The sequence below is a fragment of the Pogona vitticeps genome, chromosome 8 (assembly GCF_051106095.1).
Source record: "Pogona vitticeps strain Pit_001003342236 chromosome 8, PviZW2.1, whole genome shotgun sequence".
Taxonomy (NCBI): domain Eukaryota; kingdom Metazoa; phylum Chordata; class Lepidosauria; order Squamata; family Agamidae; genus Pogona; species Pogona vitticeps.
Window position 1 is genome coordinate 17,646,255 of NC_135790.1, and position 128,651 is coordinate 17,774,905.

Sequence of the window (128,651 nt, forward strand, 5' to 3'; positions counted from 1 at the left end):
GTGATAATAAGCATGGTTGATTGTTTTTCTTTTTTTTCCCTTCAGTTTTTGTATTATATACAAACCACAACAGCACAATGGCTGAAAACCTGTTTGTGGAACTCTGTCACATGAGGTTGATAATCTCCTCAACCACAGCAGTTTTTCAGAAATAACATACTTCGGATGCCTTGCTGCCACGTCCTAAGGCCCCCATGGGGTCTGTTCTGCTGAATGCTACAGGTCAGGGGTGGAGATAAGCCTTCAATTTCCAAACAATTATGTACTGAAGGAACTGCATGGCTAGAGGGGGAAATTACACATTAGAGAAAACATGTATTAGAGAAATACATGTTTTATCTAATGTGTAATTTGACCCTCTGTCTACCTCCCAATGGGCAATAATGGTCAGAGAGCCCAATGTGCTTCTCCCATTTACAACACCCAGTGTCTGTCCTGCCCTGTATAATAACTAGAAAGCAAAAATGACTCTGTCCAAATTGACAGCCATGGGTGTTGCAGATACTTCTGTGGCTGTGGCATCTGCCAAGGTAAAACCCTCTCCTTTCAGACATTAGGTGCTATCAGCTTCCCTTGGGAAGGTAGACTTACTTGTCACCAGACGATCTCTTAGATGTATCTTCTCTGTCATTTGCCCTCATGTATCTCCAGAGTGAGCAAAACTTGCACAGAATTTCTTCATCAAACATCTGGACTAAAGATTAAAATTAATCAAATATTGTCTTTTAATGATGTATATTTTCTTTTAATTCCAAGCCAACTTGGGCCCTCTTTGAGGAGAAAGGCAGGGTAAAAACACTGTGAATGGATGGATGGATGGATGGATGAATTTCACAGGCAATAGAATGTTAAAGGTATTTGCTAATCATCTCCCACTAGTTGGTAGCAGCCAGTGTTCATTAAATCCAAGTTAAGGTGCTATATGCGCTTGGGGGGGAACAATGTGCTAGTCATGTTCTACAACAATGTGTCCTTGTGGGCTCGCAGAGAAAAGGTCACTGTGTGGGCTAACAAAGCAAGAATTCCTGGAGCACACTGTAATGAAGAAAAAGTGACTATTAACTCATTCAAGATCACTGTTGAATGTTACTATGGGCCTATTTTAATGTTTGTACATCAAGTGATAATTACACACAACAGACAAACATGTTGAGAAAGCCTACATCTCAGGGGTAAACTATGCATTAAAGACAACAGATGCTATTAACTGCTGAAAACATTTGATTCTCATAATGGAATTTTTTAGCACAGCCCCAGGTTTGCAAATTAGCATGCTTTGTTTTGAGGTGGACCCTCGAGAGAGAACCAGTCTGCGCTGGCAAGGATGATTTCCCAGTGACAAATAATTTGCTGGAATCTCTGAAATATTAAAATTGAATATTTCAGAGATTCAAGGAGATTTGTTGTTGTTGTTTAGTTGTTAAATTGTGTCTGACTCTTCGTGACCCCATGGACCAGAGCATGCCAGGCCCTCCTGTCTTCCGGTGCCTCCTGGAGTTGGGGTCAAATCCATGTTGGTCGCTTCAATGTCACTGTCCAGCCATCTCGTCCTCTTTCATCCCCTTCTCCTCTTGCCTTCACACTTTCCCAACATCAGGGGCTTTTCCAGAGAGCCTTCTCTTCCCGTCAGATGGTCAAGCAGATTATTAACACTTAATGATGGGTTGTCTGTAACAGAAAGACTGCTCTAAGGGTTCAAATGTGTTTTTCTCCAATAATACTAGAGGTGTAGGTTTTAGAGCTCTAGTGCCTCAGAGCAGTCCCGTCCTTTTATGGACCTCCAGGCGAGGAGACCAATTTCAGCGTGGAAGACATAGGAGGAAAAGGAAGTTGACTTTTATGTGTACATTGTGTAGTTTTAAAACTAGGGTGCCCATTGTCACTCTTGCCCGGATTGCATCTGAAAGTGTTGGCTTGATGTTAAGAAGTGGGGTGGGGGTGATACCCAGATGGCACAGGAGCCCCCAGTGCATGACCTTACTTGCTCTTAATCCAGCCCCCTCCTCTCCAGGCTTATTGGCATGCTGCCATTGGGTTTATTGTGCCCTTTGGAGCAAGCCAGGGAGTCAGACACCCACTTCATGACACACAAGCCATCTTCGGTGTGCAAGCCTTGACAACAGTGACACAAAGCCGAAGACAAAACAACTCCTCCTCCCTCCTCAACCCTTACTTGCCTTTTCTCTGTGGTAACCCAAGTCTCTTGTCCTTTGTGTTAGGTTTTGGCCCTGAAATCTCATGGAATGAGATGCGGCCGGGTGGTCAATGTCATGGCAAACATGAGGCAGGAACAAAAAACGGAAAACATTCGTCTTGCGAAGCACGGCCATAGGAACATTCGTCTTGTGAGTCATCAACCCCATCGCCAAAACCATTTGTCTTGTGACTTTTTCGTCTTGTGAGGCACCACTGTACGGTCATGTCATCTTCTTTTGGTTGCTGCACAGTGGTGGAGGTCAGGGTTTTGTTTAACTGGGGCTTAATTTTCAGGTAGGGCTTATATTACGAGCATCCTAAATAATCCGTAATAACTTTCCCAAAGCACTCAGCTTTATCCAACTCCCCCTTGATTAAAGTGGGGTTATCATCTTTCTTTTTCATATATAAAACGCATCTCATGTGTCAGACATGAACAGGCATGCAGGACAAGAACTGCTATGTCCCACTGCGTCTTCGGAGGTGCACCAAGGATAAATCCAGAGTGAAATGAAACTCCCAGAAAACTTATTCGGCACTTGAAAGTATGTGAGGGTGCCATCAGAGGGTGCTTTATCCCACCACCGTTCGGCTGGCTTTGGGTTCCAGGCAGAGGCTGCTGGTTTTTCTGTGTGGGTCGGATTGCTCCGTTTTTGTTCAGTTTTGGCACTGGTATTGAACCAAAGTGGATCACTGACTTCACATAAGCCGATGCAGGATCAAATCACATGGTAATAAACTGAAAACATCTTTCTGCTCTTCCCCTCTACTATCACAGAGGAGGAGACAGAAGAGGACGTGGAGATTCAGGGTGTGGGGTTTGGTTTTATAAAAATCCTTATAGTCCAGCACTGAATTGGTTGATTAGTACGTCAATTCAGTACTTTGCTAGTTACAGACCATTTTTATTTAAGTTGCCACTTTCCTCCACTCATCCGTAGAGGGGAAGAAATAAGGGGACATGGTGGTGGAATCTTTCTTTTTCTTTCTTTCTTTCTTTCTTTCTTTCTTTCTTTCTTTCTTTCTTTCTTTCTTTCTTTCTTTCTTTCTTTCTTTCTTTCTTTCTTTCTTTCTTTCTTTCTTTCTTTCTTTCTTTCTTTCTTTTTCTTCCTTCCTTCCTCCCTCCCTCCCTTCCTTTTCTCTCTCTCTCTTTAAAGGGTGGAAGGGCTAAATAGGGTTTCTTGAAGTGTGACATGCTTTCCTACTCACAAAAGATATACAGTGGTACCTCAGTTTACGACCGCCTCAGTTAACATAATTTTCGGTTTACGAAGCAAAATCCATTGAAAATAATGGCTCAGTTTACTTTTTTTCCCCAGGTTTTTTTTCCCGAAGTACGAAGAATGTTTCCCGAGGATGCATTGTGCCTGGAGGTTTGTAGCACCTCCTCCGTTCCTATGGCAATCCGCGTTTTGGTTTATGAATTTTCCGCATTACATAATGTCCCATAGAATGCATTAAATTCATAAACCAAGATACACCTGTACTGCACCTCAAACCAACTCTATTTAGACTGATCCAACCTGATCTTGCCAGGGGCAACCTGGCCGTCTAGTTACACCCTGAGTTGTGCATTTTCTTGAGGCCAGCCCAAAGCATTTTGCTGCCTGAGCACACTAGGTAATTATACCTCTCACTCGAACACCCAAGTTATGTTGCGCTGAACCCAAACCAAGTTTGTCTAACACAAGATGGACAGGTTTCTCTCAAAGACCTATAATACCTAAAATGCAATAAATAATAAATTCAATAACTAACAAATATTTACTGCTGTCTCTCTCTCAGTATCCCCCATACACACACACACACACACACACAAACATGCACACAGAGAGAGAACGAGAACACGTATTTAAAGGGATGATGATGATGACAGTAAACATAATAATGTTGTGATGTCTGTGATTTTCCAAACCTTGGGGTTTCTCTGAGTTGAGACTGCTTTATTGATAGTACCACCCCCTCGTTTCGTAACAATGTCATCTTATACTTGTACCCTCATCTATATGCAGAAGTACGTCCCAGGAGGTGCACCAGTAATTTGGAAGGAGCAGCCGTAGCCCCGTTGGCTCATTTTATGAACTGGAATCACCTGCTTGCTTATGAAGAAGAAATTAGCCTCGCCTCCATCCCTTGCTGAGTTGATTAGGGGATCTGTGATGTGTCCGAAGAGGAGAATGGTCCTGCTCATGTGAAGGGTCTACCTGTGAGCAAGAACCCAGATTGTCCAGGATTCTCGCTCATGTAGACCCTAGATGCAAGTAGACCTTTCTCTTTTCTTGTTCAGACCTTTTCAGTGCAAACACGAGCAACTCAAGGAGGGGAGTACAGTGGTGCCTCGCTAGACAGTTACCCCGCATGACAGTTTTTTCGCTAGACATTGACTTTTTGCGATTGCTATAGCGATTTGCAAAACAGTGATTCCTATGGGGGAATTTTGCTAGACAATGTTTGGTCCCTGCTTCGCAAACCAATTTTCACTAGACGACGATTTTGACAGCTCCCTCCGCACTCGCAAAACGGGTGTTTTCGGGACCTACGCTTCGCAAGACAGCGATTTAAACAGCTGATCGGCGGTTCACAAAGCGGCTTTCCTATAGCCGCTCTTCGCTAGACAATGACGATTCTTTCCCATTGGAACGCATTAAACAGGTTTAAATGCATTCCAATGGGGAAATGCTTTTTGCTAGACGATGATTTCGCTAAACAGCAATTTCAGTGGAATGGATTATCATCGTCTAGCAAGGCACCACTGTACTGTTAGCTTATCCTCTGTGACCCATTAGATGACTCTGGTTTACCACACAACTGTACAGCTGCTCCTCCTAATTTACTATCTTGGATCTAAATAAGATATGCTTGAGCTACATTAAAAATCAATGTGCCTTAATTGTTGATTAACTTTTCGCATTGATTTCTTTATGACCAAAGTGTTGCTTATCCTGTTTTCATTCAGCACATTTTCTTTATTACTTAATTACATCCAGCTAGGTCTGGAATTTAATTTTAAAAAAAAAGAAAAAGAAAAAAGATTAGAAGCTATGAAAGCTTTTCCTGCCACCATCCAAAGGCCTGTTGTGTGATTCTTACAACTGTATAAAGCCTTGCATGATTCAAACTCTTTATTTTTCCAGACGGTTGTAGGCATGAAAGGGCTACGCCAAATCCAAGAGGCATTCATAACAGCGTTTCCCAGGACCAAGCATTATAGGTGTTACAATAATCACGCTCACAGCACCAATTATGTTCTAAGCTGCTCTTCACCACATGTATGAAGTTCCTGCATACATTTGTGCAGCCTCTGGTTACCCTAATAGTCCTTCCCCCTGTATATGGAAAGAAAGAAAGAGAAAGAGATGTTATTATGAATGGCATGAGTGGGAAAATTCTGAGGGTCAAATGATTCATCTGTCGCTAGAAGAGGTGTACGCTGTATGCTAAGTGCTTCTTGTGTTATAGCAGTTTTTCTAATCCCTCTGTAAATTGCAAAAATCAGCTTGCTTCATTTTGTGATTGGTTGTTGGGCCATACCTCATTCCCCCTTTGTAGGCATGATTTCTCATATGTGAAAGACTGCCTCAGTCACATCTCTGAAATACTACATTACTTCAGCTCTAATGGCAGTTTATTTGTAACTTAGGGTCTGTTCCCCGAATGAACCGGGAATATACATAAACTATCAAGGTTCCCTTTGACATTTAGTCCAGTCCTGTCCAACTCTAGGGGGCGGTGCTCACCCCCGTTTCCAAGCCATAGAGCCAGCGTTTTGTCCGAAGACAGTTTCCGTGGTCACATGGCCAGCGCAACTAGACACGGAACGCTATTACCATACCCTATCTCAAAGAATAAATGTGTGCAATAAATATATAACCATCCCCACACTGAATGAACAATTTGTGCAATGTCTTCCTCCTCAAATCACCTACGGAAAATCTTCCGACATAGCAGTATCCATTGGTTTCACAGGCACTTTGTAATGTTGTACAGCGGCTGTCTCTTGCAACATGAGGGCATAAGTGGCAAGCGAGTTTTCCATCTGGGTGAGATGAACAGAAAGGAAGTTTATAAGATCTCAGAAATAAAACCCCAGCCTGGTCATTTATTCACTTCTTAGTTTAATATTATTTCTGTGCCATGTTTCCATTTTATAGATCTTAGAAAGGAGACCAAATCAGTAGCTTACCCAGCAAAAAAGAGGAAACAATAAAAATAAGAAGATGGATTAGAATAATTCATTTAAAAACTATAGCTTATCTTTAAAAGCCAAGTAAAAACATGGATGTTTATTCAGGCCCTCCCTCCAGTCAATACTTGATTCTCTCTTCTCATTTCTCTTTAATTTATTTTTACTCTATTTTCTTGGTTTCCACATTTTCATTTGTAGATTTATGTAACTATGTGTTTTTATTAATTGTTTGTATTATATTGGAAGCCGCTCAGAGTGTCATAGACCAGATGGGCAGGATACAAATCAAATCAAATCAAATCAAATCAATCAATCAATCAATCAATCAATCAATCAATCAATCAATCAATCAATCAATCAATCAATAGTTATTGATAATGATAACAATGAAGGCAAATAATCAGAAAAATGCCTGGGGTAAACCAATAGATCTTCAATTAACAACAGAAATATTCAGTGCTAGGAACATGACTAATCTCACAAATCTTAATTCCTCTTGGAAACCATAGCAGTGAAGCATAAGAACACATAACAATGCTATGCAGGCTGATTGCTAAATTCCATCCTTTGAAATTTAGTGTGATCCAACTGGTGCCTAAAAGGTCCTTATATTTAGTGTGATCTATTTTATCTCTTGGTACCGTCCTTGAAGTCAGAACAAAGAGCTATTTTGCATCTCAATGATTTGCCCCCAAAAGATTGCATGCCCTAGCCCTGTGCCAGAAGGATACGGGGCAGCTCTTAAAGGGGAAGGATGTAGAAATACAAGTGGAAGGTGTCTTGTTTTTTGTGCCAATCAATGTTACCAGGGAACCATAACCACTCGCATGCCAGTGTTTTAGAAGTCTCCCACACTGGAAAACAGCAGGCAGGAATGATTTTGGGATCTTTGCACAGAGTGTTCTAGGAAGATATTCAGAGAATTGTTCATCAGAGATTTATAGAAAACGCGTCTGTCCACAGCTACTAGACACGGTAACCAAGAGTAGGGAAGAGTGAGAAATTTGAACTCTCGTGTTCATTTTTTTAAAAGTCACATTCCATAAAACCACAACAAGCAAATAAATAAAATTCCCAGGTTCCTTCATAATTAGAAATATTATCAAATGAAGAGAGGCTGAATATGTGAGAAAGCAAAACAGATTTGTTCATCCACGCAGAGGGGTTGTACGTGTTCAGCTCTTGAAAATCTGCCTTTGAAACTCTGTGTATTTAAACAAATGTCTGTGTGTTAAGTGGCGATTTAGGATTGCCTTTTTTCCCCATCATAAGTTCCTCATCTTCAAAAGTTGCATGGCAAGTCAATACAACATAGTCTTATTGTTTCTGCGAATAACCATAACTGCAGAAGATGGCTGGAGCAGATGGTTGAGAATTTTCATTTGGCTTATTCTATTTTTTCTTAACAATTTCTTAAATTTCCCAACGTTCTTCATGAATGGTGAAGGAAGAACTGAATGTGGGAGAAAGTGGAACTGATGCATTTTCTAGCTCTAGTCAACACCATAAACAGCGAGCATACAGTGGCCAATGTGTCTGGCTTCTGCACAACTTGGATGCTTCCATCCGATTCCTCCTGGATTAAACAAACCATTGGTTCAATTTAACCAGGCATGTACATTCTTTGCTGGGATACAAGCAAGGGCAACACTATTTGCAAATCTCAATGGCATTCAATATTGTCAATATTTGACATGCATCCTTTCCACTGCTTGCAGGCTAGTAAGCATAATTTTGCCTAAAAGGCTGCAGAAAGTTTTTAATACAAGTGGTAAAACCCACAAGGGATAGTTTCAGACTGAGATAAAGCTTGTCCCAAGCACAGCCAACCTGTTAGATCAGTTTCACTGGACTGATTTTGGTTGGGACTAGCAATCAGATTTAGCCCATAATCTTTAGATTAAGTTGTCATTAAACCATCCATTTTTCCACTCGGTGACAATGTAAATATAATTTCCAGAACTTTGACAAGTTGTTCTTTTATATTGCACCTAGAGATATAAAGTTTCTGAAAATTTCCACTTTTTCCAGGAAAAAAACCCACACATTTTTCCAGAAAAAAAATGGAAATTTTCAGAAATTTTACATCTCTAATCAGTAATAGTGCAACTAACATACTAAAAACAGGGAAAAAAAACAGGAAAATGGAAATTTTTGGAAATTTTACATCTCAGTACATCTTTCGCACCTGCCAAAATTCCCCAAGCAACACTGGCCATGACAGCCAAAGCATTCTAGGGACTGCAGGAAAGTGTCCTTCCTAAACTGTCTAAGCCCTCATTCAAGCTCCATGCTTATAACCTGCCCCTCATTCTAAATCAGCACCCACCTAGCCTTTGAGGTTCATACAGACTCCCTTCCAGTTCGCTGTGGTACAATGATGCCTGGTCTTCTCACCAGAGTTCGACACTCACCTGTCGGGAAAGAGAGCATCAGGAACAAGATGCCAAGCGCCGGAATCTTGTTCAAGGGAGTCCTCATTCTAAAGCCTCAGTCACTGAAAGAGAAGGAACGTCTTGGTGTCGGTTCTGAAGAGTGAGGGGGAGATATTCCAAGCCTCCACTGTTTGATGGCCGTGGTTGGTGGTGGCGTCGAGGACTGGTGGGTTCATAAAATCTGTGCTAGGGATTTAGCTAGGGTGGGACCTCTGGAGCTTTGCTTCAGGGCCCTAAAATTTAGAGAGGACCAAAAGGAAGAAGTGAATTATTAGGAAAATAAATAGCAGCGCCTCCCCCAGCCCTGTTCAATCTCCCTTTTTTTTAAAAAAAAAGAGAAACTGTCTTTCTTTGGGGTTGGAGGAATCACATCCCACTCCTTTTCTCTGGGTCAGACAAGTGGGACACGGCGCCCTTTTCTCTCTGGGTGCCAAAATATTTAGGTAAAGCAGTTTGATGTCATCCACTTTGAAATTGTCAACAGAAAGGGTAGAACAGCCAGTTACTCTCCTTCTTTAAGAACAACTTGTCGTGTACTTCAGATGAAAACTAGCACATTAAAAAATGTGAAAGAGTTTGAGGTCTTCACCATCTGATCCTGACTTACTTCCTCCTTACGGGACAAAAAATTCTTCTCAAGGCAACATGATTTTTACTGTCAGTCTCATGAGAGATTTTGCACCGTTTGGAAAATGGTCTTTGCACATTTCTGAAATATGTGTGGCATCACAAGTTTGGACCTACAAAGAATTCTGGGACAGAGTGCAGTATTACATGGCAGTAGCTTGACCCAGTCATGGCTGACTACTAACTTGACAGAAACGCCAGTTGGACCAGTGGTTTGCAATCTTAGGTCCCCAGATGTTCTTGGACTGCAACTCCTGGAAATCTGGGTCAGCACAGGGAGCGGTGAAAGCTTCTGGGACCTTTAGTCCAAGAACATCTGGGAGCCCAAGGTTGGGAACCACTGATTTAGAGAAGGATGGGAAATGTGCATCCTTCCAGATGTTGCTAGACTGCAACTTTTACGATCCCTCACCCTTGCCTAGATTTCTTCACCCAGACCACTGAGCAGAAAGAAGATTGAGATGGAGTGGGTGGGGGAAAGGAGAGAAAATCTTGGAGGAAACATGAAAAGCATGGCCCACATTCCCCTCACTAGTGGTCTTAATTGTGCATGGAGTCCTTGACAAAATAAAAAAGTGTCCACCCTCCTACCATCCAGTGTTTTGCAGTAGATGTCTATACTAGGAATTTTCTCAATGTTTGTAGTATATACAAATCATACTTGGGGGGGGGAGAACTGTCACATTCAATAGAAATGGATTGATTTTGCCTTAGAAGCAGCAGTTGTTCCTTAATTATTTGGGTCATATCAAAGCTTCTTCTTTAGCTAAGGCAACTCTCTCCCTCATTTATATTTTTCCCTTGTTTATACAAGTGGTGCCTCGCTTGACGACATTAATCCGTTCCAGCGAAATCGCTGTAGAGTGAAATCCTCGTCAAGCGAAAATAAAAAGTCCCCTAAGAATACATTAGAAACCGGTTAATGCGTTCTAATGGGCGAAATACCTCATTGTAAAGCGAATATCCTCCATAGGGGCGGCCATTTTCTGCTCCCTGTAGAGCAAAGAATCCATCCCTAACACAGTGGGGAGCCATTTTGCACAGTGGGCGGCCATTTTGGAAACCCAACAACCAGCTGTTTTGATTGTCGTTAAGCAAAAAATCAGTTCCCAAAGGAGGGAACTGATCATTGTAAAGTGGATTTTCCCCATAGACACGTCATTTTGTGATCACAATAGCGATCGCAAAAACCTCATTGTACAGTGGATTTGATGTACAACAAGGTAATCGTCAAGCGGGGCACCACTGTATCTGGGTAACTGCACAAGAATTCCTTAGTTAGGACTTAATACGAAGGACCAGCCAGGTAGACGTTAAGCGTCGCTTGCTGGTAAGCAATAAGCAAAACAATTCACACTACTAGCGGGATTAAAACAAGCAATATTGCTTCCTTTGTTAAATGTGGAAACTTGGGTACTGTTCCACAATGAACGGAGATCTGATCCTTCATCGGAGCTGTACCCGACAGGGAAAGATTGCTATGTGAGTGATCACGGCAGACAGAATTCCCATGGAACTGTGGAGCGCACTGCCGAAAAAAAAGGACATTAACCAAACTGAATGAAGGGCAACTGGGACTGATCATCCCATCCAAAGTCCCTACGTGGTCAAGACATTTATTAGGAGCAAACACCATTTCAAACTGGAATACAAACTTTCAAGTTCTTCAAAGCTCTTGAAAACACAAGTGGAGCACAAAATTTCAAAAACCAGGTTAGACCTTTTAGCCATGAGGTCCATGATTAAACTAAGCCCACAGAGGGAGAAAGGTGGATTGATGAGTCACTGGGAGATGTGCAGGGATACACCTCAGCCACAGCTGGTGCAAGAAACATTTCACCCCCTAGCAAGCTGGGTCCTCAGATCTCGGAAGGCTGAGTCAACCTTGAAGAATGTGACAGAAGTGTATTCGTTCCTTCTTCTGGAGGTGCTGTGGGATGATGCAGTTTGCCCAAGGCCACACAGGCTGGCTCTTATTCCCAGAGACACAGTGGGAAATTGAACTCCTGTCCAAGTACCCCAACTGACCGAGCTATCCATCCATGGGAGGTGAGACAAGCTCGCTATTGATCATCTAGGTCACTGGTTCTTAACCTTTGTTACTCAGATGCTTTTGAACTGCAACTCCCAGAAACCCCAGTCAGGACAGCTGGTGGTGAAGGCTTCTGGGAGTTGCAGTCTAAAACTCCTGAGTAACCCAAGGTTAAGAACCAGTGATCTAGATCGGTCCCTTTGCCACCTACAGCCTGGAGAGATCATAGCTGTATTCCTTTTGATGTTTCACAAAGCAACGTGTGGGTCTAGTTGCTCTGATGTATCCAGCATCATACAGATCAAAGGTTTGATTAAAGCTGTTTCTCACTCAGAAAAGGTCATGGGTGTCAGCAAGCCAAGAGCAGGTGGATTTTGTTAAGTGGCAAGTCTTTTGAAATAGCAGTAAAGATTTTAATCAGGTTTTAATCAGGAGCCTACACACTAGAAAAATCTTTTTGAAATAATTAGTAATGGTTTGGATTAATTATCCCATCAGAATCAGTGAGGTGTCCTTAAAACAAGAGTGCATGAAGTAGAGAGTGTTGGACTGCAACTCCTGGGAGTCTTCCTCATTAGCTAACTAGCTAGAACTTATGGGACAACTGCTGGCTGGCTACTTTCCCAGGTCAAAATCATTAATAATAATACAGTAATTGATTGCTGTGAAGTCAATTTTGACTTATGACAACCCTTCCCAGTGTTTTCTAGGTAAATAATACATGGAAATGGTTTATCCTTCCCTTCTTCTGGGGGTACCCTGGGACTGTGCAGCTTGCCCAAGGCCACATAGACTGGCTCTGCTCTGCCTCCTCCAGCAGCCACCCACTCAACAGCAGTGCTGTGGGCTTCTCTGTCGCACCACATCAGAAAGGACGGCTGCTGGAGGAGGCAGAGGAAGGAAGTGCACATTGCAATTGGTGAGTGAGTAATTGCACTGAGGTTGGGGAGAGAAGCACTCTGCCCAGGGAATAGGCAAGTGCACAGAGAAAATGGGAGAGGAGTGTGTTGCACCCATGGAACATGTATGCAGGTGCGCTGCCAAACTGCAATTAGTGCCCTTCTCTACTTAGGGATGAATGCAGGTGAAACTGACAAAGACTGGATCCATTTCAATAAGAAACACAAACAAAACAAAAGCAAAAAAAGAGACATTGTGATACCTAAAAGACTAACTGCTACATTTTAATCTAAGTTGTTGTGAAACATATCCATTTGGCAGACAAATAAGACAATAAAGAGACTGCAGGGTAAAATATTCATGCAAGGCTCAGCAGCATTCAATCACATTTCACACCTAGTAATGATTTAAGACCCCTGATTTGTATTCAGTTCTTTCAAAGCCAGGTTCGCTTATTTTGGCCTACACTACACAGCATGGACAATAATGCAAGAATATGGTAAGTTACGGGCAGTGAATCCAAGCAGCTTTTGGGGACCCAAAATAGATAGGGATGGAAAAAGAACTAGATTCAGATCAAATATTAGTGTGCTTAAGAGTGCAAGCAAATACAACACCAAAAGGCTTTTTAAATAAAATTTATATTTTGCTTTCCCCCCCAAAGAACGAGGTGGCACCAATGGACCTCTTCCTCCCTAGGCAGGCCACCCTTTGTTTTACGTGGCTCAATGGTCAGATTTAGGTCCAGCGTATCAACCGTTCTTTGATTCTTACCACTCATGCCAAGTCCAATGGGCAAAACCAACTGACAGTCACCATAATCTTGGCAGGACATCCATTTCAATCTTGTACTAGCTCTTAACTTGGACCTAAAGAGCATCATTACCAAAGACTTTTGTGAATTATATTTTATTACTGTCTAAACTAGTCCTGAGCTCTGTCTGGCCTTTGATAGTAAAGCTTTGAAGCATCCTTATTACATAATGGCTTTTAACTATATTCAAACAACATAGGTTTTTTTTTTAATGAGGCAAATTCTCTCACATTGATCATACCCTTTTAAAATACACACTAGCCAAGATATGCTTGCCATCTAGTGGCCTCTTAGAATAATTTCAACTCTTTTATATTTTATTATTTATTTACAAGATATTTTTTTAGCCGCGCCATTACCAATGGTCTCTGAGTGGCATACAATAATATTAAACCTTTAAAAACATTAAAACCATTAAAATAGGCAATATTATAATAATAGGTAAAGTTTCCCCTTGACAATTTGTCCAGTGGTGTCCGACTCTAGGGCACGGTGCTCATCCCTGTTTCCAAGCCATAGAGCCAGCGTTTTGTCCGTAGATATTTTCCATGGTCAAGTGGCCAGCGTGACTTAGGCACAGAATGCTGTTACCTTCCCACCGTGGTGGTACCTATTTGTCTACTCGCATTTCAAAGTGCTAGAAAATTTGGAGGGAAAGATGGAACCACTCATCCTGAAAAAATATTAAGCTGAGAATGTTTGCCTTTCAAGGACAACCCACAATCAGCTTAATTTTCCTTGATGTCCTCCAGAGTATTTGGTGAACCCCTGCTGCGCTCTGCCTTTAAAATGGTCTGTCCATAAGGCCATGACTTAATTAGTCAAGGTTATTTTTTAATTCATGGGTTCTCAACTGGGGCCTTCGTCTTGTAGGGCTTTAGAGGTCATATAACCAACTATTTGAATTCTGTCAGGCAACAGAATAGTAGCTAATGAAGCCGTTGGAAGAAGGGTGTTCCCTCTGACTGGTCCCAGTCTGCAATCCGGCGGCAGTGTTTTGGACCAGCTGAAGTTTCCAAACACAGAGAGCACTGCACCAATCCGGGCAGGGTGTGGCTGAGGCAGCTGTCACTCACGTCTGTCAAGCCACCTCCAGGAAGAGGCACAACGGCTGCAGCAGCGTGGCCGGTGGAAATGCACTCCTCACCAGCGGCCAAGCCCTGGCCTTCCTTATCCGATGGTCATTGTGAGAAAGGGATGGCCAGGTTGGAGGAGAGTCCCTTGACATTTAGTCCAATCGTGTCTGACTCTAGGGCGTGCTGCTCATCCCCCTTTCCAAGCCATAGAGCCAATGTTTGTCTGAAGACAGTTTCCGTGGTCACGTGGTCAGCGTGACTAGACACGGAATGTCATGACCTTCCCACCATGGTGATACATAATTATCTACTCGCATTTGCATGCTTTCAAACCACTAGGTTGGCGGGAGCTGGGACAAGCGACGGGAGCTCACTATGTCGCGTGGATTCAATCTTATGACAGCTGGTCTTCTGACCCTGCAACACAGAGGCTTCTGCATTTTAACCTGCAGCGCCACCATGAATATCATAATAATACCCTGTATTAAAAACAGTCATTAAAACATTAATATTAGTATTGTTTTTAGACCTATTTTTCTTCTTTCATAAGGAGAGACTTCAACTGAGATTTCCCACACTGTGAGACAAATGCAGTGGTCAGTAGACTAGAATGGATTTTCAGTAATATACGCCTTATTGAGAATGTAAGCCTTATTAAAGCTTAATCCCAAGTAGCTTGAAATTGCTGGCGCACCATACGTCAGGTTTTGAACACCCACAAGCACTGACATTGGGCGGAGTGAGATCTGATTCGTCTAAAATCATTCATCTGGTTGGCCCAAGGCCTGGAAAACACTGGCCACAATCCTATTTTGAAATTCTCTTTACACAGGGTTAAACTGTGCAAATGACTTTTTACAATTTTTTTGGCTGTTCCTTGCCCAGGCCTGCAACTCTATCTGAGCATGTCACAGCTGCTAGAACCGCCGTGCACACCAGTGGCCTCTTTTTTGGGGTCAATGGTGTGCAAACCCAACGGGATTCTGATGACTTCATTGGACACAGCTCAGAAAGACCTATGAAGGCCTCTTAGAGAAATGTGACCACTAGCCTGGCCACAGAGAGTCTTATACAATAAACATAACAAAAGTATTTTATTGATCACCCATCTCTCTATACGTTGCTGGGGGAAAATCATACGGAAGTGTTGAGCACACAGCCAAAAGTTGCAGACTTGAGACTATGCAACAAATCCAGGAGATATTTAGTGATGGCCCCGCCAAGCATCATACATGTTGCAGTAGTCCTTCCTGCAGCACCAGGTACGCTGTGTAAAGCCTTTATGAAACTTGATGAAGTGCTTGCAGTCCCAGGTGCAGCCTCGCTTGATCTTCCTAATTAGACTCCCTAGAAATGGGAAAGAAAAAGGAGAAGGAGCAGTATGGAGGGGGGAATCCCTGCAGGGCTGGCATCTACTAAAGTGTCACATTTCCATTTGGTGTCTATACCAAATCCTTTCTGGCTGAGAAGCCAAAGGTGGGCAGTTTGATTCCCCACTGTGTCTCCTGGAAGGCAAGCCAGCCTGTGTGGCCTTGGGCAAGCTGCGCAGTCCCAGGTGCCCCAGAAAAAGGGAAGACTAAACCACATCTGAGTACTCTCTACGCAGAAAATCCTGGAAAGGGTTGCCGGGCAGAACCTGTGCATGCAAACTTCAGTTAGCTCTTTCCATTGATTCAAACCAGTACTGCCTCTAGAGGACCCTCTTTGAAAACCAGCGACATTTTGTTCAGCATCCACTTGTCCACTTTCATTTCAACCAATTAAATCTTGGCATAAAATTGATGCCAGAACTTAGCTTTGGTAACCCCTTGGCTGTCCCTCCAATCTGCTTTGTCCAGACATAGAAGTGTAACACTTTGGTTCTTAATACGGCATTCGGTTGGCAGTCCCAGCCAAAGTAGACCTGATCAATCAAGAGCTTCATTAGTAAGTTGCAACTAGAGTAGCCTCATTGAATCAGCAGGTATTTGGTGAGTCAACAGCTCTGTAAGTTCAGTTGATTCAATGGGTCTGCTCAAATTGCAACTTACTACTCGGTTTCAGCCAACAGGATTTACTCTTCATTCAGCAACTGATTCAAATAGGGCTACTCCAATTAGGACTACCATTGGATTTTTACGACTTAGTCTCTAAATTTGGGACAAGTTTTAAAACATACAGCTTGTCTTCTTTTAAGTTAGGCTCTTGATGATGGCTGTTGTTATACATCAAGTTGCCTGCAACTTACAAAGACACTAATATGGTTTTTGAAGTACATGAGAGGAGTAAGGATGCTTAACCACTGCTATCCCCCCAGTGAGTTTCCATGGATGGGCAGAGATTCGAACCCCAGTCTCCTAGGTCCTATTCCACCACACCATGCTTGTGATCACCTTTGGAATAGCTTCTTGTGTAACAGAATCCACTTGTTCGGCAGTAATGCTGGCCTTGGAAACAGGTATTATCTTTTTTAACTAATGGACACTCATAGCATCTGGGTGGTTTCACTGCAAAAGACAAACAAAATTGAAGAATATGAGCTCTACCCTGCCTTTCCCCAGAAGAGGCATGGCAAGAAAAAGGCATCTAGCAAGAAATACTGCCACAAACACCTATCAAGAAATGCCCCAAATAAATAAATCTACACCTAATGACATTAGAATTAAGTGCCAGCATTAAGGGAAGCATGTGGAGTACCTCTCTTCTACTATCATTACAGTGGTGCCCCACATGACAACGATAATCCATTCCGTTAAAATCGCTGTAAAGTGAAAACGGCATCATGTGCAAGTAAAAAACCCATTGGAATGCACTGAAAACCAGTTAATGCATTCCAATGGGGGAAATACCTGCTTGTTTTGCGAAGATCACCCATAGAGAACCGCCGATCAGCTGTTCTAATTCACTGTAATGTGAAGCTTCCGTCCAGAAAACACCCATTTTGTAAAGGGAAGGCGTCCATTTTGTGAAGAGAAGCCATTTTACAAAGCGAAAAAATGGCTCCCGTAGCAGGGACCGAATCGACGTAAAGCGAAAAAACCCCATAGAAACACTTTTTTTGCGATCACTATAGTGATGACTATAGCGGTCGCAAAAAAGTCATCATACAGCGATTTTTTCATCTAGTGGGGTCATCGTCAAGCGGAGCACCACTGTAGTTCCCAAATTTGATATTTACAAGATTCAAAGCCAAAGAATCTTATGAACAATCACAATGAGGAACAGTATGTTCAGTCTCAACTGTAGTGTGTGCTTCTGTCCATTATTTTTATGTGTTGTTGCTCTTTTTGTTATGTACTGTCAAGTCACTTCCAGCTTGTGGAGATGCTAGCAGAGTTTAGAGGTATTTGAGATGTTCAAGGAATGAACAACACACAAATAGAGTATGGCTCTCTCTCACACACACACACACACAGAGTGTGTTCCAATGAGCAAATTGAAATTTGAATCCAGATCTCTTGGGTTCCAGTCTGATATTCTGCCTCCTTCCATTTTCTCCACTGTCCATAATCATTTCTTGCCAAGTGTCATGGATTTTGATCATGCAGTTTCCCGGTTTCAGCAGATCCTTTTCAATATATTTCTTTGATTTATCATAATTGTCTCAATAAAGCATAATAGTAGTAAAACAGATACCCCAAAATCGAGCCACTCGTTTCTTAGAGAAAGTATCTGACTCCTTTTCTAGATATTTTTCCTCATCTGGAAGACAAAGAAGAAGTTCTGTTTCAGATTTATTGATCACATAACCTGCTACTCTATTAACACACTGTACAACTTACGCTACAATCCGACACCCCCTTTACCCGATAACCTGCCCTGTGCAACTTCCAACTAGACAGACATGAGATTTTTTTTAATTAACATCTGCATGTTGGGTAAGTGGCAATAAAAGCTCAGAATTCCACTAATTTCTAATTCATAGTCTGTTCAAACAACTCCTTAACGATGGTAATACTGCAATAGTGTCCCTTCCTCCTTTTAAGAACCTACCTATTGCTAAGGTTAGCATCAAGGCGCAGCCAATAGTCAGAAATATGGATGGGAAACAAAGAGTCAGTGTGTTCATTCTCAATCTGAAAATATTAAAAGAAAAAAATTAAAAGAACCACTATTCACTTCAAATGTACACAGACGGCAAGGAATCAAAAGCCTTCTCCACCAGATTACAAAGAAAGGCAACCCAACGAAGCGTTTGATTTTTAGACAGGTTACTGTGGTGAACATACAGGCAGAAGAATAGCCAGCGAACCCCATGGCACAGCAGTTAAACTGCTCTCCTGCAATCACGTCTCTGCTCATGACCCATGTTCAGTCCCGATGGGTTCACGTAGCCTGCTCAAGGTTGACTCAGCCTTCCAGCCTTCCAAGACTGATAAATGAGTACCCAGCTTGCTTGGGGGCAAAGTGTTCCTTTAACAATGATGTTGTAAACTACCCAGAGCTACTGGGTAGCTCAGTGGTTTAAGTAGAGGTTGGGAGTTCAGTTCCCCACTGTGCCTCCTTGACAGAGGCCGGATTTGATAATCCATAGGGTCCCTTCCAGTTCTGCAGTTCTAAGATGGTGGTGGTGGTGGTGATGATGATAAAACAACAACCATTGAGTCTTAACACTCCAGGTGAGTGTGTGCTATATATTTCAAAAGGGAAACTGGCACATCTAAAAGCAAAAATTCCTAGATTTGATCAGCACCCAACAGAACGCCCAGGAAAGCTATCATTGATGGCCAGAGCTTTTTATAGTCATTACGTTTATATTCATGTGTATCCAAATGAACGCAAGATGGCCATCTTCCTCTCTATGAAGCAAGAAAAAGAGTTACTGAAGAAGAGTTACTGAGGTAGAGTGACTTCTTCCAGTTACCTCGTGAGTTTTGTGGCTCCGTGAGGACTTCAACCTGGGTATCCCAAGTTTCGGTCCACACAGATGGCTACACCAGGCAAGTTCTCCTGTTTCACATAAAAGGTGTCATGGAACAGTTGAAAGTACATGGACCTATAGATACTGGGAGCCCCAACCAAATGATGTGGGTCCATGTAGACAAATGTCCTTCACCCATTCAAAATCAGAGAGCAGCACTTTTGATTGTACTGGGGACTAGGATTATTCAGCAATTTATCCATTATCAGGAATAACAGACCAAAGTCTTCAAAAGGAAGCTTGTCCACCCCTACCTATCTCATCTCCCAATGCAGTCAGCACCCAGAAGAATCTGCAGCAAGTTTTGTCATCCCCACAAGACAGCAGAGAAACCCAGGAAGTCCAACTAACAACCTTCCTAAACAAAGCATGCTCCTGAGAATGCACAATTGTTTCTCGAGCAACATCTAAGGTTCCAAGGCAGACCATTTGATCCAAGTATCATTGCTGTTTCTTAAACTCATTCTTTGGATCTCTCTCCTGTTCCCTCTCTTTAGCTCTGTAGCATCTTTGTCACATGCCACAGGCACACGGATACAAACACATATGCAAACACTCACATGCACATATTCAGTTAAAATTCAAATTGCCTTTATAGTATACCATGGAAACATACACCGTTCAATATTTCAATTATCAACTCAAGCCATGACCTCTGCAAGTCTTCTTTGGCCAAAAGGATTCCCTGGCACTTTTGCGTCTTTGCAAAAATAATCAGACAAGGTACCTTCAGTCAACAGAATTCAAAGAGCGAGATGGAAAGGAATCAACCGACAGTCACTGCTGACAGCATAGTAAGCCTTTTTCCTCAGCACTTCCCACCACTACCAGGATTGTAGCTGGCAGTGGTTCACAAGTTTCACAAAGTGGAAACACATTGTGTTCTGTTCTTCCAAACAAAATGCATCTCATAGCTGTTCATGTTCCCTAAGAAACCAAGATATAGTTACTGAGCAAGTTAAACATTATTCTACAAAAAAAGAGGGTGGGGGAAGAACCTGAGCAAAACCTTTTAAAAGATCCATGGATCATTACCAATAACCAGACTGAACATAGCACCACTAATACTCATCTGTATTGTACCCATGTGTGGGTTCAGCCACTTATTCCACAGCTAATAACAGGAAATAATGTATTTAGAATTTTAGATTAGGCATCCTTCAGTCTCGAGAGACTATGGTAACATGCTCTGTATGGAGGACTTGGAATAGCGTCTAGTGTGGCTGAAAAAAGTGACAATCCCTTCCACACTGAAGACAAATACAATCTGTCCCCCTGTCCAGATCCCTGATTTTGCTGGTTTTGGGACTGCCTCTTTGCCTCGGCCTGCAGGACAAGGGTCTCTTCAAATTGGGAGAGGCCATGATGCACCACCTGCCTCCAGGCTGAATGCTCAGAGGTCAAGGTTTCCCATCTGTTGAGGTCCATTCCCAAGGCCTTCAGATCCCGCTCGCAGATCTCCTTGTATCACAGCTGGGGTCTCCCTCTGGGGCGATTTCCCTGCACTACATCTCAATACAGGAGATCTTTTGGAATCCAACCATCAGGCATTCTCACGACATGCCCAAACCAACGTAGACATTGCTGTTTCAGTAATGTATACATGCTAAAAATTCCAGCTCATTCCAGGACTACTCTATTTGGAACTTTGCCCTGCCAGGTGATACCAAAAATGCGTCGGAGACAATGCATATGGAACATGTTCAACTTCCTCTCCTGGCATTCACAAAGGGTCCAGGACCCATTGCAGTACAGGAGTGTGCTCAGGACACAGGCTCTCTAGACCTGGATCTTGGTATGTGCCGCCAGCTTCTTATTAAGCAAGACTCCCCTTGTGAGTCTAGAGAACATGGCAGCTCATAGCTGATTTTGCCAATGCATTTGTCCAGCTCGACATCTAGGGAGAGAGCGTCAGACATCATTGAGCCAAGATACACAAGGTATATTTAGAATAGCCATAAGCCATATGGAGTGGTCCAGTATATGAAAAGATCACTTGTCAATGTGCCCTTGCACCCCTCACTAACGACTCAGTCTTAACCCAGTCAGTGTATCTTCACTGTAAAATGCAAATACTCACAATATTTTTTCCAGGACCCAAAATGTCATTAACAGCATTAAACATCTTAAAAACCATAATTAAAATTATGTTTTTAAAACCGTAGATAACTGAAGTTTAGCTCCACTGTTTCTCTGCCCCTTTTTGTGGATTAAAAAAATTATGGTTTTCGATCTCAGTACCCACTCGTTCTTTCATTTCATTTACATGTATTTCCAGCTGAAAAGTATGTAAATATATTGCATTGCACAAGCAAACATCCCAAAGTATATAAAATCCAACATATCAATATTGATAAACATCAACAGCTCTTTTTAGCCTCTTACCTTTTACTTCTGCATGCCAACACTTTGTATAATCAAGACAAAAAAAGGATACAGTACTGTACAAGGCAAAACCATCTTCCTTATACTGTATTTCAATCCAGGAAAATATAGAGAGGAAGGTAGCTAAACAAGTTTAATGGGGGAGCAAATATCCATTGCACCACACTGGGAATCAACAAAAAAATTAGTGTTCCATTACTCGTAAGTGGGCAATTTTTTAAAAAAATGCCATAGCACATATTTAAAAAAAAACTTTAATTCCGCTCATCTAAAAAGGAGCTTCTTTACAATACCACAGCCACAAAACTGGCATACAGATTTTGCTTAAGGCATGAGAAATTCTTAAGTTCATGTATCTAAGAAGCCTTAGTCAAGAAAGACTATAGCAGCTGGTGCTTTTCCTTTCTTCCAGCAGTGAAACAAATTTAAGGCTGACACTCTTCTCACACTGTCTGATGTGGACACCATCTGTAAACCACAACCCTAATGGAAGCTACCGTGTTTCCCTGAAAATAAGGCAGGGTCTTCTACTAATTTTTGCTCCAAAAATGCATTGGGGCTTATTTTCAGGGGATGTTTTATTTTATTTACATGTACAACAATCTGCGTTTATTCAAATACAGTCATGTCATCTTCTTCTGGTTGCTGCACAAGGGTGGAGGGCGGGGTTTCACTTAACTGGGGCTTATTTTGGGGGTAGGGCTTATATGACGAGCATCCTGAAAAATCCTACTAGGGCTTATTTCCAGGTTAAGTCTTATTTTCAGGGAAACAGGGTAGTCTCATCATTTCAAGCCCTCTGTTCCCCTCCTGCAACAGAAAAAGCATAATGTGAACAATGTTTCTTGCCTAGTGTGCCAATATTTTAATTTCCAGTTCTTCTGATGTGGAGATTGCCATGTTTCTGTGTGCGTCTTACAGCCGAACAGGAACGGTATGCTTCAACACCAGGCAACAGACAATGTACTATGTACTGTATAGACATGGGGGAGGAATCCAGTCTACATTGCCTGACGGAAAACCTAATTCCATAAACTGCTTTTACAAGTTTTCATGCTCTATTCTGGAACATTATTTTAACACTTTAACTCAAATCCTGAAGATGCCACTTTTGAGTCTGGATAATATTTGGATGTATCTGTCCTTCTCCCTGCTCCTGCACATTCTGCATTGCCCAGCCTGATTCAAAAGCTCACCTGATTTTGTTATTTTAGCGGCCCAATAACAGTATCACATACTCTTCTTTCGAGTGAAGTAGAATACACTCTTCTACAATAGACTCAAGACATCAGCTGCTTTTCTTAAGTTTTAGAAGATACTTTATTTTGTGCATTATTTTATTTTCTTACAGACACTTTTAAAATTCACATTCTTGTACAGTATGACTAGGATTGTGTCCTGTGTCCTTACACTTCACTTTGCCTATAATGGTCCACTTAAGTATAATCACAATCTGACACATGGTTGTTGTTTCTTCAAGAAAGGACTAAGGCACCTTTAACACGGACTAAAATGTTTGACGTCTACAAGAGGAACTCCATCTCACATCTTGCTGTTCACACCTTCTATTTCAGAGCCTTAACAAATGTAAGGAAATGTCTGGCAGAGTGAGAAAGGAGCTAAACCTTGAAAACAGCTAATATTTAAAACAAGAATAAACAGTGTTAATATCTTATAGTGTCCTGTTTCTTTTTTTTTAAAGAACAGAACAAGTAAAAAAAAATACCAGCCTAAACTACAGAATTGCACAGCTTCATTCAACAATCCTGGACAGGAAACTAATTATAAATTAAACCAACTGTTCTGCTCTGAGTTTCACTCTGGATCCTCAGCACTTCTCAAGCCTTAATCACATCTATATAAAATAAACTGGAGTGGGGTGGACAGAAATGTTGGTTTAAGCAGACAGGGGATGATTTTTCTCACCCTTTAAAAAGAAACAGTTCACAGATACACTCAGTGTGTATTATTTTGCAACTGTGGAACTTTGAAAAAAGGAGAAAACATATGCATTTGGATCAAGATGTCTAACAAAAAGTTTTGAATGACTTACAAAATGAAACTTCAACAAAGACACTCTCATGATCACAGTGACATGAGAGATATATCCTAGCAAATCTTTGCAAATGTGCATCTTCACAGTAGTCATTACCCATCATCTTATGCAGATTGCTTGTACACCTGTCACCTGAAAACTAAAATGAATGTCCACTGTGCCTCTGAAGAACAGCACAGGAAAGGAAGAGTCATCCCATGGCAGAATCGAAGATGGACCTGCTCTCAATCACAATGTGATCATGTGACTGGAAGCCATAACTTCTGTGCACTGACAACGTCGCTCAGTTTCCCCTTGATCTTCAGGAAGTGTCTCTTGAACTCGAGACCGTCACCCTGCATAGAAAAAAGACACAAAAAATAAAATAAAATACCAAAATAAATGCAGAGGTGGATGGAAGACTATGTATTAGCTGTGGCATCTACAGTTCAGAAAGGGAAAAATGTTACAAGATGAATATTTGGCAAGGCAGAAATGTTAATTTATATTGTTGATCTACACAGACCATATAACCGTTTCCATAGCATAAAGAGGAGGAATGGATAGATTCAAATGAAAACTGAACAAATTTGCATTCAAAATTAAACAAAGAGTTATTTTTAACACAGATAAATCAATGGTAGTGCTTTTGTAAGAGTCTGGCTGAATAGCTCAGCGGTTTAGGTAGCTGGCTGCAGAGCCGAAGGTCGGGAGTTTGGTTCCTCGCTGTGCCTCCAGGGAGAAAAGCCACCCTGTGTGACCTTGAATGCCCTCGGAAGAAGGAAATGGTAAATCGCTTCTGAACCTTCTCTACCTAGAAAACCCTGGAAAGGGTCCCCATAAGTCAGATCATCACCATCACTGTAACATGGTCCCAATGGATACAAACTTGAGATGCTTTTAGTGCATCTAGGCTGGAATCCAGTTGATTCGCCTACCTTAGACAGACGGAAATCCACAAGAATTTTGTCATCCATCTCTACCAGGTTTGCCTTGAAAATCAGTTTGTTATTTCTCCTGTCTGTTGTTGATATGGTGACCTTACAAGGGGAAAAAAACTTTTATCAGAAATAAAGGTTTAGAATGCAATCTAATCATTTACAAAAAATCAGTTCTGAAAATGTTCAATACAGCTTTCTCCCTAGTAAGAGGGCAGCAACCTTAAAAGCCACTGTTCTCTCAAGAATAGTAGCAATCAAATTGGGCACATATCTGGCCAAAGGACTTTCCAATAAATCTTACATTCAATGAAGTGAATTTTACTCAATTCTACTCGGCTCAATATCTGTAGATATTGAGTTTTACTCAAACTCAATATCTATAGGATATTCTGTGCCTACTTCCCAAAACTGAAAATCAGAAAACATAAAAATTGTTATCAATACCCTCACCACTCTTATACCTGGTTTGCGCAACCTTTTTTCCAGATGTATCCCATTTTTTCACAAACGTCCTTCAGGATCTGGTAAGACTGATTAGCATCTAACTTCAAAAAGAACCGGGTCATTCTCTTCACCAAGCGCTGCCACGGGTTCTAAAAAAAAGGAAAAACAATGCTCTAAATCACCTGGAAACAGAGCAATCGATACTTTTCAAAACAGCGTGCGTCTAAACTGAAAGCTAAACTGTGGGCTAGGACAGAGGTTGGTTTAAAAAAAAACTTTTAAAATTCAGAACCCAAATGGATACCCGGCATAATAGCAACCACCATGTGGAATATCCTTCTCCCCGATAATTTAAGATTCCCAGATTTTTATTTTTTGCAAGCCCTACCAGTGAATCTCAGCTTAGCCTATAGTTTGTGGATAACGCAGATACTGTCTATTTTTATATATTTTACAGCATATGCTTTATTAATATTGCACACCCCTTTGAAATCTTCAGGGGTAAGTTGTTTATAAATAACATGGTCTGCAGTGAGACAAAATAAACAATATGGGGGGGTGGGGGTGGAATGAAATGGAAAGAAAAAAGTGCTACAAGAAATAATGCAAAAGCAGCAGAACCAGCTGCAATACCACAACAGATTATTGATCCAAATCATACCACTATTAACTGCCACGTAGCAGAGATACCTGTGAGGAACTGGGTGTGCCCAATAACTGGCTGTTGAGCAGCATGTGTTCAGGGCAGGCTGGCTGAGAGAAGCTGATGCCTTGCACAAGTTTATCGATACTAGTTGGGTTGTTGTCCCAGAAGGAGAGCCCCGTGCCCGGTTCTGGCTGGGAATTGGAACAAATCCTTTTCTCTTCACTACAATAAAAAAAAACACAATTGCATCATTAGAGGACACCACCATCTCCAATCCTGTTTATTCCAAATGCTTAACTTCCACCTCTGCTGACCCACATGGTGTGATACGGTAATGGCACTAAAATGGCACTTCCCATGCCAACCAGAAATACTTATTTATTTCTACAACATATACAAGGCACTGGGTTTTTCTTTCCCCCACCCCCTTCGGTTTCCATTTCATATTTATATTCTGCTCTAAGTCAACCAGAAGAGTGGCTCCCCACTAGATGGGGTGGGACAGGAAAAAAATGATTTAGCAAATAAATATACTGTGTATTTCCATCCACACATTTCTACCTGTGCATGATGGAATGTCTTGTGTATCCACAAAATAAAAGCAAATATATTGCAATCATTAATAAAAATTATAATCACAAACAGAAATAGCATACAAGGAAACAACTATTTCCAGAACACTTTTATTTATTTATTTATTTATTTATTTATTTATTTATTTATTTATTTGATTGATTGATTGATTGACTGATTAATTGATTGATTGATATACCACCCATCTAGAGCGTGTCTACTCTGGGCAGTTATTGGTTTTGTTTTGTTGCAATAAAAACAACAAAGCAGGGCTCTTATGCTTATCTACGTAAGAGCTAAAACTCCCTGGTGTTCAATACGCCTTTGGCTCAGGTACATAAGCACAGGCTCACCACTCTTCTAGAGGTTCTTGCTTAACATTTAATTTTTCAAAAGAAAAATTAAAAAGACAAAAACGTTGCAGCTCCCTAAAAAGCACCAAGCTGCTCTCCTCTAAGTATATACACATTTTGTAATTCAGAAAATGTATGTGCTACATGCTCAGAGATTTGGAAGGATGGATAGAAGAGAAAGGATCTCTACAAACTCAAAACAATGAGTCACCACATATGCCTGCTCATATATGGCACAAACCAATTAAAAACTACTTTGATTTTTTAAAAAATATTTCATTGTATTCTACATTGGTCAAAATCCTAATACGTACTTATGACTGCAGGACACAAATTGTGTAACTTGCAGTAGCTTCTAGCTGCTAATAAACTAATCCGTACTTGAATTTTCAGGTGTACATCAGTCTGGAACGTTGGCACATGTCCAAAAACAGACTCACTAATTTCCAGGGAGAAGCCACTGCAAGCTACCTTATTCTGTATGCGCAACTATGCAATAGGATTCTGGCCACTGGATGTTCGTGGCAACACAAAAGATATATAAGCTATGACTGTAGCCCTTTCACGTAGCTTAAACAGAGACTGATATTTCTTTAAGCAAAATTCTCATGAGTGGCCCAAGCCTGGTATTTGCACAGAACAAACTGAAAGATATACTTATTGATACAGAACAGATGGATTTCTGGGCCCTTAAGGTCCTTTTCGACAAGCGTAACCCAAATCCAAAATAGGAGTGCCAGTGCACAGTTTATTCACTTACACATAACAAAATCATATGAATACACAGAAAGTTCTATCTGTATACCACAATCTAGGGTAAGGACTGACATCAGATGCTGCCATGATAAAACTACACGCCCACATCCATCTTCACCTGTGTGCACTTTTCACTGGGGAGAAGTCCATATCCGATCGAATGTGCTTGGAAAAACCTCCTGGGGATTCAGAAACTCCCCCTGAGGACATCCGAGACCGCTTTATACCTAAAGAAGAGAACATGCTTTAACCATTGCTTTGGAAAAGAGTGTTGAATCCTCTACTGTTGAGGACTGAAGATTTCTGAAGTCAATTGCTATTTTTTTTAATGCCAGACTGAAAATGCTATGTTCACAAATAGAAATTATTTGCTAACTTGACTCTTCTCAAGTTAAATATATATATATGCCCTCTTCATATGGGTGGAACACATACACTGGATAAAACAGCAGTACTTGAGAAATGAAACCACTCCAAAATGGCATTTTTAAAGGAAAAAATGGAAGGGTGCGATTGTAGAACACGTGGTTCCCCCCCCCCCATGCTTTGTGGCTTGTGACTCCAATCATCCCTCTCCATCAGGCATGATGATTAAGGATGAAAGAGGTTGCTGCTGAACATCTGGAGGACCACATCTTCCCTTACCCTTGTTTTAAATCCCTGTACTATCTTTCAAATAAAATAGATTGGGCCCCCAACAAACAAATGAGAACTTTAAAAATGTAAAGTAGTCCTGTTATTTCATCTATTGAACTATGCCGTCAAACCATTAGCAGAGGTGGTGAAACCAGCCAAAGACCCAGCTGAACATGCTAAAAAGCCACTTACCTTTCTTTAAAGGTTTTGTGTACCATCTGTCGTTTTTTATGTCTGCTATAGTAAGTCTTGATGTGGGATTCTCAGTTAATATTTTGAGGAGTAAAGCTGGTGGGGAGGGAATAAGAATATGGTTATAACAAGGTCAATGACTTTAGAAGCTTTACTCGCTAACAATGCTTTTAATTAAATGGAGAGTCCTTAAAATGTGCTTTGAGAGAATATTTCTATTTTATCAAAACTCAGGGGGGGGAAACCCTAAATCCCCCCAACAATTGCAAGGATCATTCTCTTTGAAAGTTACATTTTCTCTGACAGATATAACCTGTGCTCATGTCCTTAACAAATCCACTATGCCGTGCCCATAAAGCAGAAAATAAGACCAGACAGTCGAATGAAATACCTAGTGGCAATGAATCGATCTTCTTCCACGGCGAAATATATGTTTTCTGTTCTTTCCAGTCAACATACTCTTGACAAGAGTCAACAGGCTGGTCCCACGGTAATTCTCCAAGGAAAAAACAGAAAGCACATTATTAGATTAAAACGGCTTGTATCTGGGAGATGAGGAAGGGAACCCAAGGCATTTGAGACACTGGACTGCAGCCCAATGGATGTGAACATTTCAAGACCGGCAGACATATAGTTTGGAAAAGGGTCATTAACACCTTTAAAATGCTGTGACTGTTTTCTTAGATTAGCAAAGCAGCATCCAGTAAAGAAATTAGCCTCAGAAACTTCTTTTCCCATTCATGTTTTCCTAAAAACGCCTTCAAATAATGGTGTGACTATGTAACAGCTGTACAGTGGGGTCTTGACTTGAGAACTTAATCCGTATTGGAAGGCGGTTTTCAAGTCAAAAAGTCTGTAGGTCAAGTCTCCATTGACCTACAGTGCATTGAAAACCGATTAATCCCGTAACAAGCCATTTTTGTTCCATTTTGGTTTTTTTCTGGTCTGTAAGTCAATTCTCAGGCTGCAAGTCAAACCTAAATTTTGCGGCCAGAGAAGTCTGTAACTCAAAAAGTCTGTAAGTCAAGCCGTCTGTAAGTCAAGGGTCCACTGTATGCGTGTCATCTTTGTGATGGAACAAGGGTCGAGAATACAAATCCCTTCAAACATCGTTAGACTGCAAGCCCCATCAGCACTAACCAGCCTAGCCAATGCTGACAAAACAATCGGAACTGAAATCAACACATGGAAGTCCACATTTGCCCCATCTCTGTAGGAGAGCAAAAGGAAATAAAACAGTGTTCTCACTACAAATGGTCATAGATTCACTTCTGTAAAAATGACTATGAACCACTGATCTTCTGTATGGATAATTAAAAGAACTTTTTTATATAAATGTGTATTGTGTGCCAGGTACATCCTAGATGTGAATAATTGGAGGACATTAACTGGATTTCACTCCATGACTACATAAGCTATCAGTATCTTTACAGGGCTACTGTATCTCAGCCAGAAAAAAAGGTTAGAGATGTATTGCTACTATATTTGTTGTTGATTCTGAGGGTGTTCTTTCTTTGTTTAATTTAGATTATTTTATAATCATTTTTTAAAAAATACATTAAAAGAAGACAAAGAAGAGAAGAATGGTAGTGCCTACTGCACTTATGGGGATAAATAAAAGATACAAGGGAGTTTCCGTTAAGTTATTTGCAAGAATATTCTAAACAACTCTTCCACAGAACGTCTTTAGGTGCAAAGCAATGCCATGATCTGCCTCAGTGCTTCAGAGCACGGTTAGAGTTCTAAATAAAAATCCTGAATTACAAACAGGTGAAGTATCAGGTCCACTGCCAGTCTGTGCTATTGTTGCCTAAACATCATTAGGAGCTTTAAAAAAAATATCTGTGATAAACCTAAGTCAACAAAATAAACTAAAATTTGGGTAGCTCTTACCTCCGGCCAACATAGCTGTGAGTACTATGCCACACGACCAAACGTCAACTGGTTCAGCGTGAAACTCTTTTCTTTTAAGCACCTCTGGGGCAACATATGGGAGCGTGCCACATATTTTATTCAACAGTCGTTCGCGGCCATTGTATTTAAACACCGTTGCTAGCCCAAAGTCAGAAATTTTGAGGTTATCTAAGGAAACGCAAACCAAAAAGGGTTACAACATTTGTCATTCTACGTCATCATTTCCAATTAAAATAAAATGAATCTAAGCACATGAACTCTCAGAAACAGTCTAAAAGAATGAGCAAGGCAGAGCTATCACTTGGATAAATAATAATTTTAGTTCTCACAGGTATGAATATGCAGAAATATCCTTTGATTCTAATGCTCAGGTCCTGTTGGTGAAACCAGTTAAGACAGGTAAGCAGAAAATATGGTCTTAAGGAGGTTCCCACTGTTGTCAAATTGCCCTTCTGCTCCTTCCTTTCTGGCATTCTCAAAAGGCGCCTTAAAAAATCTTTTACCCCTACATTTCTTTAAGTATATTGCACAAACTACAGTGGTGCCTCACTAGACAATTGCCTCACGAGATGAAAAACCCGCAAAACGATTGGGTTTTGTGATCACTATGCTGCCTCCCAAGACATTTTTTCTATGACCGTGCTTCACAAGACTTTTTTTTTGACCGATGTTTTGCAAGACATTCTTTTTTAGACTTGATGCTTCGCAAGACTTTTTTTTTAAAGACCGATGCATAGGGAACCTCGCAAGACGATTTTTTCACAAGACGATGATTTTCGCTGAATGAATTAAAATCATCTTGCGAGGCACCACTGTAACATAATTTCACATGCATTTGTTTAACGTTTTGCTGTGTTCGTTTTATGCCAACATGCACTAACATGTATTTGTTTTCATGTTGTCTTTGGTTTTCTCTTACTGCATATTGTTTTTTTTTGGACTGACCAATAAATACTTTGAACAAATAAAATATTGCAGTATTTTGTACTCTCTCATTTTGTGGCTTCAAATGAATAACAAGCAAAGGCAAGGACAAACAGATTGTCCCGAAGCCAGTGGCAGAATACTGCTGGGTGCTAATGGCCAAAAAACAGTGTGGACTTGCTGCTTTCACGTCTTCCTTACATTACTTCTAAAAGACATTTGGTGTGCCACCAAGGCAACACAATTTTTCTCTCACCTCTTTCATCTAACAACAGATTCTCAGGCTTAATGTCACGATGTGTTACTCCTATACTGTGTAGATAGACCTTCAAAGAAAGAAAAGAAAGAAAGAAAGCTCAGCCATTTTCTGAATTCAAATGAAATAGAATTTGGGCTTAAACTAGAAGCATAAAAAAACTTACTACACCAGCGATAAGCTGATGAAAAAATTTCTGTGCATCTGCTTCAGGCATCCCTACGTCAGGCTCTGTGGGAAGAGAACATACCATCATGTGGAAGCTAACAGAACATACATTGATCCAAAGTCAATTTGATTTAAACCAAACTGATTTAAATTATGATTTACATTTTTTAAAAAATTGGACTTTCTGATGATTTAAATCCAAAGACTGATTGCTCTTATTTACATCATGAATTAATTCATGATTTAAATCCATTTCTTTTTTTTTTAAAAACCTTTGATTTTTATCCACTTTGTGGATATGCCTTTGAGACATAGACAGATACACTAGGAAAACAGCCCGGGGAACAGAATGATCAAAACCTCAAGAAAACCTCCAAAATTAGAACACAGTTTAATTCACTTTAAATCTTACTCCATTCTTAAAGGCTGGGCAAAACTGAAAAGACAACAAAACTCCCAGGCCCAAACTAAGCAACAGAATGATCCTGGAAAAAACAACAACGGTCTGCCATGCAAATTATGTCTGCAAGTACAGGGCAGCAACTGAGAAAATGCCTCTGCAATAAGGCCCATACATATGGAATTTCAAAAAGCAGTGCAGTTTCAGGATACTGTGTCTTAGTATTTGTTTACATTTTCTAGCCACTCTGGGCTGAATCCAAGCAGCGTCTACATAAATCTAAAGCTAAGCAGATCTCAGCGGATCCCTTAGATGTGTCAAGGAACTCAATGTAAGTGTCTACATTACTAAAGCAACTTAACCGTCTCACTCTTCAGCTGGCTCACCCTACCTCGGATCAGCTTCCTATCCCAACAAAATCCCCTTGTACCTATTCGGTCAAAGAGCTCTCCACCACTGCAATATTCTAGGAAGAGATACTGGATAGTTCCTTCTCGCCGATGCCCATAGAACTTGACAATGTTCTCATGATTTAACATTTTGTTGATGCAGATCTCTTTCTTAATCTGGTCTGGACATTCTAAAGCCCGTTTCATGTCCACGATTTTTACTGCCACCGCTTCCTCAGTGCGTCTATTCACGGCCAGCTGAACTCTAGAGAGAGAGAGGGAAAAAGGGTTTTAGAGATTTTTACACTACGTATCATTAGCTGACATTAGGAATTAGTTTACACTTTGTCCACCATTTAGAGTATGCTTCCCCTCTCTAGAAACTTTTTAGAATGGCCCAGTAGAATCATAGAATTGAGTTGGAAGGGGCTTAGAAGGCCATTGAGTCAAGCCCCCTCCCTGCTCAAAGGAGAAATCCAAATCCAAGCAGGTCTGACAGAGGGTGGTCCCATTTTCTCTTGAATGCCTCCACTTTTGGAGCGCTCACCACGTCCTGAAGTCATTGGTTTCGTTGTCATGCTGCTCTAACCATTATATTATTCCTGATATTTAGCCTAAATCTGGCTTCCTGTAACTTGAGCCCAGGATTACCTGTCACTCTGTGGTGACTGAGAACGGATCCTGTCGCTCCTCTGCATGACCACCATTCAAGTATTTGAGCCAAGGAACATTGTAATAGTCACTTATATTGGTCCCACTGTTTTGACACTTTAAAAGATTTTTTCGTCCTGCAATTTGGTATCTTTATTATTTATCCTCTACAAATTGTGTGCTCCACATACTCACTCTCCATAAGCGCCTTCTCCAAGAGTCTGCACTAAATCCCAGTCCTCCACAAAAGGCACTGCCATCGTGACCAACAGCACACACCCTACAAAAATTACGAAGAAAAAAAAAAGAATCAGGTCAAGTCAAGAATCACAAAGATAGGCTTGTGAAGGTATATTTCAGCAGCCATTTCGTAAGGAGGATCAAAGAATGCAGTGTGGCTCCAAGACCAAACCAAAGAAGATAGGGTTCTATACACACTTTCTGGGTAACTGTATTTAACAGTAGGGTGCAAACTTGCACAGAAAGGGCAATAAACATCTGCTTTCACATACCTGCCAAAGGCAACCATCAAAAAGACAATAACGTCCCACAAATGTTATACCCTGCAATGTTTTTATGCAATCGACTGTGGCCCTGATGGAGGACAAAGAGCTCCATCCTGCCTTATTATAAAAATACAGTGGTGCCTCGCTTAGCGATATTAATTTGTTCCGAAAAAATCACTGCTAAGCGATTTCATCGCTAAGCGAAATGCGGTTTTCCATTGAAATGCATTGAAAACTGGATAATCCATTCCAATAGGAACGAATTGCCGTCCTTAAGCGAAAATCACCATAGGAAACATCGCTAAGCGAAACGCGGTTCCCCAATTGAAATGCATTGAAACCTATTCAATGCATCTCAATGGGGGAAAAATACAACAACAAATTAAAAAAGAGTCAGAACAAAGTCAAATTTGGTTAACAAAGGTTTTATTAAGTGCACTTTATGATTTCAAACATTTCAAACAGTAAACTTTAACTTTATAAATAACAGAAAAACATTTAAAAAACAGCAAACATGAGACTGTTTAAACCATCGCTAAGCGAAACAGGAGACCCAAAATTTAATCGCTATGCGAAGCATGGTCCCAACCATCGCTAAGCGAAAATCGCCCATAGGGACCATCGCTAAACGAAGCACAAAAACGCTACGAAAAAGTTGTCGCTAAGTGATTTCGTCGCTAAATGGAGCACCTGTTAAGCAAGGCACCACTGTAAATGTTTCTTTGTTCCCAAAGGAAATGAAAATCAGAAATGTTTACTTCCAGACTTTGAAACGGTCCATGATATCACTGTTGTCCCTCTGAGGCCCAGGTCCTTGAACTCGACATGAACCACTACCAGCAGCAGCCCCACAACACCCCCACTGAAGCCCAGGAAGGAGCAGCTGAGCCAGCCAGAAGACATGGGAATGGAAGGCTCCCTCGAGCCCCAAGAAGGTAGCCAAGTGGCCCTAGAACAGAAGATGAAGAACCCCCCACCAGGGTTGCAGGAGCCCCAGCACCGATTAAGATGCATCAACCCTCTTCAAGGTAGGTACTGGGCAACAGTGGTACCTGTAAGTTACACTGGTGGAGAAGGCCAACCATGGTAATACTCTAGCTAACTTTTGTTAGTACTGTGCAGAAGGTGGCAATAGTAAACCCCTGCTGAACTTTCTTATCATGAAAACCCTATGACAACACACTCCAAAAAGAAACTAAAGACAGTGGTAGAAGATGAGACTCCCAGATCAGAAGCACTCAATCAGCTATCAGAGAAGCGCAACGGATAAGTATGAACAGCTCTAGACTGAAACAGAAAGGTTATCTAGTGGTTGATATGCACAGAGGTGAAAGGAAAGTCCAATGCTGTACCAGCATGTAAAAGTGGAACATGAAACGTGAGAAGTACGAATCAAGCAAAACTGAAAACTGTAAAGCAAGAAATGGAACACATACACTGTGCAATGTTTGGTGTCAGTGAACTAAAATGAAGTGGAACAGGATATATTTTCAGTTAGGCAATTACAAAAGTGTCAGAAACGACAAACACAGGAGAAATGGAGTGGCTCTAATATTGAGGCAAGATGTAGCACAGGCAGTGAAGGGGATATAATGCAAAGTCTAACAATACTTGCCAACAATCTGTTTATTGAACATACATGCTTCAGACAACAAAACAAACATCTATACATGTGAACATCATCAAACAATCAATATAAAAATCAAATTGACTGTGGCTTTCCACATGACTGTGGCTTTCCAGCATGAGATGGAGAAGCTGTATTGTCTCTGGCAAATCAAGACCTACATGGAATCAATCCTGTGAACTTGCTTCTATACACTTTAATCAAAATCTGTGATCATAAACATAAGGTCAGACCTTAAAAAAACGCACATTAGCTTGATATGAGATGCAGCCCAAATAGACCATATTCACAGGCTTCCATTTCCCCAGGTATTTTGAGCTTAAATTCCCAGTTGCCCTAGCCACAATGGCCAATGGTAAGGGAATGTGGCTACTATAATCCAGAATATTAGGACGGTCAATGGTTCACTAGATCCAGCCCAGTGCCTCCCTGCCACAACTCAAATCAAGCTTTTTTCAAAGAATGCAGCCAGCTAACATAAAAAGAAACTAGATTTCAAACCAGGCCAATAGAGTCCCACAGAACCAGAAATATAAACCAAACAATGTTAGTTTTTGCAGAAACCATGAAGGTAATAACATTTCAGACAAGCTTTCAGGTTACATGGAGGTCTTCCTTTCTGTCTTAAGAAATGCACTTCCACAAATCTTGCATTTAAGCCGTGAAGCCTTTTTCTCTCTCTTTCAAACAGGTAAGTGACTCTGCCTCTCACAAAAGATGAGAAGCACTATCTGCCAGTGACTTGTTTGAGTAGCAGCATCTGTTACGGCTTCTCATAAATTTCCTTTTAAGTAGCTTAACAAGAGGATGTTCAAAAGGTGTAGCGTTTTGTGGGCTTGCAAATCCAAAACTGTTCTACAAGAAGGTGGGAGGGATATTGGAAACTTCAATTCTGTTAGTTTATTATTATTATTTTTTTAAAAAAGCAATAGTAATTCTTATCAATTTTATACACCAGGATCTGGGGAACATTTTACTCCTGACTCTCCAGACCCAGTTGGACTGCATCTAACCAGCCTAGCTAATGGTGGGGGATGATGGGAGTTGCAGTCCAACACCAGCTGTAGCATCTCACATTCCTCATGTTTACAACACACAAACAGCAATTCCCCCCCCCCCCCACAAATTCTCACCCTAATGCCACTTTCCACAAAAAACACGAAATATCCAGAGATTTAGGATAATACCCAGGTATGCAAAAAGATAAGGAAAGCATGAGGGGGAGAACCTCTGAAACAGCCCTACTGAGGAGCCCCCCCCCCCGAGCAAAGGATGATGAAAACAACCCAGGGGCGCCTAAAAGTGAGCAAACGTAGGGAGACACGAGTTTTTGCACGGGCACGTGTGTGCAAAACAAACAAACAAACAAACAAAAAACCAAGCAGGACGGTGGGGAGCAGCTTAGCCAAAAGGTCTGGGTCAGGACACCCCCCCAAAAAAAAACCCCACATTTTGTTGCCGGTCCTCAAACCCAGTCGGGGGGGGGGTCGGTTTCGGACGACGCCTCCCCAAATCCTAAGCTGACCAAGGGTTTTTTTTGGGGGGGGCGCAGGGGTTCCAAAAGATCTATTCTGCCCCCCAGAAAAGGAACGCCTCCAAACGGGTGTCCCACTTTATAGACCCTAGGCTATGAAATAAAGTCATTCCTTTTTTATACAATACTCACACTCCCCAACCCACCCCTTTCTGCTTAAGGAAGTTTTGGGGGGAGGGCGCCGCGTAAGGGAGACCCCCCCAAGGGGAGACCCCCCCAAGGGGGGCCCCCCCGCCTACCCACCTCCTTCTCCCCTCCCCTCCCCACGCGCCCCTTCTTCTTCCTCCTCCTCACCTGGGCGGCCAGGTCCCCGCCGGCCTTTCCGCCAGAGCCGCTTCCCGCCCGAAAGCGACGGAAGGCAGAGCCGGGCCCCGAATGGACGAGGCGGGGAAGGAGGAGCCGAAAGAGGCGGCGGGAGGCCGGCCCCGACTCCGCCCCTCGGGTAGAAGGCTGGGGCGGTGGGAGAGCCGGGCCCCGGCGTGGGGAAAGGAAGGCGGCGCCCCGGGCCTCGTGGCCCTCCCCGGCCGAAGGGGACGCTTCCTTCGCCCATGAGGTGCAGCGCGTGTCTTGGTTTCCTCGCGCGGAGGCAGAGGAGGAGCAGGGGAATGAAAAAGAAAAGTCACGCCAGGAACAGGAAGGCTCCCGCTCTCGAGGGGAAGTCGTTTCTTCCCCACGAGGTGCACCAAGCTCTTTTTTTTTTTGGGGGGGGGGTCGTTCAGAAAATCACAAAGTTTAATGATTAAAGTTCCTAAGCTTCGGGGCCGGAGGCCGGCTTGTGGAGGGATTTGGGGGGTGGGGTCCCTTCCTAGTGCTTTCGCTTGAGGGGCTGCTGGTGTTGGGGGGGGGGTTCCTCTGTTCAGGGCCACCCAGCCCACTTCCGATTCATGGCGACCACAGAAGAGAGAACCCTGTCGCATACACAGCCCTGCTCGGGGCCTGCAAGAAAGCCAGGCTTCCTTTTTCTGGAGTCAATCCTTTGCTCTTGGTAGCCTGGGGTCACAGTGAAAGGTCGGTGGTCCCACCCTTGACCCTTCAGCAGTCCCTGGGACTTAACCCTCAGGGAAATGGGTCGAGTATTGAGCCCAGAGATCCTGAAGCTGAGGCTCCCCATACTTTGGCCATCTCATGAGAAGAGAAGACTCCCTGGAAAAGACCCTGATGTTGGGAAAGTGTGAAGGCAAGAGGAGAAGGGGATGACAGAGGACGAGATGGATGGACAGTGTCACCGAAGCTGCCAACATGAATTTGACACCAAACGCCGGGAGGCATTGGAAGACAGGAGGGCCTGGCGTGCTCTGGTCCATGGGGTCACAAAGAGTCAGACATGACTTAAAGACAAATTGCTCCGTGAGGATGCCATGCTAAACAGGCCAGAGAACTGAAGGCGCTTCCAGTACAATCTTGATTTCCCTGTAAAACTAGTGGCAAAGTTCTGGTCCACAAATCATTATGCTATTGTAAAACTCATCCAATACAAATTGATGCAGAAATAAAACTCTTTTGCCTTCAGTGAGGTCGGCTCCAAAGCAGAGTGTTTTCAATCTTACCAGCCTCTTCTGGTGGAACACAATTATTTTCTTTTGTTTGCCACGGTGGAGTGGCCCTATTGAGTGCATCGGACCCTAAAAATGACAATCCAGACATCTGGTAACGTCTTTTACAGGTTTGCAAATGGTATAAGCTTTTGTAGAAGCGCGAGTGGCTCAACAAAGATGTTTTTTTGGAGTAATGTTTACGTTTTTGTACCTGAATACATCTGCTCTGTAACACCAGAGTTCTCATTTCTATCTATGGAGAATGTGTAGTCATCATTTCTATTCACAAATAAGTCCTTAACTCCTTGGTAAGCAGTTGCAGCCTATACATCTTATTTCTCACCTTATCCCAAACAGGGATAATAAAGTGAAATTTTCAGTAAAATTTTTAACCAAAAAAACCCTTCCAATAACAGGTAAATAGAATTGGCTACACAAGGTGTGTTGAATAGCATTGATGTTTTCAAAGATTAAATAAATGAAGGAAAAGAGATCTGTTAATGGCCGGTATATATTAAATATAATGGTTTAATCATGCTTTTGCACAGGACAAAAGCGTTAAACCATATTTAATATATACTGGCCATTTTTAGGACTGATGGGCTGAAGTCAGTGATTTATTTAAAAATAAATTAACTGTACCTTAGATTCCTAACACTGGAATTAAGAGTCTGATTCCAATGTCAGGAATCCTTATGAAAATCTTAACCTACACCTTACAGACCCATATTACCTATAGAGGGGGTCAAAGGTGTGTGTGCATGTTTCAGTTCACTTTCTGTTCCCTAAGGCTGCAACTGTACACCCACTTAGTTGAGTATACACTGCACTACATTCAAGCAGACTTACTTCAAAGACAATGTATTGTGCTGCACGCATGCCAAATTACATTTCCTATTCCCACAAACTCCCAGCAAAGACAATTTTTAAGTTTGGGCACACTTGTGAATTAGCTGTTAAGACAATTCCCAATCTATGCTCAACATTATGAACCACAGGTTTGCTTGGTGCTCTGTCTCTGTCTCTGTCTCTCTCTCTTTTGGTCTTATTTCTTTATCTATTTGTGACTAAAATGGGCTGGAGAACAGAATGATGCATTATAGTCAGTTTTCAGAGTATGAGCAGACAGTCCATTTATTTTAATGAGCAGGGAATGCTAATCTCAATGCAAACAACCCAGCACAGTTAGCTTGTGGAACTCCTTGCCACAGGATGTGGTGATGGCTTCTGGCCTAGAGGCCTTTAAAAAATTGGATAGATTTCTGGAGGAAAAGTCCATCACAGGTTACAAGCCATGATGGGGATGTATAATCTCCAGGCTTAAAAGGAAGGTACTTCAAAATGCCAGATGCAGTGGAGGGGGATCAGGAGACAGGTATCTAGTTGCCTGTATCTAGAGCCCTCGGCCTGATCCAGCAGGGCTCTTCTTAGGTTCTTATGTTCAAACAGCAGATGCTTTATCATACGAGCATGTATTTAAGAGCTTCAGGGTTATTTATGCTACATAATAGGAATATTTTCCTTCTTCCATTAACAGATACTCAGCATGTGTAGGCACATACACACTCTTCATTTATGACCCCACCACCAACACAATTAAATAGTAGTGGAAAAGTAGACCAATTATCATTTGTTCATGTCCGAAACAAAAAGGCTGGCTGTAAATTCAAGCAGAGTATCCATGGCTTCTTCCTGCTATCCTGGCCTCTTCTCAGTCTAAGCAAGATTTATGTTTCTAGCAGTAACCAGGAAGATTATTCTATGATCAAGCTTTGAAGTGTATGTTCTGAATATTCAGGACAAGAGGTAGACTTATAATGTACATGAAAAGAACAGATATTTATGCATTAGGTCGAGATTCCCTCAGTAGTGATGATGGCTAGAGGGAATCTGCATCTCATTGTGGTGCTTCCTCTAATATAAATGCTAAAAAAAGGTGGAAAAAGTAGAAGAGTAGCTGGGACCTGACAGGTTGGCAAGAGAAGCAATTAAACTGCTGACATATACCATGAACCGCTGGATGCTCAGTGGTTTAAAAGATGCTGGGAGTTCAATTCCCCACTATGCCTCCTGGACTGGAGCCAGACTTTATGACACAAAGGGTTCCTTCTGGCTTTGCTGTTCTATTATTGTTGCTATACTTATTTGATACAATGCCTGATCATTTATGCCTGGTATGGTGAACCATCAAATGAAGGGGCAGAGAGAAATGAAAAACTATGCACACTTTTTTTCATCCCCTTTTTAATTATCCCATCATGAAGCTACTGTTTTGTATTTGGTAGCTGGTTCGTATTTATAAAAATCATTCCCTCTAAGAGATAACTGCATGAGGACGGGATTTCCTGGACAATCAAATCCCTATTCCTGACTGACAAACGGTATAAAAAAATCATCTGCTTCACAGGCAAAGGCTTGATCAGTGCTTATTATGGTACACCTGAAGGCAAATTACGTTCTTGACAATCCACGATTATCCAAATCCTTTACCTGTTAAGAGAAAATAAGTGTTTTACATTTTCTGCTTGTCAATGTAACTAGAGAAATTATTCCCTAACCAATAAGAAACAGTAGGATGGATAAAAACTGTAGTAACAGTAATTAATAAGATGTGCTTATATGTGTAACAGAGAGAGAAAGAAATCCTCTCTTCCTTTTCTGTGCAAGTGTTCATAATCCTGTTTCCATAGGATACTCTCTCTTCCATGTAATCTTGATACAGTATAACCTTTTGTATAGTGATGTAGCAGCACATGTCCCTGATCAGACTCTCGCAGCAAGACAAACTTGTCCTATGAAGACCATTACATACAAGAACACCAAACAAGGAGCAAAATGGGAGCCTTGCAACATTTCTCCCTTTCCTTTTGCATATAACCCCCCACATGGCATGAAGACAAATAGAAATGACAAGCAGCACAGCAAACACAAACCTAAAAATATTTTAATCATTTTTGTATTCACGAAGGCTTTCACGACTGGGATCTAATGGTTGTTGTGGGTTTTTCGAGTTCTTTGGCTGTGTTCTGAAGGTTATTCTTCCTAACGTTTCGCCAGTCTCTGTGGCCGGCATCTTCAGAGGACTGGAGTAGAGACTGGCGAAACGTTAGGAAGAACAACCTTCAGAACACGGCCAAAGAACCCGAAAAACCCACAACAACCATTAATCATTTTTGTTATTCCATGTTTTCATGCAAATTTTCACACCTTCTATAATCTGTATCTTCTGTTTTCTGTTCTTTGATTATCCTTCTTGCTTCCCTAACTTTTATGTAGAACCAGACTGACATCTAAAGGTCAGAGGCATCAAAGTGCAGCAATTTCAGTGGGTCAGAGGCACTTAATGCTACCTTCATCATATGCAGGTGTTAGGAAGGAGGCTTTACTCCAAAACTTGGCTTCAGATTGCCATTCAGCCAAGGGATTCACTTATTTCAGAGATAACACTATATAATCAAACATATTTTCTGTTCCCACCATAACCTGGTGTCTAAAGCAGTAATTCCCAACCTTGGGTCCCCAGGTGTTCTTGGACTACAGCTCTCAGAAACGTTGGCCATCACAGCTCACGGTGAAGGCTTCTGAGAGTTTTAGTCCAAAGACAGCTGGAGGGACCCAAGATTGTGAACTACTGGGGGGGGGACTACATGGGTCTGTAATTTCCAGCTTACTACAAAGCCCAGGACTTTATACACTCCTCTTCCATCCAAACAGTTTACACTCCAACCCTGTGCTAAAAGGTATGGCCAGAGCTATTTGCGCAGATCAATGCTCATGACCAAGTTTCGGCCTCCCCGTTACATTTAGACCTTGTTTTTCTTACTTTGTATATTCGGACTAGCCAGTGTTCTGTGGTGTATGCTTCTTCCAGTACATCCAGCTCAAAGTCTTTGTTGCCAATCTCAGCATTTCTCACTCTATCATAACCTGGAGGACGCTCTAGAAATAAAAGGGGCACAGAAATGGTCATAAGAAAATTCTGCTCCTTTAACTTTCAATCCCCTTCAATCTAGTTATTTTGTCTTATTATTTATTTATTTATTTATTTATTTATTTATTGGACTTATATACCGCCCCATAGTGCTACAAGTACTTATACTGTTTTTCCAGCCCAGTAGTTCTCAAATTTTGATCCTGAAGATGTTTTTAGACTTTAATCCCAGAATCATAAGACCCCAGAGCTAATATTCAAGAATTCTGGGAGATAACTCCAACACATAAGGTGTGTCAAAGGTTCAGAATAGAGATGGGGGTATTTGTATTTGTATACCGCACAGGTGGACGTAACGAGGGTCCAGCCCCCTGGGGCCAGACCGTCCACTCACTTTCTGCTGTTGCTGCGAGTTCCATGCTCCTTTCCTATTGCTCTGGAGCCCGCAGTCTGCAAGCCACTCCTGGCAGCAGGCAGGAGGACAAGCCTCACTGCAAGGTCGAAGAGTGGCTCGCACACCACGAGCATTGGAGTGATAGGAAAGGATTGCATATTTTGTGGCAACAATAGGTGGTGAGTGGACGGTCCGGCCCCACGGGGCTGAACCCTTGTTATGTCCACCTGTGCAAGGCTATTCGTATTCATATATGAATACCCCCATCTTTAGTTCAGAACCATTGTTCTAGACCACCTTTGATCTATGAAAATGAAACTTTATTCACAAGGCTCAAGAGTAAAATTAAACATGGTGTAGTTCTATGTCACACACAAGACCAGCTACTGAAAGATCCAAGGATTATCCAAAAACCTAATATCTAAGTAACATTTTATTTTCAGTTCTACAACATGTAGATGAAAAGTGTCTCACTGGCTTCTGTGTAGACCTGTCCGAAGCGGTAGTAGCACATCTTGTACATAAGGCAGTTAAGCAGCACGGGGGAACCCTCTCTGTCAACGCGGAACTCTCCTGTCGGTGTGTAGTAATCGTGCTCCTTTATGTGCTTCCCAGTATCTGTGCTTCCTCCAATTCGTACCATCCACAAAAATTTGTTGATATCTAAGAAACAGAAAGCAATGTGATGGAACAACCTACCTCCACAATCACTGATCTACTGTATAAGAGAAGAACAAAGTGAAGACATTTGCTACATTTCTCAGAAGTCCTGAGGATCGGCAGCCAGTTGTCAATTTAACCCACAAGTGGAGAAAAACACACTCCTCACTCCTGATCAACAGGAATCATCTGGGCTACCAGTGGGCATTATGTGCTACAGCACACATAATTCCTTTTTCTGTATGCAACAAATCTACAGAAAAGGTTAGTATAACCTTGCAATACAGAGATAACACTGAACTACAATGTTCAGTTTATTTTATGGAAAATATAATAGCACAAGAGAAATACAAGATTACCATCTGAGGAATATCCAGTGAGGCCTCCAAATATTACCAGCACATAACTGACATCCAGCTCCCTCATAATCTCATAAGCTCGCTCTTCTGTGGATGCCATGGCCTAAAAATTAAAGAAAAACAGTGTATGAATTCCCTGTATGTCAGTTACCATCCCTTCTGGGAACCAGGAATAAATAATGAAGGATCTCTTCAATGTTATTATCCAAAACTACTAGAAAGCATCAAGGTTAACTCTCCAAGAACGTATGACATGGGCTCATAGTTTGCTAGGAATATTTTGAGGGAAACTGGACTTCACTGACCTGACCAACTCGGGAAATGTGGGTGTTATTCCAAGTGTTGTTATCCACAAGAATTGTTCGGTTCGCCATAGCAGTTATCTGATACCCATAATCCCACCAGGACATAACCTTCGCATCCTAATTGCAAACAGACAGACAGACAAATAAACTTTCTACAAACTAACAAGAATAGAAAGCACCACATCCATTAGAGCAATAGTTCCCCACCTTGGGTCCCCAGGTATTCTTAGGTTAAGACTCCCAAAAGCCTTCACTGCTAGTTGTGTTGGCCAGGATTTCTGGAAGTTGTAGACCAAGAACACCTGTGGACTGAAGGTTGGGAACCAGTGCACTAGAGCTATTTTTGTAATGGTATGAAAAAAAACTGAAAGTCACAGAACTGCTTTATTCTATTTTCTGGATAAGTATCCTAACCTTGCTGCATGATGCAAACATTCCAAGAATTTTGTCTATGTTTAACAAGTTGAACACACATGGTCACAAATTATTTATAACTACAAGAAGTAATAATTGTGCTTGGGATAAAAGGCTTTGCATGTGTTATTTTATATGACCTGTATTAATTTTCTAAGTGGCATATCTTTTTGGTAGTGCCACAACACTTCTTCAAACACTTAATGAATACTTACAAGATTTCACAAGCTCACCAGGTACAAAGCTTGTTTGCTCTGGTTCCATCATCAGCCAGGAGAGCCAGGACCCCAAAGGAAAAGAATTTCCTGCCTCCCAGGAAGAACACTTTGGCAAGGGGAAGACTAGCTTGATCTCCTCCAGAGGACAGAGAAGGAATTCACTGCAGAGACCTGGTTTCCTTCTTCCCCTTATGACAAAAATCACTCTGTTTCAATTCTGAACTTGCTTACTTTTTTTCTTTGCTGCACACGGTCTTTTGTTTTGTACCCTATCCATTATACTGTGTGCAGGCAGGCAGGAGGAAACTACTTTACCTTTCCGTATTTTATTGATTGTAAGTTGTTGGGAGAGAGCTAGTTCAATCTTACTCTATAGCATTTGTATAATTCCTCCCCCCCACACACACACACCTACTATTTTTAATTAGAAAAATATTCCAAGTGCCAACTACAAACATTTTCAACCTTGTAGTTCATCTAAGACTATGACAGCATATACTCAGAAAGCTGGCAGAGCGAAGAACATGGGCCAGTATTCTGGAAAGAACAATGCACCCTTCACATATAGTCTTTGGTACATAAGGATCCAGCAATCACTAAACATTCACACAGGGTACTAAATCTTAGGGGAAATCTGAAAAATATTATAAGTAGATCCCTCAGTGCAAAATCTCAGTGAACCATCTACTCCTGTGTGATCTTTAAAGATCTCCTTTGGAGGATATGCTCTGCAAATAATACTGGTGACAATAAGAGACAGAGCCTTTCTGGTAGTGCCACAAACCCTATCGGCCAGATTCCTTCCTTGACTTTTCAACTGATGGGAAAGGTTGCTGCTTGTTCTCAATCTGTTGGCCAGATTAACTATTTAAATGCTGCTCCTTCTTACACAGATTACATTTTATTTTTATATTGCGAGCTGCCTCAGACATCCTGGCAACTGAGGAGGAAAAATAAAAAATTATTCTAAGTATTAGCAGACACCTAAGCTTTGGACTCAGCATTGGCTATTACAAAGATAAAAAGCATGTGCGTTCTTTGAGGATTGTGAGGACCTCCAACCTTTCCTTGCAACTAAAAGTAATATAGAGTGTCTCTTAAAGAGATAACCCATTTAGAGAATTTACCTCTGGCGTATTGTGACGAAGCCAGTAATAAGCCTCCCTGAAATCATCAAAGATGATTCTGCTGCCATCACCGCCACGAGCGGACAGGACTATGGAGGGGGAAGAGTAGGCTTCACTGGTTACCCAAGTTGAATGGAAAGTGTAGGTGATCAAGAAGAAAGCCATGACTAGGATCATCCCACTAGCAACCTAGGAACACAACAGCGAGAGTCAAAGCATGCAAGACACAGAAGGTAATACTCTAATTAAAATCCCCCTCTTGTTGGGATTTGACACTCAGATTGTTACAATACATATCCTCCAGAAGAAAACTGTTCTCCACAGGGTATTTATGAGAGAGTCTACAGTTTGTAGGCCACCTGGGGATGTTGAGTGTCCCAGAATCCTAAGTACTGTTGTTGACATCCAACAATTTTGGGAGACCTGAAGTGAGGAATTAGTAGTCAATAGACTATCCCAGTGTGTTATTCTAAGTTTTAGAGGTATAATCTACATTCTCATTTTAGTTTGCATCCTATCTATTTGAAAAATATTATTAAAAAAGAACAAAATGCTCTGATACAAATACTCACTTCATTTTTGATGGGGTATGTGGAATCTTGTTGCTTTTTGGACTTCTTATCTGGTCGGCTGATATCTAAATTTTTCATATAAGTTGATAATACTTGAGACACTCCAATGCCAGACAGAATACACATAACTGGGGCCAATACCAGCATGAGACGAACCTGGTAAGATAGCAGCACACTCAAAATCTGGCTATTATGCAGGTGAAAAGACTTGTGAAGATACAAAGTATTCCATGAAAACAAACAAACATTGACAGTTACATGTGAGCTATTAGTAAATCTCTCTTTCTTTCTCTGTCTGTCTGATCCACAGGGATATGAAAATGAAAAACTAGTCAGATATGGTGCTGACAGAGTCTAGTCACCTTAAGAAAACAGTATGCACCCTGAACTGCTGGATAGCTCAGTAATTTAAGTATCTGGCTGCCGAGCCAGAGGTTGGGTGTTTGATTCTCTGTGCCTCTTTGACAGGAACTGGAATTGATCCATAGGGTCCCTCCCAGTTTTGCAATTCTAAGATTAAAATTAAGATTCCTGTTTCATACCACTTGGAGTAAAATGGGAACATTTCTGCATTTCATCACAGCTAGCCAGTCTACTACGCCTGTATTTACTACTCACCATCACAGCAGAGAAGTACATGCTGGTCACCCCATACATTATGATAAAAATGCGAGCATCTGACAGGTTGCTGAAACAGTAATACAGACCAACTGTAAGAGAGGGGAAAGAAAGGTCAGCTACTATAGAAGTATACTGAAAGAATAAGAACCTTTATGTTAAATAATACATACATAGAGCAACAGAATCAAACATTCAAGATACCAAATCCCAAGCCCTTAAGAAGCAATGGCACCTTCTAGCCATTTCTTGAGTCTTCCTCAATATATGTTTAAGGTTTCCATAGCAAGATCCTTAACTATCTTTTGAGTCTTCCTCAATATATGTTTAGGTTTTCCATAGCAAGATCCTTAACTATCTTCAACAGGTAATTTTCTTCTTGCCTGGTTCAAAATAAAATTCTTTAAGAGGAAGCTGATTCTTTAACTGAAGATTTCTCAGTAAAGACTCACTATGAAAATGTTTAATAAACAGCTTTGCTGCACAAACCTGGAAACATGAAAACAAGAAGTTGCAGATCAAAATAATATGATGACCATGTGGTAGGCTGGTGCTCAGAGACAGAAGCAATGATGGGAATATTGTTCTTTGCATAGGAAGGGTCAAGTAGCGAGTAGAAGCGCCCAGTCCAGGGGGAGATTTTTCCTGTTGAGGAGATGAAAGAAGTCCTAACTCATGTACATGTATTACAGGCAAAATCACAATATATGGCAGTCAGTATCTCAACAGATCTTCACAATATACAATATGCACATTCTATAACTGAAAATGCTAAAATTTAAAAAGACCAGTCCGTCTAATAATTTTAAAAAAGTCTGAAAGAGCATTAGCAACATTTATTTTCCTATTGATGTGTGCTAAGTAAAATTTACCAGAACTAATTTTTCCATTTCCTCAAACAAATCCATCACACAAGGCAATCAATCTGCTTATTTTAGATAATTCCTGTTACCAGTGTTTTCCTACTTACCCAGAGCACTGTACAATCTCTGCCTTCTGATCAATTAAGTCCACACCCAAGTACAGTATAAAATTTCACCAAGCAGCCTGAATTTTTCAAACTTCTTTTCTACTAGAACAAATTTCCCTTTAAAAGGGGAAAAAATCCTAGAATACTGAAGTATGTGCCTGGACAGTATAGTAATAAGTATAAATAATTGCATATGAACAGTCAAATCAAATTCCTTTTGGACAATAATTTAACATAAGGACATTCTAAACAAAAGCTGGGGAGCTGCTCAAACAAGAGAAGTTTGTTCCTACTCTATCCAATTAAAATTCTTTAAAAAGAGGATAAAATATGCTACCATACATCTTAGTAGCTTCAGCAGCACACTACCTGTGAGCATCAGAACAGCTCCTATTGACAAAAGGACAAACCCAACCAGGGAGATCACACTCCTGAAGAGAATTTCAAATTGCTGAGGGTTTAATTTGCTGCGTAGATAATCCACAAAGGCATGAATCTGACAAAGGCCAAATACACCTAAGGCAGCCATGTGTTCAGATGAGAGGACAGGCTACAAAAAAAGAACAAATAGATATTATTGAGTTGCATTCCACATCAACTAAAGTCTGCCTCTGGACAAGGTTCTAATGAAGTCACTACTTTGTTACAAAACACTATCCTATAAGCTTGACTTAGTGTATACAGATAATAAGTTTGATACTTATCAAAGTTCACCTGCTAGCATTTCTTCCCTATGGTACTGACCAGAATCCTGCTCATGTTCACTTAAACTTTGTGTAACCTACCACACCTAGCTATGGTTAATACACAAGGTATTGGGGTGCTTAATTGTTCCATCAAGCACATGTTCAGGCATGCAACTGAGAAACACCCCAGCACCTTGTCAATTAGCCAAAAGTTACATAAATATTACAGAAACACCAACAGGATTCTGAACACTATATGCAACAGAGTTGACTATTTTCTTTATCCCACAATTTCCTATTCACTGAATTTCCTATTCACTCAGGCTTGATCACATACAACGATAACCAAATTGTGGCCTCATGGATGTGGTTAGACAGCTGTTGCTAGTGTTCCTCAGCACTGACCAAGAGTCCTGCAATTTCTGGAGGGCCAATCCTGTGCCCAATCCTGAACGAACCTGTGATTTACTGCTAAATGCAAGAGCTGCGACAAACCCATAGGAAGCCCTGGGCCCATGTGTTCATTCTTCCTTCCCTGCTAAGCAGTTAATGTCTTGGTTTAGAATCCCACTTTAGTGTTACATAACCATGTAATCCTAGCTTTGTACTACATGCAGACCAAATACTGTGGTTTTAAGCAAATTGTGGCAAATTAACCAAGCTTCACATTATATGCAGCAAACACAGAAATGTTTAGTAATACATTAATTCTAACAAATTGTAACCACACTATTCAGTGGCTACCATAACAAAGAATTTAATAAATATTTTTTTATAAAATAAAGAATTTTAAATAATATAAATTATTTTAAATAATGTTATAAGAAAGCTTTAAATAATCCATAAGAAGGCTAAAATACAGTAACTTTCTTCTGTTAAATGAGAAATTGTATTTGCAGTCTAAACCTAGATTCACTCAACTTTTTCCTGACACAAAAGAGATTTTTCCTCCTAACAAAGTGATTTGTACTAAAACCCTTCCTATAACCAAAGCAGTGAAATCAACAATAAAGTAAGGCTAAGACCATTCCCTCCCCAAATCTCAAGATTTCTCACCTGGAAGCCAACAAAAGAAATCTGCATTGACAAGATGGTTCCTAAGCAGTACACAGTGCAATAAGCCACATATATGCGATGAGAGAATCGTCCAGTCAGCATCAGTACCAGAACATGAAGGGGAATGAGGTTAATCAAAAATACATAACCACCCCATGATGAAACCTGAGAGAAGGTAAAATCATATAACAATTATGTTGCCAATTGACACAAATACCAAAGTCTCATGCAAGTGGCAATGGATTCAAAGCATTTTCTTACCTCATAAAGCAAATTATTTCTAACTTCTGAGAAATCAGAAGTAAAAAAAAGCTTTTTCACAATATCTAGTTCAAAATCAAGATTATTCTGGCATTGCACTTTTAAATTATTTGTTCTATTCAGTAGTCCATTTGGGAATATTAGGGGTAGGTAGTTAATATAAGATAATCACAAGAGCATACACAAATATACAAGACAACCGAGCCAGCCAGCTACCTCAACAGATCTGTTGAGGCAGCAACTTTTATCAAAGATTTTGGCATTTTTCTCATGGTGCCTCAGAGCCCAAGAGTATATAAAAGGAATAAAATATATATTAAATTTCTGAGAAATCAGAAGTATAATATATATTTTATTCCTTTTATATAAGATAGGTACAATCTTATATAATATTGCTAAAAGAACAGATCAGTCAGGACCTTGTTGACATAGTAGCGAAAAGAGATTGGCTTGTGCCTGGTATCTAAGATTGGGGGCTAAGGTTAAGACACACTTGCCTGAGACCCCATTATTTTTGTAACTGACAAGTTACAAAACTTATTGTTACTAATTAGTTCCATCACAACTAGAGAGGGGGGTATCTGTATTTGTTCACGTGCAGATAATGAGGGTCCAACCATTTGGGGCCAGATCGACCACTCACGATTCCGCGACTGGCGCAAACTCTGCGGTGCCTTCCTATCACTCCGTTGCTTGCGATAATTACCAAGTCCTGGCAGAAAGCAGGAGGACGAGCCTCTCTGCCAGGTCGCAGAGTGGTTAATCCATCGCGAGCAACAGAGAGATAGGAAGGCACCACAGAGCTCATGGCAGTGGCGGAATTGTGTGTGGTCGGTCTGGCCCCAGGAGGCCGGACCATTGTTATCTGCACCTGTAGGGGGGGGATATTCATATTCGTATATGAATACCCCCATCTCTAATCACAACAGTTCTGTAAGAAAACAGCCAAGTTACAGCGTGAAATACATAACCAAATATATGGTTGCTGCTTAAATTTTTGAACTGGAATCAAACTGCTCCTAATGATGGCAAAACAGATACTGTAGTTGCTCAATTCAGATGATAAACAGTTCAAGGAAGTCTTAAGCGTTACTGAAAGCGATCACTTACCATGTAGAAATAGGCAAGTGCACACATGGCTGCCCAGTAAATGGAACCTGTCTTCACTGCTTTGATCCACATGTAGTAAGTCAGAAGCATACAGAATATAGCAATACCTGGGAACAGACAAGGAGTTTGTTCAATGAGTCAACCGCAGAGAATTTCAAACCACACAATGTATTTCTGACAGATTAATCTTATACTAGGCATTAATGTACTGCACAAACTAACAAGAACCAGCAAGAAGGTTAGTGACTCTTGCATTCGTAAAAAAATGATACCAAGCTCCAGGAAGCTATATTTCCCAATCAATGGTCGAAGTGTGTGTTATTTTTGTGAAGGCCTTAAGATTTATTTTCATCTAAGTAAAAAAAAAAAAAAAGCTTTTTCACAGTATCTAGTTCAAAATCAAGATTATTCTGGCATTGCACTTTTAAATTATTTGTTCCATTCAGTAGTCCATGTGGGAATATTAGGGGTAAATAGTTAATATAACCCAGATGCTTTCAGTCTTTGAAGATAATCACAAGAGCATGCACAAATATATCAGACAACTAAGCTAGCCAGCTACCTCAACAGATCTGTTGAGGCAGCAACTTTTATCACAGATTTTGGCATTTTTCTCATGGTGCCTCAGAGCCCAAGAGTGCAGTATTAAAAGACTCTGTCTATATGCTGCTTACATAGGCATCAGGTATTTTGTATTATACAAAGAAAACAATGCAAAAGCTTGTCTATACTTGTGTATTTATGAGGGAATTCTACAATTCCTAGCTGGCAACATGCACAGCATTTTAAGCAATGAGCTCACCTTCATTGTCATAGGATCCTGCAACAGAACGAGAGATGTAACCAGGCACCACAGCAATCATTGCAGCTGCCAAGAGACCAGCCCCTGCATCCTAACCAGAAAAAGACACACATTGACACTTGTTATCAATGTCCATAGTCTCGCCTCCTAGACATAAACAAAAAGAATTTAGCAAGTATGCTCCACGATCATTTACCTTGAGTTCTTTTGTGAGGTGATATGTTACGATGGTAGTAAAAGAGGAAAAAAGGGGAGCAAGGAAAACACAAACATTTCGGATATCAATAGTAATGTGGAAGAAGTGGAGAACATGGTAGATTGCTGCAGATGTGATCATTAAACCTGTGACAAAAAGAAACAGACATTATCGACGAGTCACTGATTTTCTAGAAGCAAACGAGCAGAACTATGCACATTTGGAAGACCTGAACCAAATCTGTAATCAACTATAGGCTCTAAGATATTGTAAAATTTTTATGTAAATTAATTTAATGGAACTCTGCAACTATTCTAACTGGCTGCAGCAACATATGCAAGAAGCATGACAGTACTTCTCAGCATCCTGTAACCTTTATCAATAAAACTGGTCATCCATTGTGTGGTGAACTCTTTGGCACTCTCGATGCTTTGACAACATCTTCCGTGCTTTTTCATTAGCAATACAGGCTGGGGATTCTGAGAGTTGTAGTCCAAAACATCTGGAGTGCCAAAGGTTCATTACCCCAGTGCTATAACATTCTGCTCCCTCACATTCAGCAAATATAATTACTTTACCTGGATAAATAGTTCCACCTATGATCCTCCCTAGGGGATACCATGCTCTGTCGTCAAACCAGTTGTGAAATTTGTAGAAACCCTCTTCTGCCAGGAAGCGAGTTGTGCGGTAGTTAAAATACCTGTGACAGCAACATAAATCAAATTTCTTTTCTAACTGGACATTGCTTAGATTTTCATACTACAGTTTCAGACTTCAGGTAACACACTTATGTAGAACAAGTGCTAAATAAATATACAAATCAGTGCAAACTTGATCTCTGAGTAATATCAATGAGGAAACAAATTCCTTTCTGGATCAATGTTACAAACTTTCCACCACCACCACCCCCAAAAAAACCAGTTGTCTAAAGATTCCATTTTCTTTGCAAGCAGACAGAAGTACCAAGCCTTGGTTTCCATTTCCAGTGGATTTTTATGCATCATTTAGCATGGCGCAATACATACTGCACTGCCTTACAAAGTCTTTAAATCCTACTGGATATCTGCAGCTAAAGCAGCTCACATCTCCCTCAAAGATCTGCCTGCAGTCAACAGATTTTGAAGGAGGGAATTTCAGTTGGCTTCACAGCTTTAGGAATTCCTTTAGAAACTGTCTGAACCCAATTTAAATTACATTCAGATAGTTTGGAAAAGCAGTAACTCTGGATCTTGTGCACAACTATTAAAATTTATTTCAGAAAACCATCAATAAGTTTTCAAATATTATTGCAGTATAATTGAAGAGAAAATTCTGCTGCATTATCTCTAAGTCTAATACGATGTATGCAGCAACATAACCTGGGACTGAGCACAACTAGACAAACTATCTCTTAAGGACAAGAGAGATACTTACGGATCAAATTCATGAATGACACTCTCAAATCTTAGCACAGAGAAAAGTCTTGTAGAGAACGCTGCAACACAAAGAATATTTATGCATTTATAACATTTGAATTTAAACAAAGCGATAAGAAACTTGAAAACCAAGTACCAAATTCCAAGTTGCAAGGGAAGCCAGATATGTCATGTTTCCAACTAGGGGTTTAAACTTACAAAGCACAGCTGCCATTGATAGAATGAGGAGCTTGAGAAGAGTGTCCTGTTTTTCATAGGACAAGCGGAGGAAGCCTAACTTGGTCATTTTGGTAAAAGCAACAACGTGCAGTCTATAAACACCTGGACAAAAAACAGAGAGATAAGCAAAAATCAGTACCAGTGTAAACAATGCTTCAGAATGTCTAAATTGTAATGTTATAAACAAAATGGATGATTTCCTAGATCACAAAGCTCTGACGCAATATAAATTGATTGCTTCAGCTAACAATTCACATATTTTGTTTTCAGAGCAACTGACCCCAGAACACCATCCATTCATATAAATATCTGCAATCCTATACACATTTATCGGAAAGTAAATTACACAAACTTGCTTTTAACTAAATACGCACGGGGTGTGTGCATTGTGTTGTCAAGTCGGAACCAATGTATAGCAACACTAATAGAACTTTCAAGATAAGTGAGATATTTAAGGAGTGTTTTTATCAGTCCCACTCTCCCAGTGAGGATCCATGGCCAAGTGGAGTTTTGAACCCTGTTCTATAGAGTCCTAGTCCATTATTCCACCTATTACACCACATTGGGAATCCATAGGCTTCCAATATTTTTTAAAAATCCCATGTCCATCAATCACTGCAAACCCTTTGCCTTCTTTTTATCATACATCATCAGCACCATTGATTTGCATACAAAAAACCAAGCACACATTCTTAAAATCCACAAAGGCAGCCTGAATATAGTTTTTTTTCAGGATCATATATATTTTAAATATATCAAAATACATTTATAATAGCATCAAAATGGGTTTCACAAACTTATCAATGGAACTTGATTATTTTTAAAGCACAGGAAGTAATACATTATACTACAAATTGCCCTCCCCCCCCACACACACACTTCTACATAACTCAAGACTTATTTTCCTACTGAAATCTTATTGTGCAGTTGTGCATACATAATAGAGATAGCAACAGCAAATCACCATTGATTAAAGACTTCCTTTGGGGATTTCAAAGTACACATTACTTAACTGCATTTTCTGCCCCAGAGTACACCCCAAAGTTGCATTTAATCAGCAGTTTTTTCCACAGCGATATCACCTATTTCCTGCAAAATGAGCTGCACAATAGGATTTCCACCACTATCTTACAAAAGAAACCCAATTATCATAAAAACTGACTTCTGAATGTGACTTCTCCAGCAGAAATTGAGGCCTAGACAAATTTGAAAACTGTATTATAACAACATAAATAGAAATAATTTTATCTATTCCAATAAAATGTTGGCACTATATAAGTATAAGCACTTAATTGCCAATTAGAGAATTTACAGAAATGTTATGAAATTTAAATCAAAGAGGAATGCATTTTCCTAAAAAGAGACAATCTATTTTGCCAATTCCTTTTTTTTATATTAATATAAACCACAACAATGTTATTCCAGTATTTTGTCATCTGAAATGCAATCATAGCAAATTTCCTCCTAAACCTGTATTAAAATAAGTGAGAATAATCAGCATTTAAAATCTACCATTCAATGGTCTGCTTACTAAGGAATAAGCTCAGAAGCCATGGCATAGTAAAAGAAGTGCTACAAAGTACCACTAACATGTAAAAGAAGACTACTTCTCTGCCAGAACATTATAGTGCTTTAGAGCTTAGACTAGGCCTGCCTGCCATACAGGATACAGTACAAATGACTATCATTCTCTCACAACTGTGGAATGAACTGGCATATTGTTAATTGCAAGACTCTGGTTTCTAGCCCACCCTAGAAAGGGGTGGTATCAAAAGACACATTCCAAAATGCCTTCTTAGGCTTATATTAAGCCTACTTTCCACAGCAGCAGAATAAAACAAACAAAACCCATTATGCTACATGTCATACTATGCGAGATGTTAAGCTATGGGGAAATCATTGAGGGCATGCTGACATGAGGCAAAGTACACAGCAACACATGGATGGATTGAGAGTTTCGCCACCCAATTCTGAATGGCACTAAGGGAAACTCCACTCAACCAAGTTGTACCTTAAAAGTTACTTACTTTATGAGCTTATTGTCAGAACCACCACAGTTCTTTTTATCAGTTTAAATATATTTGTCACAGCCATGTCAATACCGCCCAGTCAAAGCTGTTGTTAGATGTGGTGCAGATTATATTTTGCTATAGTTATCAATGCAATTTTGCAGATGCTGGAATGTGATTTGTGCTGTTAAAGTTTTTCCACAGGAAGCTCTAAAGGTGCTGCACAAAGCAAAGGCCAGAATGCTATACGCTGCAGCTTTCCAAACATATACAGTACAAAAACTGCATAGAAAGCTATATGCATTATTAACGTATGTGCTGATCCACACACAGGCATAATCAATGTGTTTCTGGGCTGAAAAACCTCTGATGTGTGAAAGGAGTTTAGCTTCATGAATATCTGCCATGAAGAACTGCTCTATAACATAGTGAAAGGTGCTTCTCTGCTGAAGCAGGAAAACTAGGTTGTATACATTGAAGCTGCTTCAGACTAAATAAGAGCACAGATTAGTCTTCTAAGCTCTGTGGGTGTGGATAGTTGCCAGGCCCATTATCCAAAAGCCTTTTAACTGGACATCCTGGAAAATGTACCCAGGGCCTTCTGTGTATATATATTTAAAAAAAACGCTTCTGATGAAAGTTGCAATAATTGCATCTGGAAGGTACCAAGCTGAAAGAAGTCTCATCTATCACGATGCCTGTGAGGAAGCAGTTGCCCTGGAAGGAAGGGATTTCTCAGACCTTTTCTCCAGGGATGAAAGACGTGAGGAGGCGGCGCACAATCTTCTAGGGAAAAAAGGATGAGGAGGAAATCCGTTCTCTCAATGAAGGAGAATGGGGTGACAGCTTCGAGGGCACCATTTTCCATTTCACTTTATACTGCTTTTCCATTCCAAAGTAGAAGCACGAAGCTGTGATTTTCCAGCTGCTGTGGGACTGAACTCCTACCAACCCTACCCAGTATTGCCAATGGTGAGGAATGATGGGAAGGCACCCAAACCTCTGGAGAGCCACCGTTATCCAGCGCTTTAAAAAAAAAAAGCAATCTCCAGAGATACAGAAAACAACAGTTAATAAGGAGACGGCTACGTGGGCCAACCTTCCTCCCTGCTATAGCTTTTGTGCGTGTGCGTGTGCTTGTGCTTGTGCTTTGCAGGAAGACTCCGCTCGCCTAAGGGTACACACTCCTCCCAATTCTAGTCCTCCCTCCAGCTCCCTGCAAGCAGAAAGCTAGCACACCAGGGACAAAGGCCGGCAGGCGGATTTTCTCCCTGGCGCGCTGGTTTCCTTCCTGCCTGCAAAAAGTCTCGCGCATTTTATGAGGGGGCGAGCTCCGAAGCCGCACCAGCCTGCCGCCTCAGGGGATTAGCCGGCCCGTTTTGTGTTTGGCGGGCCAGCCTCGGGGCACCAGTAGGTGCAAGCCCCTTCCCTCCCCACTCGGTCTTCCCCCATCCTCTGCCTTTCCCTGGAGCTCTAGCCAGGCCTCCGTCCCCCCCTCAGGTCACGGCCCTCGCCTGTGAAATGGCCGCCGCCACCGCCCACACCCTTCTCACGGCGGACGATGCCGTTACCTCACCTGGGATCCGGGAGTCGCTCTCCGCTGGGCTCCCTCAGCCATCCGCTCCACGCGCACCCACCCCTGGCAGCGAGTGAGCCCGCCTCCCCAACCCTCACTGCGCGGGCAACGATTGGCAGAGAGGAGTGTCCCTCGCTTTCAAGAGGCCGCCTCCTCGGACAGGCGATTGGACCAGAGCCGCATTTGTCAGAGGAGAAGAAGGGCTCGCACGAGCCCTTGGCCGCCTCCGCCTCCGATTGGTCGGGAAAAGCCTTCCCCTCTCCCGCCCCGGACTTGGACGGTTGTCTTGAGGCAAGCGGGAAGCTTGGTTGAGGCGCGAGCAGTGACGTGTCGCTCAGGGATCCTGGAGAAGCGACTGGCGGGGAAAGAAGGGCGGGGCTGCGGTTGGTCACGTGGGTCGGATATGAGGCTCGCGAGGGCCCCGAGCGGGGAGGAGATGATGAATGAAAAAGGGGGCCTGGAGGGGATCGGGGCCCTTAGGGAACAACGGAGCAGCCTTGCTTCGGCGTGTTTCGGAAGGAGGGGAGAAGCAACGCCGTCCGAACCGGCGACACGCAGGTGGAAGGAAGTCCATAGATGTCAACAGATTTACTCAGGGGTGGGAGCAACCCGGGCCGGAGGATGATGAAGCTGATGAGTGTTAGGAAAAGAAATGGAAAACGAAGGGTCTCTTTCTTTTGGAGGAACAGCACCTTCTCCTCTATTTTTCGGGAAAGTGAGGCTCAGGGGCCCCCCACGCCTCTCTCCTGATGGGCACCTGGCGCCTATTTTGCACGCCCGCGATTTCTCGGGTGTAAATCAAGGTATTGGGTATTACTTAGATACAATGGTCCCCAACCTTGGGCCTCCAGAAGTTCTTGGACTTCAACTCCCAGAAATCCTGGCCAGCAGAGGTGGTGGTGAAGGCTTCTGGGAGTTGCAGTCCAAGAACATCTGGAGGCTCAAGGTTGGGGTGGGTCTTAGAAAGTCCTACACCGATTGGGAATCGCATTCCTCCATGACTAGAGACCACCGCGGTCGCCTTGGGCAAGCTGTCCAGCCCCAAGGATGACCCCAGAAGAAAGGAAAGGTGAACCAGTTTTGAGGACTGTCAACCTGGAACACCATCTTTGAATACCAAGATGGAAGTTCTGAATATGCAGCACATTGCCAAAGAAATGTGCACGTTTTCAAGATCTCACTGTGTGAACTGGGGTTTCTCATCGCTGGGCGACGCCGCTTTCTTCCGAGTTTTCTGTTCCTTCCCACTTTGAGAATCACCATTCCATCACTGACTTGCATTACATGCAATTATAAGGCTTGTCTGTTGCTACCTAAAGGTGCGCTTTTGTTCATTGATGCAAACCTTGAGGTATTCAATGTGGTGTTGTGGATAGAGTAACAGACTTGAAAACCCTACTAGGGTCCTGTTCATCACTTCCTACTTGACAGCATAGAATCACCTTAGCCTCTGCCGAAGCCTCCTCCCACTTGTATGTCTAGGGTGCTAATTAACATACTTTTATTGTTACAGCATCAAGCCATACACATAAAACAAAATTAAATGCAGAGCTTCAAGTACTAACATATACTGCAAAAAGCCAAATCAAATAAGCAAAAAGCAATAAAACTACAAATATAACAATGTAAGACCAATGTCTAAGTTTGGCTATCTATTCTGGCTACTATGGCATGCCGCCCAAAATTTCACTACCAGTTCTGTAGTAATCCGATTTCTATCAATTAACAATTGGTTACAGTACAGTGGTGCCTCGCATAGCGAGGTTAATCCGTTCCAGATTAACCTTCGCTATGCTGAAGCATCGCTGAACGGGGCAGCGATTTCCATTGGAACGCATTAAACATCGTTTAATGCGTTCCAAATAGGCCAAATACTCACCGTTCAGCGAAGCTTCAGGATGGCCGGCAGCCATTTTCGCACCCTCGCCTCGCTTAACGAGGGCGCAAAAACGCTGCGCGCGGCCATTTTAGGCCATTTCCCGGCTTCCGGTGGCCATTTTGGCCGCCGAACAGCTGATCGTCGGGGTTCGTTTTGCGAAGATCGGTAAGCGAAACGCTTACCGGTCTTCGCAAAGCAAATTTTTCCCCATTTAAAAAACGTTGAGCGATTGCATTAGCGATCCGAAAAACGGATCGCTATGCGATTTCATCGTTATACGGTGCGCTCGTTAAGCGAGGCACCACTGTACTCTGGTTTCTCTTCAGATCGTATCTTTCGCCTTGCTAATTAACAAAATATTGCCATGTGGGGTGTTGCTGTTTCAAGAATCTAGGCATACCCCCTACATCTACTTGTCCCCCATCCTCTAGGTTTTCTTTCTCCAAAAAGTCATTGCCCTCTGAACGTTCTCACTGACTCCCCGGCCCCTCCTTTGGGCGTTCTTCCTCCTTGGCCCACTTCTGTCTGGTCCTATCTGCATCTAAATCGTCAATCAGTCTCAATAGCTAGGGGCCATTCTCTCTTCTTTCCTTATATTTTAAAGTTGTGTTTATCTGATAAGGAAAGCATAAGCTGTACCCATAAGTTCTACTTTTAAGTTCCTTCCTCCTTTTTCAGGCGCTCTTCCTCTGCCGCCACCCACTCATGATCCTATATCTGAGGGGGTTAGTTCTTCCCCGAATGTTCAGCCATTTGTTTCTGGATTACTCCCAATATACGGATACCTCATTCCCGTTTAGAGGTAACACTGTTTTAGCTACAATCTCATAAGCACAGGAAAACGTTGGATCCCAAATGAGATGAACTGTGATATTAACCTATTTGACTCCCAATTTTTTTTTCTCCTTTCCCACCCCGTGAGGTCAGATTTACAGTTTAGTCAGAAATCACTTCAACACGCTGAGCTTGCTTTTCCACTTTCATTTAATATTTCAGTGTGAAAATACTAGAGAAAAAAAGTTTTGTCTATTGGCTGATTTCTGTTCAGAAAAAACCCAAAGGATTTTTTTAATGTCATAGTTTTCAGCCCTACAAGTTTGACATGCATGAGAAACATTTTCTAAAATCAGGATCAGCTGCGCTCCCTTTGTGCATATGCTGTTACATAGGTACACAGAGAGAGACAGACACATACAAAGATCAGGTATCCTGAGCTGACTAATTATTCAGCTGCAATTACAACCATACAGGAGCACTTCGGTGTACGTCATTCCAACTTCACTGGGATAACAATCTCAGGTCAGGCTGTGTATCTGAGCTATCAGTCAAGCATGATGTGAGCCGGTCCTTTTGCTTATGAAGACATACCTAACATACAGAGACTCAAGAAGTTAACCGTCTCTTTGAAGTTCATGCAGACATCCTGTAGAAACCCAAATGATTTTTGTTTGGTTTTCCATGGTTATCTACTGGGCCTCCTCCTTTAGTCACCACTTGGATATAGAAAGACATGAATTTTTCAAAGCACCTACTTATTCCAAGACATTACACTGCAAATTTTATAAGCCGAGACACAGATTCAACAGGTTTCCATTTCAGTGCCTGACTCTTACCCGTACGCTTTTTGCATTTCCCTTTCAGAGTTCAGAAGGAGCTTTTGAAACAGCTCCAAGGATGCAGAGTTTTTGTTTTGTTTTGTGGTTTTTTTGTAAAAAATTCCATACATTCTGCTGTTACGGTTAGGAATTTGTTTCATCCATCAAAAGCGGATCCCTGCCAGCATAACAACAGTTAAAAATGACATCCGCCCCGGTCCTTCAAGGGGTACCACTATCAAATTTACGTTAGTTATAGCAAGAACAATACTGATGTCCGAGTTCTTCAACTCTGTCTCTTGACCTTACACCTAAAAACTACATGATCCACTTTTTGTTTCGACACAACAGGAATTACAAAATCCTGACCTGAGTTAAAATATACAAAGAACTATGATTTCTGACACAACCCGACACTTGTGCTGCAGTTCACCGTAAAAGACCCCATTCAGCATCACAAAGCTATGAGAAAAATATGCATTACAAAAAAAACATCCTGGGAAGAGGAGGAAAAAAAATGGCACAGGGAGGTCGTGGGGTTATAGTATACAAAAACATTACAGGCACAGGTCCATTTCACACTAGAAAAACAAGCCAAGAACCTAGCTTTTGAAAAACTCGACAAAGGTGTTAAAAAACCCAGGTTCTTCTGCTCCCTCTCCCACCCCCACACACAAATATATATATTTTTAACCACACATTCCTGTGCGATTCGAAACCAATGTCCAACTGGAGCTCTCAACAGTGACGAGAGAAAAGACGACACAACCCCTTGGGCAGGCAGCTTACTGCCCCCTTCCTTGGATCATAGGGACATGCCTTCCAGCAGCCAGGAAACGATGCCCAACCCTTCCTTCTCCCCCCACTTTGGTTATGGTTCAGTGCGCCAAAGCAGCCTTTTGTCGAGCAGGTGATGAATGGGGCGAGGGCAGTCGGTCGGCTGAAGAAGAGCTGCTGAGGGTAGACTGAAGGTAAACTGTCTTGTGAAAGAGTTTGTTGCTGAGGAAGACCACCAAGGAAAAGAGGCGCAACTGGAAGTGGCTGGAACACAAAGGTCAAGAGCTTAGCTGTCATTCCAGTACATTTTATCCAAACCCCAGCTGCTGTTTCGGCCATCGGTGTAGAAATTCTTTACAGACGTTATTGCAGAGTTTTTAGTTTTTCTCTAAGGGGAGCTCCTGCTCAAATTCCATCTCAGATTGTCCGTGAGGTTCAATGACCCAGATGGTGTACTGCTTAAAACAGCTCGGCTGGGACTTGGGAGATCCAAGTTCTAGTATTGACCAAGCTATGAAATGCATTGGGTAACTGGGGGCCAGTCCTTCTGTCTCAGCCTGACCTACTTAACAGGGTTATTTTTAAAGGTCCAAAGGTTTTATATATAGCTGAACTATCCACAGCCACAGGCAGCATTTTGATACCACTTGCTTTTCCAGAGGATAAATCTTTTTCTGTACTATAATGCCTTTTTTTTGCTAGCTAGATGACCTTCTCCCTCTATCTCCAACCTAAGTAGCATATCTGTTTCCGTTATAACTCTGTTTCCAGTTACTCTAAACAAGCAAAACATTTCCCTGGCTTTGTCCTATCTAGGCTGTTTTTCCTGGGTCATATAACAAGCAGCCTCCACCAGATATACTCAGGCCCTTATCCTGTTCAATTTTCCATGAATGTAACTGCAAATGCAGAAGCAGCTGCTGCAACATAAGACAGGTCTACTCGTGTGGTCCCCCGTCTATCCTAGCAGTGATGAGACCAAGCCAGTGATTAGACAGCCATTCTCAATGGGCCTGGGGGGCCCTGGCCCATTTGAAAGGGGCCACAGGCTGGAAACAGTTCTTCAAAGAAGCACTTTATCAGGTTCGTTATGTGACTTACAAAGTCCTGATTTGGCCTATACTTCTTTCATATTGTGTTTATGGCCACGGCCAAACAAAGGTTGAGAATGACTGCATTAGACCTCCCTATACTGCCACACTGGCATCTGCATTTGCAGTTCTACCTGCGGAAAGCCGAACAGAACACTGGCCTCAGAGAGTATTAGATCTGTTGTCCAGGCTCCCATATTTATCCAAATCATCTTAATTCAATAGTAGGCAGGAAAGAATAGCAAAAACAGGATGATTTACCAACTCGGTAACTTGCTACAGATTTGCCAAGTGCCTATAGGTAAATGTCTCCCATTGGATCATTTTTGCTGAACACCATGAGAAAGGGAAATACATACTATGCTTTTCCTGGTGTCTTCGCTTCATTGGCGCTGATGATAAATAGAGGAAAAAGAATGGAGAAGAGGCAGCCACTGAAAGGAAACAAAGCTACAGTCAATCAAGAAATCTTTATTATGAAATTATTTCCAGTAGCGCTGTGTCCGTTCATGCAAGAAGCAACAATAACATTTACAGAACTTCTGCGGTGGGATCTCTCTGTAGAACTAAAGGAGTAAGCAGACACATAAGCATATTCCCATATTCTGAATCCGGGCAAAAAAGACAAACTCATTACTAATGCAGATTCATGAAAAGCTTCTCATACAAGTGAATTTAACACTTTTTCTTGTTTTCCCTTTTACATAATTAATAAAAATCCCTCCTAAAATAAATCGATTTAAAGCAGTGATTCCCAACCTTGGGTAACTAACGTGTTCTTGGACTGTAACTCCCAGAAGCTTTCCCCACTAGCTGTGCTGGCTGCGGTTTCCGAGAGCTGCCGTCCAAGAACACCTGGGTTACGCAATGCTGGGAAACACTGATTTAAATTATACACTCCTTTCCTAAAGCTAATACAGGAACAATCATCAACCTGAGCAAATGTTTTCAGCCATGAACTCCAAGCTACAGTCACATCAAACCCGTGGTCATGTTGCTGTTTACCACGGGAGGGGGATGAAAGCAACACTGCTAAAGATGCTAAGAAATTGTATATATAAGGAAGTGTCAGAATTCCCAGTGAATCCAAAATAGAAATGTACACACAGCTGTACTGAATATGGAGACAGAAAAGAGATTATCTTTTTCTTGTTGCTTTACGGATGCACTGCTGTATAACTTAGTAGTTTAGGTATCCAGCTGCAGAGACAGTTTGGGAGTTGCAATTCCCCCCTGTGCCTCCTTGACAGGGGCCGGACTCAGTGATCCAAAGGGTCCCTTCCAACTCTGGAGTTTTAAGATGATGATGATCATCACCATCAGAAGTTCCCCTGTGCAGCCTTCTAGGCCGCCTACATTTACCTCCACAAGCACTTGGTTTTCTTGATGCAGGTTTTTTATTTGAGCTTCTCAACAACACAGTTCATCATCCAGTCTCAAGTAATTAAAGAAAAGTATCTGCACTACATTTTCCCTCCTCCTCCTCTTCCTTCGGCAATCAACCATGCCCCCTTGCAGAATTACAAGATCGTGATGCAGTGATGATTGGGGCCATGGATCCCTAGGCAACCCTCTCTCCTTACCCGGAACTACCACCTCCCGTCCCCACCAAGGCCTGGATCCAAGACGTGGAAAGCACCTGATTGAAGTCCAGGGGCCCTCCAGACCCAGAGGGCCACTTTTATCCTTCCCATTTCTTGCGCATACGAATGGCCCTCCGTATCCCCTCCCTGTCGCTCACCCACAGGGAGGCAAAGTGTCACATGCTGCTTGATGGTTGGCATCACAGCATCCTCACACTCCACCCTACACTTTCTTGTTGGTGGTTGTGGCAGCAGGGCCAGAAAGTGGGCAGCCATCTACAAGGTCATCTCTGAGCTCTCCGAAGGACCCTGCAAGTCCTCTGTAAGGCCCCTCAACAAAATCCACTGAGGGGAACAAGAGCCCAGGCCCACCCCTTCGGCTGACAAGAATCTCATCTACAGCCTTCTACTTGTGTCCCAAACTTCTTTTTCTCCTTCTTTCATACTTTTCACCATTTGCACAGTTCCTTTTCTCATAGCTCCCCTTCCTCTCCATTATGATTACGAACACATTCTCATTATTACGAATATTGGCATTTGCCCGCCCTAATAAAAAGGGGGCGTAATTCCTTCGGCCTCAAAATAATTCACCTGATAATGTAAGACGACTGCATTGCAGTGAGGAAGGCGAGTGGTAAACCAAACCCAAAGTAATATGGCCAGTTCCTTTCAATGTTGGATAACCGTTGATGCATTTCAATTCCTGATGAGACAAAAGCCGAACACAGCATGTTAGAAGCACAGCCATGCTTGGCTTTATATTCCTGCCACTTTATGCCTTCCACTGATTCAACTTCTCTTTCACCTCTCCATCAGAACTACCAACCCTCAGCCCAGAAGGCTAAAATCCTGCCACCCCGTTTCAAGGCAGCGGCTGCCTTGGAAAGGTTATTGAGAACCTTTCCAATAACAACAGGAAATGATTTCCCATTTGCCGTTATGCGTGTAGTGAATTGTTGCAACTGTTTCCTTTAATAGTTATTTCATTAGCCGTTCCAGAAATACTAATAGAAAGGCAGAATTCTTAAAATTACTGCAAAACAACTCATGAAATTTATCACTAAACAAGTGGGTTTCCCTTTCTTGACATGAACTCACTCTCTCTCAAACACCATGGAATAGACATTTTAAGGCAGATTTACTTTTAAATGTTTTGTTACATTACCAGATGACAAGTTCCCTTTTATCTTACATCAAAGAATTAACTGAAGATTCTCTAAACTGTCACTTCCTTTTGTCTAGTGTATTTCATTCGGTAAAAATATAGAAAAGAAGGCACACCTATATTGCTAAATTTCTTTCTCATATTCTTCATTGGCACCCAGGGTGACATTTTAGATACACAGCAATCCCTTAAAGTTGGAAGGGAAATCTTTGGACCCCCTGATGCACAGGTCTCCAAAACGCCATAATCCCTTCACACTGATTATGATGGATGCCAAACATCTGGAAGGCATCCTACTGCAAAAATGGGGCAGTTTATTTCTTTACTTAATTTATATATTGCAACTCTGGGCGGTTTGCAAGATAGCACAAAGCAATAAAAACATTATGACTAATATAAATAAATTCAATTTTTGGATGTAAGAGAGAGAAACTCCACCAGGGCAAGAATTCCCAGCCTCAGAAGAAGTTGTAATGGTGGCCGTTCGGTTTCACAGCCCGAACCAAATTCAGTTTATTGCACACTGGCCTTTCCATGAGTATACAAGGTGTTCCAAATCACCCCCCACACTTCCAAGCTGAACTCAGAACTAACTTGGAATTCTTACAATTGATACAACACACAAAGGAAGATCAAATCAGATATGGTCAAATTCTCTTGTTGTGATGACTGGACCTGCAACCATTTACCACACAGGATCATGCACATTCCTAAAGCAGTGTCAGTCCTCTGGAAGGTGTTGGTGGCTGGCGTGTCCAACGTTTCTACATATTCACCTATGACCGCTAAGGCAGAATTAATTCTTCACAAATGGCAATCTCACCGAAGAAATGATTGAGTGATCTGATGCGATTTCTCTATTAGTCCACTCATTATTCTGGGTGGTTTACACATTAAAAATTACAAATCTCAGATCCTGCGTGGCAATACATGTAACAATATGGCAATTTTTAAAGAAAAAGAATCAAGTTTCACTTCAGACAACACTACTTCTTAAAAAGTTATTTTAAGGAAAACCCAAGCACTGAACACATTCTGCGACTCTTACTCAGAAGTTTTGGAAACTGAGAGAAGGACATACCTTTGTTAAACCAACGGTATTCAAAACAATAAAGCGAGTAAAGAAGCGACATATGCAGAAGGCTGACTAACTGACCAATGACATCAATAGGAAACAGGCTTACTATCATACCCTGTGGAGTACAAGAAGGAATTAATTAATTTCATTATTACATTTTGTCCCTGTTGCAGAAGAAATCTCTTCAGGTGACAAGCACACCGGGATTAGCTTTTATCAACAGCTCTGAAAACTACAGCTAAAAGCAGAAAACCACTCTCTGCTTTCTCATCTATTCACTTCCTTTCATTCTCTTATTGCCCCACTCAACCCCCTTTATTATTGAAATACTCCTGAAGTTTAATCACAGTTCTTGCAAGGTTCATGGCTATCATTCTTTCCAAAGATTCGAAAGACACCATCAGATGCACCTCAGCAAATGAAACTGGCCTTTGGCCACACCTTCTGTAGGACTGGTCCCTCATAGAGCCTTGCAAAAAAACAGTATTTGTTTCATTCAAATGATCTAACTATTCATACAAACTTTGGCTGGAAAAAGGACTGTCACCTAGGTCAAATGACCAAGTGACCCGAAGGAGAAACAGGGACTTAAGTTCATTCCCTCAGGTAATTTGAAACTTGACATTTCCCGAGGGAACTTCTCTGCAAGTTCTCTGCTTCAGGTGCCCCGAGGTTTGAATTCTCTAAAGGCAGAGTCCCCAATCCCTGGTCCGTGGCTTAGAGACGCCTGACACCCTGGTTCATATACTATTTCAATGCCCTGCTCATTCCCACCTCCGAATTTTTTTTCTTGAACCTTGGATTTTTTATTTTTCCAATTCTTCTGTGTCAATTCTTTCTATTTTCATGAGCGATGAATGTAATGCCCTCACCGCTGCTGTTGCAGGTTTCTTATCTGCAATTTTGAAATTGTCCCCTGCTTCTCGCTCCTAATTTGTGTAATCTGTGTAATTTTACTTTTCCTATTTTGCTTGTGTTGTTGTAACTTGTAAATGCCATTAAAGGTTTCAGAACACGCCTTGGCAGGACTGGGCCGCAGAGACAGATCTCCCGCCCCCACACATGCATGCCACCCCATATATGCACAGATGCACACACAACCTGCTCACACACACACGGACACATGCACTCCCCCATGCATGCACAGATGCCCCACCCCCCGCGCACGCATGAATGCCTCCCCCCACCTACATGGATGCCTTCCTCCGCCCACATGCTAAACCGTCTGAAAAAGTTTGGAAACCACTGCTCTAAAGACTCTGTTTTCTGCACAGTTCTGCCTGCACCAAGTCATAAACCCTAGATGATTTTAAGGTCCTGCGGCTTTTCGTTATTCTATTTAAAGGCCCGTGCCTTCTGATAGCCAGACTTTGCTTCCTCTTACCTGGATGAGGAAAAGAGCTTGCAGTAAAAGGTTAAACAACATGTCAGCAATAATTTTACTGACACTGGGGAAAGGCTGGGGCTTCCTTCCTGACACCTCAAACGCCAGATCAGCAATGTCCTGAAAAAACAAGTAAACATTTTAACAGAAGAGATTCCCCAAGACAAGACTTAATGATTTTATTACGTGCCCATTTACACCACAATGGACTTCTAATGAAGAAAACACACACAAAGATAAGCCACCTATATAAAAATATATTTTTAAATGAGTATTTATTTGTTTGTTTGTTTATATCCCGCCCATCTAGCCATTCGACTACTCTGGGTGGCGTACATCATACAAAATGAAGAATTGAAATAACATCAGTATCAAAAATACACAGTACACAGAGAAGATCTCATCAAGCAATTAAAGAGGGGTTGTTCTTGTTCTTTCCTAAATATAAGAGTCTTTAACGCTTCAAGCCACGCTGCAACTCAGCATCACTTGTCTTATTTTGGATATGCTGTTTCCTTTCATTATAACACACAAGACTAGAGGCCGTTTTCAATACAAAATGAAGAACAGAGAACGATAAGAGTTTACACTACATACAGAGAGTTCTCTTAACAGAAATGCTCAAGTTCCATTCATTCTAAGAAGTGATTCTCTCATCGTACATGTGTACTTTTTCCTTAAATGTGTAGGGCTCTCTACACATTTAGTGAATTACTCTCAATGCAAAGTGGGACAGGGGATAATACTTTGAGAGGACAGAAATACACGTATATCTGGGTATACTTACTCACTTGCATGCTTTGTTCTCTCTCATCTTATATATATAAAAGGTAAGGGTGAGAAAGCATACAAGTGAGCCAGTGTGGATCGTATACCCATAGGCTGCAATCCTCAACAAATGGACGAGATTAAACAACATTAGAGGCACCAATGTTTACTTTTGAAAAAAACTTGTACGGGACAATTGATAGCACAACACTGTCTACCTCTACGGAAAGAATTCAATCGACCATAAATCTCCCATGAACGTGATGGGTTGATAAAGGACCACTTTAAGCACCGCCTTCTTGGCAAGGTTGCCTACCTGAAACCAGATGGCGTTGACCACTTTGCTGAGCACAAAGAGGGGAAGGACCCAAAGAGCACTGAAGATGGAGGTGAGGATAAATTCCAGCCAAGCCCAGACGTCACCATGTAATGAAGGGTCACCTTCCAAACAAATACAGTTCTTCTATTAGCAATCATCCAAACAAGATGTGTTATGATATAACGCAGCTCGCCTAACTACTGTGATAGAACAAAGAAAATTTCATTTCTTTCTACAGATCTCGTTTCCGGACAAAAGAAAGAGAACTCAACTGCAGAGTCAGGGATATATAGAATTCTTCATTAAGAAATTAGGCCACAGCCAGCATTAAAAAAAAAACATCCTAGTAAATATTAAGTTTGCCCACACTAGCTAGCTAACCTCATGAAAATATGCCAGCATATTTATTTCCGTGTGACTCAGAATGATAGATATTACACAGAATCTAAACTAAAAATAAGAGAACTAAAATCCTATTCTTGTCCAAGCCCCCTGGCATTTGTGTAGGCAAGACAAACTATTGCAGAGGATGGGGCATGGGAGTGATGATGCGCTAAATGGAAAGTAAAATTTTCATGATTTATGAATGACAAAACTGTTTTGAAAAATGGTCTATTATTGTTTTTATTAATAACAATTAACAAACCAACAGCTGCAAAAGGAGCTGCATCCTCCATTTCAAACTGTGCCCTGCAGAGGTGGCATTATACAACTTCCATCATTCCATAGGACTGAACGTTTTTGATGTCTTCTTTTGCGTCTATTCTGTTTGGATCCATTTTAACATATTGTTATTTGTATGCTAACTGTTGCCTGATGGAGTTTGTTTGTTACAATATATACCAAGTCATTTTTCAAAGAAACGCTGTTTGTGTTTTTGCTCCATTCAATGATACTAAGTGACCTCTAGTTAACACTACTGGACATTCATACATAAAAGAACCAAAACAAAACAAAAAACAATGTTAAGAAGTTTCATTGGATGAAATCATCTTCTGACTATGAAATCCTCAGCAGGGAAACAGCTTTTTCTGAGGCCCTTAAGTTCATTGACTTGGTTCACAAAGATCCGAGACTTGTCTTCCATATCATAGAGACACAGATTCTATTGTATTACTTATCAAAGAAAAATAGACATTGGCTGTAAAATTCACAGAGAAAAAGTCCCAAGAGAGAAAGAGTGTGGGCATGCCATTTACGTTCTGGCCAACAGACAATGACACTTCAGCATGAAAAAATTGATCCCAGCTTCCATGAGCAAAGCACAAGAAAACACTTGAGTCTGGATCCAAAAATACATCTGAAGACTTTCGGTATGCCTAATCAAATTTGTGAACAGCAGACCACTATCCCGTATTTAAAATAGATTTTGAAATGACTCTTTGCTTCTAGAGAGGTTTGCCATCCATCAGAAGTGCCTGTCATTCAAGAAACATAAGCCCAAATATTGCTTGAGCATGCAAAACTAGGCACATGTCCAAATTTGCATGAATCGTTAATGACCGGCTAACCAAGAAATTATGTGCTTGACAAAGAAAGTTACATGTCTGAGCATTTACAACTTACCAATTATATGTGCTGTTGCTGACTGAAGTACAGGTATGAAAACACGGTAGAACAAGAGGAGACTAAGCTAAAAAGAAGAAGCCAGAAAAGATTTACTCAGATTTAAGAGTTCACAATCACACTCTTTTTCCTAGTTTACTTTAAATCATGAAATTCCAATGTATACTTGAAATTTTCTTGACCATGCTCAAGTTCCCTTAGGAACATATGATCCCATTCTGCATATGTACTCGTACAAGTTAATTTCCAGCAGTTTATGTCCAAGTCATTTGTTTATTTAGATTTTTATTCCAGTTTCTTCCCTGGAATGGGACACACAGTCATGCCAGGACTGAAAGTTAAGGCAGAACTGCTCTGCCTTCTTTCAAGTGCATCCATATATATACACTGGAACATTGTGACTAGGAATTACACAGCAGAAACAGGCATTAGAATCCTGTGGATACATGAAGATCTAACCTACACTGAAAAACAAGTTGACCTTTATCATAACAGGCTATCAAACCAGACTCCTAACCATTAGAGATCATACACACAGGAGGCACTGGTTTCTATACAACCTCCTGTAGGTCTACTCTAGTTGGAATTGGCAGCTGCAGTTAAGTCACTTGCTGCTCCGTTTCTCAGTTTGCAACACTATTCAATTAAGTAGTGCCAGCAAGCCAATGTATAAGCAATGAAGCAATGTAATGGACCAATATCAGAGTTTTAGGTTTCTGGATGAGGAACCAAAGGTTGTGAGTTCAATTCCCCAGTGTGCCTTCTCAACAGGAGCTGGATTCAAGCCACAGCGTCTTCTCCAGTTCTAAGATTATTAGATTATGGTTTCAAATGATGTTGTGTGTGTGTATTTAAAACAAAAACAACACTTACCCAGAACACACCTCCATTCCATGCACAACACTGAAATATACGACTTACTATCCGGGGTTCACTAGAAAGAAATAAGTGTAAATGATTCTCAAAGGGAGCAACCTTGAATATATTCAAATCGAAACAGTCATCCTATTTTGACTCACCTAGGGTAAAAGCCAAGTGAATAACAACATGTCCAATCTCTTCCCATGTATGGCCCCAGTGAATTATCAGGTAGCTCCCGAATGTCAATCCCCCTGGGATAAGGACCACTGTAAATGGGGAGGCCCATGGGAGACTCAACTAAGTAACTTAGAATGTTATTTGTTTAGGCCCACTATAATTGGGAGGGGGGGAATACACTAGCAACAAACAGTTTCAACTTCAATATACTGTATCCCCCTAGTATTGCTACGTTTTGGTTATTCCCAAGCCCCCTCATGTAAAGGTTCCCCCCCCACTCACCTCTCCTGCTTCCTCTCCTCGCTCTGTGCTCTTCGCTTAGCAAGCACACTGCTTGCTCTTCTTTTTTGCTGCTCTTCCCTTTTCTGCTGGATCCGTGCATCCAGCTTTGAGATGGTGCAGATCCCCCATATGGAATCTTTAATTCCCTGTGAATACCAAAGGGAGACCCAGCCAAAGTTCAACACGTGGAGGCCTTATAGACATTCAACAATAGACGTTTAACAGAATTGTCAACCAAGTTGTGATAGGTGCAGTTTAGCAGCTGCCAGGTGATTTGGGGAAGAAAAAGGAGAAGACCTGCAGTCCCAACTCAGGAAAGATACACACATTCCTTCCATTTTATAAGCAAATTACCATCAAGGAAGAGAAGAGAACCTAAACTTAAAATCTCTCTCACACACACACACTCACACACACACAGTTTCTCTGTCTGAGTTCTCCTCCATAGCACGGGCAATCCTCTCCATACAGTACTGTTGTGTTTGGGTGCAAGTAGACCACTTTGACACTTTCAGGGTTGAACCCATGCTCCTGGTTCTGGATGGCCAGGGACACAGTACTGATTAAATATGTACTTCTTCATTGAAAAAAAATCTGAGCATAACCAAAACAGTGCCATCCAGAGCCATGCAATTCAAGGGAGAAGTATCATGAGAGAAGGTTTACGAGAAGCCATTCAGCAAGTCCCCTGTGGCAGCTATAAATCCAAGAGTAAGAAAGCATTAGAACTGTCTGCTTCCTCCCCAACTCTCTCTCTCCCTTTATGCTGAAATTTAGAGCAGTTCAGCCCCCAGAGAAAGCTAGCTATCAGTTCAAGAACAAGGTAGAGGTTCCAAAAGGCTAGGTCCTAAGGCAGCAACAGGAGGTCAAGAGGACAAGAAACAGATACACGGTCAGAACAAAGCAGAAGTCAAGATCTATGGCAGGGAGCAAGAATGGGAGGGAGGAACAAACAGTCTCTGTATGACTCATTTCTGTAGCACAATAATGATTTCATCTTATCTGAACAATACCTAAATCCACTAGGCAGCTGAACTGAAAGGAATTTACTCTACTATCTTGACTGTATCAGTCAAAATACAGAAAGAGATGCCAGATGGGAACAGCCTGGAGGTTTCATCCCCCACTTTACCAGTGCTGCCATAAGGAATCCTTGCTTGACCATTTCTGAGAGCCAGCATTCACACATTTCAGTATGCAACTGATAACAGCTAAAATACGCCAATTTTAATATACAGATACACTTTGAAATCTATCGTCATAAACAGTAAAGAAATGGGAGGTGTATGTGTTTGTAAGTGTTAGAGTCAGCCATGGTTCTGAGATCATAAAACCTGGTGACACAAAATCGGGCAGTCATATTAACAAAGCTGTTGAGGTGTAGTTTTGGTGGTTATTTGGTCTTAAAAACACATTAGCCAATGTTAATTAATTTTGTGGGATCTGGATGTTTTAAGCCTGTAGTACCACCTTCAGCCTGTAGGTGGCAGATATCTTAAATCAAGCCATAGTTTTGTAGCCAGTACAGTTACAAGTTGAGTGACGGAAAGGTACAGTTATATTTCTTTCCCTCTACACTGCTGTAGGAAACCACCCCCCATGGGTATGGAGCAAGTAAACCCTTCACTCAGGAACTGTAGACATGCACTACTGTAGCATATGTACCGGTTCCAGCTTTCACTGATGTGGGACAGAATTAATGTATCCATTTTTGAAGGCTGTTAAAGCTGGTTTAAGGATTTCGGTGTATCAAATTAAAATGGTATTCTAAATGATATGAAGAAGGGTACTATTGCTAGATGTGGTGGCGCTGCGGGTTAAACTGCAAAAGCCTCTGTGCTGCAAGGTCAGAAGACCAGCAGTCACAAGATCAAATCCACGTGATGGAGTGAGCTCCCGTCGCTTGTCCCAGCTCCTGCCAACCTAGCAGTTCAAAAGCATGTAAAAATGCGAGTAGATAAATAGGTACCACCTCGGTGGGAAGGTAACGGTGTTCTGTGTCTAGCTGCACTGGTCACATGACCACGGAAACTGTTTATAGACAAATGCTGGCTCTATGGCTTGGAAACAGGGATGACCACCGTGCCCTAGAGTTGAACACAACTGAACTAAATGTCAAGGGGAACTTTAATCTTTACCTTACTATTGGTAGTTATTAAAAACCAAATAAAGGAAACACTTACCCTGATGAGATCATTAAGGAAGATCTTGACACTATCTGCCATCTCTATTCCAGCATTTCCTCCTCATCTAGAACTATCAACTACAAGGTGAAGCGAAGAGGTGAACCCAGACCAGTCTCATTGTGAAGAGATGCGAAACTGACAGAGTCTGACAGAAGGGAAAAAGAAAGAAAGAAAATACTATTATAGTAGCAACACAGGCATGGGTGGTGCGTTATATATAAAATATCACTCAGGGATCACAATGATGACAGCATTTTTCACAATTTGTGATCAGTATTCTTTTCCAGCAATGGATCCTTTGATTTAGCAATTACACTAGCAGCCTCACTACAGCAACCACATAGTTTCCACAGGTTTTCATTTGGTAAGTGTAAATAAAATATGACACAAGAAAAAAAAAGTCATTTGGTAGGCAAAATTATCATTTGGTGAATTGTGACTCATACTAAATAACAATGCCTAAGATGAAAAGTTGTCATGCCATCTAAAAGCCATTATATCCTGTTGCCTCAGTCTCAACTCTCACGTGTGGGTGGCATGAGAAGTGAAAACATTCTGACAACATTTTAAAAAGCTCGACAACTCAATAACCACAATTGGAACATGAATCTGAGATGTGTAAGTTTAGGTGTTTCAGAACAGAAATATAGGCAGAAGCAGTATGAGGCTGAAAAATTTCCTGAAGTTGTGTTTTTGTGATTAAAATGTTACTGCCCTTGTAATTCAAGTAGAGAGGATACAGTTTTCCTTCATTTTTGCAACTTCATGCAAAGCACCACAACGTAGTGATCAAAGAACTTCTCCTACTTAACGTAGTGATCAAAGAACTTCTCCTACTCAGCAACATTTGGAAACGGGAAAGAAATTAGGATTTCTAACAAACAGCGAATTAGTCGCTGCATCTCAGAGTAGGCCCACTGAATCAGTGGGGATCTGGCAAGCCAGCTACTCTAGTTGTGACTGACTACTGGATTTCAACCGTTGTTTCTTCACTCTTAACCACAGCAAACAAATGTGGTGTTCGTAGCCAAGCATTGCAAACCTTTGCCTCTAGTAACAAAAAATAAGATAATTAGGAGATTCCTGAGCACATGGCCATGGAAGCCAGTTTTACTTCATACACATTCCATGTGTATAGTGGGTTTTCCCCTTTTTGTTTCATTTAGCACTGATTTGGGTTAGTTTAGACCACTTATGGAGCAGTAGGTTCAACAAGGAGCCATTTCAGACAGAATCCTTTATGTTATTGGAATATTGTCATAAAGCACATCTGAACTACTGCGCATTTCAGTTTTATATCCACTTAAATGAAGGTTCCCATCTAAGGGCCTTTGGAAATAAAGGTACATACAGGAACTAAGCATTTCTAACAAAGGTGTTTTATCATCCTCAAGATACCGTAATGCCTGAAACTATCTGGAGGAAACTGAGGCCATCAGTCCGTTTTCAATCTGGTTTAAATAGCAGTGCAGATATAACCTTTTGCAACTGCTACCTCAGTTTATAGCAATCATACTGACTTCAATGGACCTATCGTAGTTCTGAACGCTGAATTGCAATCTAAATCCCATTCACATTAAGCCTCATTTTATTAATATCTGAAACTAGGATGATACAAATTCAATACTGCTAGAGCTTCAGGAGTTAAGAGCGAAAACATGCTTATGAAGGATGGGATTCCACAAGTCTTCACTCACGTATATTAAACATTCCTAACGAACACCCTTCGGTCTGAAACAAATGTTTGTTTGTGTCTAGCATATGGTATGCTGCCTAATGCTACTCTAGAGACTTCAGCATATAAACACATCTCACTGAATCATTCTGTTCCAGTACAACATTATGACACTGATCTCACTATAATTCATCTTCGTGCCAAAAAAAAAAAAATTAATGTTGTTTCCACAACCTCCTAGTAGGCTCCTGGGTGCTCTGTCTGAAATAATGCTCACAACACATCCTTCAATTTAACGACAATACCAAGCATTTACGCATCATTCAATATGTTTTCCAAGGAACTTTTTGAACTTTCTGTTGTTAATGAGGCACCTTTCTGTTGCCTCATTAACAACAGCCCCATCGGGTAGGTTCAGGATTATTAGCCTCATATTAAAGCCGAAGGACAAGAATGATATTACCACATCTTGCCCCCAGTTTGGGTCTGCCGTGACCCTTGATCTCTCCAATTCACAGTTCAGACACAAAGCTGCTACAATTACTCCAATCTGACAGATGAGCTAATCTGATCTTCCGAAGGTACACTTTTCAGCAGGGGCACCTAAACATCCACCTGTTTCCCTGTGGAAACATCTCCCTTACACCCCAAAACCATCTCAGAAACAAGGTTTTAAGCACATTCCATCATTTAAAAGCCAAAGCAAAACCATTTCAGGAAAAAAATGTCCACCATGGAGAAATCAATAGGGTGGCAAAGCCTGCAAAAGAACAAAGTGGGGTATGTATGTATGTATGTATGTATGTATGTATGTATGTATGTATGTATGTATGTATGTATGTATAAATAATAAATAAATAAATAAATAAATAAATAAATAAATAAATAAATAAATAAATAAATAAATAAATAAATAAATAAAGCGTGGGTTAGAGGCAAAGGGGTAGAGGGGAAGCAGGGACAGCTGCAAAATGGGAGAGGGGAAGCAGCGGATGCTTTGAATGGCATGGCAAGGGAGGGGCTCGAACCCCCAGCAAGGGAAATCCTATAACCTAAAAAAACAAGGAAAGGTGGGGGGGTGTCTTGTGGGGATCCCAGGAAGCCGAGAAGAAAGGAAGATGCAGGGCAGGAGGACGGAGAAGGCATGCAACCAACAAAAAACTGCACATTTGGAAAGAGAGTGCGGGATATGAGATGGCAAGGCCAGAGGGGGCACCGGGGTGGGGTGGGGGTGCCTGGTTCCCCCAAGGAGGGTGCAATAGGGAGGGATGGGGATTGACCGCCTGCCAGAGGGTCCTGGAAGGACAGGGGGGAGGGAAGGAGGGAAAGCTCCGCCCCGCCGCGCGCCCCCACCCCCACCCGGTCGGTCGTCCAATGGCCTTTGGATACTTGCCGGCCCAAGGCCTTCGGGGCCCCAAGGCGAGCCCCCCCCCCCAGCGAGTGCCAGGCCGCGGCGGCGCCCCCCCCCCCCTTTCCAGGAGAGAGAAGAAACCTGCCCGGGCTCAGCCGCCACCTCCTTGGGCAGCCCCGGCCGGGAAGCCCACTGCGCAGGCGCGCCTTCTTCCGGCTCTTCCTCCTCCTCCTTCTCCTCCCCCTCTCCCTCCTCCCTTTGGGGACTCCACAAAGGGAGCATCCCCTGACTAAGAACGAGCCGGCTCGGCCGCTGAGGTGGTGGTGGTGTAATAATTTTTAATGATTATTTTATTTTATTGCAGGCGCGCCCGCGGAGCAAACACGGAAGCCGGATGAGGGGGTCGGCAGAGGGCGAGCAAGGAGGGGACGAGAGGCAGAATTCGGCGTTGCCATGGAGACGCGGGCACCGCCCGCCACCCCCCCACACACACACAGAGAAAAAGACTGGTTTTAATGTCAAATTTAGAATTTCAGCCACAGTCGCTATGGGTGACACACACACGCACACTCGTGTGTGTGTGTGTGTGTGTGTGTGTATCACACTATATATACACACATATACTGTACATACATACACACACACATATATACACACACATACATATATATATATACATATAAACATACATAAATACATATATATATATATATACACACACACACACACACATATATACATACACACACATATATATACAGTACAGTATATATATATACACAGTGTGTATATATATATACATACATACACACACACACACACACACACACACACACACACACACATGCATGCATGCATGCATACATACATACATACATACATACATACATCTTTCCCCAAAAGTAGTTGTTTTTGGAAGAAGCATAGTATTAGGCAAAATCCAAAGAACAAAGGTAAACAAGACAAAAACAGGTATCACCTTAAAAGACTATTAGATTTTAATACAAGCTCCAAGTAAATATTCCAGCATAATCTATCTAATTACCCTTCTCCGTTTATATGGCACCACTTATGTCAACTGGAAGAAAATAAAACACAACACACTGACAGCGTCAACATCTCCAAACAGATTCACAACCCAAACCTATCTACAGTAATATAATACTCACTAATCCAGTCCAACTGATATGTGGCGTTGATAGGGACCTTTTTATATTCACTGGATTTAATCCCAGCTAAATGTGGAGAGGATTTTTGCCTTTAGGAAATCAAAGAACATAGCTCACCTCTTGTGTTTACATAGACGATAAGATAGAAAAGGGTTGATTGATATGCCAATGTTTTTCAGATCTATGATCTGTATTTTCTTACTTTTTTGAGTATAGCTTCAAACATACCCCTGTGTTTCACACACGTGTAACCCCTCCCCCCTTTTGGGGAATATATATGTACTTATTTCCTTGCTCTATACTCAATTTGTTGTTTCCTATGTGCTATACAGAACTATCTATGGAAACTGCTTGCTCCTTCTATACCAAAGAATCTTGTAGCAACGTGGCAGACAGAGGAGCACATAAAGGTTTGGCCACAGTGGTCAAATGTTCATGTGAATCCAAATCACAGGATTTGGATTCTGTGTTACAATAATATGCCTTACCTTTGAGGCGACGTTACTTATATGTATAATCAAACTTTAACTGAAATGAGCAGATTGGTGAGCCATTTGTCCTTGGACATTCATTTTTCCTCTTATTCTACAAAATGAAGGTGGATTCTGTTCTCAGTCCAAAAGCTGAATTCAACCTTCCATTTCTCCTCTTCCATTGCTTGCTATCATGGATAAGCTACAGGAGCTATTCCCTTTGAGTGTACAAAATAATGCTGCAAGGCTATCTCCACTCCACTGGCCAGCTAAAACGTTTGTCCCAGATGCCCAAAGTAATCCCATCAACTGCCAGGACAGAGCAGGAAGGGTAGCTGAGCTGCATCTTGAGAACGTAAGAGAAGAGTACAGGCTGAGGGATGGATATGTGAAATGACAGATTTAAGGGACAGAATTACTGTAAAGTGAAACAAAAGTGCAAAAGTAGATTTATTCATGATACCTCAACACCTCTATTTGCTCCCATTTTTAACTAAACTAAGGTGTCCAGAAAAAATATACCTCCATCATGTACTCGTAATTCCGTCTGTCATCCCACCATTCAATAGCAGGGCCATTCCTACCATTAGGCATAGTGAGGCAGCTATCTCAGGTTACAGATGGTAGCAGGCACTAAAGCTACTCCAACCAGTCTTCCTGACCTCCTTGGTCTTTTTTCTTTTGCTGAGACAAATGCTGTCTGATACCACATAGCCACTCCTTAGGCCTTAATCTTGTGTCCCGAAGTGTGATGAAGGATACGTTACTATGTGAGGACCAGCATGGAAGTAAAATTTAACTGCGAGTGCGAGAGAGAACCGTCTTGTCCTGAACTCTAGACAGCAGAACATCAGAAAAAGGCCACCACTTGGCCTGCTCAGTTTCCACAGTTCCCAAACATTCTTGAAACTATAGCCTTAGAATGCACTTTGTTTAATATAACAAGACAGCCTATAATCTAGTGGAGGAAAGGGTCCAAGTACTGAAAAGGTCAGGCAGCTGTTTTCTCTCACATGCCATGACAAAACGAGTTCTGCAAATACCTTTTTCCCCAACCCTTTCTTTTTAGCATGCAGTCAAACCAACGTGATGCTCCACTTCTTTATTTGTTGATGCTAATCGTATGCAGCCACTGTTATATGTTATACACATGGCTACATGACCTCTTGCAGAAATAACATTTTCCTTTAAAAAAAATTAAAGTATAGCCAATTCCAAAGCAGAGTCAATTCCAAAGCTCATCTAAGAGATTTTGCTGGAGCAGTTTGCAAAACCATTAAACAATACCACTGGCCATATATACTGTATCTGTGGTTGTGATGAAATTATACAAACCATAGTAAGTAGCTCTACAACATGCATCTCTTGTTTAAGCACCTACTTTTGCACAGCATTCAGACAGCTCAAAGATGCATTAAAACCAGGACCTCCACATTTTGATAACGTTGCTATAACTTTTTGTAAAGGAACTGCTTTGATAACTTTAAACACTTACATTTTGCAACATGTTAAGTGGTAAATAAATGTGCCACAAGAATGACATTAACAATATATGTAGGCATTTTAACCTTCAGCATATATGATTTTATAATAAATTACATTTTTGTTTGAAGCAGGGCAATTCTAGTAGACTTTTAACGGATCAGACTCTAATAGGCAAAAGAGCTGGATACTGTAGTTTCATGGTTATAGGTAGTTGGTTTTAGAGTAAGAGGTTGGGAGTTTGATTCCCCTTTGTGCCTTCTGTGGGTCAAGGCAGCCTGTGTGGCTTTAGGTAATCTGCACAATCTCCCAAGTGCCCCCAGAAGAGAGGAATAGTAAAGCATTTATGAGTATTCTCTAGCTGGAAACCCAAAAAAGGGTTGCCATAAACCAGAATTGATGTGGCACGTGATTATTATTACTACATTAAGAAATGAGATACAACCAGCGACTAAGTGGATTACAATCACCAAGAGCTTTTGAAAATTGGGAGTAGTAATTTATGTTGTTACTTCCATGGCATGCTAGATCTTTGCATAGTAGAATGTTTTTTTTTAATGCACAAAAACAATGCCCACTTTAAAATAAAATTATCAAGACAAAATGGCTAAAGCTAAAAATCCTAAACACACTTATTGAGGAATAATCCTCACTGAATGGAATTGAATGACTGTACGAACACATTTAATATTCTATTGTTAGATTGCAAACCCATTAAAAAGCATTTTCAAACCCGCTCTCATCATCTTTGGCCTAAAACTCCCATTAGACCCAGCCAGAACTGTCAGCTGTCACGTGGAAGCTCAGCAGGATCACACCTGGATGACAGACCACTGGGCTGCTATTGGCATTTCCCTGGAAGTTAAGTTCCAACAGAATGTGCTTCGTATTTAATTTATTGATATATTTATAAGCCTTGTGGGCCAGAATGACTTGTCCAGGATTGCACAGCTGGCTGAACGAGAGTACAATTTGTAGTACTGTACACACACGGAAAGCATTACTTGTGTAATTGCAGAAAGATTCAGAATTACCAACCTCTAAGCACAATTCAGTATCCAGTGTGGTGTAGCGGATAGAGGGATGAACTCTAGCACTTTGGAGATGAGAGTTCAAATCCCCATTTGGCCATGGAAACACACTGGGGAAGCGGAACTAGCAAAACCACTCCTTAAATATCCCACTTACCTTGAAAGCCCCAAGTAGAGGTGCTGTAACTCAGTTAATTTATATTCCAGCACACACAAGTGTATGGATTCTCCAGTGCAATAAGGGGCGATGGCTAGATCGTTGCCCCATGTTTGACAGATAACCTGATTTATTATTTACTTTTGCTTTCCCCAAAGAGGCTTGCTTCCAACCATCCCCCCCCCCCCCGCCCTCAATCCAAAACCAGACTCCTTCTGCAATCCGGATCCTTGCTTGCACCCTCCTTGGCTTCACATCCAATCCTACCTGCTGGATCTCTACCTCTGCACACCTGGAGCCAAGCTGGAGGGCGCAGCACCACCCGCAGAAATGAAGCAAAACCACATTGGAAAGGACAAATATCTCCCACCCTTTTCTCCTACTCTATAAAAAACACCTCCACCGGCCGAAACTCCGGACATCCCAGTATACACAGGAAAGGGTCTTCTGGGAAATGTAGTTCCGCAGCCTTCCATTCTTTCGTCTCGAAGGCCGGCGAGCCCGCAGAAAGCACGCTGGGAGTTGTAGTTCTGGAAGGGTTCTTGGTTGGTTCCTGGTGCTGCCTTTTCCGCCACGTAGGCAAGACGCGATTGACATCCTTTAGTTTTCAGCTTTGATTAAAATGAAAACCCTGGTTTCCGGTATTGCACTCCGGATTGCTCAACATCTGGATGCTCTACTCTCAACTGTCTTTTAAACATGTATTTAAAAAGGGTGGTGGTGGGGAATTATTCTTTCGTGAGCAAACCTTACTGCTTGGAGTGAGACAAAGCAATCCTTCAGCCATGGAATCACTTAAAAGAAAAATAAACAAGCGGGGAAGCAAAGAACACGTTTTGGAAATGTTAGCTAATAGGGTTTATATTGTGCAATCTCAACAAAACATAACGAACCTTGAGACACACCCAGTCCCCAAGATTACATAATTAATATGATGGATTATAAAATATGAAAAATTGTAACTGAATTTACAATTAATGCAGACTAGTAAAAGACGCCTGCTTCTTGGGAGGAAAGCTATGACAAACCTAGACAGCATCTTAAAAAGCAGAGACATCACCTTGCTGACAAAGGTCCACATAGTCAAAGCTATGGTTTTTCCAGTAGCGATGTATGGAAGTGAGAGCTGGGCCATAAAGAAAGCTGATGTCGAAAAATTGGTGCCTTTTAATTGTGGTGCTGGAGGAGACTCTTGAGAGTCCCCTGGACTGCAAGGAGATCAAATCTGTCCATTTTGAAGGAAATCAACCCTGAGTGCTCACTGGAAGGACAGATCCTGAAGCTGAGGCTCCAATACTTTGGCCATCTCATGAGAAGAGAAGACTCCTTGGAAAAGACCCTGATGTTGGGAAGGTGTGAAGGCAAGAGGAGAAGGGGATGACAGAGGATGAGATGGTTGGACAGTGTCATAGAAGCTACCAACATGAATTTGACCCAACTCTGGGAGGCAGTGGAAGATAAGAGGGCCTGGCGTGCTCTGGTCCATCGGGTCACGAAGACTCGGACACGACTTAACGACTAAACAACAAAAATAATCTACAGACTTGAACTAAATGGTTGGAACCTTTAATGCAGAGGCAAAATAAAGTACCTAGTTAAATTTTAGCTTCCCTTAAGGTGATATTGCTTATTGTACCCTATCCTGAGATTTATTGATAGCGAATGGATTATAAATACTTGGGCAAATATATGAACATGGAAAACATTGTTAGTGTTGGGGGAGAATTTTGGGATGGGAGGCCCAGTTCCTTGTCTCCAATAAGGCACAAAAGCTGCTGTCATTCTCAGCTTGACCATCCCATATGGTTGTCCTGAAGGTAACTTGTGAAGAAGAGAGGCCTCCATGCTCCCTTGAACTCACTGGAGGAAAGGTGACTATCACATTGAACTTCTTTCTATTTCTGGAACAGGCAGGCAAGAGTTGTGCGGCTCTAGTCTCAAATCTAACCCAGCATACAGAAGATTTTCTGGTAAAACGTCTTTATGGTTTTAAGAAGGTTTCTTGGGCTTTTTCAACCATATCATCTGCCTCTGATTTCACAGAAACATTTGTATTTTAGGTAGTGTGGGCGGCATATCAGTTAAACAAACAAACAAACAAACAAACAAACAGGACCATATTTATCTTCCTTAAACAACAATAAGTTCTCCTTCCTATCGAAGGGTGAAGAATTCATAACCAGTTTATAACTGTCAAACTCCTATAACAAGTCCCCCGGAGATGTCGCCTTTTGCTTCAGGATGAGGGGTGAAAGATCCAGCCCACCTGTGGCCCCCAACCTTCTTGTAGGTCTCAAATTGGGACGAAATGGACTGGCTCCACAGGGTCTCCCACCTCTCTCTATACTTTGTTTATTTTCTTTCCACTGAGCCTCCCTCTGTATTCATGATTTATACCATTTTCTCTCTTCTCTCTCTTCCATCTCGCCCCAGTAGGGTGGCTTCCTATATATCTGCCTTTTCTACTCCTCCATGCACTCTCAAGGAACTCTAAATTCCACCAATTCCCCTGTCCAGGGGTCTTCTTGAACCAAATCCACTAAATCCTCCTTCTCTTCCTCCTTCTCTTCCCCTTCCTCCTCCAACTGCCTCCCCCACCTCCCTCCTCCTTCCTTTTCCTCCCCTTTCCCCACCTGAAATGGCACCTCCTATTGTTTCTGTCCCTACGTCTAGCCCTTGTAAGTCTTTAATTATGTCTGCCAGCTGTCCCTTGTGGTTTCCTCTTGGAGAGCCCGGTGGTACACCTCTCGGGCCACCTCTGAGGTTGCTCTCAGCCTCACACACTTGAGCAGAGATCTTTTTTCATTGCTACCTGATAGTTGTTTTAAAAACTGAAAATACCTGGGATTGAACAGGGCACCTTCTGCAGGCAAACCAGGTAGTCTACCACTGTTCTGCATCCTTCTCCCCCATTTCTATAAACTGCTCGGTTACCAGACATGTGTTTCACTGGGAGAAAAAATGCTTATATTCCAGTTGCTGTTTTAGATAGGAATGAACAAGATATTGTGCCTGCACCTATCTTGGAGCGGTAAGTGCATCATTCATGACCTTCATATGATGTTCTAAATGGGCTTGCAGGGGGTATTGTATCATTAGTGGAGAAGATATGTCCTGAATGGAATATAATGGGCAATCTAGGTTAAAACAGCTCTGTCTCAACAGAATCAGGAAAAATTAGTCCTAACAGGGGTGCCAAAATTATTTCAAAGCCTCAAGTGTTTATATACATTTTTTAAATGCAAGTTGTACTTGTGATCAGAACAACAGTAAAGAAGCAAAATTCATGTGATGCCGAAGATTGAATGGGTTTATTAGAATGCATGTGGAAGATTCCTGGAGAGAATGAAGCGACAGAGTCACACCTTTACTTGGTTCCTTCTGTTCCATGGCACCTAATGACATGTTAATGAGTCCAAATGTTTTGTATGATACATGCTGGTCCAAAGAGCCCCAGGTTGCCCTGTAGGAAAAAAATATATATAGAACCAATGAAATAGAGATCAGGAAATGGAAGATGCACGAATATGTACAGCCTTTGGGAAAGGTGATAAGGTTAGAAGACGTCTAGGACCAATTTTTGAGATCCCACATCAGTCAGCAGGGTTCCACAAATAAAAAGGCTCTCAATTTTAGGTGCCTTCAAGATTTTATGTTGCTCGGAGGGCTTTCAACTTTCTGCTCTCCAATCTCTTGGTGAGGTACATGTCCTCAGCACAAGAAAGATGATGAGAACAAAGATGGGGAGGTGTTCTCTGAATGCAGAATTTTAATACTTGACCAAAGCTGTTGTCCTTCTTAAGCTAATATATAACAAGACTTTTCCAAAGGACCTTCTTGATCCTACAAAGTATTCTACTGTACAGTATTAGCCATTTTCTTTATATCTCTTTCTTCATGTCTGAGCAGAAATGAATTCCTGCCTATCTAGCCACTGGAGCAGGATTTAACCATTTTCTCCCTTACCTCTTACCCCTTACATTTCATAGTACACTCCTCCGCAGTCTGAAATCTGTTTGAATTTCCTTGGCAGCCACTGTAATTAAATTCTTTACAGACCTTCTCCTTGAAGTCATAGTAATAGCTTGGTATTTTGTCAATACATATTCCCTCTTGTTTAGGGAGTTTGCATATATTAAGCAGAGCTCCTGTGAGGAGAGAGAAAGAGGGAGAGAGAAATATATAATTACTAACATAGGTGCAGTTTGAAATTGAGGACAGAGTACTTATTCTTGGCTCTTTTTTTAGTTTAATGCAGCTTCCCTGGTCTATTTTGTTGTCAAGTTGATTGCAACCTCGGTGTTTTCTGGGTATAAACTATTTGTCGCAGAGTTTTTGATTGATGGTAAAATTCCTTTTGCTACCTAGAAGTACAGAGATCCACAGAGGAGAATAGCTACAAGTTCTCCAGAGTCCATCCCCTTTCTCATTAACTGGCATTTGCAATCTCAGTAACTCACTCTGAGATATTGGTAGTAAAAAAACAATAAAAACCTTTCTTTACTTATAGTTGCTTGAAATTATAGACCTTTGTATGCTGCTTTCTTTATTACACACATACTTAGCAACCAACTGAACAGATCAACAGCAACAAACGATTGCCACCAACCTACTAAAGAGAGGAAAAGAGAACACTCAGTAGAGAGGCAAGGCTCTCTTTGAATTCAAAAGCTGGAAGGAATGATTAATTAATGCTGGATAAATAGATAATCACCCCAGCCCAGAAAAGTGTCACAGTTACACAAACTAGAAAGTGTGAAAGGTTGTAAATAAAACTCCAGCAGTACTGAGATGTGGTTTACTACAAAGTCCCATGATTCAGTTGCTAACTCTGAATAGTAGGATTTGTAGTCCAGATTGGAGTGTACCAGATTGGACAATGTTACCCTAATTCATATATCTGTTCACTTTAAGCTTTGTCACTGCTCTGTGTCTCTCACACCTTCCTTTCGCTTCAGGGATGAGGGGGGAGAGAGAGGCTAGTTGTTGTTCAATAAATAAAACTGCATCCCAAACATTTGTACCCAACTTCTCAAGTTTCAGAAACTGGGCGATGAACAAATTGAGAAGCTTACAGAGATGAATGAAACTGGAAAATAAAATCCCTGCCCCCACATTTTGCTCTGCCTACTTACTTGCCCCTGCAGAGACTTATATGCTCCCCCCCCCATCATAAATATCCTGAAATATATTTTTTTAAATCCCTTATTCATTGGTCTGTACTCGTGGAAAGATTTTCCATGATCTTCTCGAGGAGATCTTTATTTGTCACAAACAATTACCTGCTTGAAACCTGCTTGTTGACCCCGACATAGGACTAAGTGGGAGGGTTCCACCAAAGGGAGGTCCTACCTTCAGCACTCCAGCCAGAGGTGCCCAGAAACTCTGGCCAGGGTACAAGAAGAAGTTCCAGAAGACAGCAAAAAACACCCTCTCTATAACCCATGGTGCTGATGCAGACTGGTGTCCAGGGAAGAATTAAGTGGCAATTTTATTTATACAGTGTTCTGCAAGGAAATGCAAAAAGGTGAACATTACAAGGTAGACAACCAAAACAGGATGTCCAGAATCAAACACACAACGTAGAGGAGCTGCTGTGCTCATTTCCAGGAGGCACCGTGTTCTTGAATGTGAGACATTCTAGGTAAATCAGATAAGCAAGATTTCAAGCAGAGCCTTTTGGCAACAAAGCCTGGGGCAAAGCAAAAATGTTTAGATCAGGCCGCCTTAAAGGCCTCCACCAACATGTGTGTGATAAAATCAGAATATCACAAAGTCTCAGATTATAGTCATGCCTACCTCAAATACGGCATGTCATTGCAGGCATCATGTATACACTCATTCATTCATTCATTCATTCATTCATTCATGCATCCATCCATCCATCCATCCATCCATCCATCCATCCATCCATCCATCCATCCATCCATCCATCCATCCATCCATTCATTCATTCATTCATTTACACTCAGCCCTTTATCCTCAAGAGGACTAATCCTTGAGAGCTGAAGGCTCTTGACGACCCCAAGTTAAATGAAGATGAAACATTTAGATTAAGGTGCTGCATTGAAGATTAACTAAAATTAACCAGCACAAAGTAGCAATAATTAGGTACCTGTTATTAGAAACTGTTGTGTGTGTTTTTAAGGAAGCCTTTGATTGTGTTATCAGGTACGTGGTGGCACTGCGGGTTAAACCACAGAAGCCTCTGTGATGCAAGGTCAGAAGACCTGCAGTTGTAAGATCAAATCCATGTGAGGGAGTGACCTCCCATCGCTTGTCCCAGCGCCAGCCAACCTAGCAGTTCGAAAGCTTGCAAATGCATGCTTTCAAACAGGTACCACCATGGTGGGAAGGTAGTGTCTAGACGCACTGGCCACGTGACCACAGAAACTGTCTATGGACAAACGCTGGCTCTACAGCTTGGAGACGGGGATGAGCATGGCCCCCTAGAGTCAGACACAACTGGACTAAATGTCAAGGGGAACCTTTACCTTTACCTTGATTGTGTTAAGAAAGGAATGTTCCATGTAAATTATGGACATCTTGCAACCCTATTTTAGATCAGTCCTCTTTTGGCAATGTCATAAAGAGATCAGGAAAGATCATACTAGGCATGAAATGCCTACAGCAAGCAAGGAAGGCACAAAAATTAATAAGGAACTTTCACATGCTTCCAGGTGGATGCACTGAGCAAATCAACAATTGCTTCCTATATGCTCTGTCTGTATTCTTACAAATAACCATTGGAAAGCTACCTATTTTCCAGTAATCTTCATCAGAAGAAAACTAAGGCTGCAGCACTTAGACCTATTTACATGCAAGCTATACATATTGAACATAGTGGGACTTCAGAGCAATGAGAGCTGGTGTCTATTGTGATTTGCAACTAACGGTGGGCAGAGTCAAAGCTTGTGGGAGAAGCTCGAAGTAAGAGTAGGTATTTGATAAATGCACCTTAAGACACACAGAAGCAGAAAGGCAGCCATTCATTTAGATATCCTCATTCCCATTATATTTCTCTTGGCTGCAGACATACAAATGAGGCTGTATTAATGTGTTATGGTGGTTATAGGCTTCACCTTGGGCAATCTCCTTAAACTTAGTGGTAAAGCAAAATCAAATAGGACTGACATTAGAACTTGTTGGCGTAAAGATACAAGCAATGGTTGATCCCCCATTAAATATATATATTTGGTTGTCTAAGCCCAAACTGGAATGGGCAGGATCAGGCTAAATAGGATCACTTGAGGTCAGTTAAGGCTAGACACAGGTGCACAGTGCAATCCTTGCTTCCACATGCCAGGATTAGGTGATTTGGGGTCAGAAAACCACATCTCACCTCAAGTGATTCTGTTTAGTATGACCAAGATCTTCTTTCCCTTTAAAAGGAAAGACTGTATCCCCAATAAGATTCTCCCCAAGAGAAAGAGTTCTCAAGCCTGTTAAGGCTGTTCCTTTGGGGAAGTCCAGTAACTGGAAACTTCTTCTCAGTTCTCCTTGGAGGGCAGGACAAGGTAGAAGTGTTTGCATTTCTTTTTAACAGTTACTAAAGTATCAGCAATGCTTTGAAAAGTTATTTTTTTAAAGCCCTGTCAAAGCATTACTGATCATTAAAAAGAAATTCAAAACTTCCCCTCTCTTCCTCTCCAAAGGCAATGGGCAAGGAAGATTTAAAGGGAAAGCTTCCCATTTTTCAAGACCATGGACTCCTCTTCAATGTTCTGCCCATTGCCTTCCTGGTTCTGTTTTGTCCCTTGTGCTATTAGCAAGGGCTCTGCAATATCCAGAGAGCCTGTTCCTGTAGACAGCCCTCCCGATGTCAGCAGGCTTCTACAACAGACTGAGCACTTCCGCAGAGAGAAGTGGACTTCTACTTCAAGTATCTTTTAAATAAAGAGGAGCTGTGTGGTCCATACAAAATGAAATACAGATGCAAGAACAGGCAGTACCTTTACAGACCACTACAAAATCATCATACAACCCGTGAGCTTTCATAGATGAACACCACTTCCAAAGGCGTGTACCAGTGTGAAGAAGAGTTCGTGGCAAGATGAATTTTGCCAGGAAAGTTACTCTTGGATGTAAATTCCAATTTTTATTTATTTATTTATTTATTTATTTTTGGAAGATGGATTTTGCCAGGCACATCTTGCTTAGATGTAAGTCAGGAGAAGGTGCAGGAAGCTGTCTGGTTGCTGTTGTAAAGTTACAGCTGAGGCAGCTGTGGATTGGATGTGATGCCCAAGTTCCTGGCCAGGGAATGAGGGTGACACAGAAAACCTGAGTCCTCCATCTGGGAATTGGGGTGATAATTTAGTGAACTCACTAGGTTTAGCCAATTGGGGTGAGATTCAACTCTCTGTCTCCAATAAGCTATCCCGTGGTCTATAAATGAATGAAGGAAATGTTGAAAACTAAATAATGGCATCAGCTCAAAGCCACCGGTCACAGTACCTCCTGTACTTATTTTGAGCAGGTGCTAGGTTCTTTTAAGTAAGAGATATTCAATGTAAATTAGGGACATCTTGCATCCCTCTTTGATCAGCCCCGTTTTGGCAATTTCAGGAAAGGTCAGCTCAGACTCACTAAAGGCCTCCAGAAATCACTGAAAGCACATAATTTGAATAAAGAACTCCCACTGACTAGGGAGCTGATACACTAAATAATAGGCTAAAGTCTATTTGAGTGTCTCTCCTTACATAAACCTGCCAGATAACTAAGAATATCAGGAACAACCTCTTTACTGTTAGAGCAGAACGACAATGGAACCAATTACCTCGGGAGGTGGTGAATGCTCCAACACTGTGGGCATTCAGGAGACCATTGGATATCCATCTGTCAGATTTGCTTTGATCTGGATTCCTGCACTGAGCAGGAAGTTGGACTTGATGGCCTTATTTCTCCCTTCCAACTCAATTATTCTATGATACCATGATCTTATCTGTTTGGGAAGCCCTCCTCTATGTCCCACCATTGAGAACAGTTCATTACATGGAGACGTGGGAGAGAGCTTTCTTGCGTAGCATCCCAGCAGTGGAATGTCCTCCCCTTGGAGGCTCAATTGGCACCAATATTGATGCCATTTTGACACCAAGTCCAATCATCTTTATATATTAGAATCATTGAGGGTTGAGGTTGATTTGTGTTTTAAACTGTTTAATTTTAAATTGTTTTGAGCATCTTAAGTTTTAGATGGCTCTGTTGCCTGCCCTGAGATCCTGTGATACAGGGTGGAGTAACCATCTGCAGGTTACAAATTGCCCACATATGATTAAAGCACAACAGAATCTGCAAACTGATGGAAAATTCAAATTTGCCAGTGTTTATTTATTTGTTCTTGCCTTCTGGGCATACATGTTCCTCAGAGATCACAACTCAGAGGAATAAGTACGGCCAGAAAGGAATCACGCGAGGAAGCCCTTAAGCAGATGTGAGATCTTTCACAAGACTGATAATGGAATAAGCATGTTCTCAAGCTATATGGAAGAAAGATTGAATAATCAGGCATGTGTTTGTACTCCTGGTTTATTTCTTGTTTATTGCTAGACAACTGTATAACTAAGTTCTCCTACCACTGAAGTAACTCTTTATTAAACATAAATTACTTGATAGGAAAGTATGAAGTATGTTCAGTTTCCCCAGTTCCCTCAAAATCTGCCAGATTTTGACACCTAGATTTTTGTCCTTGTGGTTATCAGTGTGAACTACAGCTGTCATTCTCACTTCTTAAAATTCCATCATGCCCGCATACAAACTAAAAGTAAGAGAACTAAAATCTTATTCTTGTCCAAGCTCCTTTCATTCATTTAGGCATGAGAAACTACTGCAGAGGACAGGGCATGGGAGTGATGATATACTAAATGAAAATAAAATTTTCATGATTTATGAATGACAAAGCTGTTTTGAAAAATGGTCAATTATCAGTTTTTAATAACAATTAGCAAACCAATAACTGCAGTAGTTGTGTCTCATCCTCCTTTTCAAACCTCTCCTCAGCTGAGTTATTGCATAATTGTGCCCTGCAGAGAGGAAATTATATCACAACTTCCATCATTGCATCTATTTTGTTTGGTTCATGTTTTGCATCATATCGTTATGTGTATGCTAATTGTTGCTGGACAAAGTTTGCTTGTTGTAATATATGCCAAGTATTTTTTTTAATGAAGAAATGCTGTTTGTGCTTTTGCTCCATTAAATGATACAACGTGACCTGTAGTTACCACTACTGAACTTTTAAGAAAAAAGAACCAAACCAAACCAAAAGCCAATGTCAAGAAGTTTCATTGGATGAAATCATCTTCTGACTATGAAATCCTCATCAGGGAAACATATTTTTCTCAGGCCCATACATTCATAGTCTTGGTTCACAAAGATCTGACACTTCTTCTGCATGTCATAGGGACACATAGTTTCTTCCTGTGCACAAGGAACAGGAATAGGTTTAGTGGAGAGTATGCAAAAAGAGAACGAAACCACAGAATCACGGCTTAGTCCCTTTATTACATGAGATGTGGTGACATATTTATTGACTCTGAAGTTGTTGTCGGGCACATGCTCATGTTCAGGTCTCATGACTGCTCTGAGGAAACAAAAGCAGAGAATCAAGAACATAGTCATTAGGATATTAAACAACACTTTGGGATCTGTAATGTTGGGGAAAGATGTTAGAAGACGGATGCGATTTACAATCAGTTCCTCCTCCTCCTCAGGCAAATAGTGAGTTGACTAAGGATGTGATTGTCTGCAATGAGAAGGAAGCACATCTGAACGCACCAGAAAGGGTGGCCTTTCTGGGAACACTCTCCCTTGAGAGCATCTGGAGACCCAAGGTTGGGAATCATTGATCTAGTAGCTAATAACTACTTCTTTGATCCTGCCAAAAGAAAAATGTAGCCCTGCCTGCAGCTAGTGAGTGTGGCAACACTGGAGGCATTCAAAAGACATTTTAGACAACCACCTGGCAGGCATCTTTTGATTTGGATTCCTGCATCGAGCAGGGAATTGGACTTGATGGCCTTCTAGGCCCCTCCCAACTCCATGATTCTGTGATTCTAGGATAGGATTCTATTCCTCTGGCGTGACGACAGCAAAAAGCCTCCCCCCCCTTCCACTCAACTTACCCATTAAACACTGCATATCGTCTGGCATTCCTCAATGCTGTGGAAGTGATTGGCATTGCCATCACAGCCGCTGTACACAAATGTTTCACAACTGCCACTGGCCTGGTCATAGTAGTAGCGAATCAATCTTTGGGAGCATGTTCCGGAATCTTTAGGAATTCTACAAACGATAGGCATCTCTGCAGGACAGGGAGGGGATGACAGGAACACAGATAACTGAGGAAGATATTGTTCGCAAGAAACCTAAGCCTACAGCTTAACTCTACCTCTGCATAGGTGTACCTAGAATTAAGTCTTTTTGATTTCAATGTGATCTGCTCCCATTTATTATTCTGGGGGAAATAACTGAGCTGTGTTGCTTATGCCCCTTTTGGCTTCATAGCAGAACTTGGAAGATTTTTGTTTTTTTGTCAAAAATTCCTGGATTTTTCCAACCAGCATAGATTCTGGGAGATGTTGTCCAAAAAAGTAACTTTTCTGAGCACTGCTAAAAGCCCACAATCTTCAAATCTATTTCTCCAATCCTCGTGTCTCTCACTTGGCCCACACTCGATATGTATAACTGTACTCCATTGTTTAATTTGTTATTTTCTAGCAATCCTCACTCTGCCACTGAGGTATCTGCCTCTGTGGTTCTCTGTCTTTTGGGAACTCTCTAAAGCCAGCTTTCTGTTCATTAGCCACCAAAAATCCCTTCTCTGAGAACCTGGACTGTAGGTTCCATGCTATAGGAATTAGAATGTTCATAGACATTCTATAACCTGACTCCAATTGATGGGAATGCCAAAAGGGTGTTGTTGTGAACTCAGACGTGGGCAAACTTTAAAAAAAAAATAAACTGCATTAGGGAGCACTGATGCACTGTGGTTTTTTTTTTTTAATTTGAAAACTTCCTCCCAGAAGTGGGAGGATACCGGGGGTCAACAATGGGGGTTTCTTTTCTTTTCTTTGGGATTTGTCTTAAAAGTGAGATTGAGAACCTGTGCCTATCCAAATCCACTTATTTTTTGTAAGTGACGTAGTCCTGCCCTGATTCAGTCTAAAAGAGAGAGAGAGAGAGAGAACGTCCTTTGCCCCTCCATGGAGCTGAGGAAACGTTTAATTTGCCAGTATCATGAAGTGGCTCTCTGCTGAAGCCACTTCATGATATGAGGAATTGACAACAGAAGGAGCAGGACCAAATAAAGTCATTTGAAGTGCATGTCATTTGGATGTGAGGATCACACTAAATGGCACACCATCCCTCCAACTTGACCTCTAGCAACCCAACCCCATTTAGCCCACTCCCGCCTACGCCCATGAGCCCATGAAGGCAAGCCCTCTACAGTACCTTCTTCCATGACTATGGTTATTCTAGGGGATCTTATAGTTTTGAAATAAAAAAAAACCTAATACTGTACAGTACTAGAAAAGGTAGGAAGAAAGTGTCTTTTTCCTACATAACTTTCTCTTGCCTTTTACTTGTACATTTGTTTGAGCCGTCTCAGTGATTTATTAGCTATTGATATTGTTGATTATTAGCGACTACATCTACATTCGTTTGCCATCTATTTAAAGTATTTTCACACTGGTCTTTGGTTACCTTCCTATGGCAGCTTACACAGAGAATAAAACAATTAAATCCTCCCCTCACCTCCAATAAATTAAATTTGGTGCCATTTCCTTTCTCTCCAATCAGAAATGGGAGCCTGTGGGTTGCGATCAACAGCTATGTCACCTTACCTTTTGTACTTCTGCACCTCTTCAGGCATTCCTCCATGGTGTAAAACCTATTTCCGTTGCCTAGACAGCCACCGTAAACAAACATCTTACAGCTGTGGCTCTCTACGTTATAGTAATAGCGTGTGTGGTGCCCATGGCATCTTCCTTTTACAGGAGTCAGTGTGCATATTACAGGCAGAGCATTTGAGTCTGCAGGTGGAGAGGAAGGACGTGGAGTGGATGAGCTGGAAGGAGGAGAGCCTGGAGGAGAAGACAAAGAAGGTAATTTCAGCTCCTGAAACCTGCATCTCTCCCACGTATGCTTTTGTCTAGAAGGGGGTAAGCACAGTGCAACCCTCCAGATGTCACTGGATTTCTTTACATTGGCTCATCTCTACTCCCAAAGTTTGCTTAAAGTTATAATCCTGAGCAATAAGAGGTTTCTTCCCCAGTTTTTTTTTCCTCCTTTTAATATTTTCAGACCACGGATAAGTGAAACCGCGGATACCAGTCCTGCAAATATGGAACTCCTATTATACCTTATTGGGATGTGGTGGCGCTGCGGGCTAAACCGCAGAAACCTGTGCTGCAGGGTCAGAAGACCAAGCAGTTGTAAGATCGAATCCACGTGACGGAGTGAGCGCCCGTCGCTTGTCCCAGCTCCTGCCAACCTAGCGGTTCGAAAGCATGCAAATGCAAGTAGATAAATAGGGACCACCTTGGTGGGAAGGTAACAGCATTCCGTGTCTAAGTCGCACTGGCCATGTGACCACGGAAGATTGTCTTTGGACAAAAACGTTGGCTCTATGGCTTGGAAACGGGGATGAGCACCGCCCCCTAGAGTCGAACACAACTGGACAAAAATTGTCAAGGGGAACCTTTACCTTTATTATACCTTATTATGCAGGAAATATCCATGCACAGGTGCCCATACATAGCTTAAGTATTACCAGAATCTTCTGCTATTATGTCACTCCCTGTTTTCAAATATATGCAAGCTCTATGTATGCATATATTATACACACCAATAAATACATTTTATTTGAATTTTTATTGATTAAAATAATGTTTTTGCAATTTTTTTAACAGCATGCCTTTTGATCTTCTTTTTTTTTTTTTGGCAGTTTGTTCCTTTCCAGGTAAAATGCACTGCAAATCTCAGAAATGCACAGATTTCCAAGCATCATCTCCTTTCCCCTTAGCTAGCCCATTGGGATCAAGATGACCTTACCTTCTGAGACTTTGCACGCCTGTTTGCAGATCTCCTCCGTCAAAAAGTTATTATCGTTCCCCATGCAGCCTCCATAAAGAAACGTCTCACAACGTTTGCTCTTGGCGTTATAGTAATAACGGGTGATGTCCTCCCTGCAAGGTCCCTTTTGGGGAGGAAGCGTGCATGCTTTGGGGGGGGGAGAGGAGGAGCAAAGTAAGAGAGAAAAGTCGCATTTATAGACAACAAATAAACCCAGTTTCTGAATATGCTTTTCCGATCTTCATATAAAAATAATAAATGTGTGCCTTCAAGTCAATTCCGACTTACGATGACCCTTTGCAGGATTTTCTCGGTAGAGAGTACTCAGAAGTGGTTCACTGTTCCCTTCTTCCAGGGGCACTTCTAGGACTGTGCAGCTGGCCCAGGGCCACACAGGCTGGCTCTTCTCCCAAGAGGTACGGTGGGGAATCAAACTCCCAACATCTGGCTCTTCAGCCAGATACCTAACTCACTGAGCTATCCAGCCCACTCAGCTGTCTGTACCTGCATATATTTGTATTTGTCTATTTATATCTGAGATGCAAGGCAGTTCACAACAAAACTGATATAGCTATTTGGGTTCTGCTCCCCCATGTGCTTAAGGGTCTATTTCAGACATACAGTACAAGTTCTTTCCTGTCATTTTTGGAAGCTGGTGTTCTCTACTCCATTGTGGAAGTTAAAGCCCATTGCTCTGAACCAGGTGATCAAAAATAGACAAAACAGAAGGAAAATGGGAACCATCCAGCTGTCAGACTACTGTACATACAATCCCTAAGGTCTTTTTTTTTAAATTGTGGCTAGAATTGCTGTTCTTAGAAAATCTCAAGGAACAATTTTTCTCCTTGGAAATAAAATATGGACTCCCACACTCCCACAAAAAGAAATTTAGCAGCAACTATGGTAGCTTTTTAGAGGCACCAGGTTCTCCCCTGTGTCTTAGATAATGGTCAAAATCCAAGTATTCATTTCACCTGCTCTAGGCTCCATTCGGTGAATTGGAATTTGATAAATCAACACATCTTATGTACGTTCAATTGATCTATTGGATTTATTTAATGGACTTATACCACTTTAGGCTGGACTTGGTCCAATATGCCAAAGTTTTCATGAGAAACTGTATTCCAGAAACAAGCACAGTTGACGTTATGAAAGTGGAAAAGCAAAGCAACAGTCTTCTCTTGCTTGAAAGAGTAGGGGAAAAAATCCAAAGAACATACTTTCATGGATTTTTGTGGGTTTTTCAGTCTCTTTGGCCCTGTTCTGAATGTTGTTCTTCCTTAACGTCTCCTCCTTATCACAACAATACACCCACAACAAAAACACACTGATCACCATAATCACCCATCTCCTGAAAAGGACAAAAGTTGATCCCACAGCTATAAAAACTCAACTCCCAAACAAACTGCAGCAGAGCACAGAGTTCTATTCCAGTCCTCTGCAGATGCCGGCCACAGAGACTGGTAAAACATTAGGAAGAACAACTTTCAGAACACGGCCAAAGAGCCCGAAAAACCCATAACAACCATCAGATCCCGGCCGTGAAAGCCTTTGAGAATAGCATACTTTCATTTTACAAAAGTATCCTGCCAACTTGTCTGAAAGAGATTCTTAATTGTCACCGTTAACCAACTATTTACAGTAAACATGGCTACTGCTGGCATCTGCCTTGCATGAACAGAATGACTGTCTCTCACCTGTAGTTGTCTCATTAAAGGCCACTGGAGGCACCAGTGCGGGTGTGGACGACCCTAGGAGACAGAGGAGAACCACAAAGCAGCATTGCATTGTGCTTTTTCATGTAAACACTCAGTTAAAAATTCAGCTTTTCTGTTAATACTGTTGTCCACAATGGAAAAGAGAAAGTCTCAAGAACTGGAGGATGATCAAACAGCACCTGGCCAACACCCTCAACTTGGACATGTGCAATCATTTGTTTACAAAATAAATCTACTCTTCACTGTCTGTTTTTTTTTGGGGGGGGCGGTGTTATCCACAGCATTGTCCTTTGAATGACCACCACTCCGGAAAATGAAGAATCCCAAATCCAACTATGTCATTCTCCAAGTAGGAGAAGAAACATTTGTTGAATGTTACCACCACCCTCCCTTTGCTCTTTCTCTTGGTATTGTTCACCAGACATGTACAAAAGGAACTTTTCTACATTAAAGCTCCTAGAAACTCTAGCAAGCATAGCTAGCGGCCGTGGTGGTTGGGATGATTTTGGGAGTTGGGATCTGAATAGTAACTTTTCCAAGCCGGAGTGCACAATAGGACTCCCTTATCTGTGGGATCAGTATCCACTGATTCACTTAGTCACAGTCTGAAAATATTAAAATATTAAAAGAAAAAAAACCCAAATACTGTATTTTTAACTATGAAGTTACTAGAACTGGACACTAGAGGAAGCCAGAGATCATACTATGTATAGCATTCAGTATTATATAGTGGTGCCCCGCATAGCAACAATAATCCATGCAGCAAAAATCTCTGCAAAGCGATTTCGTCACTATGCGAAAATAAAAAGCTCATAGGAATGCATTAAAACCCGTTTAATGCGTTCCTATGGGCAAAAAACTCACCTTTAAGCAAAAATCCTCCATACGGCCATTTTGGAACCGCCGATCAGCTGTTGGGAAATCATCACTATGTGATGATCGGTATGCGAAACAGCGAACAGATCATCGCAAAGCGATTTTTTACCATTTAAAACATCGCAATGCGATTGCTTTTGCGATCGCAAAATCTTCATCGCTATGCGGATTCATCGTTAAACGGGGCTCCCGTTAAGCGAGGCACCACTGTAATAGTCTTTGCTATAATCCACATTTTTCAGCATCAGCAGAACAGGTTTTGGAGACCATAATGTTCTTACCTGTCGAGTTTCCACATATCTTTTTGCAGGCATCAGCCGTGGGAAATTTATTATTGTTGCCCAAGCATCCGCCATAGAGAAACGTTTCACATTTTTTACTCTTGATATTATAATAATAAAAAACATGAACTTCTTCACAAGGCCCCTTTTCAGGTGGGAGGGTGCATGCTTTTCGCAAACCTTATTGGGGGGGAAGAGAAAATGACAGAAAAAAGTAATATCTGCATCTAATAAATCGTTCGTTTTTTTTAAATATACAGGAAGTTTTCTAGAGCTAGTTCCTGGATATATAGAAAATTTAATTAATATCTGGGGCCTAGGACAATAAATAATCATGAGCTGTCAAATCAGTTCTGACTTTCTGCAAGCCTTTTTAGGGTTTTCCAGGTAGAGAATATTCAGAAGGGCACAGTCCCCTTCTTCTGGGGGCGTTTGGGGACTGTACAGGTTGCCCAAGGCCACACAAGCCGGCTCTTATGAGATGCACGGTGAGGAATTGAACTCCCAACCTCTTGTTCCGCAGGCAAGTGCCTAAACCACTCAGCCATCTTGCCAGTGGGAGGTAGGATAGCTCATAAGACATTAAAACAGACCCCCCAAATTCTACAGCTACTGTGGCCACTTTGTATTCTATGGTAGGTTGTCTAATATCCCTCTCATAATGGCCTAAAAAGTCAAGTACAGTATCAGTCATAGCTACAGTAGTCCTACCGAATGAAAGATAACTCATTGAGTCAATACTTAGCAAGCGTGTAGGTGCCATCGGGCCAATTAATCTGGTCTAATTCAGATAGGATTTTTAGGCCAATATCTCAAATTTCACACGTGACATTGTTTTCCAGACTGAGAAACCAACAGAAAATGCCACAATGGGAAGAAGTCTCTCTATTTGATTTATATTGTATGCTTCCCATCTTGCAGAATTATTTAATTGTTATATTTTTTCCATATATTTGTTATGTTTTTATGTTGTAAGCCGCCTAGAATGGTCAAAATGACCAGATAGGCAGGGTATAAATAGAATTAATAAATAAAAATAAATAAATGTGTCATAAGCTTGGCAGTTGCTGTTTCTGCTATCTCTGTTGAGAAATTAGGATGTTTGGCTCTCACCTGCCGTGGTCTCCATGGAAGCATTTGGGTGCTTTCGCAAAGGTGGAGGCGGTCCTAGAAGAAAGGAGGAACCCACAAAATCGCATTGCACACAGTCCTCCGCAGCCCAGGTAAAAATGGAAGCACCTTTATTAGCGAAAACGATCTGAACAACCCCGCTTTCTGCTGCATCGACAACCTTAGGAAGACAATGGCGAAGCTGCACTGTGTAGAGGCCTTTAATGCAGCTGTCCAGTCAAGAATGAAACTACTATTTTGACACTTGTGGTCCATCACGGAGTGGAGGGAGGCGCTCTCCTCTGGAACAGGTGAGCAAAATGTCACAAAACCAGATACAGTGGTGCCCCACTTAACGATCACCCCGCTTGACGACAAATCTGCCTGCCGATGATGTTTTTGCGATCGCAATTGCGACCGCAAAACCATGTTTTAATGGGCTTTTTTTGCTTCCCGACGATCGGTTCCCTGCTTCGGGAACCGATTCTTCGCATTACGACGATCAAAACAGCTGATCGTTGGGTTTTCAAAATGGCCACCCACTGCTCAAAATGGCTCCCCGCTGTTTTTAGGAGGCATTTTTCGCTGCACAGGCACCCAAAAATGTCCGCCCTATGGAGGATCTTCAATGGACAAGCAGGTATTTCACCCACTGAAATGCATTGAACGGTTTTCAGTGTGTTTCAATTGGCTTTTTTATTTCGCTTGACGAGGATTTCGCTCTACAGCGATTTCGCTGGAACGGATTATTCTCGCCACGCGAGGCACCACTGTATGGGCCCAAAGATGTGTGGCTATTGCTGTTCAAAGGCTGCACTGAGCTAGGCCTGGAGATGATAATACATGGTCTATGTGCTCAACCTGCACGCCTTTGATGATCAGGGATGTTGCCAAGGCTTTGGGTCCAAGTCCGACTCTTTGTTCCCAAGTCCCAAGTCCCAGTTGCAAGTCCCTATTAAAAACAAGTTTTCTCCCCATTAAAAAAGGGAGGGATGGGTGAGTTTCAGGTCCAAGTCATTGAAAAGAAAAAAAATCAAGTCGAGTCTGAGTCACCCATGTGTACCCAACTTGACAGTGAGTCCTGCGACTCGGAGTCCCCATCCCTGATGATGATTGCACAAGCTGTCGGGTATTCAGATCTCTCTATTTTTGGTCACCTAAAGAAAAACAGCACCCACAGCATTTTTCCAGAGGGGGATTCTGGGAAATGTGACCCAAAAGATAACTTTTTGGGGGGAGGGGGGAGGAATTGTACGTTGAATATAACTCTTCCCTCTCTATTCAGTCAGGAGCCATCTTTGGGACCCATCGCAAAAGTGCGTGGAGACTGAGAGGTTCTCACCTGATGAGGTTTTGCACTTCTTTCTGCAGGCCTCAGAGGTGGTGAATCTGTTCCCGTTGCCGAAGCAGCCACCATAAACAAATTTTTCACATTTCTGTCTCTTCATGTTATAGTAATAACGGGAATGGTACTGCTGGCAAGGCCCCGTGTCGGGAAGGAGGGTGCATATAGCAGGCAGAGCTGGAAGGGGGAAGAATAACACAAAACAGTCCTTTTAATATGTACTAAATCATTCTTGTTTCTGAAATGCAAGTGCCTGTTAGATGTTCATTCCTGTATTTATTTTTAATGTCTCTTATTTTAATTTGCATCCGTCACCCCCGGGCAGCTTGTCACGAAATGAAAGCGGATACACTCCAAAACAATAGCAAGACATCATGATAGAACACATCTTATTGGGTGGATTCCAAATGCGGAATAGCTGTGTGACAGGATTTTGTCCAATAAAACAATTTTTAAAAAATATATAAAAACTTCATTGAATTAAAAAAGCAGCTGGATTGGAACTGGCTTGCTGAGATTTTTTGCAATGATGTGATGGTTTTTTTTAAAGGTAACACCAGTCTTTTAAAAGCCCGTTCCGCAGTTATTAGCCAGTCCAGATCAAGATGTCAGAATGCCACATCACAGTGAACTAAGACTGGATTCTACATGTCTGTTTAAATCATTCCTCCCTCTGTGGTAACTCCTGTTGTTTCACATGGCATCATGCCAGCCCTCAACTGAAATGGCCATTGTTTCAGTTTTTTCCCCTCCAAAGCAATATCTTTTTTAAAAACTCTGTGTGTGCGCATGCACATGTGCATGCCTGTGTGCTCGTGTGTGTGTGTGTGTGTGTGTGCGTGAGAGAGAGAGAGAGAGAGAGAGAGATGTGCCTTTAAATTGCTTTTGACATATGATGGCCTAATATGGAGACCTATCACACAGTAATTAGCCTACAGTACTGCAGTTAAGCCTCTGCTCATGACCTGAAATTGATCCTGATGGGCGCAGGTAGCCTGCTCAAGGTTCACTCAGCCTTCCATCTTTCCAAGGTTATTAAAATTAGTACCCAGCTCACTGGGGGGGGGGGCAAAGTGTTGCTTGCTTAATTATGTTGTAAACTTCCCAGAGAGCACTCCAGCACTAGGGGACAGTGTGTAAGTCAAAACAACAACAACAACAACAACAACAAAACAGGGTTTCCAAGGTATGTAAGATTTTCAAGGAATATTTCGCCATTAGCACCCCACAGTGAATTTCCATCGCCAGGCAGATGTTTGAATCAAAGTCTCTTGAGTCCTCATCTGAGTTGCTGTCCACTTCAGGACGCTGACTCCTTAATATAAAATATTTGACTATTTGTAATAAGTTCAGCGGCTGTTGTTATCCTAACAGAATGAAGGATACTCACCTGCAACGGTTGCACTGACGACCTTGGGAGGCTTTGGTAAGGAACTATGTGGTCCTGGGAGAAAAATGAGAATCACAAAACTGCATTACATGGTGGTCTACTAAACTCAATTGACCAGGAACTATGGAGAAAATCCAAAGATATTATCAGTGAAGAAAGCAAAAAGACGTTTCCTGTAGTAAAAAGAAAATAACTTGATGGATGATGGAAGAAACACTTAAAATTGCAAAGGACAGAGGAGAGGGAAAAGTAGAAAGTGACAGAAGTAGAGTTAGAACCCTGAATGCAATTTTTCAGTGACTATCATGTGCAGACAAAGAGAACTGTTAAAAAAAACAGTGCTAAGAAATGGAGGAAGACTTTTAAAAGCGGAAAATAAGAGATCTATTCCAGAAAATCCAAGAAATAAAACGGAAATTCAAGCCTAGATTAGGAATGCCAAATGACCAATAGGGATGCACATTATCTGACCCAGAGAAACCTAAGAGAAGGTAGAAATACTATACCAAAGACCTATACAGAAGAGACAACAGGATGATAGACTCTTTGAAGAGGAAGCTTATGATGAAGAATCTGCAGTTCTAGAAAGTGTAGTGAAAGCTGCTCTGAAAGCATTAGGAAGAAATAAATCACCAGAGGTACAGTAAATGAAATACCAATAGAACTGTTTCAAGCCAATCTATCAAAATCTTAACAAGAATATGTCAACAAATATGGAAAGCAAAAAAATATCCCCACAAAACACAAACACACTCCAATTTCTAGGAAAGGAGATGTCGAAGAGTGCAGTAGCTACAGGACCATTGTTCATTTTCTCATCCAAGCAAAGTGATGCTCAAGATGCTACAACATCTTATAAGGAGCGAGAAGTGCCTGACAGTCAAGCTGGCTTTCAAAAAGGAGGAGGCACTGGAGATCACATTCATCCAGTTGGCACATCTTTGAGTTAATAAATGCCCTGGCTGCTTTTGAGTTTTTCTCCTTGGGGACACAAAAACAGGATATAAAGTGGAGTCACACTGTTGCCCCCTAACCTTTACCCATCAGGCAGTGCAACTGAAACTCAACAATATGCCAGCAGCAGTGGATTTGGAATGGCCAGAAGCTTGAAGAATCAATGCAGTTCTGGAGAAGAGAACAATAAAGGAGGAAGAAGAATGAAGATAGAGGAAGAAGAGGATTATTGCAAGAGGTCCCTACTAGGGTGGTAGGGATCACAGTCGATTTGTATTTTGGTTTATGTATTTTAGTTTATGTTTATGTTATAGTTTAAGAACAATCTAAAAAGTAATAAAAACAACAAACAAACAAAAAGGAATGGGCACAAGCCTCTTGCGCAGAACAATCCCCTGGTGTCAGATGATCTCAGGAATCCCTGGACAACTGGATTTAGTGCCACAACTGTTGTGTGGCTGAGATCAGCCGACAGAAGGGCCAAAAAAGGAGCGGAGACGGAAAGGAGCTAAGTTATTCCAGAGCCCAACCCTGTCCAGTTCAGACTCAAAGGTTTGGCTCATTCTAAATAATTTCGAGCATGTCTAGAAAGGGAAGGGTTTGGATTTAGCACAGCCTCCGCTGGCATATGTCAACTCAGCCATCTTGGGTAGTGATGACTGAGCCCTCAGTCAAAAACCTGATGATGATGATGATGATGATGATGATGATGATGATGATGATGATAATAATAATAATAATAATAATAATAATAATAATAATAATAATAATAATAATAATAATAATAATAATAATAATAATAATAATAATAATAATAATAGAACTGCAGAGCCGGAAGGGACCCTATGGATCATTGAGTCCAGCCCCTGTCAGGGAGACGGAGGAATCGAACTCCCAATCAGGTAGCTGTAGTTCTTCCTTATACACCATTTACAACTACCTGACTTGTCTTACTGACATTACAACACACAACACATATGAAGTAGAAATGCCTGGTCAGAAATCCAGCATCACATCTAACCAACGAGTGCATTGAGACCTGGATGGTCTTACCTCTTGACACTTTGCAAATCTTTTCACAGTCATCCAGAGAATTAAATGTATTGCCGTTGCCCAAGCAGCCGCCATAAACAAATGTTTCACATTTTTTGCTCTTGGAGTTATAAAAATAACGGATATAATCTCCTTTGCAAGGCCCGTGATCAGAGGGGAGGGTGCATTCTCTAGGGAGACCTGTGAAGGGGAGAGATCAAGCAGAAGGTCAACTCATTCCGCAGTACAGAAATTGGGAATTTATTGTATCTGAATAAATAAAAGACTGTATCTCACAGTGGTCCCACCAGATGCCTCTGGGAGCCCACGAAACAACGAGATACCTGTCTCCTGATCCCCCTCCCCTGCATCTGGCATTTTGAGGTACCTTCTTATTAAGCCTGCAGATTATACATTCCCATCACGGCTTGTAACCCACGACAGACTTTTCCTCCAGGAATCTGTCCAATGCCCTTTTTAAAGGCATCTAGACCAGATGTCATCACCACATCCTGTGGCAAGGAGTTCCACAGACTACCAAGACTCTGGGTCAAGAAATATTTCCTTTTGTCTCTATCCACTCTCCCAACGCTCAATGGGAGTGGATGTCCCGTAGAGAAGAAGGAACTGATACTTAAAACGGACGCTTTAGCCCACTTCTTCTTGTCACTTTTGACTTTAAGAAGGCAGGTGAGCAGACCCACCAGTGCAGAAGGATAACAGGGCCAAAAGGTCCTAATGACCAGCAATGGGTCTCCCCATTGACTCCAGTGGGTCTCCCCAGCAGACGCCCGGTAATGTTCATCTAGGACGCCAATCCTGCAAATCACCTCACCATCATTGCTTCGTCCTAGATGAAAAAGTTGGGCCATGTCTGGAGGCCAAGATCGACACTTAACCACCAAGAGGTCTCTCAGAGTTTAATGCCCCACATTTGGGCATCAGCTTCCTCCCCCCCCCCCCCGCTGCAGTCACAATTCATGAGCTAGGGAGTGTTCCTGACCAGAATATGTCCTTCTCTTTTGGCTTCCTCCATTGTCAGGCCTTGGCATCCGGTCTGGCATTCAGCTTTTGAGCATACAAAGAGATGGAGCATGTCCACCTCTTGTCCATCATTTACACAAAAGCTCAAGGTTCACCTGGAAAATGGTGTTCCAAACAAAAGCCAGAGCAAGGGGAGGATGGCACTAGAAAGTGAAGCCAGTGACTTTGCATCCCTTGAATGAGTTAAAAGAACCAAATCGAGTCACTTTCTATTTAAAAAAAAAAATCCTGCTAACTAGTTCAAAGACATCTGTCATTCTCACAACTAACTACCTGTTTAGAATAACTGTGACAGCTGCATTTGGGATCTCCCTTGGGTTAGCAGGACAACTGCCTCTTACCTGCAACGTTTTTACCCAGAGGACTTGGATGCTCTGATGAGGGTGTGGGAGGTCCTAGATGAAAAGAAGATCAACAGAGCTGCTCAGCATAGTGATCTTTGCTCAAGGGCCCAGTTAATTAATTAACCTACTTGGATCATTCTGAACTCTTAACATGATCATTTGATATACACCAAGAGGACTTGTGTGTTTGTGATTAGAACAAGAAGTAGTTGTAATAATGCATTAGCTGTCTAATGTAATACATTAGCTGTCTTCCCCTCTTCTGGAGAGAGCTTCTTGGGCCAGATAGCAAGAGACCCACAGGAAGTGGGGTGGCCAGGATCATTAAACCATCTAATTGCACCATTAGTCTCAGTTCAGCTCAGCATCCTTTCCCACACATCTTTGCATTCGATTTTCCCCCTTGTCTATTTTTTTACGTTTCCTGGGCTCCTTGTGTGGCTGGTGTAAAAGGTAAAGGTTCCCCTTGACTTTAGTCCAGTCATGTCCTACTTTAGAGGGTGGTGCTCATCCCCATCTCCAAGCTGTAGAGCCAGCATTTGTCCGTAGATTGTTTCCATGGTCACGTGGCCAGCGCGACTAGACGTGGAACGCCGTTACCTTCCCACCGTGGTGATACCTATTTATCTACTCGCATTTACATGCTTTCAAACTGCTAGGTTGGCAGGAGCCTTGACAAGCGACGGGAGCTCACTCCGCCGCATGGATTCGATCTTACAACTGCTGGTCTTCTGACCTTGCAGCCCAGAGGCTTCTGCAGTTTAACCCACAGCACCACCACTTCCATGTGGCCGGTGTACCAGCCTTTAAACAGCAATTCCTTCCAATGTATTGAGAAGGCAAGCCTCACAGAGAGCTGATCAGCTTGGACTTAAGGCAAAAAAAAGCTCTTACCTTCTGCCACTTCACACGTCTCTTTGCAGGCTTGAGCAGAATAAAATCTATTTCCATTGCCTGAACAGCCACTGTAAACAAATTTTTCACATGTTCTGCTCTTGGGATTGTAATAATATCGAGTGTGACGTCCTTGGCAGGGCCCTCTTTCAGAGGGGAGGGTGCATACCGCCGGCAAAGCTTCATGGAGAGAGAGTGACACAGACAAGAAATATTTGTATATAATGAAAAATCTTCATTTCTGAATTGTAAAAAAATTTCATGGGTTTGCCCGTACAGAAGGAATCGATCTTGGGGGAAACTCTTCCTGATCTTCACACTTCACAGCATCTGTTGACTGGATCAATAAACTGATCCTTCGGCTGAGTGGCGAAATTTATGACTGCACTTAGCGTGCTTCTAGACCATGGTCCTGCTGCAAATACAGAATTTTACAGCAGGTTCCGATTAGTGGGGCTGGCTTGTATTTTTGGGAAATTGCTATCCTTCCTTAGGTCTTCAAGCAGGAAGAGAACTCTCAATGTAAGTGGTGCTAGAAGAGGAGGAAGTTTTATTTTGTATGCCAGATGACTTTACAGCCTCACCCACCATCAACTATTTCCAGTTGGTACCAAGGACACTAGTTTGGTGCTTATATGTGCTGGGCATGCAGATCCTTGGAGCAGTAAAAAAAAAAATCAGGGGCAAAGGGAGAGGAGTTGAGGAAAATGCCCTTAGGTGCCTGCACTTGGGACCATCGTGCCCTTTCAAGCAAACTAGTATTGCAATGCTACAGCACAAACAGTGACTAGAGTCGTACGGGACTTCCACCACCCCAGCAGTACAGTAGGACCTCAACTATGTCTTGTATGTACTGTGCATGTGTCCATGCGGGCAATGATCTCCTACAACTATGGCTGCAACAGCCGCAGCTGCTCAGGGCATCTTGTCACCTACTGGATTACTAAAATGTCTCCCCCCTCTTTGCTTTCCCCCTCTTGCGATTTCACAAGGGCCATCTCCCTTGGCCTTCAATTGCGAACCCCAAAACTGAAAGAAAGGGGTGACCATTCTAATCCACCTTATCATAGAATAATGGAGTCAGAAGGGGCTGATAAGGCCATCAAGTCCAACTCCCTGCTCAGTGCGGGAATCCCAATCTGTCAGATGGCTGCCCAGTTTTCTCTTGAATGCCTCCAGTCTTCAGAAGCAACATGATAGCACACAAGTGTTCTTCAGTCCAACCCTTTGCAAATAAAATGGCTCCCTCAGCTACAGCAAGAACATGTTGGAGCAGAGAAAATGTAAGTCTCCACCAGCACTGTCCAAACCCAGCTCTTGGTTCTACGTAAGAATGTTCTGTCTATACTCAAGAGACGCTCATAATATTTCTGGTGATTCCTGCTTCTGATCAAGAATTCTCTTCCCTTGATTCATGGAGTCATCTTTGTAGGTCACTATTTGTGACCTTTTGGCTGAGTGGTGAAATTTCTGCCTGCACTTAAATTTTGAAGGAAATCAACCCTGAGTGCTCACTGGAAGGACAGATCCTGAAGCTGAAGCTTCAATACTTTGGCCATCTCACGAGAAGAGAAGACTCCCTGGAAAAAGACTCTGATGTTAGGAAAGTATGAAGGCAAGAGGAGAAGAGGACAACAGAGGACAGGATGAGATAGTTGGACAGGGTCATTGAAGCGACCAACATGACTTTGACCCAACTTCAGTAGGCAGTGGAAGACAGGGGAGCCTGGCGTGCTCTGGTCCACGGGGTCACGAAGAGTCGGACACGACTAAACGACTAAACAACAACAATTTGTGACCTTCATTTGCAGTGGTTCACTGGCCGCTACTGAAATATACACATTGTTCCTTATACATCTTTAACAATCCTTGGTGAGTGAACAGTGTACACATTAGTCCAGTGGAGAGAAGAGAACAAGAACGGTTGATCAGTGACAGAACTTAATTGGGCAGGTTAGCAGATGAGATCTTATGCTTTAAGATATTCCTTCCCAGTCTGATGTGTTGGCCTCTCTTGTCCCCAACCAACGATTATATAAAGTGATTTAGAATCCTTTTGGAAAAAGAATATTGGGTGGAAGAAGACAATAATAAACAACAAACAGAGCATGTTTGAAAGGATAAATCAAAAATGTGCCACCAGAGGTCAATGGCAGTGTTCTCTGTAAATCCCAAGGTGCTTAAAAAAAAACAACCCCTAATAATTTAATTTAAAAATTAACTAGTGAGAAGAGATGAGAAAGTTTAAATCACTGGCCTTGCTCTGCATGAAGGGTTTAATATACCCTGAGCGACGCACATTCCTTTTGACAAAAGTAGCCTACATGGTTGACGAAGGGCGATTCCTCAATAGTCAGAGAACGACTCAATTGTATTTATAAGACGACTAGCTACCTCTGGCATCTACCTTGGACATGAAGGATGACTGGCTCTCACCTGTGGTGCTCCACTTAGGGGCAGTCAGAACCTCCAAGCAGGTAAACAGGCCCAGGAGGTCAAGGAGAATCGCAAACCTGCCCTGCATAGTGTTGTTCGAAGCAAGTGCTCTGTCCAGAATTCATTTACTTTATTAATACCATGTTCCGTCATGGAATGGAGGGGGTGCGAGTTCTTAACTGCCCAAGCAAAACATCAAGAACTGGCCACTGACCTGATGAGAAGCTGGGTCTTTTTTTTTAAAGGAGGCACTGTGTTCTGTTAAGAACGTTCTTTGACCCTCAAGAACACATTGGGGTCCAGCTCGAGTTCATCTTCTTTGTGGCCGTCAGAAAGAGCCTGGGATCTAAGGCAGCTGGCCTGGTGGATGCCTCCAACTGTCCGTGAGAATTTGAAATAAGCTTTTGCACACTTGCAGGGCAGTGCACCGTCATGAGTTTTTTGCGAGGGATGATGGTGTGCTCTTTTGAACTGGCTGAAAGATCACCCCTTGAGGGTGTGGGTGAGATCTCTTTATCACGCTTGGATGCTCAGTCCCCAGGCTTGTTTCCTCCTGTACGTAGGAGTATCTATTTCAGGAGTGGCTTAGTGCTTCTTCCTATGAAGAACCATGCTGTAATTACATGCCGTCAAGTCCCTTCCAACTTGTGGTAATCGTGTGAATTGCTAACCTCTAAGAGATCGGATTATCAGCCCTGTGGTTTTACAACCTAAAGGCCATGGCTCCTTTTATTCAGTCAGTCCATCTTCTGCTAGGTCTTCCTCTTTTCTTGTTGCCATCCGCTTTTCCTAGCATTATTGTCCTTTTCCAACTGGCTGTTGCCTTCTCAGAATGGGCTCCAAGTACAGTAGCCTCAGTTTAGTCATTTTAACTAGACACATTACCCTGGAGGTAATGTATGGGGTGTGTGTGTGTGTGTGTGTGTGTGTGTCTGTGTCTGTGTGTCTCTGTGTGTGTGTGTGTGTGTGTGTTGTACTGCCAGTGGTTGCTGAAGCTAATGATGGACCCAAATGGTGATTGCAGCTGGAGATAAAACTGAGTAAAGCCATTCTTTTTCTCCCTTTCTTTCTCTCTTCTCTCTCTTTCTTCCCTCTGTCTGTCCCTTTTTCTTCTTTTCCACTCTTTTTTCCCCAAGAGAGGGACAGAATGTTCTTTCAAGGGAACTGAAATCAGAATCTGGATGGCTTCTCTCTTTTTCCCCCAGCCCAACCTGGTGTTCTCGTCCACATAATGTAACTTTTCAAACCCTTGCCCTGAACTCATCACTTGTGTATGCAGGGAAGGGAGGAGAGGCTGGTGAAATTAGGCCAACGTCTGAAAGGGCCATGGATGCTTTGCTAGTCCATTTACTTCCCGTATGCTTTGGGGGTACTTTCGTAATACCCGTTCCCCAAAACAGTCATATTTGCCATGACACTCCAGTGCTTTTGGTTCACCAAAGGAAACCTCTCCCCATAGCATTCCTCTCTGGACGTCTTGCCACTCAGGAAAATGGGAGCATCCTTCTTTGATCCATCGTTTGATCTTTCTCTTCAGGCAGGCTTTTCCTTAAGGACTGGTGGTCTGAGATGAGTTTTTTTAAGTGGGCTGTTGTGTTCGGTTGTTCTAAATGTGTTTTAGTGTCGACTTCATTTACCGTTTTAATACAATACTTGTTTAATTGTTTTTAAATATTTGTAGACTCACTGTTTTTAGCATTTAAGTATGGTCTTTTTAATGACATCAGCTGCCTTTGGTCCCTCTTCAGGAGAAAGGCGGGATGAAAATATTTTAAATAAATAACTACGTCTGTCTATTTTGGAGCATTCCAATACTACTTCTGATTTGAAATGTGGGGAGGGGGGGCAAAGCATTTTATAAAACAATATTTAGGAATAGGATTTTCAGATTTTCTGGTCTATAGGTATTATAATTCTCAGTTCTGGGAGCTCAACCTACCTTACAGTCATCCTGAACGCGTCTAAATGTGTTGCGCTTTGGGTGACAGGCCAAATGAGACATCGTTAAGACCTAACTGGACCACATCCTGCCCACGTTTCCTGCTCCGGCACTGGTGCTTCGGAGAAAGAAGGTTGGGTGAAGCCTGGGTGTAGCTAGTCCTCAGAGCCTTCCAGTTGAGGCCCCCCTCCCAGGGGCACCACGTTAAGATGCTTGTTAAGTGACTGCAAGGTGGGTAGAACTCCCACAATGGAGAGTGATGGTCTTTGTAAACCAGAAGATGCAAATATTCTATCCATAAAAAAATAAATTCAAACTAAGAGCTAAAAAAGAGCAAAACAATAAAAAAGAAGGCAGTTCTGAGTATGATGACATAATATTAAACAAAAAGGTGTCATGCATTGCCCTACCATGGAAACGAATACAAAGCAATGCACTAGGTGTCACATTGCAGCTAGAGGATTCCTCTTTGGAGAAGGTCCTGGAGTTTCTTAGGCCAGCCAGCAAGAAGGAGCAGAGCAAGCAATGGGGCATGTATGGACCACACCAGAAAAACCTCCTTGTGGATCTTCTTTTCAGAGAAGTGAAGCCCTCTGATGTGGAGTTTGGATGAGGAAATTGAGCCACCTCCCAACCAACCAGAAGATGCTGGTGCCTAAAGACAAGGGCTAGGTCTGTGGCTACATGAAAGAGTGCCTGCTTGCAAAGGGGGTCTCCCTCTGAGTAGGGGGCTCAGTGTGAGCTACAATGGCATGCAACTGGGCTCTGGGAAAATCCAGTGTTCTGTAGAAGCCACACAGGCACAGACATTTCCTGGAACAATGTCTGTGTATCAGCTCTAGATCATACTTGTACTCTGCCTAATTGCCTTCCTCTTACTCTTCTAGATCTTCTGGATGCTAACTGTGAATCTTCCAATACTCTGCACTCTCACTTTAGAATTGCCTGTATCTAGATACTTGCTCCTTTTTTCTACCTAATTAGCCAATCCTTGAGTGGGCAAAGTGTGTCCTGTCAGCCCTTGGCTGTGCTGATAACAACTGCTGGAAGTGGCATTCCAACATCATCTGGAGGGTCACCCAACATCCATCCCCAGACTATACTGTTGGAACACCTTTCACCTGCTTCTGGGACTCCTCGGGGAGTTTGATGGTCTGTTAAAGCAGTGTAGTAAGTTGGGGGTGTTGTTACCCTGAACAAGAGAAATTTATTTATTCATTTATTTATTAGATTTATATATCACCCATCTAGAACGGGTCTACTCTGGGAGGTTTAGCTATAATATAAAAAATAAACTAAGATAACATCCAGATTAATCCAAGATGGGGAAGGAAAAAAGAAGAGGAAGAGGAAGAAGGAGAGAAAAGAAAAAGAAGAAAAGGGGAGATAGGCTAGGTCATGGCTGTAGGGAAGAGATGTACAGTGGTGCCCCGCATAGCGACGTTAATCCGTTCCAGATTACTCGTCACTATCCAGAAACATTGCAATGAGGGCAGGAAAACCCCATAGAAATGCATTAAACTTTGTTTAATGCATTCCTATGGGGTGAAAACTCACCGTTATGCGAAGATCCTCCATAGCGTCGCCATTTTCACCGCCTCGGTAAGCGAGGAAATCATGCGAAAATGGTTGCGGCGGCCATTTTGGGCACCCAGCGGGATTTTGGAATCGCCGATCAGCTGGTTTAGAAACATCGCAATGCGAAGATCGGTAAGTGAAATGCTTACCGATCATCACAACGCGATGTTTTGCCCATTAAAACATCGCAATGCGATTGCATTAGCGATCTCAAAAAATAGATCGCTATGCAGATTCGTCGTTAAACGGTGCACTCGTTATGCAAGGCACCACTGTATAGCCATGTCTTCAAGTTAGTCTTGAAGGCCCTCCGCAAGGGAGCCAGGCGAATATCAACAGGTAAGTTGTTCCAAAGCCGAGGGGCCACTGCCGAGAAGGCCTGATTTCTGGGTTTTTTCCCACCAGGCCTTTCTTCATGTTAAGCCCCTCAGCTGCCCAGAAAGAAGTGTATATTGCTGATGGAGCACAGACACCACTCCATGGCCAGTAATGTCAATGCAGTGTTTTGTCAAACTTGGTTTAGCTCCTGGCTTACCAAATGTCACACCGAGAAATTTAATCCTTGAAGTAAGTCCATGGACCACTATATCGCTATATTTATTCCAACACTTGTTCAGGGCGTTGTTTCCAGCATGGTATCAGATGATTGTTCTGAGTAAGGAACTCTCTTCTGAATTTCCCTCAAGATCTTGCCCCCCCAAAAAACAACGTTCAGAAGAATTATTTTTTTCTGCCTTTTATTGACTATCCAAGCAAGCATATATGTCATAGCATTGTCCTCCAATAATGATTTAAATTAAGCGTCAAAGGATAGCAGGCACATCCCCTGAAGAGCATACAAGAAGAATCCATCCGATTGGCACAAGACGATGGAAGACTTTGCCATTGCACTTGACAAGGTTACATTTTGACAGGTCTGAAAATGTCACTGACTTTGCGAAACACCTGGAAAGAAGAGAGAAAGTCCGTCATATGGAGAATAGAAGCGTTCATAGTATTTCAGTTCTACGGATTGTAAGAAGCACCAGTTAGAAGTACAGATTTCCCCCAATCAAAAGTGGAGCATTTCAGAACAAGGATGGGGGATTTTGTCTCCCTCCTGATTTCATGGAACTACTGTCACCATCAACCTGCAAGTTTTCTGTTCTTACCAGTACAATATTGCACGCAGTCTTCTTCAGAGAGGAATCTATTTGCATTACCATCACAGCCACCATAAGTGAACGCTTCACACATCCCGGTCTCGCTATTGTAGTAAAAGCGCTGGAAACGTGCTCTGCATTTCCCACTTTCCTTGGGGAGCTTGCAACTTTCACCTGCTGATGGTAGGAATACAAGAGTGGCAAAGACTCAGTTATAGTATAATGATGACTCTTCGTTAAAAGCAACGCTGGCTCATGATTTTGGAAGAGGATACATACATACATACTTTATTGTTACGGCATCAAGCCATACAAAATTGAATACAAAACTTCAAAGCCTGGTATGCACTACAAAGAGCCACACCAGACATACAAAGAGTAAAATATCTAAAACAGCAAATATAGCAATGTAAGTCCAAGGTCTAAGGCAGTGGTGTCGAACTGTGGCCCTCCAGATGTTCTTGGACTTCAACTCCCAGAAGCCTTCACCACCACCTCTGCTGGCCAGGATTTCTGGGAGCTGAAGGCCAAGAACATCTGGAGGGCCACAGTTCGACACCACTGGTCTAAGGGTTTAGCTGTCTAGTCTGTCTGCTATAGCATGCCACCCAAAATTTCGCTACCAGTTCTGTAGTAGTCCCATTTTGGTCCGTTAACAATTAATTACAGTAGTCCGAATCCGATTGGCCTGCCATATCTTTTAAGAGAGGTGTAATATATTTTCCTCGGATCTTATTATGCCTGTTACACCTGAGCATCATGTGCTCGATAGATTCTATCTCGCCAGAGCCACAAGGGCAGAATCTCTGTTCCCTCGGGATTTTCTTAAATCTGCTTTCCAACACTGCAGAAGGGAAAGCCTCACATCCAGCCAGAGTTAAGGCTTTCCTAAACTTATACGTTTCAAGCTGTGATAGGTAGGCCATAGGGAGCGGACGATATTTATGCATGTCTATTGCTCTAAAATTGGGGCATCTACTGAGATCTACCTGTCTCTCCATATCCATTAATCTCTGTTTAAGGGCTAATTTTGCTTCATCCCATTGCATGCTTAATATTGTTTGAGGAGAGAAGCCCATTACTTGCAATTTATTTAGGACCACTTTTAGCCACCTCGATTGGAAGTTGTCCTCTAGGAGTAGGTGTGTTAATCCCTGTGATTGAAAGTTTATTTTAAGCCAGTACTGAAGGGAGGCTAGTACAATTTTGGCTACCATTTTTAGTGAGCCGGTCTCTAATCGGATTTGTGCATTCATTACGCATCTTGGGACTTCAAGTATTGCTCTAAGGAATTTTGATTGAACCCGCTCTATCGGGTCAAAACTACTGGGTGAAGGCCCCATAAAGGTGCCATAGAGCATCTGGCTGACCACCTTTGCTTGAAAGAGTTTTTGGGCTGCTGGTATATAATGACCTCCTTTTGAATGGTAGAACCTTAGGATGGAGTTTGCTGTTTTTTCCTCTTGGGTGGCTGCATATTGTATATGGGCATTCCTGTCCCCAGTGGATTGCAGGGCCATACCTAGGTATTTAAAACAGGAGACCTGTTCAAGAGATTGCCCATTTATAATCCAAGATCTTTTTTTTGTCTTCTACCGAAGGCCATAATTTTTGTCTTTTTATAATTTATTTCTAATTCCTTCTTTCTGCAGAAGTCTGCAAATTTCTTAAGGGCTCTCTTTAGGCCAATTGGCGTTCTTGCTAGAAGCACGGCATCATCTGCATAGAGAAGGATAGAAATATGTCTTTGGTGTAATTTTGGAGAATGAAGACTAGGAGAATTCAGATGTTCTACTATGTCGTTTATATATCAATTAAACAATGAGGGGGCCAGTAAGCAGCCCTGTCTGACTCCTCTATAGGTATTAATCGGTTCTGTTAAATTCCCTTTCCTATTGAGCCTAAGCTTGAGATTGGTATTATTGTGTAGCACACGCAACAATAGAAGTAATCGTTTATCTATTGAGGTGGCTTCTAAACTGGCCCATAGTTGCTGTCTCGAGACTGAATCAAAAGCCATTTTCAGATCGACGAATGCAGCATATAATGAGGTTGGACCGTTTGCCGCATATTTCTCTATAAGACGTTGAATAATAAGACATTGGTCCATAGTGGATCTACACTCTCTAAAACCGGCTTGCTCTACAGCAATCCTATTTTCTTCGATCAACCAGGTCTCAAATTTGTCCTGCAGATGCCTAGCATATAGTTTGCTGCAAATATTTAGGAGACTAATAGGGCGATAGTTTGCCGGCTCATCTCTTAATCCTTTTTTGAATAAAGGTACTACTATTGCTGTATTCCATTCTTCAGGAAAGAGACCTGTAGAGTCGATATAGGTGAATAATGCTGCTAAAAAAGGTGCCCACCAGTCAATATTTTCTTTGAAAAGTTCCGGAGGCAAGCCATCCGACCCTGGTGCTTTGCCTATTTTCAGTCGGGCAATATGGGATTTAATTTCCTCCTGGGAAACTGGAGGCCAGACCAGTAGATCTTTGAATTCACCAGCTGGAACTGGTGTTGGTGGAAGGTCTTTATAAAGTTTATTAAAACAGGCAACCCATTTACAATGGGAAATTGGAGGATCAATATGGCAGGGGAGATTTTGTCTCTTGTCCCTAACCAGCCGCCAGAACTTAGAAGAGTTTTTCTGTTTTGCAGCTAAAATTATTTCCGCCCATAGGGAATGAGTGTATTCTTTTTTCTTTTGATAAATTAGATGTTTGTATGCTGCTTTTTGAATCCCAAGCTTCTGTTGGATTTCCTGTCTTTGTTTGTTGTTTGATTTTTTCAACCGGTAATAGATGGCTGTAAGGGCTTTTCTTGCTCCTTGACTATCTTTATCAAACCAGGGTTTGGACTTCCTAAAGGATGTGATTGGGTGGTCTTTAGGTTCAGTTAAATTTATTTTTAATCCCTATATTAAACTATTATAGATCTTAATGGGGTCAATCTGTATATTGTGATCCTGCTCTTCAGATTTATGAATATTGTGATCTTTGACCTCTATTATTTCTCTAAACCTGGATTGGATTTGTGCAGACCATCTCACTCTATGACTTAATACTTGCGAGCCTTCATAAGAAGGCTGATCAGTCATAATTTGGGTTCTAAATACTGAATTTGGCCTGAACCAGTAGGGGGAGATGGTCACTCTCTAAGTAGGGTAACACGTGGAAGCTGGTTATGAGTGCGATTAGAGAGGCACAAACTAGCATGTAATCAATAGTACTAGATCCTTGGCCTGACATATAGGTGAACTCCGCCGGATGATCCTCCGGAAAGGTTCCATTCAAAAGATACAGATCCAATTTGGTGGCTACCTTGGCCAGATACAATCCTGCAAGGTTTGAGGTTGAGTCTTTAAAAAGCCTTGGGAAAGGGAGAAATTTATACGAGTTATCCGGATCATTAAAAAATTCCTTGTACAGTACTTAAATTCAAGGCTGGTATCATCAGGGCCAAGACATGCATTAAAATCTCCTAGAAGTATCACCTTTGCTTTTGGGTGATCTACTAATAGGTTTGCTACATATATCTCTAGCGAATTCCAGGCTTCGGTTATTTGTTGTTTTAATGTGAGTGGGGGGAATATATACATTTATTAAAATTAGACTGTTTTCCCCACTTTTCAGGACTACTGCCATAGCCCTTGAGTCCATAGGAGGTTTCTCTATGCATTTAAAATTAAGAGTATCTGAAATTAAAAGTGCCAATCCACCTCTCAGTCTTCCTAGGCCCTCTCCCCTTTTGGCTTTCACCCAATAATTATTGTAAACTTGCAGGATGATTTCTTGATCGGTCCAAGTCTCTTGGACTGCTATAATATCAAATTTCTGGCGCTGGAAGGGATTGTCATGAGAATTTGCTAAACAGCGAAACCACCCTGCAACATTCCATGAGAATATTTTGTATGAGGAAATTAATATTTGTCATTCTGTTTTATCAATATTATCCAAGATTTTATCAGCGTCGTTGAATACACATCCATTACGATTAAAGGAGGCTCCATTTTTTGATGCCAAAGGTGGTAAAGGAGATATCATACTGGCTGTTTGCCCATATGACTCTTGATTTGTAGCTCCTAGGACAAATGTCAATGGTATAATCAGCGGGGTCCTAACCTCCTTTACATTTGGTAGCTCCAACCCCCGTGAGGAGCCACTTGCTAACATGGGGGACTCTCCCCCGCTGCTAACTGGGAGCTGGTCCAACATAATTGGGGAGATCTCCTCAATGTCATTTAGTCCCACAATGTCCTGTGTGTTACCCTCTGTTGGATTAACAGACCTTACTGAGTTCTGGAGCCGAAGGCGCAGTTCTTTTAACCTGGTCAGCATCTCTGATTGTGCTTCCTTTGATGGGCCCGGGAAAGCTGCCAATGTCCCTAGTTTTTTAAAATGATCAACCTGGGATTACTTCAGGAGATCTGCATGTGGATAAAGGATTTTCTGACAGATAGGCCACAGTCAGTAAGGATGGGATCTCGCCATTCTTCTACCCTGGTACTAAGTACAGGAGCTCCCCAGGGCTGCGTACTAAGTCCCTTCCTCTATTCCCTGTACACACATGATTGCACCCCAATGTATAACACCAACGCAATTATTAAATTTGCGGATGATATGACAGTGGTGGGGCTCATAAATAAGAACAATGAGACTGCTTATAGAAAGGAGGTACAAGGGTTGATACTTTGGTGTAAAGAAAATCATCTCACACTTAACATCAAAAAAACTAAAGAACTCATAATTGATTTTAGGAGGAAGTGAAGTGTACATTTACCACTGTACATAAACGGTGAGGAAGTGGAGAGAGTTGGTAGTTTTAAATTTCTGGGTACTTAGATCTCAGAGGACCTCTCATGGACTATAAATGCCAACATGCTAATGAAGAAGTCACAGAAGAGGCTGTATTTCCTGAGAATGCTCAGCAAGTTAAATTTATCTCAGCATTTACTTCTGTCCTACTACCGTAGCACCATTGAGAGTGTCCTAACCTATGGCATTCTGGCATGGTTTGGGAGTAGCTCTGTAGCGGACAAAAAAGCTCTACAGAGAACCATTAAAATTGCCCAGAATATCATCGGGCTCCAGCTACCAATGAGCTTAAAGACCACCAGTAGTGAATAATTAGTTGGCCTGTGTTACTTGGCCTGCGGTGTAGATGTTTGTATTTTTAGTGGGGGACTTTTAGTGGGTGGGGAGTGTTTGGGGAATTTTATTTATCTGCATGTGTCTGGTCTCTGGGTGTCTGTGAATTTCGTTGTATGGGTATACTGTGTATATACTTACAATGACAATAAATAATAATAATAATAATAATAATAATAATAATAATAATAATAATAATAATAATAATTATTATTATTATTATTATTATTATTATTATTATTATTATTATTATTATTATTATTATTATTATTATTATTATTATTATTATTATTATTATTATGCTCCACCGGATCTATCATATGGCTGTCCTCATTATGTACAGTGCTCATTGGATCCGTCCACGTGATTAGTTCAGTTTCGGTGACAGACTCTGTCCTTGGTTTCGGTGTTGGCAATGCTATTCTTGCTGGCTCTATATCAGGAGACCTGTGTATGGGGTTTGGGAGGAGGGGATAGATCTTGGTGTTGTGAAACACTCTGGTTGGGAATATTCCAAATTTCTTTAATAAGAATCTCTTCCTCAGTATCAAAGATGGAGTTTTTTTTGGTTTGGAACAGTAACACTATTTTTTGTATCTGATTAGATTTGTTTAAGGTTTCAACTGAAATTAGGTCATTTAATAAGAGAGGAGTCTTCAGAAGAAAGTTTAGATGTCTTGCTACTTGGTTCCTGGTAGACCAGTTTATTTCTTTTCCTTTGTAAGGGCAGACCATTAGGCAGATTTTCCTGGGTTGCAGAGAGAGAGCAAATGTCTTAAAATCCTCCCCTGTTTTCCTTCGACTTCCGTCTGGTTGCTGCCCAGACTGACGAAAGTTGGGGGAGGTTTTTAATAGAGATGTCTTACTCTTACTCTGCACCACTTCTGGTGTTTTTCCAACTAGGTCTGGATTGTTATTTACAGGAACTAGATTTTCCATTCTATCAAGGCTCTTCATTAAGGAGGAGATTTTTTCCAGAAATGCAGATAGATCTTTTACAGCTCTCAATATATAGTCTATAGTTCTCTCCATAGATCTCCTTGTCAACTTTAATGTCTCAATTGGTTCAAGCCCTCTTTTAGGTTCTTCCACTGTTGTCTTTAGGCCTTCTCGTGAGTTTGCTTCATTGTTGGGCTGTCCCGTCTCTATACCAACTAAGACTGCAATTTGTGTGTCCTTCTCTCCCTTTTGATCGCTTTCGTCATTTTCACTTTCCATTAGGGGAGAAAGGGCATTAGATATAAGAGTGGGAGTTAAAAGTTCAGACTCTGCAGTAAAAAAGTCCATTATTTTGCGGACTTTAGCTCTGCTTTTAATACCATTATACCCCACAGATTAATAGTCAAACTTAAAGATCTAGATTTTCCAGATTCTAGCTGTCTGTGGATTTTGGATTTTTTAACAAATCGTCCACAAAGGGTTAAACTGAATGACTACATCTCTACTGACAAGATACTCAGCACTGGCACTCCACAAGGTTGTGTCCTCAGTCCACTACTGTTCTCCATTTATTCATTGGATTGCACCAATAACCATCCCAGTAATAGGATTATCAAATTTGCAGACGACACTACACTAGTAGGACTTATTTCCGGGGATGATGAGTCTGCGTATCGGGATGAGGTATTACAGCTATCCCGCTGGTGCAAAAAAAAACAATCTTCTATTTAATATCCAAAAAACCAAGGAATTCATAGTGGACTATAGGAAAAAAAGAGCAGACATTCAGCCACTGTATATAGATGGAGTTTGTGTGGAACAGGTGGTTGAATGTAAGTTTCTTGGGACCATCATAACAAATGACCTGACTTGGAGTGCAAACACCGATGCGTTAATCAGGAAGGCGCAACAACGGTTGTATTTTCTAAGGATTCTTAGAAAACAACAATTGACGAAGAGTTTGTTAACCACCTTCTATCGGAGTTCGATTGAGAGCATATTATCCTACTGTCTCTGTGTATGGTTCACCAGCTGCACAGTGGCAGAGAAAAAGGCAATTCAAAGGGTGATTAAGACAGCCCAAAACATCATTGGCTGTTCACTCCCCTCTTTGGAAGAATTGTATAAAAACAGATGTAAGAGGAAGATATCTAACATACTGAAAGACTCCTCCCATCCGGGACATCAGCTCTTTAAACTATTACCATCGAGAAGGAGATTCAGGGTATTGAAAGGAAGGACAAACAGATTCAAGAACAGCTTTTACCCAAGTGCAGTATTGAGTTTAAATGTGGGGTCATAAGTTTTTGGTAGAATTTTAATTGCTTGGAGAAACGGGGTATATATATCTGTATGGTGAGTGTTGTGTATATTTTAACTTTTTTTGTAGTGGTGTTGTCCAGTTTTACCTTGGGGAAGAGCACCTCATTTCGTTGCACCCACTTGTGAGTGCAATGACAAATAAATTTCTTATGTCTTATGTCTTATGTCTTATTTTGGTCTGTTTTGGAGCAGGAAGAGAGAGTAAACTTTATCTGCATCGCGGAGGCGTTTCCCAACACCCATCTCCCTTGAGAAAGAAATGTTTTAGAAACGACTCACCGCTTCCTATAGTATTGTCCTGTAAGTCAGACTGATTTAAAAAAATTAGTGTTTAGCTTTTCTAAATATTTCTAAATATTTACAACTGTTAAAACTATTTTAGATAGGGAGCGGAGCTCACTACAGATGCTGCCTTCTCCCTCACCGGAACTGGAAGCCTCCTGATTTCATGGAACTACTGCCACCATCAACCTGCAAGTTTTCTGTTCTTACCAGTACAATATTGCATGCATTCTTCTTCTGAGATGAATCTATTTGCATTACCACGACAGCCACCATAAGTGAACTTTTCACACATCCTGGTCTCGGCATTGTAGTAAAAGCGCTGGAAACGTGCTCTGCATTTCCCACTTTCCTTGGGGAGCTTGCAACATTCACGTATTGATCCTAGGAATACAAGAGTGACAAAGACTCAGTTATAGTATAACGATGACTCTTCGTTAAAAGCAACGCTGGCTCATAATTTTGGAAGAGGATACAATAAACACAAATGGTTGAGGAGGGTGGCCAGCTGATGGCTTCTCAAAGGAGCTGCTTTGTAAATAATAGTTTACAAATTATGCTGATGATGTTAAAGGAGTGCAGCAAGCTAGTGTTGCATTATAGCTATGTGTTGTGTTGCATCCGATCCTATGGCAACTCTAATAGGGTTTCCACGGTAGAAGAGATAACTACTGTATTTGCTGGCGTATAAGACTACTTTTTTGCCCTGAAAAACATGCCTCCAAGTGGAGGGGTCGTCTTATACGCCAGGTCACTTTAGTTCGGATAGACATAGCTCACACACACACACACAAACACATACAATATTTTGAGTGGAAATGTTGGGGTCATCTTATACGCCCAGTCATCTTATACGCCGGCAAATACGGTAAGAAGTGGTTTCCCCCAAGCTATTCCTGTGGCCAAGTGGGTATTTGAACCCTGGTCAACTCAGTGCCCATCTGACACTCCACCCACGATATACTAGGGTTCTTAATGTGTGGTCCACGGACCCCTGGGGAGGGCATAAAGTCCTCATAGGGGGTCCGCGAAGGCTTCCAGGAATGTTCTGATCTCTTGGAGTTAAAACAGAAATAGAGAATGAAAAAAAGAAAGAAAAAAGTCACCTTTGGTTCTTTTTGGGGGGGAAAGGTGGAATTGAAATCAATCAATCGATCGATCAATCAATCAAACAAGCAAACAAGAAAAGAAAACATAGGGGGCATAATAATTTCCCTTGCTTATTTGTGTAAAACCTGGCCTGGCTTTTCTAACCTACTGCCTTCATTGAAATCAAACAAAAGTAAAGATTGGTTATGAAATTTTATTTATTTATTTATTTATTTATTTGATTTTTACCCCGCCCCTCTAGACCATGTCTACTTGGGGCGGCTTACAAAATAAAACAAAACAGTATAAAAATATATAAAATCATAAAATTACAAATTTCAATTTAAAACAATTAATTTAAAGAGAGGATTACCAAGATGGAAGAGCCAAAAAAAAAAAAAAGAGAGAGAGAGAGAGAGACAGAGAGAGAGAGAAAGACTTAATTGACTGGAGGGAAGGGCAAATAACTGTTTGATAGCAAATAACTGTTTGATTGCAAATAACTGTTTGATATTTATGCACACGGTGAGACCATGCAAGTAAACGACGCTGAGTGCCTGAACAACAGCCTGTGACAATTCTTGATTAATGTACAGACACTCAGAAGCCACAAGAAGAGAGAGCTGGAATCAGTCAGTGTCAGTGTGATAATATTATTCATGTTTTTATTTTTACATTTGGATGGAATCATTCCAATAAAAATATTATAATAAGAGTGTGTGCATTAACAGGTCAACTTGTTTCCCCCTCTCCAAATATGAAGGCTCGTCATGAAAAACTTTAAATAAACATTTGATGCACTTTAGGGTTTTAAATCTTGAGTTAAGTCTTTCCTTCCACAGCAACAAAATATATTTAAGGAGGTTTCACGGTAAAGAAAATGTTAAGAACCACGACATGACACTACTCGGGTTCTCTGTTTGATACTAAGGTAATTTTATAATTTTAAATAGGGGTAATTTCTTAGGAGGTAGGTGGTCACATAAAAGGACATCTTAATTTTATTATTTCAAGAAATCTGTTCAAGATAAAATAAGATAAAACCTAGGGTTGAGAATAGAAGCAAGGATCCAGAGACACGCAACTATTAGGAGTGGAAAAGAACCTCATGGGGTCCAGCCATCTTTTTCCCCCTTCCGCGGACCCAACCAGAGGGCAGGACATTTGATGACCCCTTTGTTCTATACTTCCCATAGGATCTATTGCTAGATCTGTAAATCTTCCTCATCAGTACACTAATTCTCCTGTGATCTCACATGTAAAACAAAGACAAATACTAATCTTCTGGGAACCACTTACAACTCAGCGATTTGGGTTGATTTCACCTTGAAAAGCCAATGGGATGGCAGACTGCTGACAAAATTATTGCTAGATGTTCAGTTTCCGGTTGCAGTAGACCATCAGCTTTCCTCCTACCCTTTTAACGAATAGTTCAGTGAGTTGACCGTTATTACCAGATCCGATCATCTCTAAGGGGAAAGCATGTCCAAATTGGGGGGGGGGGGGGAAATGGTCCTAAATGGCTGACTGCATTACACAAGCCAGAGGCAGTCACATGCATCATGCAAGGGGGGACAGAGATGACATGAAGTTCTTACCATCAACATTCTCGCAAGCAGCAACCAACAGCTGAAACCATGGTATGCAGAGTCCCAGGATGAGGAGACAAAGGGCAAAATGGCCACCCTGCATGGTGACTACTTAACTGCTTTATATTAGCCTTCGTTGCTCAGCTAAGCCATTTTATAGAGGGTCCCATCAGGAAGGGAAGCGGGGCATTCAGGCAGCCAGAACAATTAGTCAAGCCATTGGGACACTTTGGAACAATGCTCCATACCCCAGCTGAACGTCCTTGAATAATGTGTTCAAGGTACTCGTTGGACCCCCAGAGCCCTTGAAGTATATCAGTTTGACATCAGCACAAGGAAACCCTCTCAGGTTGAAGCAAACAGCTCAAGGTTTGGTGCAAATCTCTCTCCTCGTCTCAGTTTCTCGGCCGTTTACCACTTAATGATGAATGGGAGTGGCCTGCACGGACCCCTCTGTTAAGGCACCAGGGGTGTTAGCAGGAAGAGGCTCGTTTATTAGAGCAACCCAACTATATCTGAGCCAATGTGGCTCAACAACAAAACTCAAGTCGTTGTATGGGCACCAGGGAGTTAACTACACCTTGTCTACCAGCTCCAATACACTCCTCAGGTGTGCCAAGCAAAGTCGGGGGCTCAGTGTGAGCAAGAGCCTCCTCACAAGAAGAACCTCTGTCTGGTGGGCTGCAATGGCATGCATCTGGGGTCTTGGAAAATCCAGTGTAGAAGCCACACAGGCGCAGAAGTTTCCTGGAACAATGTCTGTGTACCAGCTCTAGACCATGCTTGTATTCTCCCTAATTACCTTCCTCTTGCTGTTCTGGACCTTCTGGATGCTGATTGTGAACCATCCACCACTCTGCGCGCTAACTCTGGAATTGCCTGTATCTGAAAACTTGCCCCTCATTTCTATCTAATTGGCCTACCCTTGAGTGGGCAAAGTGTGTCCCTCCAGATGTTATTGTATTACATCTCCCATCATCCCTCACCCTCGGCTGTGCTGAGAGTTGAACCACTACCCCAAATCATCTGGAGGGTGACCTTGCGTCCACTCCCCAGCCTACACTCTTGGAACACTTTTAGCCTTCTTCCAAGACTGCTAAATGAGCTTGATGGTCCAGTGAGGCTGTGTAACAAGTTGGGACTGCTGAGAACTACATGTTACCCTGAAGAAGAGAAAGAAGTGTGTTTGGCTCATGGAGCCGTATTGCCATACAGTGGCCAGTAATGGCAATGCAGTATTTTGACAAACTAGCCTTGCCTCTAATCCAGGGGTCTCAAACATGCGGCCCGGGGGCCATTTGCAGCCCACCGGACAATAGTTTGTGGCCCCCGCCTTTCCTGCCTCCCCAAAGCACCCACAAATCCTCTGCTGTCAAGAAGAAAAAAACTTTGCCTTGCTTGCTGGCTCTCTCCCAATACAGCACCTCTTGCACCCTCCGGCTGGCAGGCTGCAGTTCTGGATGGAGGGTGCAAGAGGCACTGTCTTGGGGGAGCGCTGGCGAGCAAGGCACACTGCCGGCCCTTTTCCCCGAGCGGCCGCCGAGCGATGCCTGAGAGCGGAGCTCGCTCCCAACCCGTCCTAGAAAAGTGCCTCCAACAGCGCTGCCAACAGGAGCTGCTGCCGCCGCCACCTCTTCCAGGGAAGTGGCTCTCTGGCTCTCTTTCTCTCTCAGCACCCCCAGCGCCAGCCCGGCCAGCAGCCTCCTCAGCGCCCGGCGGTGTTTCCTCCTCCTCCTCCTCCTTTTCGTCCTGCTTCAGCCACCTCGGCTCTGGAGGCTGCCTGGGCTCGCCTCACAAAGTTTACTCCTCTGTCGTGGTGGGGGTAGCTGCTGCTGCTGAGTTTGCCTTTTGGGGGGGCCTTCAGAGGAAGGTTGCCGGACCTGTGTGTGTGTGTGTGCACGCGCATGCATGCACATCAGTGTGCGCACCTGTGGGGGCCCCACCCCGTTCTGTTTAATTTTGCAGGTACCAGTGTGGGCTTTTCTCCTTTGGCGAGGCGATTCTGTGTGGGTTTTAAAAAAATTTATGTCATGGCCCAGTCGCCAGCGCTCCCTCCCTTCTCCGCTTCTTTGTCCTAGTGCTGGTGGTGGTAGTACAGTAGTGAAGAAGGAGCCGGAGGGGGTCGTGGCCAGCGATGAGTGCTCGCGCACCCCTTCTCCTCCTCCTCGGAGCCCCAGCTGGGTTAAGGAAACTCCTGGGCAGCTTCCTCGGGCTCTTGCTCCGTTTGGCGGATAAATCTGGTGCAGCCCAGCCTCACCCAGACTCTGCCTCCAGCAGCCCCCAGGTAAATTGAGTTTGAGACCCCTGCTCTAATCCCAATAAATTTCCCACTGCTGGTTGTTGCCGTAAGAATATTAGCCGTTTATGTTTTGATAGGTGTTGTCAATATTTTGTAATTCAGATTATTGTACATCAGAATATTCCCTGTCATCTAGGCATTGCTGAGATAAATTTCTTTCAAGCAAAGTTGATAAAGCTACACACTTCAACCCCAATTATTTTCCTACTTAATCCATCATTTAAGATTAACTGCAACATTCAAAAGTTTGAATTCCCTCTGTGCCTCCAGGGAGAAAAGTCAGCCAATTGATGCTGGAAAAACCTGCACAGTCCCAGAGTCCCCCTAGATGTAGAGACAGAAGCTATTTCTGAGCACTCTGTATCTAGAAAATCCTGCAGCAGGTTGCCATAAATTGGAACCAAAATGAAAGTGAAGTGAAAGCTGCTCTGAGAGCATTAGGTAGTAATAAATCACTAGGGGTAGATGGATCTGTTTTGACCCACAGATAATGAATCTGTCAAAATCCTAAGAAGAATATGCCAACAAACATGGAGCAATAATTTACATACTGTAAATGCTCAGTGTATTCTCCAGTCCCTAAGAAAGAAGAAGCCAAGGAGTGTTATAATTATAGGAACATTGCTTTAATTTTTCATACAAGCAAAGTGATGCCAAAGGTGTTGCAACAAAGGCTTTTACCTTATATGGAGAGAGAAATGCCTGATGACCAGGCTGGATTTTAAAACGAAAGAGGCATTCAAGATCACATTGCAAAAAACTGCTGGCTAACGGAGAGCCTCAGATAGTTTCAGAAGAAATCAGTCATAAAATCATAGAATCACAGAGTTGGAAGAGACCACAGGGGCCATCGAGTCCAACCCCCTGCCATGCAGGAACTCCATCAAAGCACTCCCGACAGATGGCCATCCAGCCTCTGCTTAAAAATCTCCAAAGAAGGAGACTCCACCACACTCAGAGACAGCCTATTCCACTGCCGACCAGCTCTAACTGTCAGGAACATCTTCCTGAGATTCAGGTGGAATCTCTTTTTGTGTAGTTTGAAACCACTGCTCCTCGTCCTAGTGTCTGGAGCCATGGGAAACAAACGGGTCCCTTCCTTGACATGACATCCCTTCAAATATTTAAACATGGCAATCATGTCCCCTCTTAACCTTTGATCCCTCTTTGATCCCTTCCCTCTTCTTCTGATGCCGCACAGGCTTAGGAAGAGGAGGAAAGGAGAACCAAGCCATCCTCCAGCCCCGGGGCTGGAATTCCCTTCGGGCAGACTTTAGCAAGCCACCGGAAGGGAAAACCGTTCTCGTCTTATGCCCCCCCGAGGAACAGCTGATCCGCGGGGGCATAAGCAGATAGGGAATGAATGAAGGGACAAATATAAAAGGATTATATTCATTGCTTTGTATTTGTCGGGATCTCTGGACCCCAAGAATACAAAGCAATAAATATCTGACAAATCAAGAATATCCTGATTCGTTTCTATATTTATCCCCATGTCTAGTCAGAAGCCACTTGATAGCCGAAAACAACAATGTACCATTCTGTTTATTTTGGACAAGCTTTAGTTTTGTTAAGTATTTTTACAAATATTTACATTGCAGAAGTCCATTTATTTTGAGGTAGATATGGGATCGATTTATTGGAATTGATTCCACATATGTTGACATGCCATCAGTTTTTCTAAAAAAAATCCTGCTTTCTGATACAGCACTATATTAGATAGTAGGATTCTTTTTTTAAAAAAAAAAGATCGCACATCTTCGCCCACTCAGCCCCTTGCTCACCCACACCCACCTTATTGCCCCTTCTATCGCCCAGTTGACCCCCTCCCTTGCTCGCTCCTTCACTCACAGAGTCGCCCCTTCACCCACCCAGCAAATTTAGCCTGAATTTAAAAAAAAAAAACACGAATCCCTCTGCTGGTTTATTCTGGCAGTAGGAACAAGCCCAGAATCCCTATTCTATTCTGGGCACCCACTTTCAGGTAAACACATTCAAACCCAGAAAGCTGAGGAATGAGTTACCCATTGAGGAGGACAGTGTCATGATAGATCACTACAACTTCATTGCTCTCGTTTGTCAAGTCTACTGTTCCATTGAAAACCCACTGGATGCTGCTGGCCAAGACTGACGCCACCAATCTCCTCCAACCAGGTCTCCATTAATGGAAGCCAGGTCAGTAAGGTCATCTAGAATCAAGTCCCGGACACCTGGTGTTTTTCCTTTCACTAACCTGGCATATCGCAGCAGAATTTTGAACCTGGGAGGACTTTAAAAAAGATAAAATCTGGGAATTCCCCTCCCCAGATGACCATTTTTATTCCCTCTACTGTATTTCACCTGACCCTCCATAGTTCTGATGGGTGGTCCTTGTCTGCGCCCCCCACCCCTTCTCTCTTCGAAAAGTACTCCCTTCCCAGCAGAAAATGACCTCCAGTGTATTCAACAGGGAATCAACAAACCAGATTGGAAAATAAATAATAAGGTCGGCCATGACGAAACTGTTTTTTTCTTAGCCCAATCTTTAGCCCTTGTCTTCCCCGTAGCGAACCACCCCTTGGGTAGTGCATCCAGTAGTGACAGAAGGTTTTACACACCTCCGCCTTAGTCAAATGTCGTAAGTCAGGGCTGGGGAGAAAAAGACCGGGACCTGCCACGCAGTGACTCACAGAGACGGGGTTCCACTCTTGCACCTAGGTGGCTCTCAGAGGTCTACTGTCCACTGGGGCCTAAGAAGCAGCAAAAGCAACAGTCGAGCAGCTAACGGTGTTCCCAGAAAGGACATTCCTTGGCACAGGAAGAAGTTATTCAGGGCTCTCTTTCTCTCCCGTTAGATACCCAGC

At 42.0% G+C, this 128,651-nt stretch overlaps 4 protein-coding genes across 9 annotated transcripts; all 4 read right to left on the reverse strand.

The window, feature by feature from the left end:
• Window positions 1-22,847: 22,847 nt before the first annotated feature.
• CHEK1 (checkpoint kinase 1) lies at window positions 22,848-37,108 on the reverse strand. Its single transcript, XM_072978921.2, has 13 exons — window positions 36,791-37,108; window positions 33,025-33,109; window positions 32,220-32,443; window positions 31,388-31,452; window positions 31,222-31,291; window positions 30,021-30,209; window positions 28,519-28,623; window positions 28,128-28,223; window positions 27,418-27,526; window positions 25,662-25,839; window positions 24,989-25,120; window positions 24,525-24,626; window positions 22,848-23,942 (listed from the first exon to the last, which is right to left on the reverse strand). The coding sequence occupies exons 1-13, from the start codon at window positions 37,044-37,046 to the stop codon at window positions 23,847-23,849; spliced, it is 1,707 nt and encodes a 568-aa protein (XP_072835022.2). The 5' UTR covers window positions 37,047-37,108; the 3' UTR covers window positions 22,848-23,846.
• A 2,030-nt stretch (window positions 37,109-39,138) lies between these two features.
• On the reverse strand, window positions 39,139-57,044 carry STT3A (STT3 oligosaccharyltransferase complex catalytic subunit A). 2 transcript variants are annotated; one of them, XM_020777961.3, is made up of 18 exons: window positions 56,930-57,044; window positions 53,324-53,446; window positions 53,124-53,184; window positions 52,289-52,410; window positions 51,711-51,856; window positions 51,515-51,605; window positions 50,713-50,819; window positions 49,342-49,506; window positions 47,969-48,149; window positions 47,119-47,274; window positions 46,630-46,721; window positions 46,012-46,167; window positions 45,440-45,628; window positions 43,681-43,797; window positions 43,376-43,478; window positions 42,831-43,019; window positions 41,855-41,970; window positions 39,139-40,521 (listed from the first exon to the last, which is right to left on the reverse strand). In XM_020777961.3, the coding sequence occupies exons 2-18, from the start codon at window positions 53,409-53,411 to the stop codon at window positions 40,483-40,485; spliced, it is 2,118 nt and encodes a 705-aa protein (XP_020633620.1). In that variant the 5' UTR covers window positions 53,412-53,446; window positions 56,930-57,044; the 3' UTR covers window positions 39,139-40,482. The 2 variants fall into 2 exon arrangements, with proteins under 2 accessions (XP_020633620.1, XP_078235932.1); XM_078379806.1 differs by lacking the exon at window positions 56,930-57,044 and adding an exon at window positions 56,095-56,560.
• Window positions 57,045-59,774: 2,730 nt separating this feature from the next.
• EI24 (EI24 autophagy associated transmembrane protein) lies at window positions 59,775-86,138 on the reverse strand. 5 transcript variants are annotated; one of them, XM_020777963.3, is made up of 11 exons: window positions 81,246-86,138; window positions 73,638-73,785; window positions 71,455-71,600; window positions 71,008-71,068; window positions 70,135-70,201; window positions 68,566-68,690; window positions 67,482-67,601; window positions 66,101-66,212; window positions 64,446-64,557; window positions 62,631-62,705; window positions 59,775-61,444 (listed from the first exon to the last, which is right to left on the reverse strand). In XM_020777963.3, the coding sequence occupies exons 2-11, from the start codon at window positions 73,677-73,679 to the stop codon at window positions 61,282-61,284; spliced, it is 1,023 nt and encodes a 340-aa protein (XP_020633622.3). In that variant the 5' UTR covers window positions 73,680-73,785; window positions 81,246-86,138; the 3' UTR covers window positions 59,775-61,281. The 5 variants fall into 5 exon arrangements, with proteins under 5 accessions (XP_020633622.3, XP_078235935.1, XP_078235934.1 ...); XM_078379809.1 differs by having other exon boundaries at window positions 81,349-81,521; XM_078379808.1 differs by lacking the exon at window positions 81,246-86,138 and adding an exon at window positions 76,812-76,910.
• Window positions 86,139-91,342: 5,204 nt separating this feature from the next.
• Window positions 91,343-104,632, reverse strand: LOC110070291 (actinia tenebrosa protease inhibitors). The gene is made up of 11 exons (XM_020777964.3): window positions 104,596-104,632; window positions 103,782-103,961; window positions 101,775-101,828; window positions 100,382-100,561; window positions 99,043-99,096; window positions 97,930-98,109; window positions 96,752-96,805; window positions 95,034-95,201; window positions 93,824-94,063; window positions 92,102-92,280; window positions 91,343-91,560 (listed from the first exon to the last, which is right to left on the reverse strand). The coding sequence occupies exons 1-10, from the start codon at window positions 104,630-104,632 to the stop codon at window positions 92,105-92,107; spliced, it is 1,323 nt and encodes a 440-aa protein (XP_020633623.3). The 3' UTR covers window positions 91,343-91,560; window positions 92,102-92,104.
• Between the last annotated feature and the right edge of the window lie 24,019 nt (window positions 104,633-128,651).

What these genes read in the sequence shown, in the direction of transcription:
- LOC110070291 (XM_020777964.3), bottom strand. Translation starts at nt 104,632, where the DNA reads ATGGCCCAACTTTTTCATCTAGGACGAAGCAATGATG. An exon ending in TCTAGGACGAAGCAATGATG is followed by an intron (nt 103,962 to 104,595) that starts GTGAGGTGATTT and finishes TCCCCTTCACAG; the next exon opens with GTCTCCCTAGAGAATGCACC. An exon ending in CGTCAGTGCAACCGTTGCAG is followed by an intron (nt 100,562 to 101,774) that starts GTGAGTATCCTT and finishes TCCCCCTTCCAG; the next exon opens with CTCTGCCTGCTATATGCACC.
- STT3A (XM_078379806.1), bottom strand. Translation starts at nt 56,221, where the DNA reads ATGGAAAATGGTGCCCTCGAAGCTGTCACCCCATTCTCCTTCATTGAG. An exon ending in CACTTGCCTATTTCTACATG is followed by an intron (nt 49,507 to 50,712) that starts GTAAGTGATCGC and finishes ACCTTCTCTCAG; the next exon opens with GTTTCATCATGGGGTGGTTA. An exon ending in ACAGGTCTACACAGAAGCCA is followed by an intron (nt 41,971 to 42,830) that starts GTGAGACACTTT and finishes TTTTATTTCTAG; the next exon opens with AGCGTCCTCCAGGTTATGAT.
- EI24 (XM_020777963.3), bottom strand. Translation starts at nt 73,679, where the DNA reads ATGGCAGATAGTGTCAAGATCTTCCTTAATGATCTCATCAGG. An exon ending in TCCTTAATGATCTCATCAGG is followed by an intron (nt 71,601 to 73,637) that starts GTAAGTGTTTCC and finishes TGGTATTCACAG; the next exon opens with GGAATTAAAGATTCCATATG. An exon ending in CAGTCGTCTTACATTATCAG is followed by an intron (nt 62,706 to 64,445) that starts GTGAATTATTTT and finishes GTTTCCTTTCAG; the next exon opens with TGGCTGCCTCTTCTCCATTC.
- CHEK1 (XM_072978921.2), bottom strand. Translation starts at nt 37,046, where the DNA reads ATGGGCGAAGGAAGCGTCCCCTTCGGCCGGGGAGGGCCACGAGGCCCG. An exon ending in ATCAGCTTATCGCTGGTGTA is followed by an intron (nt 31,292 to 31,387) that starts GTAAGTTTTTTT and finishes CTTTCTTTGAAG; the next exon opens with GTCTATCTACACAGTATAGG. An exon ending in AAAAAGGTTGCGCAAACCAG is followed by an intron (nt 24,627 to 24,988) that starts GTATAAGAGTGG and finishes TCCCCTTGTAAG; the next exon opens with GTCACCATATCAACAACAGA.